Raw genomic sequence first — 144,179 nt, forward strand, 5'->3', positions numbered from 1 at the left:
TAGTGAACGTTTTACTAATATGTTCAGTATCAACATTTTAGCCAAATGCAATAACTGTAAATTAACCTTTCCTTATTATGTTATAGAATTACATTTCCTTCAAAACGTATCTGTTGTCATAAATTAAGTGTTTCAATGTAATCTCAAGGTTCATGAAGGTAGGGCAGCTTCTACGTTGCCTGAGAGGCAAAATCCGGGACAAAAAAGTCTGAAAATCACTCACCAAATGAAGGTAAATGAAGGTTCTCTAACACTCTATGTTAGAGCTCCTCCTGGACCTTGTGGTTTAGTCGTGTTAGTGTTTTAGAGAATGAATCAAACTGAAAGTCATATTTATGCCCTGGAATATTTGAGTTGGCAGCGAAGCAGCTCGGCTGTAGGAAACCCTGTGTTAGTAATCTGCTTTGCGAGGTTGTGTATGTATAAAAAGGTGATGAGTAGCTCTTCTCTGTCCGCATGTGTGTGTGTTGGGTTTGTGTTTGCACTGACAAACACATTTACCCATCTGCTTTATTCAGTGTGTAAACAGCAGCAGTTGCAGAAACACGAAGCGTCGTCTCTGTCTCAGACTCAGTGTTACTCCTGCCAGCCCTTCCCGTCCTCTCACCTGTCTGTGTTTGTCTGCACCCACCTTCACTCTGTGTGCACATTTGTCACCACGTTATAAAAACGTGATGCACGATAACTGAGGTGGCATCCTGTAGTTTAAATGTGTAAGAGTTTGAAAAGGGAAGAGAATCTTTTCAACCTGAAACTGAAAACAAATTACCTTTATCACAACCCCAAAACACCCAACATGCAATTAGGGTTTTCTTTCCGACTTGGACAGAGTTTACAGAGTTTTTGACCCTGACAATAATAAAGAAGCCTGTAATTAAGCACTGAGACAGTAGAGAAATCAGCAAACTGGACAACAGTAAGACCAGGAGCAGAGTCTCGTCCCTGAAAACCTACGAGAACATGAACTCTTTTGTGACTTTAACAAAACAAAAATGGACCGCCATAAAAAGGAGTTTCCTTGTCACTGCATTCTGCACAGAAAAGGCAAAAAAGCAGATAACGGACATGGTTGTGGACAAACAGCATGGATTGTAAATTCTGCAGAGAGAACTGAAGTAGAACTTCAGGTGAGCTGTTGCTCAAATTGGACTTCAATGAAGGATAAAAGTAAAAATCCTTCACTTTTTAACTTAAGAGTAAAATTATTTATAAAACGTCTTGTGGTTTAGAAATGCTCTTAAAAAGAGCGGTAATATAATTGTTAAAATAATAATAATAATATTAGATTATAATAATTAGGTCCTATAAGAACGGATGTAAACTCATAGAAACTAAAATAATTAAAGTAAGTAATAATAAAGTAATAATAATAAAGTAATTTATTAAAACTCATTAAAAGTCCTGTTTCCACCTCTTGCTCCAATAAAACTATCTGCAGCCAGCTGGCGACAGGATGGACAATAGACAATGATCTGATCTGTTTAATATGTGAATCGAACTGTCATTTAACATAAATCTGGTTTTCTTAAAATAAGCTCAGGTCCAGTTCTCTTGTCAGAACAAAGCTCTGAAACACTGAAGTGACAAAAACTGCAGTTCCTCTAATGGCCACTAGAGTCTGGCTCCAACAGTGAGTCAGTAGACTCCCATTTTAAAATGTCCAAATTTACAGCAGAAATAAACATGTTTACAGCCTGATACAAAAACAGTTTTAGTCTCTAGATCTAATTTCCTCCTTCATGACAACTGTTTATATAACTCACCTGTTTACATTTTATTAAGGACTAAAGTTATGGAGAATTGAGGGCGTGGCTGCTTTGACTGACAGGTGGGTGAGTGTATGCTTGCTACAAACCGGTATGCACTGAAGTCTCGGCTCCACACACGCCCCACCTCTTTTCCCATTTTTGGATTAGCTGGAGGGTTAGGGGTGGAGTCAGGCACCGCCAAGATGATAACAGCAGAACAGCCCACTCTGAGCTTGTGCGTCTATGGTTGACACTCAGACCTGACTCAATTACACTGATCAGAATTTCAATTGTTGACCATAAAATCAGCCCAACAATCATTGTGTGCCCCCCGCCCCCCTCCCCCTGTTAAAACATTCAGTGTTTGTTTGGTCTGTGCACAAACAGAAACGGTTCTGGTGACACTCCTTCACATCCTGACCGTTCCAGCTGTGAATATCCTCCTCATCTCGGTTAAATAACCACAACTGTCGTCATCCACTGGAGGAGTTTTTCTGTTTTTTCCAGCGTCTGTGGAGCAGTTCTCAACATTACATCATCACTACAGTGAGTCCCTCTGCTGCGGCCCCTCCTCTGATCCAGACTTTAAAGGATTATAATTTATGTGAAGTCAAATTTAGCTGGAATTTTAATTAAAATGAATCCAGCTGCCTGCCTCCTCATTTCAACACGAGCTCCTGTGATTCCACTGGACGCCTCCTCCTCCTCCTCTTCTTCTTCCTCTTCTTCTTCCTCTGTCATACAGGCTCTCTGTCTACCTCTGTCCCCTTCTTACTCCCCCACGCTCTGCTCCCTCTCCCCCCTCTTCTGTCTCTCATCCTTCCCCTCCCTGGTGAGCAGCATGGTTTGCAGGCGTGTGTGTGATCTGAATTTCAACATCAGTGTCTGTCTACCAACCAGACTCTTGGGATGTTGCTGCCCAGAATTCTTGTTTTCCCTCCCTCCGACTCTCCCACCCTGCTGATTTTTCTTCTCCCCTCCCCTCCTTGTCTGTAAGCTGGCGGTGCAACCACAACCAGAGTCAGAATTACATTCGGCCAATCACCTCAGTAATTTTTGTGAGCTGTAGCTGTCTAATAAAAGCTGGGTTTGACTCTCATGCAAGGGGCCGATTTTATGATATTCTACCATACCTCTCATCTTCACGGTTATCTAACTTGCTGCGCTGCACACGTGCTTCATATCAGGCTCATCAGTGAAAACCTGCTGCTGCTGTCATGGGAGCAAAAGCTCAGTCTGAATTGCTCTGGGACTCTGGGCTCTTATGAAACCTTGGTTGGTCGCTGATCTGAGTTCAGCGATCGCGGACGTCATCAGTTCAGGAGGTATTTAAAGAAAAGGTGCTGCTGCACAGCTTGAGTCTGGACAATGATATTACTACTGCGGGGAAGCAGGAACAGGATGCAGCTTAAATCCTGAAACGAGGTTTAAGCTCATTTCAGTCAGATAACAGCAGATTAGTTTAAATAAGTTTAAGCCTCTGTTTTCTTTTTTTTTCCCTCTTTTGTGGGGGTGCGGTGGGGTAAACCGATTTACTTCAGCAGTAAACTTCCACACATGGAGATGATGGAAAGTATTCCTTTATGTGACTGTATGCAGTTTATCTCAAGAACTTGTTTTGGAGGGATTTTGGAGCATTTCCCCTTTTTATAAGATTTTTGGGGGATTTCATACGGTGAAGAGCTTGACACACTGCAACAACACAAACAGACAAAACACAAATAAATTCAGAAAACATCATCAATTTAACAGCGTGTGCTGAAAATACCCACAACACAACCAAGTACACCTGCACCTGTGCTGCAGGAAAATGTAAAATTTGGAATACGCAAATGGAATATACTGTTTACATGACCTGAATCAAATTCAGAACAAATATAGTGGAATATTAGTAAACTTATCCATACTGGTTTCAATAAAGTTTGAATGATCTGTTGCGGATTAAAAATTCTGAAGCTTTTCAATTATTAAATTTAAAAGGGCTGTTCGGCTTGGTGTGAGCTCTTGGATAGTGGCTTCACACATTCATGTGTCAGACAGCTGGAGATCAGGAGTCATTCATTCACAGTAACCCTGAAATTATGTTCATATACTAAACTGCCCTAATTATATTGTGGTGACAAAATAATCTCACCAACAGTCATGCATCTATTCTCAGCAAAACAGTAAAAGAAAAACTGATACATACAATGTATTTGAATATATTCTCCAAAATTCAAACAAAGAGGTGGGTGCAGAATTATAGGCCAGCAAAAAAAAAAAAGCCATTATAACATGAGTGACGAACTCAGCTTTGCTGCTCTGGGGGCGGCTGCTGTGTCGACAGAAACGTTGTGGTGAAACACTGGATCCTGTGTAAGTGCTCTCCATCCTGTTTCTGATTCACACTGATATTTCTGTTGCTATTGACAACAGTTTACAAAGGATTTCATCTTTTCCTCTTCAAGTAGCTCATAGTTGTCTGTTAGCAGATGCTGAATTCATCCCTATCATCATGTATGATCCCGTTTTTAAAAATCTTTATCACAGGTAACATGCATTTCACAGTTTTGTAAAATACGTTGCTCCTGATGCGACAATAGTGAAAATGTGAGAAAAACATCCTCCTCTCTTCTCATTAAGATGCATCTCAATGGAGCTTCGTCTCTGCCGCTGTTACAGTCGCCCCTGCAGCTTGAACAGGCTCCACAGAGACTCATACAGTAAGAAGCAGCAGCAGCAGCGGGCGACTCCACCGACTGCAGCCCGAGGCTGGACAGACACATTACTATCGTCATCATCATCATCTGGAGAGGGATCATGGAGCATCAGTTACTTCACTCTGCTGTGAAATGAAAGAGATGATTTAAAGTCTGAGTAACAACTTCCCAACACAGGTCCTTCTATTCAAGAGGGATGTTTCTGAGTGTGTAAGAGGTGTGTGTGTGTCTGTGTGTTTCACTGGTTGACAGACATTGTTTTGGATTGCATTTGCCTGTAGTTGCCAATGAACTCTCTCTCAATTCTTGACACTTCTGATACTGAATTTCAATTATGTGGACCCTATTTTATTTTTTCATTTTACAGAATTACACCAGTTCATTATGTAATTTAATATTTTATCAAATTAAGTTAAAAAATGTCTGAAACAGGTTGTAGAAACAAAATAGTGTCATCAGCATATAAATTGACTTGATTTGCTTTTCAGAGTTAAAATGTCTTCAGTCGTGCTGTATGCTGGACAAAAACTGATGAATATTCAACAGAAAAAAAACAGAGGACAACCTCATCTGTAGAAACTGGTCGATCACTGAAGCTGTCTCAGAAATAAAATTTGATGGCATTTAACACCACCAGCACCATGAAATTTAAACAGTGAGAGCTGTTTCCTTTTCACCACGAAATAATCTCAATGTCAGTTCCATGGCCCGAAACTGGCCCATATACAACATGATTGTCAGATGCTATTTTCACATCTGGACCAAGTCTGGCTCACACACAGAAAATCTTCCGGCTGTCATTCATACCACAGGAAAATAGCCAGAATCTGCCCAGATGTGGAAGTATATGAGCCAGACTCGGGCTGCGAAGTTTCATTTTGCTATCTTGGGTGATGTGTTATTAAACGTCTCCCGCCTTATTCTATTTCAACAAAGTGCCGTCGTCAGTGCGGCATATTCTTAATTTACTTTCCTTTTCGTCCCCGCTGTATCAGCTTTCTCTTGTTCCTCTGTTTCCTTGCCGATGTAAGTTTATGACGGGGTTTTGTGTCCTCGCTCCATGTTCTGAGCCTCTGGGCTTTGATCTTTGACTGTCACCGCTGTCAGACCGCGTGGCCAATTTAATTAGTCAAACAATCCGACAGAAAATTACACCAGGAGCCTGCACGAGGAGATATCTCGGTTTCACAGAGGAATCTGCAGAACACAAACTGGCTTCACCCACCTGACTCAACGATACTCAGGCCTCCCTGTAAGTGACAATGAAAATTAGACTTGTGTAATTATGACTCATCCAATTATCTAATCATTATTTCTCCATGCTACGTGTTCTTTCATCTACAAATTACACCCTTTGTTTGAATGTATGCTCACATGCGTTATCATCATTACAAATATCATTATGAGTGGTTTCACAGAGCATATTAGTGATGTTTTGGAGGACTCCCTGCACACTGCAATTAGAATGATTATGTTATTACATACTGTAACAACGGTGAATGCCGTACACCTCGTTTTGAAGATGTGGAACATCAGGAGCCTGGATCCTCGTCAGACCTGTGTTAACATGCATCACCTGACATTTCCTGCGGTCAGTGGTGTCATCTTTCATGTGAAGTGGCGTTCCAGATTGTGGATTTACTGCCAGGCCGTTCAGACTTGATCCCCCACCTGTGTCTGACTCTCAAGACTGTCGAGCTTGTTCCATGTTTATGTTGAAGTTCAATTTCGTCTTCCTTCATTAAACAGCTTCCACATAAACATCACTCAGTGTCTTGTTGAATCAGTTTATCCCGTTACACCTTCTGCACATTTAATCCCATTGATAGTGATCCATAACGATAATGGTAACAAATCTCTCCTAACCGAGTTACAGGGCAAAATGATTGAATAAACTTTGGGTTGAAAACAGACTTAAAGTATTCTGCACAGTCCATTATCACAATGAGATTACAGCACAGAGACAGTACAGGCAGCCGCTGTGTGCACACTCCACAATGTGCTGCCTGTGATTTTAAGACAACAGTACAATACTGCAGCAGTGCCAGGCAACGGTAACTAACAGAAATTGTATTGTGTGTTTACAAAACTAACTAAAATTATAGAGAAAATGCTCTTAGTTTTCATCTTTGTCAGTTTGTTTCACACATGAGCCGGCTGTGTTGGGTGGATGTTAAATCTATCTTCCAGTCTTTTATTTGTGCCAGTTTTACGCCTGCTGTGTTGTTAATACGTCCATGGCTGCCATCATGGCAGCGAAAGTCAAGAGAAAGCGCCAGAGTCCCATTTGGGTTTTATTTGAAAAATGACTGTGATAAGAGAAAACTCCTTGTAGTGGAAGGTGATAAAATATGTGGAACTCATCTCAAGGGGAAAGTCCATTTGAAAAGCACAAGAAAGCTTCCTTGTCAAGGTAAACTAGCTTACCTTGACAATTTATAGAAAAAGACTTCAAATTCAGTTTTTATTCATTTGCTATTTTCATCTTTCTTTACAAGGAACCTCCTCTCTAGTGTTAATATTAACATTTCATCATCATTAATAACAGTTTAGTTATACATGGGCTGTGTCCAGTCTGTAAATAAACAACACAACAGTAATCTGCCAACAACATGCAGGGTAATCTCCCAACTGTTTTATCAAACTTAATAGCTTGTCTACGCTAATGTAATTTCCCAAACTAAACTTCTCCAACTTAAACATGATTTGACTGCAGAACGATAACACATCATGTGTTAACATCAACTAATCTGTCAACAGCAGCCAAATGAACAATCAAAGCTGAAATCTAAGTCTGTACCAGTGCAGAGCCAGAAATGTGAAAAAGTCTCAGCAGAAGAGGTTTGTTTGTTCATTTTTTCGCCTGCACTGCAGCAGAGCCCAGATCCTCGGTGGTGATATCGAGGGGCCGAAGGCTCCATTAATCTGACTGTGAGGACGGCAGAGACAGCTGTGCTTATATTGATGTGAAGGAAGAAGAAGGGCACATCAATCGAAACGGCAGTGGACTCAACAGGCCATTAATCTCTGAGCCCGGCCAAGGGCATAGCTCACTTTAGTCTTTGGCCAACGGTTCCCATGGTAACCACAACTGGAATAAAATAGGGATTCCCTACAATACGCTTAACAGTACACACACACACACACACACACACACACACACAGATGGTGCATTTCAGTCGTGCCATTCGTATGCAGTGTGTTCACTGAGGTGAGCTCCCTTTAGCCCGTTACAGTGAGAGATGAGACACAGCCCTCACCCAGCATTACTGTAATTGGCTAAATTGCAGCTACATGTATCTCCCCACACCTGCTGCCAATTTAGCAATGAGAACATCCGGTGCAGAAAAAAAAAACAGAAAAACAGTTGTAGTGAAATAAGGATGACGGCTGAGTTTTCTCCTGGGAGAAGAAGATAAGCAGTGATATTTATATTTCTATCTCCCTCCTACACCGACACACTCACACAGTTTGTGCGCTAACAGCACATGCAGCTAAAGGGACAATACTGTCTGCAGTGGTGCAGTTTTGGTTCAGCTCATTAACTATAGATTGTGGATTATTTAAAACAGTGTTCCAGTTCACAATGATGTCCTGCCCTTCAGAACAGCACTTGGCTTCTTTTATTTGCAGCACATTATTGAAAATGGACACAGGGAGACTGGAGACCATGTCTAACACACTGTAGAGAATTCATATTATGATTGTGTGACGCTGGGACTAATTTGTTTCCATTTGTTGGTCCATTCAAGGGAGGAGATCAGGGTGAATGGTTGGGTCAACAAAGCAACCTTTTCTTTTTCCTGCTTTGTCCCAACAGTCAATGTTGTTTATTTTCTATAATGGATGTTTGATGATGTTTTACTAACTGTTATGGAGCAAATGTTCGGCTACTACTGCAAATTTTGAAATAGGGCTCTCGATAACAGATTTTTACTACACGACCATCGTGGCCAAAAGAATTCAAACTAATGATATTATTGCGATATCTAGAACAATTGAAAATAATAATAATGATAATAATATTAATGCTATCAGGCAAATTCATCTTTAACGTTATTGTGTGTTTCATCTCTTTGTCAACTGAAATAGACTCAAATAGTGTACTGTACAAAACAAGAACACTTATACTGAATGGATGGTTAATTTTGCTTTAGTATCATTTGTGCAACACTTACACTTGTTACTCTGTGAATCTAAAGATTTCCTCCCTAACTGCAGTTGTGTAGTGTGAAATCTCATTGACCTCCATTGAATTTGGGAATATGTAGCACAATTTTTTGCACAACCACACTCTGTTAACGAAATAACTTTCTCGATTTTATCAAACCACACCTGAAAGGTCGGAAATCACGCGGTTAATACGTTAAATTAAGCTAACCACCAGTGTAATGCTTTTTACACACACACACACACACACACACACACACATACACACACACACACACACACACACACACACATACACACACACACACACACACACACACACACATACACACACACACACACACACACACACACACATACACACACACACACACACACACACACACACATACACACACACACACACACACACACACACACATACACACACACACACACACACACACACACACAAACACACACACACACACTAACACACACACACGCACTCCTCTACACTTCTCCTCCCACTTGTAGGGCCTCTTCTTGCCCATTGTGAAAAGAGAAGAAGAATCTGTGGCATTCTCACCCCTCCTCTGCCCCGGATTGATTTTATGTAGCGTTCCAAGAGGAGAGCAGGATAATGAGATCACAGCATGCATTTTTCATGGACAGGATGAAAGCGCAACAGACACGGCTCAGAATCTACATTTCAAATAAACTGCAGCCCACGTCCCTCCCAAAAGAACCTTTGCCTCGGAAAATGAACTCATCCCTCAGTGCTCTGCCTCTAAAGTGGAGACAATAACCTTCACCAGCGGCAGAACGAGAGGTTGAAGGAACCAAAAAGTCCCTTTTTTCACTGGTTGTGTTCATAAAATCGTAAATGAAATGATAGCAGGGAACAGGATGCAGATCTGAATGAAAAGATGGAAATCTGCACATCTGACAGTGATTTTTAAGGAGCTGAATGTAAATCTAAAAACGTGCAAGAACCTGTAAATCTGCACTGTGTTTCTGAGGGCGCTTATGATGGTTCAACCTGAAGGATCTGACCTGAGAACTGCCGACAGCCGGCAGCCTGAAAATAGACCTTCAGCCATTTCCTGTGGCTGTGTGACAGTGCACGGGGAGACGGCACAATAACAGTGATTACACTCTGATAAAGACAGTAATTCCATTGCACTAGGCAGGAGCTGGTGTTTGTGTGTGTGTGTGTGTTTGTGTCTGTGTGTCACCATGCAGATGTCTTGATGTACACGGCACGTGTCAACACAGTGACACATGTTTTGTGCCTTTACAGGACTGTAGCCTCTACACATGGGGCGCCTGCTTAGACCACCGCGCCATGCACTCGACGCCCCATAATCTTGGCATTATCTTTGACCACTCCATGAGCCTCGAGCTACACATCAGGACAGTATCTCAATTTGAATTCTTTCATTTGATTTAATTATATACTAATACTTGTTCAGTCAGGAAGGAGTGCAGAAAGGTGGATATGTCCAGGCAGAGTGCAGCAAGGTGCAGCACATGAGATGATCATGAGACAGGACAGGCCCAGGATTTAAGATTTGCTGCTACTACTCTCATAAGAAGGTTGGTTTTACTGTGGTCTTGTTGGTGCAGGAAACAGCTGAGATGGGGATTTTTTTGGAGTGGAGGTTGTAATTGGTTGTTTGGCTCTGCTTGCCTATCTGTAAAGGTCACTGCACGCTATGATAAGGATTTGTTATTTGTTTGTTATTCTCTCTCTTTCTCATGTGCATCATGACTCTACTGAGACTTTGTGCTTCAGCTGTTGAGTAGCAAATTTGTTTGTTTGCTTTGTTGAACTTTGTGAGGAAGAGATGAGTAAATTATACCAACAAATAACCCCTTTGATTGTTTCATCTGAACGTTTTAGCATGCTTACAGTTACAATGTTAGCATGCTGTTGTTAGCATTTAGCTCACAGAGCTGTTAGCATGGCTGTAGACTCACATCAATTTTGTTTTAATTTTTTATTTTTTTTAATTCATTTGATTTTTTTTTACACAATAGAAATACAGTTATGTAAAAGACATACAGACACACATACTACACATAGACATATACATTAAAAATACACCTGTGCAGGAGAGGCAGGGAGCTGGAGCCTTGCAGAAATACTTCTAAAAACTCAATGCCTTGTCGACAATTCAAAATAATTCAGAGTAATAACAGAGAGAAAAACCATTATTTGAAAATTAGCAATAGCTATAAACTCTCTCTTTAATGCTTTGTATTGGAACTATTTTAAATTGTGTGGCCCCTATTCAATAAAAGAAATAAACAACAACAACAAAAATTTTTTATTATTGCCTATTATAATTATTCAGATTTTTTTAAATCTAATGCCATTTAATTTGCTTATGTTGCCAGGGATGCAATGCTGTTAATCAACTCTAATGAAACCACACCCAGTCAGTCCTGGTGCTGTAGAGTTTTTGGAAGCTCTCACAAACGTTTATCATATAGCAAGATATTTAAGATCTGAAGAAATGTAACTCATCCTGTCGTGGCTCTGATGAAACATCTTTCTTTCTTTATTTACCATTCCCTGGACTGTGTGGATTGTGGTTAGTTTTTATACTAGTGTGTATAACTTATCAAAAGTTACAGAGAATACATTTACATCGCTGAAAGTAATTGGTTTTATAGGCTTCCTCTGAGGTTTATTTACCAGCACAGCTCGATGGGCTGGAATAATCTGCGGCTTCTCATTTTCTTTGGTTATTTCTGTTGGTCTGTTTGTTCTGAGCTCTGGATATTCTGGTGCCATATATCCTGATTGAGTGACAGCTTTCATATCAAGCAATGCAACTGAACACTGACAGGAAAGAAAACACACTTTTAATAGCTAGGGGTTTGTGACATTCATGAAAAAAACTGTTCCCCCATCCTCTGAGAATTAGCAAATTACTCTGTCGTGGGAAGAAAAAGCTGTGAAACACACATACACATACATATATACACACTAACACACACACACACACACACACACACACACACACATACACACACACACACACTGCATGAAGACACTGAGAAATGCACTTTATTGCAGTGCACTCATCGTTTCCCACCCTGGCCCGTCGAGCCTCCTGGGGATCAGAATTAATGGAAATGCAGAGTGTTTTGTTTATAAAGTGGGAGTCATTCTTCCTATTGTTTGGATTGTTAATGTTTAACTTTGTGCCCTGCTTGTCTCTGAAGATGTCTGTCAAAGGTTTTTTGTTTTTTTTTTCCTCTCCACTTATTGCTCTGTTTCTCTGGTAAAGGCGCAGTTTCTCTCTCAGGTTGAGTCATGTCGCAGCAGCCATGTTTGGTGGATGTAGATGCACCAGATAACGCTGGGTAGATGTTCCCTTCTGTCTGCTGGATGACTGGGTCACAGAGCTCCGAGTAACTAACTGTCACAACAAATTTGTGCGGCAACACACACACACACACACACACACACACCCACTGAGCTGTCATGTTTGGGTTTGGTGTGTCTCCCTCTCAGCAGCCCAATGAGGCGATCTTACAGCAGATAATTGCTGGTAAAGGCAGGGGCAGAGCTGCAGCACGCTCACTGTGAGGTGACGTGTCATGTTGTCAGTGTTAATACATGATTACTAAAGAGAAGTTTTGCTTTGACTGAGGTTATTTAAAGCTGCTATGTGTCAGATTTGAAAGTCTCTGACTGTGACACCCCTTCATCGTGGGATAAAAAAAAAGCCTCTGTCAGATATGCACAGCTGATTTATTTGATTATCCATATTATTTTCTCATGTGGGCACGAAAAAAGATGCACAAAACTAGAATCAGTAGTTTAGATTAGTCTAGATTTAGACTGTGTTAATCCAGAGTCATACTAAATATTAACCATTTGTGTATAATTTTGTCATAATTGGTGAGTGAAGCCTTGAGTAATAAAGTGTTTTGTGAGGTCACACTGACCTCGACCTTTGAGCTTCGACCACCAAAATCTAATCAGTTCATCCTCGAGTCCAGGTGAACGTTTTTATCAAATTTGAAAAATTCCCTCAAGGTGTTACGGAGATATTGCGTTCATAAGGCCAAAACCACGATTTGTGATGTCACTGTGACCTTGACCTTTGAGTCCCAGTGAACAATTGTGCCAAATTTAAAGGGATTCCCTTGAAGAGATATTGCATTCACAAATTCATGGAGCCTTATCATGAACTGGTCTCAGGTCTGTTCCCAGTGACTCCCTGAGTCCAAACTAAACATGAAGAAGCAGAATTAATTCGCAAATTTACACAAAGCTCCCAGAGGATAAGAGACTTTCCCCAACTTTGACTTTAATCCAAGTTGGAAACCTTTATGTTTTCTGCTTCCTTTGGCCTAAACTTAATCACACACTGAAAATGGTTTCTATCATTTATGTCTCAATGCTTTATGCTGCCTTTCCTGTTTAATGTTTTAATGCATAATGTAGATTGCCTTCGTGTAGGAAATGAGCTGTGTAAATAAACTTTCCCTGCCTTGTGGAGAACGAGCCATCACTTACTCAAAGTAAACATAAAAAGTTTACATGACATCATTTACCAGATAGAAACTGATGATCATTTCAAGGAAAAAGCTTTACTGGAAAACGATTCTGCTTCATCACAACATATACATTTCTCTCATGTTACTGAAAAGGAAAAGGAAAAACATAATGATCCACTCGCCATTTCATTTCCATCAAAACTTATTTGCTGTTGCAAATAAATGGTATATAAACATCGTATCTTGGAAGCAGGGTGGGAAGATTACAGTCAAAGATCCTCTATACAGAAGATGCCGCATTACAGGTGTATGGAATGAAATGGTATGAAATGGGACACAGTTCCGGTCTCCTAAGTGGGCGTTGTCCCTCAGCCCCTCCCTCAAGCCAAGGCAACTGGCATGAAAGGTGACAGTAGCTAATATTAAAATCTATCCCTGTGTAGACTTACCTCTCTGCATCCTTTCGGAAAGAAAAGACAGATCCGTTTTCCTTGTTATTACAGCCTATTGCTGCACAAAGCTCGGGCATTTTTAACACTAACTGATTGATTACTTGTCCCTGCGAAAACAATACAACAATAGACAATACAACACAGACAAATTTCTGCCTTTTTTGCCGCTGTTTTTTATCTACTGACATCTGATCAGCCCAGTACAAAGTCATATCAATTGAATATGTTAATACTCTGTTTTAGCAGTTGTTAGGCAATGAAACAAGTTTTATTTAAGTTTTAAAGTTAAATCCATGGTTTCACGTAAGTAAGTCAAAATAAAAAAAAAAAAAATAAAAAAATAACTCTGGTCCATCTAAACATCTGATTACCGGTTGGCAAACAATGTTGACAGATCTCACGAGAGTATGGCACTGAGACAGAGGCAGGTCTCCGATAAAGTTAATTCTTCTCCTGATCTGTTGATCCGAAAAATATAATTTTGATGTCAAAATGTTCTGAAGACGTGTGGCTTGTGAAAACTGGGTACATTATTTATGTCGGTGACTATGGAGCAAAAGAACCTGTGATAATCTGTGATCTCGTTCACGAATCCACTCAGACCTGCTTCCAGTCTCCTAAAGGGGCGGGGAGGTGGAGAAACCCGCGTCAAACAGGTACAGGAAATAAATGGAAATGAAGCATTTCGGTTTCTCGACTGTCTCTGTTATAGTAGCTTTAATCAATCGACATCTTCTCCATCTTGCAATCAAGACAAGAAAAATCTAATCAAAGTAAGTTTACTCTAAGAGTTTGAGACCTTTCATGCTCCTCCGTCGTGTTTACTGACTGTTGACATTTGTTGAATTCACTTCACCCTTTGTACAATTGAATTTTAACAACAGTTGCAGGTCATCTACTCAGCTTTATTTATCACTCACTGACCTTTTATTCACTCGATTCTCTTGCGTTATTTCCCCTCTTCTCACCACATGCACTTATTATTGTAATCCCCCTCCTCAGTTAACTGTATGTGTTCAGTCGCTCCTCTTCCTTCCCTCTAGATGCTCCAGTCACCGTGTGAACTTCTCTAAAACCTGTTACCCACAACACACTGGGGAAATATAAAACTGTCAGTAGCATGGGAGACGAGAACATAAATGTTGAACTGTAAAGCTGCGGATGAGGGTGAACGGAGAGGAGGCAGTGAGCTGGACAGTCAGGGGAAAAGGGGAATGTATTCGTCTTATCTCCTTAATTGAAGGACTGTCAGTGTATGTGTCCCTTTGTGTGTGTGTGGCACCAACGGGAAGCATTGCGTGTCTCTGACAAGTCCCGCCAAGCCTCTTGCTTGAGTCTCCATGGCAATGGCAGAGCGAGGAGCAAGAGCGGGGAGGTCTGTGAGGACCCATGTGGAGATCTTCATTGATCTGGACGAGACTATGACTGGAGAGGATGACGATGACTCACACACTCAACAAAGACAACAAGAAGACGGAGGGGTGAGAGAAGATGAGGACAGTTCAGAGCCTGGAGCTTTTTAAAGAGCGCCGCGACTTGTTGACTTCATACTTTAAATCACACTTTTTATCACTGAGATACGTAGAGCATGGTAATCAGGCTGAAGGGCCATTTCGTTAACACTCCATTAATCACTCTGGCATTGCTCTCTTGTAAGTCATTTTCTGAGGGGGTCGGCCGTCTGACATAATATAAGTCAACAACGAGGCTGTGAAGTTATCAGAAGTCTGAACAGAAGTCGAGGTTGTTTATGCAGATAATTTGCTTGGAAGCAACAAAGAGTAATGCACAATAATATCTTATAACATGGGGAAATAATAGCGGAGTCAAAACAGTTCTTTTCAACACTATTTGAATCTGGTCACCTCAGAGGACATTACTACTGCTGTAACATGGACACAAACAAAACAATGAAAGGCTTCCTGCTTAGCAAAGAGCTGGGTAATGTTTGCAAGCTACCTTTGCTAAGTTAACTAGCCGCTCTAGGTTATCTTGTTTTCAGTATTTTCTTACAAGCAAAAGGGCATTTTACTAAAATTTGATATTCATCCTGTATGTGTCGTTTAAACTGAACCCGCTCAGGTTTTTTTGTTGAGAGCTTAATTTAACGTTAGCTGCTGCTGAACAGTGTCCTGCAGGGGCAACAAAGAAATGAAATGAAACTAAACAACTGATCTTAAGCCGATCTTGACGCCATCCATATCAATATAAGTTTCTGTTCATCCTTCAACATGAGTATAATGTTATGCAAACACAAATCCAGGCGTCACATGTACAAACACTGCTTACCTTATTATCACTTAAAGGTGTGTGAAGAATACTACCTGATTCAATGTAGTGATGAGCTACAGTTAGCAGAGTAACTTGATGAGTTACCTGTGTTTTCCATCTTCATGTAGTACTATAGGCTAATGCTAAATGCTGATTTTCAAAGCATAAAAGAAATGGAAAGAAATTACATTTAACATTCAGTATTAATGAATTTACATGCTACAATGAGTAAAAATAGTGTTTTCTGCCCACAAGTCATCAGCTGTGAAGCCAACTGCAGGGTATCCATTGTCTTCTTGTATGTGGAGGCTGTTAAATTAATACAGGACCAATAGTTGAGTCGGCCATGAAGATTTTTGAAGACTGTGTGAACCACTCAGTAGACAAAGGGTAGCAGGCTGACTGGGAAAGGATAATGTTAACTGCTGTTTGTCAGGTTGTTGCGGTAAGTTGGACCCAAATGCAGTCAACTCTTGGAAGACGGTGCAGGCAGGTTTATTTAACCAAAATCCAAACGTGAACGTGACATGAACAGGCATGAAAGACAACAGGTAACATGAGCAGACTTGGACAGACTGAGGACAACCAGACGTGAACAGCACTATGACAAAACAGACATGAACGGCTTGAGGGAAATCCAGAAATCCACAGGTAATCAATAGACATGAACAGATCGTGGCTACAACAACAGCGAATAACAACAGACGAACTGACACAGACAAAGGGGAGCACATAGACTATATAGACACAGGAGGCAAGGTGATTGCACACAGGTGAAACACATTAGGGCGGGGCAGACAATTACTACACAGAACCCAGACCAAGACAAGAAGCAAAACACAGACACACAAGGAAACCAATACAAAATAAAACAGGAAGTGCAAAAATTTCAAAACAAAACTAACAAAAAGTGTCTGCCATAACAAAACATGACACTGTTAGTCCCACTCCCACTAAGTCACTTTGTCTTGTTTCTAGTTTTATAATCCAAGAAAATTACATTGATCTTAAAATGAATTGTTAAAATGAAAAGGAAAATAGACACTGATAGGAAAGGACAAAAAGCCAGCAGTTGGGCTCATGTCTCAACTTTACAGGCTGCAAAGTTGAATAATCTGGGAACAAACAAGAATGTTCTGGGAGGACATTGAATTTTTGTGGCATCTCTAAACCAGCAGCATGTTTTGGGAACTGCTGCTGTGGAATAATGTGGGTCATTTATTGACATCATCACTGAAAGGAATGGATATTTAGAGAGGTCTTTTATCACTGGGAACAGATACTGTGATACTGACAACAACAGCAGGGCAGCCGAAACATTTTTAAACATTATTAGAATGAGAGAAAAAAAGGGGGGAATTGAATAAAAGAGAGGCAGAAAGAAGTGGTGAAGGGAAAGAATGAATATAGTTGCTGAATGCCTGCCAGGCCTTTAATGCCTCAGATCCTTTTCTCTCAGTGTGTGTAGTGGACTCATTGTAAATGTTCCTTCTCAGACGTTCATAAATCATGCTGTGTTATGAGAGGCCCTGGCCCCCTCTCTCTCTCTCTCTCTCTCTCTCTCTCTCTCTCTATCTCTCTCTCTCATTCTCTCATTTTCTCTCTCCCTCTCCCTCTCCATCCCTGTTCCTCTGGCTTATTCCATAGCATCACTTTCAGGTAGATGACTCTGTTGCCATGGTGATTTCAATCGCTGTTATTGCTACAGCGTGATGAGGAGGACCTGCCGCCTGAGAGGGAGATGCATTATGTTTACATTACCGAGCAGTCACAGCGTTTTTTGTTCCCCAACAGCACGGCTATCCTCCCCCTGTCGATACACAAAATTTCAGATCAGATTAATGTTTAAGATCTAGAAACATATTAGGATCACTGCTACTACTGAGTTAGTATCATCTTTTAAATCAGGTATTCACTTGGGAGATTATATTGTTTTATTTCAGTTTTCACTTGTTTTATGTTTGATTGTGTCTATATATCCTTTATAGACTATTATGGGAAATATTTTGTTAATATGTTCCTACTGTCAGGTTTCATAGCTGTTGTTAGGTACAACAGCTGTTGTTAGCCACAATAACTGTTGTTAGCTGCAATTACTGTTTTTAGCCACAGTAGCTGTTGTTAGCCACAATAGCTATTGTTAGCCACAGTAGCTGTTGTTAGCCACAGTAGCTATTGTTAGCCACAATAGCTTTTGTTAGCCACAATAACTGTTGTTAGCCACAGTAGCTGCTGTTGGCCACAATAACTGTTGTTAGCCACAATAACTGTTGTTAGCCACAGTAGCTATTGTTAGCCACAATTACTGTTGTTAGCCACAGTAGCTATTGTTAGCCTCAGTAGCTGTGGATAGCCACAATAACTGTTGTTAGCCACAGTAGCTGTTGTTAGCTACAATAACTGTTGTTAACCACAATAGGTGCTGTTAGCCGCAGTAGCTGTTTTTAGCCACAGTAGCTGTTGTTAGCCTCAGTAGCTGTTGTTAGCCACAACAGCCGTTGTTAGCCACAGTAGCTGTTGTTAGCAACAGTTGCTGCGTAGCTCAGGGGATGACAGTGTTAGTTGATAGTTGGTTTGTCCACCACTTTGTTCCAAACTGAAATATCAGAACGAGTGCTCGATGGGCAGATATTTATGGTCCCCAGAGGATGAATCTCAATGACTTTGATGATATTGTAGAACCACTATGAGGTTGACAGTTTTGGCTTTTAGTACAATGTTTCAAGAACTACTGGATGGATTACCATAAAATTTGGGGCAGATACCCTATTCATGACACCCAGAGGATAAATCCTGTTGACTTCAGTTATAGCACTACCAGCAGGGAAGAATTTACCTTTCACTGTGTGATACTTTAATTTATGAGCAAATACTCATGAATGACATTCCCATCAGCCCATACAGCCCCATCAGCTGTACTTTGTACTGTATTTAGCATGTATAAGCAAATGTTACCATGCTGACACACTAAACTAATATTTATGAACTTATATTTATTTTAACATTATTGTAGTTGTACTTCGCATTCTTTGCTTAATTGTAGTCTTAATGTGCTGTGATTTAAATCATTTTTTCATTTGATTTTTTTCTGAATAAAGATTTATTGGAACTTTCAATACGCAAAATAATTTATGTTCAGTGTAAGCATCCAGGTTTTGACGGGTCAATTGATCTTCATAGTGTGAGTCAGGGGTCGTATGTTTTGGCGATCCAGAAACTCTGAATAAGATGTGTAGTGTGAGTTACTGCAACATGCAAGTAAGACCTAAATGAAACTGAACTGATGTGAATATGAAGAGGAGTAGAGGACTGTTAATAGCAATTTTGCTCTTGGAAGAAAATAAAGAGCATGAATTTAGCATTTTTAGCCTTTAGGTCGTTGTGTTACAGTGTGATAAGCCACTAAAAACCTCCCTAATGATACATAGTGCATATATCTGCCAGTTTGTCTTATGGCGTGGTTGCAGGCTTCAGGACACAGAGGTGGTGTTGATTTAAGTTTCTCTGTTGATATAACAGTAACTCTGTCGATTTAAAGGCTTCAGTCTGTAGCTCACAAGCACTTGATCATCAATCAATTAGGCACGCAAGGTGTTTTTCCTCCTCTCTGCTTGGTGGACATGTGTGTGACCTATGCATCTGTGCAGAGGCACCAGGTCAATAGCAGCTTCGCAGCTGAAGCGAGGCGTGTGATTGATCCAAATCTCAATAGCTCAGTCTTTCTAATTCCATTATCAGCCTGATTATGAAATGTAAGTAGGTTTTTCTCGTGCAAATCAGAGCTTTGCCCACTCTGCTGTGCTCTGCATGTTCTAATGGATTGTGTGTGAGTTTCTTTTTTTTTATGTGCTTGACAGGTGTCTTTGTCCATATGTTCTGAATACACTGAGGCCATTTTCTTTCCTTTAACTCTTTATTTCCTTTCAGGCAACTCACAACCACCCGTCTTCTTCACACACACACACACACACACACACACACACACACACACACACACACACACACACACACACACACATCATCATCCTCCTCCACCGACGCCCCCTCATTCCCACCCCAACCCCAACCCCCAATTAACCCTCAGCTTCCAGCAGCACTCCACATCCCCTTAAATGAAATGGGCCAGTTGCTATGGCAACCCCATATAGCAGCACATTATTCCCCCTTCAGAATTCAAAGGAGGATCAATTAGTGATGATGTCATTGCGTCAAGCGAACCACTCAAATCCCGATCACGATTCCTTCAGAGTGGCTATCCAAGGCCTGGGTGTGCGTGTGTGTGTATGTGTGTGCGTGTGTGTGTGTGTGTGTGTGTGTGTGTGTGTGTGTGTGTGTTTGTTCTCACATGTGTTTGTGTGTGCTATTTACAAGATATTTAATGATCTGTAAAAATAAATAAATAAATAAAATGTGAGGTTTCTTATTTTCTCTGTGCAGCTCAGGGTGGAAGATGAAGGCAGACTTGAGGTGCCTGAATCACTGCTACACACTGTGTGGGAGGACTGGATGACAGCAGGATGGGGAATACAAGTGGAATGAAAATTTGACTTCCAGCATGAGGGTTAGATGAAAAGGAGAAAATCACGTATGTTTTTTTTTTTCGTGCGAGAAAGGGGGGTCTTCAAAATAAAACTGGATGTGGACAAAAACAAGTTTAAATATGTGGCATATTTCTCCTGGAGAGAAATGTAGCAGAAAAATGTGCTGCACATCAAACGCAGACCTCACTCTGCCATTTCTCTGACAGAGCAAATTGATATAACAACCCACCTCCCACTTCTATAACCCTGTTGCAACTCTGCTACTGCTTTCCCTCCATGTTACAGAAGAACACTGAGCACTGAGGATGTGCAGCTTTACACAAAGCTCATCAGTGACTTTTACCATTCACTGATTTGAGTTGATTATTATTGTATTCTTTTTTTATTTCTGGTGCTAACTGATAGATGTGTGTTTAGCCTCTCTGCCCAATGGATGCTTGTTTATTTTTATTCTTGTAGTTTTATATCAATCACAGAGGGCAGGCGAGTAAGATAGAGAGAATATATTTTTAGAGACACTCTTCCAAAGGCCTCCTCATCTTCCTCCTCCCCCTCTTCTGTTCATGCATCACCACAGCTGTTAGTAGTAAGAGATTTAGATTCCCTAAAGCACACATGACCAAATCTGAAGACTGGATGGTGCAGAGATTTTGATGTAAAACAAAAACCAACATAACGTGTTGTAGGGTATACTTCACATGAGCTTGGCGTAGATGAACATCATTCTTCCAGTTTTCCCTCATTTGGTACAAAGATGAACGTAGCCTCTGTGACGTCACCCGCGGGTTTCTGAAGAGCGGTATTGAAGGTCAGAGCGAAATGCTCCGCTGTCACCTTCTTGGCAGTGTCTGACTCCGCCCTTAACCCCAAGCTAATCCAAAAATGGACAAAGAGGAGGGGCGTGTGTGGATCTGAGACTTCCGTGTATGCTTGTGGTAAGCATACGCTCACCCACCTGTCATTCAAAGCGGTCATACATTCAATTCTCCATAACATTAAGCCTTAATAAAAATGTAAACAGGTGAGTTACATTAACAGTTATCATGAAGGAGAAATTAGCTATAGAGACCAAAACTGTTTTTTGAACCAGGCTGTAAACATGTTTATTTCTGCTGTTAAGTTGGACATTTTAACATGGGAGTGACTCACAGCCAGACTCTACTGGTCATTAGAGCAACTGCAGTTTTTGGCACTTCAGTGTTGGCTTCATTTTTCAGCCCAGAGGTCGCTGCTTGGTTGTGTGACAAACTTGAAAGCATAGCTGCATCACACTGTAATGTGTCTCCTTATAATGGGTCTTACAGATGGGGATATGGTGACGTCTCTTCTTAAAGGCATTCATGCCCATATACCCAGAAAGTGACAGAATGCGAGACATGAAAAAGGAGAGTTTGAGAGAGAAGGTCAGACTATCTTCACAATTAGCCGATTATAGTGTGAAGATCAGAAAGTTGCAAATGCTGCCAGACACAGCCACAGAGGTTACAGATGTTATCAGACAGATTACGGAGGCCACACACTGTATCATCAAGGCTTTTGAGACATATCAGATAGTGTTATAATGAATTCCTGGTGAACTGTAGCGCTATGACTCACCAACCAGTCATAAACTGTTGCCATTGATTTCATGTTGTGTTTCACCTGCTGGCCGGGTTGTACACATGGGGTCACAGCAGCGGTCTCATCGTGACAATTTGTCCTAAATGTCAGAGACTGTCAGAGTTTTGATGGAATGTGTTTGATGGAGGACGTGTCAGAGCGAACCTGGAATCTGCTGGAGGGGGTCACAGTCTCTAATGCTCCTATTGCCGCTGGGACCACTTCAGACTTTACCCTCCACATCTGTTCCACTTGTCCTTTCAGCCCCTGGTACTTCTCGACTTCTCGATCTTCTCATGCTCCTTCTTTCTGATGTTGCTGTAAATAATACATACATAGTACATACTGTATATACTGTATATACTATGTGTATATATATATATATATATATATATATACATATATGTGGGTGTATATACAGTATATAGATATGTTTATGTATATATGTATATGAATATAATAAAAATAAGAAATGAAACGATGATGGTCACTGTCCGTGGTCCTGATCTCCTCTGCTGCAATGACCTCAGGACCACACACACACATACACACACACAAGACACACACACACACACACACACACACACACACACACACACACACACACACACACACACACACACATACCTCGCTTGTTCCACAGCATCACATCCATATCACTTTCTCTGTTGAAGCTGGTGTGACTGTATTATTTAACATAACACGTTTATGTCTCACATCTATCATGCAAAATTGGATTTGAGCTTAGTCGCGCGCATGTGTGTGGATGAGAGAGAGAGAGTGAGAGAGAGAGAGAGAGAGGGAGGGAGGGGGGAGGAGAGAGGGGGGGGGGGACTTGAAATGCTCGGTGCATTCCTGTGTGGAGGGCGAAGCGAGCAGACACCATCCTAGGGGCAGCGGAATTGCTCGAAATATCAACTTAGAATTCAGCCGTCAGAGATCTGACACGTTCTTGTCTACAAGTAGGAAGTCCGCAGCGTTTTATCCCAACTGCATTTCTGCTGGAAGTTGTGCCCGCGCGGAGCCACCGGAGGAGTCCAGTCCAGTCTTGGACCGTCGCAGCCCCCCGTGAGGGTTTGACTCGTCCCCGGAGGATCCTCAGCGCAGGAGTTTGCATTTGGAGAAAAAGACTGACACAATGGTAAGATTCAACAGACTCTGATGAATTAGAAATGTGTTATCTCGAATTAAAGATTACACGCAGGTCTGGTGTCTCCAAGGATGCGAGGCGGTGCTCGTATTAAAGGGGGGGGAAGGATGGAAATGAGACATGCCGGGGATCTTGCGGCATGTGTCGGGGCTGAGCTCAGTGAGGAGGCTCCTGCTTCACTTCCCTGCACAATTACTGCAAGCGGACATTGAGCAGCGGATTTCAGGTGACAGAAACACATTGTAGAGTAGCATTAGAAGAAGAAGAGAACCACAACATGCTCTCCAACATCTTCGCTCACATATTTGTCCATATGTATGACGAGTTTTTTTTAATGAAGAGAGTCAATTTGATACTGTGCTTTGATGCACAATTTCCTTCAATGTCCAATACATCATTCAGTTACATCATTACATCACTGAATTCACGCACAGCAGGCCTGTAACATATTGGCTTTTGCAGGAATTCAATCACCCAGCCATAATGTCGCTGTTACCCTTTGTTTTATACATTGAAGGTTGTGGTATCTGGGCTCTGTTATTTCCTGCAGGTCTGTGGAATCCCAGCGTTTGGTTGAAGCTGTGAGTGACCTTGTAAAGCATCCTACTGTCATGGAATCACAATTGCTGCTTTCTCTTTTTTCTCCTGCCTGCGTGTAGATGGATTGAGAGGATTAAAAAAAAAAAGAAAGCCTTTCAATCACAGCCACTCATCTGCTGTGTGTTTGACAGAGGTGGACTTCCTCTTAGCACCTTAATGTTTAGGACTGTTTGGCTGAGAGAAAGAGCAGAAAAAGGTGTGTGCGCATGTGTTCCTGCATGTTTCTGATTCTCCGTCATTGATTGATAAAAAGAAACCTGCTGTTTAGCCATTTGTTGACATTTGTGAGCGCTCAGCTGCAGCCTCATTCATAAAGAGTGATGAATGAGTGGCATATCCGCCTCGAAACCCGATTCGAGGCCAAACAGGTGCTATTAGTCCTGTTTAGCAAAAACTTGCGATCAGATCAATGCCTGCTTTCGCCATGGGAGATGTTTTCCAATCCAATCACCTTGATGCACACCTGCAAGAGCTGTTTGAATATCTGAGCTGCTTCATCACAGTTCTTTTTTGTTGTTTAAATTCATAGTTCACATCTGGCACAGCATGTCAGGCAAACTGCAGATTCGGTTTAGGTTCGCTTTACTCATGAGACAAACACATCTACGGTACGTCAGTTAGATGTCGCTGCTAAAACCTTACACAAAACAAAAGTGCTGAAATATCAGGGACAAGCTTTTCTGTCTCTGCTGACATTTAAATGGCCCAATTAGCCTTGTAGTGTTGGCTGGCCTGAACAGCAGCAGAGGAGAGGGAGGGAGAGAGAGAGAGTGAGGGGGGACAGGACATTAGGCATTGGGCCCAGTCACAGCACGGCGGCCTTGTAACACACCCAGTGTCATGCATGAGCCGAGCGTCACTTAGTCGCACGGAGGAGATCCGGTGATGAACGCTGATGCAAAACGCTACACATTAGAGGGGTGATCCAAGAGTTTCCCTGATGCTTTTTTAAATGTAGACAAAACCTCATCATCGGTATCAAATACAGTTTATATTCTGTATCTTCCTGCTGCAGTGATGATGCTTATTGAGGGGAAAAGTCAAACTCAAGACACCTTTTGTCTTTTTTATGGCTGCACCTCTCAGTCAAAAGGAAACATTCAAGATGTCATTACACATTTTACCAAAATTCAGATTGAAGATTTTTGTATTTTTTGTCATTTTAACTAAGATCTAAAATTAAAAAAATGTTTATCCAAAAATCCTGTAAGGAAGCAGGTCTTGAGAGTTTAACTCACCATTTAATTCCTCATATTCTCAAAGTTAATACCGTAAAGTGAAAATCTGGTTTCATACAACCATCTTATCAGTATTGGTTATATGAGATCTGGGAACATTGGTGACCTGGCTACAAAGAGCTTGTTGGATGATGATGAAAAATCTGAATGAGGTCCAAACTGTTTCCTCTTGAGATTTAAAATATTTGTTTTTTTTTTAATCATTATGTAGGGAACCTCTGTTGCTCTCATGCAGTCATGTTGCATATTTGCCCTGACATCTGTAGTGGCATTACTGCGTGCACTGAAACATCCATATACTGAGTACACCATCTTTAAATGCTTTAGTAAACAACGAAAAATGAATTACACACTCTTCATTGTGTTCCTGTTGTTATTGTAGAACATAAATTCAGCTGAGAAAAGTCTCATCTGCCACTGACAGCATGGTCGGTGTGATGTACAGTATATTAAAGGTCCCATATAGTATAAAGGCAGATGTCCATGTGTTGTTTGATTATAAAGCAGGTCTAGGTTCTATATTAATACTGTGAAAGTATCAAAGCGCTCAGTCCACAGAGAAATGCACACAGCCTGTATTCAGAAACTGAGCCTTAAAACCAGCTGTCAGGACTTCTGGAACTTTGTGATGTCACAGTGAAACAGTCTCCACTCTCAGCCATGCCCCAAGCCCCGTCCACCTGGACCCACCATCCAACCTTACAGGATTTGGTTTAACTGAACTGTTTAACTGAAATCTGCTTATTTCTTATAAGATAACTCAGAAAACAGTAAGCCCTCTGATACAACCGAAATAGCGCAGCAGTCATACCGGACCTCAGTTGTCATGGTCACAATAATAAACACGCGGACTGTACTGACAGCGGTGCACCTACATTCGTCACCATGGTTACTATAATAATGGTCATGTGTTAGGTTTTGGCACAAAATTTAATAATGTAATAAATACTTCCTAAACATTACACGGTCTTTATTGTCATGGTTACAATATAGAATGCTGGTTTCTCATGGCAATCAAACACCTCTGTCTTGTGTCATATTCCTGTGTTTTGCTGAACCATCCTCCTCCTTATATGGACTTTGTCGCTCTTTATACTACGTCGCGACACTTTTCCCTTTGCTACTGTCATAATGACTACGACCACTTGGTGTCACCTAACAACAAAACCTAACTATGGGTCATAATAACCTGCTGCAGGAGAGAGGTTCAGAGCCTCCTCTCTTCTGATTGGCTCACCGACCTGTTGTTACTAGAGCTCCAGAGAGAAGCCTGAGAGAGGAGACGTAAAACTACATTGAGATGGTTTTTGGTTCATAAAAACCACAAATATATCTTCTTATGGATCAACACTTCAGATAAAACACAGAAGTGTAAAATATGGAGCTTTAATATTTTTGTGGTTTGAATTATTGGTCCTGAGAGGAAATGCAGATTCTTTAATCTGTCTTCTGCTTTTAAAGGAAATTACAGGAGCTCATCTGATAGTGAAGCTGTTATCCTCCTGCTAATAATGTATGAACACTGTCCATCACTTTGCACTTCACTGTGCCAAGATTTCATGGCAAAACTTGCAAAATTAGTTTGTCACACCTGTGTGCATTTGTAATGCGAGTTGTGTTTCTATCAGGACTCAGAGGTCTGTCAGATGAAAGTAACAGAAACCCAGTAATATGTATGTTAGACAGGAGCTTCAGTTATCAGTGAACTAGCCTTTTAAAATGATGCTTCCTCTTTTCACCACAGCTTGACCAGCAAGGTTGATGGTATGTCACAGCTTTTCCCACATGAAGAACCATGATGTTGCTGGTCAGCGTGGTTGTAGAAATGCACAGGGTCACAGGCTGATGCAGCAAAGCTGTGCTGTACTGAGAACAAGAGCAAACACATTTCATCTGATGTTTAAACTGGCATAAAAAAAAAACAAACCAGTTGCCGTATATATTGACATTCCTGATGAACTTATTGTAATCCAGTTCTCTGTAGAGAGTCATGAACAGTAAACCCTGGGCTGGGCAGGCAGCAGTAGCCGGCTCTACCTGCTCAGCATCACGGTGCAGCCATGCAGGAGACGATGCTGTCTCACCGCTCACTGGGTCACGGTGGGAACCAGACTGAGGCAACTTCAGTTGCATAGCTGCAACACAACGCCCTGCTTCTGCTCTGTCTTTGTGTGTCATACCTGCTCTGCTCTACCATATCAGCTCCTTTGTGCTCCAGTCTCTGCCTGTTCTTGTTTCTGTCACCTTTAAAGCAGGAAGACGCTCGGAAAGCAGAAATACCACAATGTTAAAAGAAAATCTTATGTTTTTAAAAGTCCTACATTCAAATTTTACTTATGTATGCATTAACAAACTTTTTTTTTGCAATGTAATTAGGGGTGGGCGATATGACGATATTAGATCGTGAAGGATTACAACGTGAAGACGATCTTTCAAACTGCAGAGATCGTGGGATCGTCTAGGGCACATTCTATAAATTGCAGTTCTATGCTGATGCACCGACGCACCAGACGTATTGACGTCATCAACCTGACCGACCAATCATAGCGAATTACGGGCAGTGACGCGCTTTCCTACCCGCCTCCTTGTTTGTGTGTGTAGCGGTAGCACATGGAGAGCGATGGCTGAAAGCCAAACGGAGTTGGTCGCAAAAAAAAATTCCACCTCCATTATATGGAATTGGTTTGGATTTTCCGCAACTGATCAAGCGCAAGCAAATGTAATTTGCAAAGTTTGCACAGAAACCGTTCGCACGTCGGGTGGTAACACGACGAACCAGAATGCTGTTGTTGTTTACCTTAAACTTTACGTTGTTTGCACATGCAGGCAAAACTGCGACTATTTGAAATAAAATCTGTTAAGAAAGGTTCTTTGGTCTAAATTGTCTGTTTTTCTTTTTCCAATTTAAGATCGTGATAAAATCGAAATCGTGATTTTATTTTTAAAAAATCGTGATATGATATTTTTGCCATATTGCCCACCCCTAAATGTAATCATTCCATTGGAATTGTGTCTGTTTGACTTTCTTCACCAACTATGTCGGTCTGCCAACTGATGTAAAGATGTTTTATGTGAGTATAACTGCTGGTCATGGCAACAGGGTTGATGAGAGAGGCTCAAATTCACCATACAGTGAACAGTAAATAAATGTTTGACCTGTAGACCTGTATAGTGACAAATCTCTATAAAAGAGGGGAAGAAGGAAAGAAAAATGAATAAATTGAGAAAGCAAAAAAAAAAGATGGTAAAGAAGAAAACAAACAAAAAAAAAAGTAAAAGAAGAAAGTCTTCCAAAAAAGGAAATACTCAAGTTGTTGTGGCTGATTAATCGTATTCCAGTTTCCAAGGCCACTCAGTTTGTTAGTTCTGATCTCCCTCCATAAAATAAAAATCTAACTTTTTTTGCTACAGCCAAACCCTAACTAATTTTCACATCCGGTGTCTCCACCCTGAGAGTGAGATGAGCAGCAGAAGATGTGAAATGTTGATTGGTGATTAAATTTGATTAATGTCGTTTTTTTCTGATAATGATGCAATGGGCAGAAAAAGTTGAACCAAGGCCAATCACAGTGATGTCACGCTACAGTGTCGCTCACTGGAGATCGTAGAGAGAGATGTTGCAGAGTGATGTGTCTTTTCGCTCACAAACAATCTTTGGCAGAGTCCAGTCAGTGGCTTGGAGAGAGAGGAGAGCACATTAACCAGCAGGATAGAGGTTCAGTGGAGCCCTTACAGAATTCATTAGCTACAGCTGATATGATCTAATGCTGGAGACCTCGTCAGAAAGTAACAGTCAGCTAGAAATAAAAAGCCTGCATGTTTCCAACATTGGTCTTTGCTTATCAATAAATTGTGGTTTGAAGACAGGTCTGATAGTTTGGGAGCTGAACGAACCAAGAAAATGTGGCACCTCAGCCGTAGACAGATGAATCTTATTCAGACCAAAATTACACCTCAGCCTGGTCCCACAGCTCCTATTCTGAGACTGTCCTCCCGTCAAACACGAGCCCATAGGTCGTTTGTGCAGCAGGTTATTATGACCCATAGTTAGGTTTTGTTGTTAGGTGACACCAAGTGGTCGTAGTCATTATGACAGGAGCAAAGGGAAAAGTGCTGTGACGTAGTATAAAGAGCGACAAAGTCCATATAAGGAGGAGGATGGTTCAGCAAAACACAGGAATATGACACAAGACAGAGGTGTTTGATTCCAATGAGAAACCAGCATTTTATATTGTAACCATGACAATAAAGACCATATAATGTTTAGGAAGTATTTATTACATTATTACATTTTGTACGTAATCTAACCAAGCCATGACCATTATTATAGTAACCATGGTGACGAAGGTAGGTGCACCGCTGTCAGTACAGTCCATGTCTTAAATTATTGTGACCATGACAACTGAGGTCCAGTATGACTGCTGCGCTATTTCAGGTCGTATCAGAGGGCTTACTGTTTTCTGAGTTATCTTACAAAAATAAACAGATTTCAGTTAAACACTCAGAAAAACCAAGTCCTGCAAGGTTGAATCCAGGTGGGTGTGGCTGAGAGCATTTACTGTATAGTTGTGACATCACAAAGTTCCAGAAGTCCTGACGGCTGGTTTTAAGGCTCAGTTTCTGAATACAGGCTGTGTGCATTTCTCTGTGGACTGAGCGCTTTGATACTTTCACAGTATTAATATAGAACCTAGACCTGATCTATAATCAAACAACACATGGACCTCTACCTTTATGCTATATGGACCTTTAAGTAAAACTCCACACATGCAAAAAGCTCGTTGTTAAAGCCTCTTAAATGTGAAATCTGCTGCCTTTCTTTTGTAAATTTAATATTTTTTGGTTTTGAAAACAAAACAACCATTCAGTGACATAAGCTTTGGCTCTGTGAAATTGTTTTCTGATGTCATATCAACCAAACAGGTAATAGATTAATGAGGAAAAATAATCTGCAGATTAATTGATTATGAAAAAATCGTTATAGCTGCAGCTCCAGAACCAGCATCTCAACTGCTCCTAACAGCGTTTTAACTGTTCCTTCCTTTTTTATTTTTTGCTCCAAAGTGTCTTTGCCTCCATCTCATAACTATGCCGCTCCCCAATGAATTGTGGGAAAAACGGGACATAATGGAAATGAGAAACCAGGACAGTTTTTTTCCCTCTCTCTCTCTCTCTCTCTCTCTCTGTCTCTGTGTAATATGTGCACCTCCCTCTCTCTCCCCAAAATAATGAAGACTAAGTCATGTCTGTGTAAATTAATTCCTCTCATAATTCCTTGAGCTAAATATAGAGCCGGAGACTTGAGTGACTTACAGTGATAGTCAGAGGGAATTATTCAGTCCTGTGCTGGATTAACACATGAGATGATGGTTCTTGAAGCAACGAGTAGATGGTCATTGTCTTTTTTCTTTCTTTTGTGAAGGAAGAATCAGTTAGTGTTCCTCAGAGGAGGCAGAAAGAGAGGAAGAGTGTGGTGTTGGGGATGGGGGGGGAGTTAAGCCGTTGCATGCCTTTAGTTTGCAGGCCACAACAGCTGTCAAAGCCTGACTGAAACATGTCCCGAGGGACAAAACTGGCTCTCAGTGTCCCTCCAAAAGCAAACATGAAGACACACATCAAGGTGGCTCCCACGCAGCCCCCCCCCCCCATCTCTTCCTTTCCTTTCATTTTCCCTCTAATGATGCAAAGTGTTTCTTGCTGCAGTGTTATAGGTAAGTGATCATTAAGAAACCTCCGCTTCTCTTTTCCCGCTTATTCCTGAGAGAAACAACTCGTCCTCCCCCGAGAGGAGCTGTACCTCTTAACACTAACACCCACTCACATTCTTACAGAAGCTGCTTTGTTCTTCCTCTTTCTTTCAGCTCTGTCCACTTTCACTTTTTCACTTCCTCCTCTGTTCATCTGCAACTTTACACTGAGACCAAGAGCTTATTACATAAACCCGATGTAAAGACCAGTGTCCAAAACATGCATGTTTAGACTGGAGAGTGAACACGCCTCTGTGTGTATGTGTGTTTCTTAAATTATGTGTGTGCTCTTTAGACAGAGCATCAAACATTGCACACACTCGGGCTGACAGTGTTGAACATGAAAGCCGCTGAGACTCATTAAGCTGCTGATTACAGCTCGGGGAGGAGAGTCCTGAGCAGCTGCTGCGCTGACACACACACACACACACACACACATACACACTATGACAATGTTTTTTTTTAATTTACTGTATGACCTCATGTGTATTATTATAGCGAGGACTCATTCACAGATTTAAGAAAACTATTTATATTATCTTGAGTCAAGCTTGGAGGTGTGTGTGTGTGTGTGTGTGTGTGTGTGTGTGTGTGTGTGTGTGTGTGTGTGTTATTCCGCTGGTTGTAACACCTAACACCTATGGACGGGACAAGTGTATTACCTCAGTAACACACACCTGGGTCTGTCTGATTTCTGTTGTACAACCAGAGCCAGAGGTATTGTTTTCGGGTTGTCGGTCTCGTGGACACGATATCTCAGTAACGCCTTGAAGAAGCTTCTTGAATTTTTTGGCATAAACATCCACTTGGCTCCACTCAAGAATGAAGTGATTCAATTTTGGTGGTCAAAGATCGAGCGCGCGGTGACCTCGTAAAAACGCGGCCTTGGCCTTGTGAAGGTGATCTCTTCAGAACTTTTCAAGGGAATCATTTAACATTTGGCACAAACATTCACTGTGACTCAAAGGTGAACACAAAACACTTTCTAGCCAGTACTCAAGACTTATGACAAAATTCTGGATTCTGGATAAACAGGGATGTAACCTGAAACTAGTCGGAGTAGTGAGGTGGTAATTCAAGTTTTTACGTGTTTTGGATTGGTCAGAATTTAGTGAGGATTTTTATTGTTCGGATTTTTGGTTTTACTCTTACTATGAAGTTATTCAAACCACCATTTTCATAGTAAATGGTTTACTCACAGTTCAGCTTTGTCTTTGTCTGTCTGCTCCTTCTGTCCTCTTTGTCTCCACACACTCACACACACACACTCACACACACACACACACACACACACACACACACACACACACACGGCTCCCAGGGTGAGATACCATCAGTGTTTTGGTGATTTGTAACATTTTTCAGAAATGAACTAATGGCAGTTTGTGCTCGAGCACTCAGCATGAAAGCTTTTCTATGGAGGCGCATCAGCAGCCATTAGGGTGGCCTTGGCAAAGCTGCAGACTCCCATTCATGTTGTGTCTTGCTTTGTTTTTTTTTATTTTGTGTGTTTGTGTCATTTTGTAACTTTGTGCCACATACGCCAGAGAAATATGAATGAAGGTACTGTGCTTGTGTGCATTAATATTCAGAGCGCAGGACTCGGAGCTGTTTGCCAGTAAAAATGTGTTTTTTACTGTTTCTACTGAAAAACAGGCTGAAATGTAGTTTGGGTTTAGTCTTTGATGAAGGTTAACTGATGCACAATACGAAATCTATTTACAGTAGAGCAGAAGAAGGAGCAGAAGGGGCATCGAGGTCCACGTGGTCCGGTTCAGATCCAAACTCAGCAGCTCTCAGCTGTTGCTCTTGACAACAGCAGGAGGAGGGGCTTGTTGCTGGCAGGGTTTTGGTGAGGTAGGAGCTGCCAAGCTGCCGAGCTCTCCCTGTGGGACGAGGCCTGAGTGCTCAGCCCTGCTACTTGGCTTTACTCATGCGAACCCCCGGGGCCTGCAGAGTCAGGCTGCATGTATGAGGACACACAGATGCACACGGGTGCATCACAGACACGCGGCTTGACATGCTCGTGTTCACATACAGTGTTTAAAGCCAAGTGTTTGATATCTTTGTAACAGCTTCCTGAAGCTGCTGTGAGTAAAAGTGAAGGATTATTGTAATATTTTCTGTGTTTTCAAACTGCTTTTCAATGTAAATTTAAAAGCAGCAGATGTCCTGTAATTCTTCAGCATGGTGCAACAATTATTTCCATTACCAATTAATCTGCTGATTACTTTTTGACTTTCGTGATCATCTGATCAGTAGATTGAGCCTTAGAATGTCAGAAAATAGTGGAAAACAAATTGTAGTTTTTCAAATAACAGTTTCCTAAAGCCCCAAATTCACATCTTAAAATCCGACCCAACAGAACAAATTCAAAGATGTTCAGTTTACTGACACATTAAACATAGAAAAGCAGCAAATTCTCCAATCTGACGAGCTGCAACTAAAAATAAAGTGACAAGATTTTTGCTCGAAAACAGTCTTTATGGATTATAAAGTAATAATCAATTAATCAACTAAAACATAGTTGAGATCACATACAGTATATTTATCTGATTAATTGAGAACTAGCATGACATCTCAGAAATTTGGTGGTTGATTTAGCAGAGGGCAAAGCAACAAGTGATTTGCCTTTAGTTTTGATCCAGGAATTTCCAAAGAATTTCCAAAGACTGTGGGACCAGAGAAGTTTTGTTAACATTATGACTTTTCTCATGGAACAGAGAAATTGCTTCTAACTCTGAAGTGAAACATAATCTGGCATGCGTCTCTGTGTTAGACTGTGTTTTCTTTGGTGCATCTATTTTAATTAAAATAAGACAGAGTAATGTCTCTTCTAATGCCTTTATTTTGAAGGAACTGAATTCAGGTCCCATGGACACGTCTTAGCCACATTTCCTGTAACTTCCTGTAAAGGAAACAGCAGCAGCTGATATGACCAAAAGCAACCAGTACACAGTAAAATAAAGCTGATATCTGTAAGGAATGAAACTAAACTCCAAACCACAAAGATTTGCTTATCTGTTTGTTAAACTGAAGGCTTGAAAATCCACCAGTTTAGCATAGGACAAGGCTCATGAGTTTGTGAGGCCTGATGTGATTAAAGTGGGAAAGTTTGCTTTTGACTATGTTTGAACATTTTCACAACTTTGTTATGCATAAGTGCACTAACTGAACTAAATCAAAGAGGAAAATTGTCTGCATACATCTCATATTTACTTCGTGTCAGATCCAAATGGAGTTTTCTACAATTTCTCTGAGCGCTTCTCAGTTTGGATTTGCTACAGAGATATACACACACATTTAAAGACACAGTTTGAAAGACACTCTGTAATGTAATGTGTATGTCCTGATGAAAAGTAATGTAGACATCCTGCCTCTTAACATCCAACACATTTTTTTTTTTTTTCCAGATCCTGAGGTGAGCGGACGGCCTGTTGTGTTTGTCTGTGACGAGCTCGTTGTTCAGAGGAAACTATTGACTGAGAAACAAAATGTCTGCTGCTAACATCATCCTCACACTCCTCCTCCTCTCAAACTCGGTAAGCTGATTTAAATTAGTTTTTATATTTTATTTATTCTCTTTAAATGTGTCTGTGTTGGAGTGTGTGCTCTTGTGCACTCGCAGCTAAAACAATCCACATGCAAACACACTCAGCAACAGGTGGAGCTTTGCATGAATAGATTCAACAAACAGGGATTGAGGCCGGTTTTCCGTGCACTTGTACAGTCGTACATGTTGTTAAAGTAACCAAGTGTCGGCATCAATAATTCATTGATCAGTGTGTGGCAGGGACGATGGATAAGGATGCATTCTCATCATTTATTCATTGCTTATTCAACATCATTCCTGTCTGTTAAATCTGTGACGAGGAAGACTCCTCTCCTCTCCTCTCCTCTCCTCTCCTCTCCTCTCCTCTGCCAGGAAGTGATCTTTTATTACTGTAGTTAAATGTGAGTCATCACCCCTGAGCTGAAGTGTTGTCTGAGAAACTGAGAGATGAAGTTTATTTGAGCAGAAGAGACGATGGTGAACAAGGGGGAGGCGGAAAAAGAAGATGGAAAATAAGTTGTACAGAAGTCCACTTTTCACTGTAGGTATTGTAACGTTAACGCCACAATTTAGAATTTACTCTCGTTGAAATGGGGCACCAGTCCTCCGGGAGGACAACAATGAATTACTTCATTGATAAATTTATCAATCTCATATCGGAAGCCATAACTTCTTGATTCAATGGATCTCCAGTCTCTACGTCAAAAGAATATACAACAGGACAACAACTGGGTGTAAATAAAGGAGTTTATTAACTAAACTACTCTCTACAGAGTAAATGCAAGGTGTAATAATCATAAAGATGAAAATAATAATGAAATGAGCAGTGTGATGAGTTGGCAATGGTGGGAGAGAATATGTTATGGCTATACACTATGGCTATACAGCTAATGATACTACATCTAGGAATGAGATTTGATGATTAAATATCACTATATTTCGACATCAACCCAGTCATGAGCAGAGTGTTAAGACCGGCCTACTGTGAGTTGCTCTGTAGCTGGAGACTCTCGGCTGGAACCCAGGTGGCTGTGGTTGCCGTGGTAACCCTGGAGATGCGGGATCTAGGTGGATTCTCCTGGATTACACAGCAGTTCTTTGACTGTAATAATAATAATAATATGGACATGCTGGATGTCATGTAGTGTGTGTTACCTCATGTGAAGGATGCTGACAGTATGGTCACATGAAGGATAGTGTCTTAAATTCTACATGTTACATTCTATAGGATAGAAGTTTGGGATCAAACTATTGCATAGGAACATCTCATGAGTTACAGAACAGTTAGATATTTAATTTTACATTCTTCCTCAGATCTGTGTCTGTGAAGAGAGTTCTGCTGGTCACTACCCAGGACTGGAATGTGGGTTGTAGTTTATGACTTTTATCTAGAGAGGGACAGAGGAAGGGAGGTTGGTGTGTGAGTGTGTGTGTGTTCATGCATGGCACAGAGAGGCCAGGATTCACATCTTAGTGATGATCAGTCCTTTTGTTGTTATTTGTCCTCTATAAGAAACAATCAAATATCATTAGACAGAGTCTGATTGTTACAAACTGGAGATTTTGCCTATATTCTCCAGTTGCCTGGTGTCCATTGGTTAATCCTCTGGAGCTGACCCTTTGACCTTTGGTCCGGTTCTGTGTCTCTCTGACATGCTAAAAGCTGGTCTGTTTGTGAGAGAAGGGTCCTTTGTCTCTGTTTCCTATCAATTTGATAGTTTGATGGTGGGAAGAGTCCAGAGTGTCAGTTTTGGGTCCACAACTCTTCTTTAATGGCTTGTGACTGATGCCAGGCCAGGTATGTACGCTACAGTATGTTAACAGTCAAGAAAGAGAGAGCTGAGCAGATGGAAAAAGAATAATTAAATACTCTACAGACTCAAGTGCTAGGTGATTTATGTGTTGTGTTTGCATGTGCTGCAAAAGGTATTGGGTTTTAATGAGCCAGTGACGTAAGTTACAGAATGCACTGTGGGATAGTTTGGAAACAGAATATAAATAGAAAGGAGACGCACAGGTTTGAGAGTTGAACAGTTGAAGAATTAAGAAGTTAGGGAAGAAAACAGACCATGATGTCTCTATCACAGATCGATAGAAAGAGTTATTAAGATTACATTGCCGAGCAGATCCTGAGACTGTTATAACTCTGCACTTTACTGTAAAGACAGCTCTTTAGATATAGGCTAATAAACTAAAAGGGCACAGAGAGAGTGCAGACCTCCACCAAGCCCAGCGTCAAACAACATACATCAGACTTCAGAGAATAAAATTCTAATTCCTAGTAAATGATCCAGATCTGCCCCAAAATGTAATAGGTTCGTCCCTGGTCCAAGCCCCATCCCTGCACCAAGTTCAGTTCAAATTGTTTCAGTTTTTTTCTGTAATCCTGCTGTTAAAACAACAACAACTCCCCACCTGTAAGGAACGTGATAGAAAAATTCCTGGTTCTTCCCCTTTAACCAGATCAGCATTAAAATTTAATGGGTTCTTCAGAGGCCCATTCCCCATCCTTCCACAAAGATTATAAACTAATTGATAATTAAAATTAATAATTGTTGACGTGTGACGAAACGCAGCTTCTCTGTGGGCCTATTTTTGTTCAGCTCTGGTATGGACACTTGAGAAGCAAATCAAAATCTGACAGTTTTGCCAGTTAATATAATTGCTATACTATGGTGGAAACAGAAGCTATATGGATTTTGTGGTAGTATTTGTAACATTTCAGTAGTCTTTGATGAATATTGTAATGTTCAAATAATGTTCAACAATGTATACACAAATATTCCACTATAATTACTAAACCATTTGATGGTTAGATTTAAGTTTAGGGTGACGGTTGAGGTTAGCAAATCAGTTCAATCCCAACCAATAACCTGTTGAAATGTTACAAATACTCAGTAAAACATCTGTTGGTGGACTATCTAAATAAAGTGTTACCTATGACTTTGTTATTTAACTATATAAACATAAACGGAGCAATGGATGTTGAGTTAGCAGTGTTCATAGTTTAGAATGAGTGGGAATTATGCTAATCTGACTAGCTAATGCTGTTTAGATAACATAGTGATTAGTTTTATGCTATAGTTTTTATTTATTTATTTTAGTTTTATTATAGATGTTGTTTAATCTGTTATTTTTGTAAAATGTTATTTAAAATCTTTCCAGTTAACAGCATTGAGTGTCAGAGGTGACTCTTTTATTCTTCTGCCGAAATTAGCAAGCTAGTAGCAAGCTAACATTAGCTTTGCCAGCTGATTACAGTTACCTGGTATGTACTGGGTGTAAAAAGCAATATCGATGGATTTTAGTTATCCATAGATATTAGGTAATATGTCTGTCAACATTATTCTAGTGTAATCTATTTTAATTTAATATTACATAAACCATAACTTAATATGTTGAAACTAGGCTAGGCTCCTGGTTATGGTTAAAATAATAAAATAATATAAAATAAGTCAACAACAATTAGCAATTTATTTTTGCTTCAATCCACAGATATTACAAACATGCAAGAGACCAATTCTACATGACGGCGGGAATGTTTGTAGTTTTGTGGTGTAATGTGACATTTCTTTTTTTTTTTTGTTTATTCTGACAGCAATATATATACAGTATATTGTAGTTCAGTCTCACTTGATTTCTACTTAACCTCTAAAATTAATGAATCACATTTGTGTTAGGTTCTTAAATAGATGTTAAAATATTATATGATGCTCCCTGAGCCATGTGATCATTTAGCCATCATTATTCAGACGCTTAGTCATGTACATGTACTATGAGGCTGGTCATGCTGCGCATACACAGTTTGACCTAATTAGATATAGTGAAGTGATTTAAGGCAGACAGATATAATAAGTCACAGGAGGTTATACACAACAGAGAAATACACAGAAGCACATAAACTGTCCAAAACTCACATGGTGTGTTTGTCTTTCTAGCTGCTGCAAACACACATTACTTCAGCGACCCTGTCGTCTATGAGTTAAATTCATATCTACTTAATCTGCGTTAATGATTGATGTTGTCTGGCAGCATTCAGTGCCAAAGAATGAAGCAGAGAGTTTAATACAGTGCTGTGAAACGTGAGGGTCAAAACGGTGGATGAGTATCTAAAATATAGACATGATCCAGGTTTAATTCACATGCCGTACTGTAGGTCAGTGTTGATATTTTTAATACTTAAGTTATTGCATTCCACTTTTCTTTAGTTAGGTCTCTAAATCTCAAACACAGAAACAAAAATGATCAGCAGCATAGCCCTTATAGCATATAATTTACATGAATTAAGTTTTTCATCTAACCATGACCCACATGTGTCTTTAGATTGCAAAACATCAACCTGATTAGATCTCTTTTCTGGACTGTGTGGCTGTGATCGACATCTCTGAGATTCTCCTATTAAATATGTTGCGCCTGTTACATGGAGTTTGGTGACCTGATGTAACTTTTAGCATAGCTCCTCCCATCTTTAACCTGAGCAGAGGTCTAATCAGCCAGACTAACTGAAAACACCTGTGTTTAACTTTCCCCAGAGCACCTGACCATGCTTCAGTTGCATCATGCAGATGTTGTAAAAATAAAATGTAGATTGCAATTTGCACATTCTGTCTGATTTGATGGTTGTTGGTAAATGTTTATCTGAGAGTATATATAGTGGCTTTAAGTTTTCTTGAAGAAAAAAGCCGCACGTTAGTGACATTGAATGTTAGATCGCTTCTGGCTACAGTGGCAAACAGAAATAGACATAGATTTTTGTGTGAACTGGTGTTGGTGCCAACACTGGTTGATTTCCAGAACTTACATATTGTAGCTTAAAATGATCCCCTAGCGTGGTTCAAGATATAAGATACAAGTTGTTACAGTTAACGTGTTAGCAAACAACCAACACATATGAGGCAACTCGGTCATTCATTTGGAGATGTGTTTCTGTCCATCCAATGAAGTCCAATATTCACTCTGTTTTTAGCTTAGTCTGCACCAACTCCTGAGAAAAACATTTGGCTAATAAACATTTCACTTTCTTCACCAGCTATTCGCTAACTTTGTTCGTCTGCCGCTGGGTGTCGGACGAGTGTATTTATCAGAGCAGTTTTGAGGACAGCAGTACGCTGTGTGCTCAGACTGAACACAAACAGTTGAGTTAGTGTTGAGAAGAGCAAGATAGTGAATCATACTGAAACACTCAGAGATGATAGATTGTTGATATAAAAATGATTGTGAGTGCAGCTTTAAAGCCGAAAACTGATGCTAGTTCTTACTCCTAATGTATTATGGATGTAAAAAGCAGACAAATATTTTTACTTCCAAACCCGTTATTATGAATAAACTGGTGTCTACTAACGAATATTTTAATATTGAATAAAAGCTACATTCAAACAATAGTGGTCTGAAGACTGATCAATTCAACCATTTTTTCTTTTTACTGCATTTGAATTCACCGTATCGTTGCAGTAATGGTGCCGTTGCTGAGAGTGTAGCACATAAATCATCCAGCAGATCTGTGGCTACAGAGAGTGCATCGACACTCGTTCCAGACGATGCCCCAGAACTACTTTGTCTCTATTACTCTAGTAAATCTTCAGTGCGTGAATCCCAAGCAGGGGCTATTGACGTCAACGTGTAAACGCTCAACTGCTCCCCTGCTACACCTCATAAAGCTGTGACGTGACGTCTCCCGGACTGACGCCAACACAGACGCAAGATAGTCTTCTTAGCAAACACCTACTTCCATCACAGCCCCTCCCCCTCCTGATTCCCAGCATCTGCCGAGCATTGTGGAGTTGTCAGAGGGGGCTGCGAACAGGGCATCCCTAGACGTGACCTCCCTGTCTGAAGTCAAAGCTCTGGGATTCCTGGCTGTCGTTGTGATCTCTGGCCTCGACTGTAGCTACTGGAGAGCACAAGTATAAACAGTCCTCTCTGTGTATCTGTCTGTGGTTCTTAACTGATGGGAGTAAAGCCTGGCATGGTCACAGCGTGAAAAGTGCACGTCTGACAGGCTTTCCTGCAAGAATAATGCCCCTCCTCTGGGTCAGTTAGCATGGGGAGAGTGCCAGCAGCTCTGAAATGGTTTGTTTAATTGGTCGAGTGTTTAAACAGATCCAAGAGCTCTGACCTCTCCCACACTGTGGTGTGAACCGCACGGTGAAGCTAATGAAGCAGCTTCTTCCATTTTACCTTTGGGTCCTTCCTCTCTGGTCTGATGTAATCTTCAGTCACTTGACTCCCTCTTCCTCTCTCTCTTTGCGTTGTGTGTGTTTCTGTGTGTGTGTGTGTGTGTGTGTGTATGTGTGTGCGCTCCAGGTTTCGAGCCAACAGGTCCCCTCTAACTGTGTGATCAAGAGGGAGCAGGAGAAATGCATGGAAATGATGGCTTCAGATGATCCTGGGAATGATCCAGAGTTTGGTACGTCTGTGTTTGTTTAGCCTTTAATCCCTTTCCCACGTACTAACCACTATTTTGTTGGTGTTTTAACAGTTTTCAACATGTGCAAATAAAAAAAAAAGAAAAAGAAAAAAAAAGAAGAAACTCAGAGATTAATAACCAGAACATCTGCAGGGCCTCCAAACTAATGAGCAGGAGGTAATTCTACAAATTGTAGTTGACTCTAACCTGCTTGTCTGCAAACAGAGATCATTAGAAAGACTTCACAGTTTGCCCATGTGTGCATCTCTGCTTGATCTGTAGCACAAAAAAAAAAAATTACAGAAATTCAACGTTTCGCTCTTTGCTTCTGTTTCCAGACACGCCAGAGGCTTTAATAGGCAGCATCTCATGATGATGATGATGCTGAAAATGAAAGTTGAGCCTTGAGACAGTGAGTGACGGGCATCTGTCTGGCTGATTAGATGATGGATGAGGCTAAGAAATGTTTTGTGCCTATTCTCCATCTTGACCCTGTTGATTTAGTTTCAACAAAAGCACCAGCTACGACTACTACATATCTCCCCCTGATGATTTCTACTCATGTTAACATAGCGGAAAGCGCCTTACTTATCACCGACATCAAACCTAAGACCCTGTTTTTTAAAGGTCCCATATAGTATAAAGGTAGATGTCAATGTGTTGTTTAATTATAAAGCAGGTCTAGTTCTATATTAATACTGTGAAAGTATCAAAGCCTCAGTCCACAGAGAAATGCAAACAGCCTGTATTCAGAAACTGAGCCTTAAAACCAGCTGTCAGGACTTTTGGGACTTTGTGATGTCACAACAAAGCAGTCACCGTCCTCAGCTATGCCCCAGGCCCCTCAGAAAGAAGTCAGCCAAGCATAAGCAAGACTCAGAGCCTCCTCTCTTCTGATTGGCTCACCGACCTGTTGTTACTAGAGCTCCAGAAAGAAGCCTGAGAGAGGAGATGTAAAACTACACTGAGATGGTTTTTGGTTCTTTAAACAACAAATATATCTTCTTACGGATCAACACAGGAAAGAGGAGAATATGGAGCTTTAAAGTCAGTTTTTGATTACATCATGTCATGTAATGTTAGGTCAAAACCTAATATAAGGCTGGACTGTGTCGTGTTTACATTCAGCCTAGTATCAGCTGGTTTCAGCTCTTAATCTGTTTGCTTCTTTCCTCCTCTCTGTTCACATACATTGTGTTTTAATACAGCTAAATTCCCCATAAAGCTGATCTCATTTACAAATTTTTCTGTTTGTCTTGTCAGACAACAGAAGAAGTAACCAGCAGCCATTTCTAAGCTGCTGATCTGCTGCTAACATCCTGATTTTTCTTCTTCAGACAAAATCACCCAACACATCAGTTAAAGACAAAGACTATGCCGTGATTTCACCTGTATTTACTGTAAAATGATTTTTTTTTCCAGATGGTTGAAAGGAGTCCATTACTAATGAATGATACTGATGTAATGTTACTTGAATTATAAATGCTTCCCAATAAGTATGTTACTGTCTTCAAAACAATCTGTATCTGCAAAGGCTTTCAGGTGACAAGCCCATTTCTTGTACATCTCTCGTCCTCCGACCATATCTGCTGATTACACTATGAAAATACATCAGCTGTCTGGAGAGTACATTATATTGTGAGAGTGTGTAGCTTGGACTGATTGTATCAGTACAGTAGTTTGTGGGGCAGTATACCTGCACAGCTAATCATCTCCATCGTTTTGAGGATGAAATTTACGCTGTAAGTCGAATATTGTCTGTAAAGCAGAGCTGGTTAAGTGAGTCACATTCTAAAGTTTAAATCAGACCTGTTCTCTTTCAGCAGCACTGATGCAAACCCACATGGCTGTAATGCTTTCTTAAATATCTTTCATGAAGCCAGTGAATTTAGCAACAAAAAGTACAGTACAACAACCAGTCAAACATAAAAATGTTTAAGTCATTCCTGGCTTAAACTGATGCTTTTACAAACCTGAGATTAAAATAAACACCAGTACATTCTGTTTTAGCAACACGTAGGATTAAAAAGAAAAGACACTCGTTCAAAATAGCTGCTGGCATGAGAACTTCCATTTCAGGTCCCATATGAGCATTTCAAGGATCTGTGATTTTGATGTGGTGATAAATGAGTTGCAGGTGGTCCTTTTTTTTTTTTTTTTTCTTCCCTAAATTTGAACATATGGCTTGTTAGAGTGAAACAATGAGTTTGTCTACCTGTTGTGTCCTCAGGTTGTCCGTGGTTGTGGGACAACCTGACGTGTTGGCAGCCGGCCAGGATGGGCGAGGTTGTCGAGGTCAACTGTCCCGAGCTCTTCTCTCAGTTCATGAGTGAAGAAGACTTCGGTCAGTGTCTAAACATTTCTGAGTCACAGTTACCATCAGCAGTTATTCCAGTTGATGTCATTGGACTTCTGAGTTTGTTATTGTGGTGTATAACGTCCAAGATTCATGTCTAATGGAAGAATCACGCAAGAATCGCACATAAAGGGTAAAACGTAAAAAGGTAAAACTTGTGTTTTTTAGGTTAAGGTTGGATATAAAGGGAATGTGATATCTCCATGAGAGTCCTCACGATTATGTGTGTGGGTGTTTGTTTATGTGAGGAATGCATTTACACGGCTTCCTATTGACAATAAATGCTGATTACAGAGTAAATATTCAACCAAACAACCTGAACATATGCATGAAAATGGAGGTAAAATACCAATATCCTGTATATGTTTGATATTATAGTCTTAACCGTTCAGCATAAGCTTGTCATATACGTCTCTTGACTCCAGTTATCTCTGAAATAATTAATGCCAGGTCTGCTTCTCTTCCTGATTGCACTCTTGAGATAAGTCTGCATGTTTGTCTGCGTTTGCTATAATCAAATGAAGTGCCGTGTCTCCACAGAGCTGGGGAAGGTGAGTCGTAACTGCACCGAGTTCGGCTGGTCGGAGGCCTTCCCTCACTACATCGACGCCTGCCTGTACGAGGAGGGAAACAGCAGCCACCCGGTCAGTGCGCCGCTACTCAGTAAAACCTTTCTCAAGTCTGTTTGTTAATTCCAAAAATACAGAAAGATAATTCAGCTGTGTGAATGAACACGAGTCACAGCTGCTGTTGTGCTTGTGTGTCACATGCAGGATATGTATTATGTGTCGGTGAAGGCTCTGTACACTGTGGGCTACAGCACCTCTCTGGTCTCTCTCACCACAGCCATGGTCATCCTGTGCAGGTTCAGGTGAGACATTTGATGCAAGAACAGAAAAACTGAAAAAATAAACTTAAGTGTAGTGCTCAGGTAAATGTACTTTGTTGCTGTCCACCCCTGCTAATAGGACCACTACTACAAGGCCTACTGTTATTTCTACTACCTCTGCTAATAGTACTGCTGCGCTACTGCTGCTGCTGGTTCTACTAGTACTAGAAGTATTAGTATCATTACGACTTCTACTCCCGCAGCTGCTTCCACTGCTATACGTGTTAACAAATGATGAGCAAAGCTGTGCGGCAGAGGATCGTGGGTCTTTTTGTCAAACAGGTAACATGATATTCAATGTGTTCATGTCTGTTTCTGCACAGGAAGCTGCACTGCACCAGGAACTTCATCCACATGAACCTATTTGTGTCGTTCATCCTGAGAGCTATTTCTGTCTTCATCAAAGACGGCGTGTTGTACGCCACAGAGGACAGCGAGCACTGCTTCATACACACTGTGAGTAACTCGGACGCACCTGTGCACGCGTTCAGGCGTTAACAAGCAGTCATTGGTGTTCAAATACAATGTTCTCATGTTTTTCCTTTCGTCATCTCTTTGTCTCTCGTGTCCTTGAAGCTGGAGTGTCGAGCGGTGATGATATTCTTCCACTACTGCGTCCTCTCCAACTACTTCTGGCTCTTCATCGAGGGCCTGTACCTCTTCACTTTACTGGTGGAGACCTTCTTCCCTGAGAAGAGATACTTCTACTGGTACATCATCATTGGCTGGGGTGAGACATCAAACACATCACACAAACGTAATTGATTCTCGTCTTGATGTTCCAGATCGAATGCATCTTTGTTGTCCTGTTCCAATCAGGGACCCCCACCGTGTGCGTGACCATCTGGGCGGTGCTGAGGCTGCATTTTGATGATATCGGGTGGGTTATCAGCAGCAGACTTTTAGTCTCATGTTGAAGGTTGTGTGTTCATGTTGCTGACTGTGTGGTTTTGTCTCTCTCAGCTGTTGGGACATGAATGACAACGCTGCCATCTGGTGGGTGATAAAAGGACCTGTGCTGGCTTCCATCATGGTGCGTTTTCAGTCTGTTTCACAAACTGGGACATAAGAACATCACCGCCTTTACCAAGGATGTTTTTATTATTTAATGCATTTCCTTTCCATTACCTTCTATTTTTTTCTTTGCTGCAGATCAACTTTGTTCTCTTCATCGGCATCATCGTCATCCTCGTGCAGAAGTTACAGTCCCCAGATATTGGAGGAAATGAATCCAGTATTTACCTGTGAGTAATATTTGTGAGAAGAAATTACACAATCTTTCTCCTACATGTGAAAAGTTGAATTCACAAGCACTAAAATGCATCGTTGTTCAAATTTGCCCAAATCACCTGCTGGAGGAGAAGGGAGGGCGGAGCAGGGCATACCAACACACACTCACACACTGTGTGAGTGTGGCATGTCATACAATGCAAATGGTTCCCTGTTTGTGATCCCCACAAAGGCTCTCGAAGGACGTTTTCACACCTAAAGTTGGTTTGCTCTGGTCTGATTCAGTTGAGCTTGTAAGCTTGTAGCTTTTTCCCCTTGGTTTGGTTTGTTTTCACACAGAGAAGAATTCAAGTGAACCAAAATGCATCACTACAAACCAGGTGAGAGCGTTCCCTCCTCTGATTGGTCAGATTGTCTGGCTGGAGCAGGAAAGGAAGCACAGGACGGTTTCAGGAACCATCTAGCTCAAATTTATGAGTTCACCTGCTAGTGGGGTCGGATCGAGTTCAGAACTCCTTCTCACCCAAAACGAACCGCTCCAGAGTTTGTTTGGGACCAGACCAAGACCTCCTCCTCTAAAGGGTCTCAGTGCGATTGGTTTGGTCTGCACCCGAGTGTGATTACTGTTTTCACACCTGCCCAAACGAACTGTACCAAGAGGGAAAACGAACCAGGGTTTGGTTTAACTGGACTAAACAGTGACTAAAAAGAGGTCCAACATCACCAAAGAGAGTCAAGTAGTTGCAGCAAACAACAGAGGTCTGATGGACTACACAAAATGAACAGACAGAAGTGAAGCTGCTGAGGTGAAGATGTAAAACATGGTTCAACATCATTTCAACAACATCAACAGATTTTCTTTCTACATTATCCTTCATCAATAATCTTTTGGTGTGTCAGGTAGTAGATCTTTATTATCTCTGATCTCTGTGACCAAACTCACATTCAGTTGTATATCAAACTGAACAATGTGCTCCCAAACTACAGCTCATGTTTAAGCCCATTATTAAGTCAGAATATTGTCATCATACCTGTGTTCAGATTATAATGAGGACACACACTGTACACTGTTGTCTAGTCCTCTCACAATAACTTGTGAGTGTGTGTGTGTGTGTGTTTGTGTGTGTGTTGTTTTGTAGGAGGTTGGCCCGCTCTACTCTGCTGCTGATTCCTCTGTTCGGGATTCACTACACTGTGTTCGCCTTCTCCCCTGAGAACTTCAGCAAGAGAGAGCGTCTGGTGTTTGAGCTCGGACTCGGATCTTTCCAGGTGACTCCGTGTTTCTCCATCGTGGATTAGATTTAGGAAAAAATTGCTACTTCCATACATTCATACAGAGTTAAATAACAACCTAACGTTACATTTTAATTCAAGAATGAGGAGATTAACACGACTATAAATTTGAGGTTTGGGACGTGGATCTATTGTAAAGCACACAGTGAGAACTGGGCAGTCACGTTGTGACCAAGTAAAATTATAAAACAGAGTAACACCTTGACTGCGAGGCCGTGCTCAGTGTCACACCTTCAACATTTTATTTTTCAGTCTGTGTATGGAGAGGACTTTGATCATAGTGAGGCAAACAACACATTACAGATCATATGTTGAACAATTATGCAACAAAAAAACCAAACCAAACAGCTCCACCTTATCATTTGTGCACCTGCACTAATGGCTGTAGATTGAAAAGGATGAACGTAAACGCCCGGTTTGAATTCACTACTCTTACTTTGTGTTTCATCCGACAGCTACCTTTTCGTAAAAACAGATAAGTCGGTGTTTCTGTCTCACACTCTGACCCTCTGTCTGTCTCTGCAGGGCTTTGTGGTTGCCGTCCTCTACTGCTTCCTGAACGGAGAGGTAAATCTCCTTTAAGACATGTAACTGACACTGTTCTCATAGAGTCTTCTACATGCACAATTTAATTAGATATATACAGAACAACATCACTGATCAACAGCAAACGCATGAGGAATAGTTGAAGAAGTACAGTATGAATCAGGCTCATTATTTTCAGTTTCTAGATTCAAACAAACACATTTCTTTTCCAATTAATTAAAGGTTCTGTAAACGATCGTCACCGCCACTAGACGTTGCACTACACCACCAGCATCTCAGTCTAAAACAAACGGTTCGTCAGCCGAACCCCCGGCCTCCGCTTGGCCACAACCCAAGCCAACAAAAAAAAACAAAAAAACAATCTCGCCACAACCATTAGCCGTCACTAATGAAAACAGACATGTAGCATTAAGTAGCATCAAGTTACTGACACATTGAGGAGAAGAAAAGGCAGTTCTGGGTCAATCTGGACCCTTAAGCTGCTTGTGGGTCTCTCCGTCTCGGTAAAACCAGACCAGTATTGGCTCCACAGTTGGGACTGGGAAAAAAAAATCTGCCTTGGACTTATCCGCTGGGACCGGCTGCACGAACGACACTGACGGAGCCTGACGGTAAAGACTTCATGGACGTTTTGACGGTCCACCAGCTAACTGGGATTCGAGCCGATAGTCACAGCGGCCGGTCCGCCTGTGCTCTGGTGTCTTTCTTCGTCAGAGGCCTTTTTAGATGAAAATGTGGTCACTTCAGTGGAGGAAATTCTTGCAGGTCGCTCTCTCACCTGAGCGCTGACCGGCTACCTGAACAAAGAACAGAGACGCTCAGATTACATCACACACAGAAGGGGTGTTTACTTCGTTCTCTGCTCAGGACACCGTGACTACACTATATCTTTACATAGAAAATAGTTGTTTGCTGCTATAATATTGTTTAAAATCACGTTTACAGAACCTTTAAAAGTAATGAAGCAAAAAACATTTTAGACAATTTTTTTACTTAGCTTCTTGAAATAGAAACTACAAATGTTTGAGTATGTGGGGGCATAAAATCCAGGTAAAAACTGGTTTAAACCAACATGTTCCCTTTAAGAAAGTAGTAAAAACTGACAACAATGAGCTTTAAGTCGAGTACAGACAGAACTGTAGTGAGACAGAGGGACAGTCAGCTTGTCTCTTTCCAGCGAGGTCCATTAATAATGACCTTGTGAAGTATATCCCTCAAGGTGCAATCGGAGATCAAGAGGAAATGGCGCAGCTGGACGGTGAACAGGTACTTTGCTGTGGACCTGAAGCACCGGCATCCTTCGCTGGCGAGCAGTGGGGTGAACGGGGGAACGCAGCTGTCCATCCTAAGCAAGAGCAGCTCGCAGATCCGCATGTCCAGCCTGCAGGCCGAGACCCCGGCCACCTGAGCGGCACCGCCGTAGACGCCGCGTCCGCTACGGGACCCGACACCGCCGCCAAAACCACCGCCGCCGCCACCACCAACAACACGCCCACCCTCGTCCCGATGACCAGCCTCAACAACCCGTTCCTCAACCCGTACCCCAACCCGTACCCGGACGAAACCATGATGGAAACCCAGCTCAACTCCACCGATCCAGAGCAGCCTCTCGTCTGACCTGCTTCCCCTTTGAAAACACGACCAAACCTGAATGTCGCCAATTATTCTCTTGAATCTCTACATGTCCTGACCTTTGACCTGGTTCAGGTGCAGCTGGAGTGAAAACAAACTAAGCCTAACATTTTTCTAAAGGCATGAATAAGGAGTCTAGTGTGTATCTAGTGCATCATTGAGCTGAAACATGCAGAAGAAGCATGGTTATCTATGTATATATTGAGTCAGTGTTACAGTCGTCTGGTGCTACAGTATCTGCTGCTGTCCAGCACAGGGGGGCCAGTGTGTTACCCTGCAGTGTGTGTCCTCTCACAGTGATCATTCCAGTCTGTCTGAGGAAGGTTTCACGCTCTGTCCTCAAAAGGTGTTTTAAACCACAACCACACACTATATTCCTCCGTTACATACATGTGTCGCAGCTGCTGTGCCGTGAAATGGCTTCATTTAAAACACACACCGGTGGCTCTCATGTAAATAACTTAAAGGGGCACTCCACTGTTTTTACATGTAAAGATCTGCTGCTGCTCAGCCTTTGTGAACAGCTGTATAATGTTTTTCTGTGGCTTTGGCGGAGGTGGAAACAACCCGTGTTACAAACTGAGGGCGTGTGGGGTTTTAAAGATGTTGACCAGGCAAACGAGCACTATGGGAAATGTAGTATTACGTGTTTTTTGAAGCTTCTAGGAACTAAAATTCAGGATATCTTGACCGCTGCTGCTTGAACTTTTGACCAGTCTGCTTTTTAATCCGACTCCGTTGGGTCCACTTGATTTTATAAAGGTGCAGGACTAAAACACTGGAGTGACCCTTTAAGCGAGGTGAGAAACTGGGCACCCTGATGTACAGTAGTACCTTAAATGAGTGTTTCTGACTGAGGTAAACACATCACACCCAGACCTGCCAACTACATCATGTCTAAATTACTGCAGTGCTCTTCATGTACAAACAGTGACTGTGTATGAAAGCTCAGTGTTACTGGCACAAGCCTTCATTTCCTGTGTAAACTGTGACTGATGTAAAACAATATAATGTACGTGGAAGAGGACCAGATTGAGGAGAAACTTCAGCTGGATCCAGCAGGTGATAAACTTGGGGTAACAGTATTTATCGGAAGGACATATTTTCTACAGTTATGTGAAATGCCAAAAAAAAAAAAGAGTAGAAAAAAAAAAGGTTTAGATGCTCGACTCAAAAGTGTCTTCTTCGGATGTACGTGCAGCTCTGAGGTTTGCAGACGACGACCACAATCACAAACCTCTTTTTTTTTTTCTTTCTTTTTTTTTTTTTTTTTTTTTTAATCTCTAGCGCTGACACGAGATGTCAGAGAAGAAGAACACGCCTCGGAGGTCTGTGCGTCTGTAGTTTTAAACAGCCGTTAGTACAGAAAATGTCAAATGAAAAACGAATTCATGACTGAAGCACCATGAGTTCAACTGCTTGCATGAAATTTCATTTATTGTACATGTGGTATTGTTTACGTTTCCTTTTCTTTCTTTTTTCGTGGGAATTCAGTGTTTTTAATTGGATGTTAAATTTTTTAACAATTTCTTTTTTTTTTTTCATAAACTTTTTAACTGTTTAACTAAAAGGCTGTTGCAAAGGCGACGCGCTGTAATACTGATTTTATTGCCTCTTCAACAGCCTCCTGCAGGAAGTTTCAACATTGTACTGGTCTAAGTGAAGGTCTAGACCATCTGAAACATCACAGCACTTCACTTATTTTAGGGATGATCATTTTTTTTCCCGACCATATGAAAAATCTGTTTTAATTTTTATTAATGAGGGTTTTCCTTTTTCAACAAACTCCTCATGCCACCATGCAGCATCTCTGTATTTCCGCTGGTGGTGTTCGCTCTCCTTAAGCTTGAAAACAAGCACACTGAGATGGATGTGACTTCTGGAGAGTGACTTTTAACTTAACTCGGGGGGTAATTCTCTCACTCCAAAGACGAATTAATCGACTCCTCACTGAGTTTGTATTTTATTTGCACGGCCGTATCTGTTTGCAAAGGCTGAGTTGGCTTTGCAACTGATGTCACTGCAGATTTTTCCTTTGGTCTGACTCAACTCTCCTCTGAATCCCTGAAAACTTTGTGTCTCCAAAAGTGCCTTTAAGCACAAAACAAGTATTTTGACTTCTGTTGATGATTTAAAAGAAAAGAAAATTTGTCTTTTCAGTTAAAAAAAAAAACGAAACTGCAAAGTGAAGAAAAGGGTTTAACAAAGTGCTTTTATGATGCTTAAGACTAAATCAGTATTTCAAACCTGGAGGCCTTCAAAGTACTTTAACTCGTCTTTGTGAAAGATGAGCACAACATACGATCGATTAGTGTTTTTAATAAAGCAGTGCTACAGTATATTAACTCAGTATGTACAGTACACTATCACATGCACACAGTGATGAATATGTTTTAATTTCCTTGTTTTACAGACAACAACCTTTATCTTCTCTACAGCAGGAAAATGGGGAATTACCAGACTGTAAAAAGTCTCATTAACCTGAACCACAGGTGCATTTTCTTTATGATATTCTTCAAAATATGAAACAGTTTTCTACTTCAAAGGGGCTTTATTCTAAATGTCCAATAGATTTGACGATTTCTGCAAGGACAGAAATAATTTGGTCAAACGGCAGATGTCTGAATTTAACCGTCTGAAACTGGAACTGCAAAACTCCAAAACAAGAAATAAGTGAATTCTTTGACCAATAGATATTTGCCATTTCTTTTATGAGTGCACATTATTTATGATAATAATAATAATAATAATAATAATAATAATAATAATAATAATAATAGAAAAGCACATCTCCTCAGTTCAGTATTATAATGTAGTTAAACGTTGAGTTATCTCCTCATTAGCTGTTTGAACACAGTCACACAATAAATATTTTTTTGTTAATTTGCAGGCAAAAGTAGTATGGAGTCCTGAAACTGACAAAAAGTCTTTAAACAATAGTAATAATTTATTTCTTTAAAATAAATAAAACAATTAAATTGATTGTTTAAATTCTTTTATTAAGTGATTGGATTTTACACTCTATTATAATTAAACAATATTCCTTACCCATATTTAGAAATACTAGGAAAAGGAGACCCCAGGAAAACCCACTAAATGTTTGCAACAAGAAAAAAATCAGAATCATTTTCAGATTATTTATTTATTTTTTACATTTGCATTCTTACATTCTTCTTTTAACTGTCCTGTTACAGATTCTATCTCCCTCATTTATCTTCTCGACACTGCCAGGAATTTAATGTTGATGGAAAATTACTAAATCCTTTTCATTCATTGAACTTTAATTTCACCTTCATTTTTTTCTTGTTTTACAGAAACAGCCTAATTTTAAATATCAAACTGCCAAATTCAAATGATACTTGATATCCTCAACAACAGCCCTGCATCAAGATTAAAACTGAACGAAATTTGGTTGGAAAATGAATGTTTTACACGCAATGAGACAGAAAGCATCATTCTTGACCTTTGTCGAGAATGATGCTTTCTGTCTATTTATTAGCTTATCAGCAGATGGGTTTTACCAAATTGTCATAGGACTTCCATGTCGTCCTATAATAATCCTGTTTAATCTTCCTTTAAGCCAACATGGACGTGCAAAGTGCTCAGAAAAATTGACTTCAATTGAATTCAAAAATTCTGCAGCATCCGCATCAACAGCAAAACACTGTGTATTACCATCCAGAGCTACAACGATTTGGCAATTAATCGATTAATTGAATTAATTGGTTTGGTCTTTTCTTTTCTTCAAGATAAAAGGTCACCCATTGGATAGTTCCAGCTCCTGCTGCTTGTGATGAACTGAATATCTTTGGATTTTGGGCTTATAGACCAAACAATTAATTGATTAACAACTACTAATGGACCTTGTGGTTGTTTTTTGTCTACATAGCATTTTATTGAATTTATTTTAAGCTGGTAAAATTGAAATATTGTCACTGAAATTACATGGAAGAAATGTTTATATAGATCTTCAAAAAAAAACAACTTTTCAACCAGATTTGGTCCATTTTTAACCTCGGTGTACAGACGTCTTTTGACCTGCAGATAGATCCAGATCCGTGTTTTCTGTGAGTTCAGACCACGCAAAGGCAAAGAGAGAAAAAGAAGGGCTGACCGCAAACTGTTTTCAGTCTGACCTGCAATAATACCAGTGCAGTTCCAACAGCAGCCATAGGGGGGCCCTGTCTTATCGTCTGATGTTCAGAGAGGGTGGGGTGGGGGGGGTAGTAAAGGGCTGGACAATCAGCGCCTCTGCTCTGGTTCAGTTGAATGTTCAGTCAACGTTCATCACAGACATTAAGACAATCTCACCACGTCATGAGCCTGATTCTGTTGATGTGTTCATAGATTATTTCCTTTAGTGTCAATACGGGAGTTGGAGCCTTATATTGCCAGTACTCTGTTGATGTCAGACAAAGAAGTTGCTATTATTATAAGAATAAATATTCATTTGAACCTGTTGTTTTGAACTATGAAGTAGTTAGTTGAAGTGTTTGAAAGGTCTGTAGCCAACCTTTGTGACTAAATAAACTGCAGTTTAAATGTGCGAGACAGAAACAAGCTGCCAATGTCGTACCTTGTAAATGGAGTTTTCTGTGGTTCAAAGTGAATAGCTGTCATTTAAAAAAAACTTTGCGCTGTGATTGTTCTCATATTTTTATTATTATTTGATTTTTTTCTTAAATGGTGATTGTGTTTGCTAAAAGTATAAAGCCTCCTGTAATGCCTCTGTACTCTCTAATAGGCTGATGCATGCGTGTTAAATCGTTTTGATCTCATTTGAACCGGCAGACGTAATCACAAGGGAGGGTCGAGCTTTCTGGCCATTAGGAGAATCTCAGCTGTGTCCTTGTTTTTTGAATCCACTGTAACGAGTGGATGAGGCAATTAATAAAGCTAGAACACAGATATTGGGTTTCAACTGTGAACGATTTATCTAATTGTAGCTCGAGTCCCATCAGGACCCATCCAATACTTTTCCTTTGAATGTTAATTTTCCCAAACAGGAGGAAAAGAAAAGTGCCATAAAAGAACTGCTTTTCTGTTTTTTACTGTGCAGCATGACATGAGAATTGGTTTAAAATGTTTTTCTTTTTAGCTTTTTGATGGTGGTTATCTTTATTGAATTGCTTCATTATACCAATTGCCTGTTTAGACCATTTACAGGTTAAGAAAAAAAAAATGGGGTGGGGGTATTCGGCAGTTTGTGTACTGATGGCTGAATGTAAAAGTACCTTAAAGCACTCTGCTGTGAGCCTGCTTCTGTCTGCTCATGAGCCCTTCTTTGATCTATTTCACTGCACAGTGCACCATTTTATTTAGTTTGGTGTGTGTGAAGGGTTTTTTGTACATTATCAACAATAAATGTTTCTAACTTGTTGGCTCACTGATGTGTGTTAATATTTGGACATCTTTTATGAGGCTGGTCTCATTCTGTGTTTTTTGTTATTGTCAATCAGCCCCATGAAAAGATCAAAACCATTTGTCACTACTCTGACGAAGATATAAACCTTTAAAAAGAAGGTCACAAATACAAAGTTTCAATTTCATAAGAGGCTCAGCAATTTCCAAAAATAGGCTGGAAACTGTAGTTTTTAACAACTGTTACCCAAAACAAGAGATAATAGTGCATTTCTTTGGGACTATTTTCAGCAGTGGATGAATCCACATTTGATACTTGAGGTATACAGGAAACAGGACGGTCTATGTGGGACTGAGGCAAAATAAACGACAGTGCGTGTGTTCAAGGTAATGAACATGTCACTCACCCAATGCGATAGTCAAAGCAGCTATTTGTAAGTTTAGTTTTTGCCACATAGCTAACGTTAGCATAGCTGTTTATTTACCAGTCTAGAATAAACATTGCGAGTTAGCATCAGCCTTCATTCATTTAAACCCACAGCTGTCTCCAGTGGTGGAAAGCAACACCAATATCAACTCACATCTTTTCCTCCACTGAAGTTAGCATGCTAACCAGCTAGCCGCAGCCTGACTCGCCACCGTAGCCTCCAACCTGACGTGAAGATGTAGCTGCTCAGAGGGCATATTATAACCTCTTGGATTACAAGTTTTTGTCAAACGACAGCAGCAGACAAAACCTACAAACAGCCTCTTTTGTTGGACAAAATAATTTGAAATGTGTTTTCAATCTTCCGCTGAAAAAAGTCCCCAACAAGCACAATATTTCCTGCTGGTTGAGGAAGTTCTGCTAAAAGCTACAGTGCCCAGCTGTTTGATGTGTTTGTGAGTCTTATTAAAAGATTCATGGGTTTGGGACTGAGTGCCACAGATGGGGAAGGGAACACAGAATCCTTTAACTTTTGCCCCCAGCCCAAATAAGAAAACACCAAACCAGCAGCTTGCATTATGTCGTAAACTGGAACCTGTAAGAGAAACATTCACAATCACTTTTTCAAGTAAGAGAAGAGTAATAACATGTTCACTGTCCACACCGAAACTGTAAATAGATGTAATCTATAAAGCACAAGTCCAACCCTCATCCTTGCTGCACAATTTTAAATTTAACAAACTTTTTTTTGTCATTTAAGCAGAAACTTGAATCTGTCACAACACAGAGGCAATATGTTTTTGCTGCTCAGCAAATACTCAAGTACATGGTATAATATCACAATCTTAAATATACGATTTTGTCACATAGATTTTGAATGCAAACCTATATTGTAGGTTCAATCCACCTGAACTGCAGAGAGACAGTGAGTTATACTGTATGATAAAGGCACTGTAGCGGTCAGTAGCTGAATAATGTGGATAATATATAACTGTACATATGTATGTACAGTATTTACTTTACACACCTGCTATATGCTAACCAAAGTAAAGCACATAAACAATATGAATTCAGCTTAAAAACTTGATTTCAAAACATATTCCTCAGAGGAAACATGCTCTGGATTAGCATTAGCATTAGCACAGCAATCGGTAACTGGGCTTCACTAAACCTTTGCTAACAAACATAGACATATACATTTTAATTTTTTCCACATTTTGCAATATTATGGCAAATAAGAATAAAACGGTTTTTAAAAGTTACATGTATGATACAAAAATAATGATGATACAATAATGATAAACATAAATACCAACTTATCTATCTTAAAGTAACTTTTATCTATTATTCATGACTTTTATTTTTACAATCTGATACTGATATAAATCTGTTGGATAACTGCAACATTGTCATGAAATACATGTAAACTAGTTCAGGTCTATTTACATTCACACAAAGACGTAAAAAAAAAAAAACAATCTGACAAATAAATAGCTTTTACAGTCTAGTGCTCCAGATGTGCGCTAGTGCACTGTGCAACATGTTGCATGCAGAGCCACCGATGGTAACGTGGGCATGTTCCATTTAATAAGACAGTTTAATTTAATAGGAAATCTTTCTGTAATACAATCATTTAATGGCCAATGCCCAACGTTCAAGAAACCATGTGGCGCTGAATCAGTAACAGCAGGAACGACAAGGACGTCACGGTGAGTCCAGGCTCTAATGAACGGCACTAACACACAAGGTCAAAGTATTCAAAAAAAGTACAGATCTGTAAAGTTAAGGAGAAGTGCATACGAAGTGATTTTCCTTTAGGAACTGTGAGGATGGCATTTCAGAAACCGTACGATTAAAGGTGGGAAAGTTAACTAGACGTGAACCAACCAGTTAATCTTCATCCTTTACGTCTTTTTTACATTTAACACTAAACTATACGTTTTGGAAACATTTGCAATAAAACAAAAATCTTATTTTTATGTGGCCTGTCCAGCCTGTAACTGGCCCATTACTGCCCCCTGATGCTGGAGCACAAAAACTTTGTTTTCTTCCTCCAGCCACAAGAGGGCAGCAGTGAATAATCCATCCCACACTCTGCACAAAGCTGCACAAAGATGAGATTTATAGTTTATCTTAAGTGTTTTTTTACACCATGTTTTGGTTTTACAGGACAGAAGACTTCAAGCATGAGAACTAATTGGTTGGTTTGCCAAATCAGCCACGTCCCTGAGCTGTTTTAGGGGAAGTATCTGGGACTCGTAATTTTATAACACTAATGCGGGTCTGTGGTCCAGTATATTAACCTGGTTGATAATCTCTCACTTTGTACTGACTGCTCATAAAAGGTGATAAATGTTTGAAAGTGGGTGATAAACTGCACTAACATGAACCTAGCGTCACCTGTGCAGCCTGTTGCAGACAGGTAAAACAGGGTAAAATCTGCAAAAAAACAGAAATCCATATAAAATTTCTTTGAAAATGATGGTGTCTGACACTCCTGCTCTGTGTTCTCCCTCCTCTCACTATTTGACACCACAACATAATGAAAATATATTTTACTGATGCCCATTTTCATGCATTTGTTTGCTTTTATTAGCTGCGGAAAATATGAGCAAAAACAATATTTTTTCTGAAGAGGAAAGACTGAGCAAGAGAGACTCAGAGCGCCGCAGGAGGAAGTCATTTCTTACTTTCGGTTAAATCCTGTTGATTGTTTGTTATTTCTGCAAAAATAAATGAAGTGTTTTGAAGCCATATACTAACTCTGATATCAGTGATTTTGTAAGAGAGAAGAATTAATTTAGTCGTTGCCTGAAAATGTGGAGGAGGTTCCCCAAAGCAAAAATCATAGTTTTCTTTAATGATGTGAAAAAGAAACCCTCCTCATGATCTCTGAAATTTCAAATGTCATGAGTAATATGACCTCAGGTGAGTTTATTCTGTGTAGTGAATTAATAAAAGTTAGACTCAAGTTTACAGGTCTATACACTTGCAAATTTGGCGCATGAGGGATTCTGTAAAACCTTCAGTACCTGACAGAGATGACAGGAACCTCAAACATTCAACACTCTGTGCTTTAGTCTTCTGTTCAGGACGTCGTCCAGACACAAAGCAGACACTGATACACGGGACACAACGGACACAGTGTCGCAGTTGAACGTTCCTCAGACGGCGGAGACGTTGTTGGGCGTGACGGTGTGGGTGAGGGCGTGCATCTCTGAGCCCGGCTGCCCTCTGGGGCTGGACTTGTCCAGAACAGAGATCTGAGTGACCGTGCTGCTTTCAGTGAACAACGGACGCCGTTGTTTACTGTAGCTCAGGTAGCTCTGAGTCTGCCACTTCCAAAACCTCTTCTTTAGCTCCGCCTGCACCTAAACACACACACACACACACACACACACACGCAGAAACACTGAATTAAAACAAAACCTCCAGAGCCCAGATGAAATGAGGTTCGGATAAGCAGATAATAGGATTTCTGCTACAAACTACATCTATCTGACAGTGTTTCAGATTTGTTTTAACTTCCCAACTTCTCAACACAACTCTGATGAACCCACTGATGTTTTCACTTAGTTTGCCTGATTAGACTCTCAGTGCTTGATTGACATCTCCCTCACTCTTGTTTTCATTTTCCTTCACCTGTAACACCTGTGACACCTGGGACAAAACACACCATTTTTTATTAAAGTTCCTCTCCTGACATGTTTTAAACTCTGTAAAAAAATACTCTCCTGTGTCATTTTTTTAGTTTAACATGGTTTTCACACATAAAAAGTGGAAAAACTGGGTCTGAAGCTCATCTCCTCTTACTTCCTGATTGAGAAATCTGGATCAGGTCTTGAGCCCCGCCCACCACCTGCTTGCTCCAGGTGGACAGGTGAAAGAGTATCAAGATGGTTAGAGGAGGAAACATGTTTGAGCCTCAGTCAGACCCAGACTCAGATGAGGAGTCAGTTGAGACCAGAATCACCCATCTGAACCTTTAGCACAGTTAGCATCTTTTATCTGTTTATGTTGTTTGTTGGCTTGTAACTGGCAGTGGCTGGCACAGTGTTAGCAGTTGTGCTAATGCTAACTCTCTCTCTCTCTCTCTCTCTACTGACAAGGTTTCACGACACCTTTATAGAATAAAACTTGTAGTTGATTGGCTAAAACATGCAAAACCAATTGTGTGTTCTTTTAACTGCTGAATATTATTGACCAAGATATACATATTAATCATATCATATGATGAGTCTACAGATGTCATGTCGCATTTACCCACCTCCCCGTTCAGGAAACAGTAGAGCAGGGCCACAACGAATCCCTTCAGAAGAGAAACATGTTATTTAGAAAAATATCTACAAGAAAGTGTAAGACAGTGTGTCATGATGTTTCCATGAAAAACTGACATGATTTTTTGATTTGTCTCCGTGTCGTGTTTTACCTGAAAGGATCCCAGACCGAGCTCGATGAAGAGTCGGGCCTCTGCCCCCGTGTTCTCTGGCAGGAAGGCAAACACCATGTAGTGCATCCCAAACAGAGGGATGAGAAGCAAAGTGGATTTGGCCAGTCTCCTGCACACACACACACGACACAACACACCCGTGAGGTCTACATTCTTGTATGTGTGCGTATACGTGTCGTCATGTGGAGGGATATTTATATATTTACTTGAAGTGACTGGTGTCGTTGCCGCCGACACCAGGAGACCTCAGCTTCTGGACCAGAATCCGGATCACGTTGATGAAGATGATGAAGTTCACCTACATGAACCCAATGGAAAGACTTATTCTTGTCTTATACTTCTCTATGTTACGTGTTCCACAGATGCAAGTACCTGCACTAGTGCTGTATTGATTGAGTCTTTTTTTAAATAAAGAAAGTTGCCAATCAATGCCTCCGCTCCAGCACAGGGTGCTCCGTACTCAACAGATACACCATACCAAGCCAATAAACATCTGTCTGACCTGGGGGCCCTCATATCAGTGGATGGATTTGCGTGGAGTTTTGATTAGCAACCGTCCAGTCAATCATCATGCTGTTAAAACAAAACACAGATATGTCTCTGGCTCTACTAAAAGGAAACTTAAGGAAATAAAGACAGGGAGCAGAAGCCTGGAGTTGTTGCAACTGAAGGAATTGATACACATATTATTCTCACAGGTGAATAATCAGGAGAAAAAGACAAGTGCTTTTGCAACCAATGAGAGTGGACTACCAGCAAATCAAAATCAAAACCACTGAAGACTCGACCTCCGTCACTGTGGAAGAAAGAAGGAAACAACGCAACCACACAAACACCAGGGGATGGTTTCACGAAAATATATTTTGACTATGACCTTGATATAACATAAATAGGCGTCTAAATTCATCCGTTCCACAAAGCAGTTTAGTTCTTGACTATCTTTATAAATTAAGACTTCTTCAATATAAAAACAAAAGGCCAACCGAAAATGAGTCAGTCTTTTTTGATCTGACTAACATCAGACTGATCTATGAGCAAAATGAAGACTGGCCTAACAGCCTGAGATATCTTTGTAAAGGCGGATCCAGTCCTGAGGGACAAAAGACTCTTTAAGAAACTCCTTCCCTGTGTTCTGTCACCTGGTTTAACAATCACACCTCTCTGTAGCTAATTATAGCTGGTCACCTGTCAAAGATCCACAATGCAAAAAAAGGTCCAAAAAATGCTGCTCCACCTTCTGCTTGAGAAGCCCCAGCCTTTGTCAACAGGACACGGCTGCACCCTCAAAAATGACGGATGCAACGGCTGCCATTCAACCTAGCTTCAAAAGGCAGTGGCCTACTGCGGCCACAAGAGGGCAGGAAATTACAAGATCGATGCAAACAGCCTCAATCAGATCCGTCATGGGAGGGCATGGGAATGCTGTTCTTCCACTTCTCTATCGCTCTAATAGCTTTAACTATTTAACTACTACTTAGCTTCATGTGATTCTGACTCCATGATGCTGAGATCAGGGCTTTGTGGGGATCAGGACTCCTGGTTCTGGTTCTTTATGTTTGGGTTTGTTGTCCTGCCGCAGAATTAAACCGGGACAAATCAATGAAAATCTCTGACGTTATTGGGTGATGGATAAACATCAAATTGAATCTTCTTTTCTTTCTTCAAATCTAAATCTTTTACAGATTAAAAATCTGTATGTATTTAGCAGATTTTTTTAAAGAGCTGGTGCTGCTGCTGATCGACAGTGAGTGACAGCATGTGTACATGAGATGGTGCGCAGCCCTTTATTCTTTCTCCAGGTTGATAGTGGAACAAACAGAGACAAGGACCAGCGAACAAACAAATTAGTCCTGCCAAACAGAGGAGGAAAAGAGGGAAAAAACATGAATAAAAAATCAACTGTGAAACCAGGAAGCTAATGCTGCTATAATCAGGCTCTAAAACAAACAACAGTCCGCCGATTAGCTGTTTCTGTCAACCGCCAAAGATGATGCGCTTGTAGACAAATCTGCACACCGGCCAATTTTCCCAGAATCCACTCTCCTTGACTTATTATTGTGAAGACAGGATAAGAGTCTGCAGTCACAACACGGGCCTGATCCGAGATTTAGGACTCCTGTGATTCCTCAATAGCTCCCACTGTAACAGCTCTGCACTCACCAGTAGCGATGCAGTTATTGGAGCTTTTATGATCCACCAGATGAAGGCCACATCTGTGTCATCCCAGCACCTGAGACACACAACAGGCAGTAATGAGATAAACAAGGCAGCCACAGAAGTACAATATTGTACAGATGTTGTCACGAAGCACACGACACAGCCAGAACATCGTGCTGTAGCAGATCCTCATGGGCGAGTCTAAACCTAAACCCAGCATAAACTTCTATTTTTCACCTTCCATCCTTTCTGATCGCTGTGTTGTGTAATATGTTAATATATTAATGAGTATCTCTACATGTGACTTCTGTGACTTTGTGATGTCACCCATCACAGCCATGCCCAAAGCCCCGCCCCCCTGGACTCACCATCCAACGGGATTTGGTTTCTCTGAGTGTTTTACCTGAAATCTGCTATATTTTTATTGGCTCACTCAGAAAACAGTCAGCCAACCAGAAGAGAGGCTCAGAGCTTCCTCTCTTCTGATTGGCTCACCGACCTGTTGTTACTAGAGCTCCAGAGAGAAGCCTGAGAGAGGAGATGTAAAACTACATTGAGATGGTTTTTGGTTCTTAAAACCACAAATATATTTTCTTATGGATCAACACTTCAGATAAAACACAGGAGAAGAAGAAAATATGGGACCTTTAATATAAAAATGCATTTTAATATAATGGTTTCAAAAACTTTTTTTTCAAAAGTTTTGAGACCACTCTCATATCTGTTACATTTAAGGCTGCAGCCAGCAGGTGATTAGCTTAGCTTAGCTTAGCACAAAGACTGCAAACACAGGGGTACAGCTAGCCTGGCTCTGTTCAGTTTTAAAACAAAAACCACACACTAATATCTCTAAGGCTCAGTAATTAACACATTACACATGAGTGTAAAAATGGGTCTTTAGTAAGACTGCAGATGTAACTGAGCCCATCTGAAGTTCACCTAATGTGCAGACTGACCCATGTTGTGTCTGTCTGTAAAGGAACGCAATACAAACCTAGGTGTTTTCTGCTGCTGAACCTGGAATATTATTCTTCAGTTTTACCTGTGAAAAACCTCCGTGTGATTCTGTAGCAAATAATGGCATAAAAACAAGGAGCACAAATCCAGATCCTAAATATCCACAGTGCTGTTTTAGGTGACATCCTGTCCCATGTACTAGATACTGAGGTGTTTTTATGTGACATGAGCTCACCCCCTGTTATCGTAGAAGTTTCGAGTGAGGATCCAGGCTGTTATGATTGTTGTAGGGAGACCTGGGACACACAAGCACAATGACCTGATCATTAGAGTCAGTATAGAACCTTAACAAGAGACAGTTAGAGGAAGTGAGGAAGAGATCGACCTAAAGGTGAAAAGAGAAGGCACCCACCCCAGCCGATGAGTATGTACCACCAGAAGTATTTCTTCTGGAAGACGAAGGTGAGAGCGAGCAGCGTCTGCAGGTACATGCCCTCCACCAGCAGCCAGAAGTAGTTGGCGAGGATGCTGAACTGGAAGAAGGCCACGGCTGATTTACAAGACGTCTGCAAACAAACACAACAAACATCAGATCAGTCCATGTAGATCATTTATAATAGTAATGGCCTCTCACATCAGTTTATGGGTCACAGGGGGATCGATAATGAGGATATGTCTGACAGCAAAGTAGATAAATGCCTTATTTTAATTTGTCACCTTTCATATTTGAAGCAGTTAGCACTGATGTTTATGTCTGATGTTGCAGCTGAAGTGACCGTACTATTTAGGCCTATTCATCTTTATAGTTCATGTTTATAGCTTAAAGCAATGTGAGTATAGACACTTAACTGACTAAAATCAAACACTGACACAGGAGCGGTTTACGTTTCCAGTCTGATTCCAGAGGAGTTATTATATTACAATCTGTTTCATATGGTTTTATAAGATAGGGTTAGGTATTTATTTCAAACCTAACCCACAACAAGGAAGAAATTTAGCCGGTTTTGTTCCTGACTGAAACATTATGTTAGAACTACATAAATAATAATAATTAAAAAAATAGACTGCTAACAGAAGTGGGGACTCTATTGTCCTACCTGTTTAACACAAAAGTAAAAACAGCTCCTCATTTCAGGAAAAACACAGATATATACTGTATATAAAAAATATATAAAAACATAATTCTGTGAGTTGGTTGAAAACTCTTGTTTCCAGCTGATTCACCTTAAAATGAGAACTTTGTAAATTCACATAATGAGGAAGTTTAATATAACACTAAATGTCTGAAGCATAAAGTCACCACATTATGATCCATGTAGAAGAGAAGACCTGGTCCATGATAGGTTTGTGGAACTGTATTATAAGATCTACGTTATGTTAAAAGAATCTATGTCTGATATTGTAGATGTATGCAAGAACCGATGTTCCTTCTTTGCTGTTGTTTTCCTTTTCTCTAATCCAACCTCCAGTACTGAATAATTATAAAAATCTGATCACAAAAATACAAACTGTATTATAAGATGTTTTATTTGTGTGAACAACAACCCTGTTCAGATGCTTTTACTTTGACAGTCAGCACAAGTTCATTCTTTAAAACAATATGTTTAACGACTACAAGAGAAGAGGCCTGAGAATCCGAGTTTACAGTGTGTGGGCAGATGTGATGCTGGTGCAATGAGTCTGGCTCAGGTTCCTCTGGGTGTAAACTTTCCCCCCAACACACAATCCAAATGACAAATTCTGGCACTTTCACTTCTGTGTCATGACTACAAAGCCAAGGGCTAACCATCTCCTACTAATGTCTCTGCACCTGGTGTAAATGCAGCATCGGGTGGTTGTTGGTCAGTGAACAGCTCCCGGCCAACGTCTTTCTGTCCTCATGTATTTAAATCATCCTCTTTTCATGCCTCCACACCAGCTGGGCTCTCCGTCCATCCCATTCTAGTGGCCTACAACAAAATCTCTGTAACACCTTGATTGACCTTCTTCAAATTTGGCACAAACATTTACCTGGACTCAAGCATGAACTGATTAGAGCTCAAAAAGACTTTTTAGTATTTACTCAGGACTTCGCGCAGCATTATGATAAATTTTCACACAAACAGTTCATATTTTATATGACTGGATAAACAGGGATATAATCTGAGCGGTGGATGCTTGCTCTTCACCAGTCTGTAATAATTTGGTTCTGAGCAGTAATAATAAGTAATTGATTACTAATAAATAGATTTTTCAACCAACTTTTCCAACACCACCCTCTCGTCCATTTATCATCACTTGCTCTTGTTTTTCTGTCACACTTTCCATCTCTCACTAATCCAGCAACCTGTTTTTTTTTTTCTCTACATAAATCTGTATTTTGGTTCTGATGGAGCAGAAGAGCCTCCTCTCATCCTCTCACCCTCTCATCCTCTCATCCTCTCTTTCTGTCATGGCCCTTTTTCAGCCTCACTTCTGCTTCTGAATGAGTCACGCTGGTGTGTTGATGCCGGTCGCTCGCAGCCACACAAGAGGGACACTTCTCCTCACTCCAGGCACTCTCATCAGCAGAAACCGCGTCATTAATGTTCTCAGGGGCTCCAGCTCGGTCATTCCCAGCATTTCAATCCCACAACCCTCCCTGCTCTCTGCCATGATCAGCTCTTGTGAGTTCGTGAGGGTTCACGACCAGGAAATGAAAAAAAAACTGGTAATTTTCATTGACTGTGAAAACTTCTTTGACAGAGTTTTATCTTTCTTTCCTTTTCCTTTCATATTTTCTTCCATCCTTAGTTCTGTCCTTCTTTTTTCTTCATATCCACCATCATCTCTCCTAATTTCCTTTCCTTTTCCATCCCTCACTTCCTTCACTTTCCCTTTATTGCCTCTATCATTTCTTGTTTTCTTCCTTCTTTACTCTTTTTTACATTTTCTTTTTCAGCTGGAAAACATTTCCCATAAGTGGACTTTCCACTATACAGCACAAACTCACTTTCACTCTTCCTCTCCAACATGTTCCCTTGTTTGCTTTTACTTAAGCACAGCATGTTTTTCTGACGCTGGTTTTTACTAAAGTAAGACCTGAGTCCTTCAGTGGTAAATATAGATGCCTTAATGGAGCAGGAGGGTTTAACACTCACCGTCGACATGAAGCAGTGGTCCAGGTTTTCATCAGAAAAAAGGACGCCATCTTTGATGAAGACGGCGCTCGCTCTCAGGATGAAGGAGAAGAACAGGTTGATGTGGATGTAGTTCCTGGTGCAGTGAAACTTCCTGTAGAGAAGAAGAAGAAGAAGAAGAAAAAACACGTGTCAAGGTTTTGGGAATGATGTCGGTGGGTCGGTTATAAAACTGATGTGAGATACTTCACCTGAAGACAGTGAAGACAAAAATGGCCGATATGAGAGAGATGAGGGAGGTAGCGTAGCCAGCAGTGTACACCTGCTTGAAGTTGGAGAAGTATGTTGTCTGAAATGCAGAAAAGAAAAGAGCGTAAAAGAATTACACCACTTATAATTCATTAAGTTATTCCTTACAAGTGTTTGTTAATTTTAATGGGAGTTGGATGCTGGAAATCAAAAGCTACTGTTACTGTTTTGCATTAAAAATTGCTGTTATATTGTGTAAATTGGTTGTTAGTTGTTGACGCAGCGGCTTTGTGTTTTCTCTTAGAACGATTCTGCGGCATTGATGCGACTGACATGATGTGAATTAAGTCGATGCAGAAACGATGCACCTGTGAAGTTTCTTTACGCAGCAGCAGGTAACACAGCTAGAGAACCGGGCCTGGTTCTACGGGGATGCAAAAGCTTGCATTGCACCCTTAGTTGCATTGCACCCTCTCTAACCAAAGATGGCTGCAGAGGCCGAAGTGGAACACCAGCAACAACACATCCTCCACAGCTGCAGACACCAGGTGACGACAGTAACGTTACCAGCAGCAAAGCTGTTACAAAGCCGAATTGTTTAGCATCTGCTACGACCACCGAGCTCCCACCACCGAACTCGCCCCCACGCCTTGGCCTGCAACTTCAACAAGTGCCAGAAGACCTGGGTAAAGAGAAGCCTGTGTAGGTGTGTCTACTGTTTACAACTTTTTCCAGCTGTGTTCCACTATAATCTGTTCATCAGGGACCTGTAACACACTATTTTTCACTGCTGTTGCTGATTTTATTTTAGATAGAACCCATCTGTTAATATTGTTCATTTCAGTCTAGTCCGCAAATATTGGCGGCCTAAACAAGAGAATCAGACAAACCAAACACGTAAACATCAGAAACAAACTGCAAACGCTTAAGAAACGTTAGTTTCACAAAGACACACCTTTGCTATTATCACAGACGGATATAGAGTTTATGTGTATTTTCATGTTACGATTGTTTGATCCAGATAAAAGCAGCTGTAGACGTACTGTATATAAACTGGGTCATTATCACTTTCTGGCGGACGGCGATCACTCTGAGGAGTCTGCACTAGTGCAAAAAGACTCATTTCAGAAGCAGCCTGAGTCATTTTATTCTGGAGCCTGTGAAGAACATGCATCAACAAACAGTTCAATCTGACCATGTGAATTTTTGGACTTTTGCCCAAAGCTCCTCCCTGAAGTGTATTTTGACTTACATGGTTTATCAGGTGATCTGCACTTTGTCTTTTCAAGGACTGAAGATTTGTTTTTTAATCTTAGTCTCTGCAGCAAAATATTCTGGAACAGGACTGAAGTGGAAGGAGTTGATGGTGTTTCTCTCGAGTGATGCATCTCTACCTGCTCCCACAGACTTTCTGCTACATCATACCACTTCCTCCTTTGCTACTTAGAGATGAGAGTCAATCTTCGGTTGATAGCAAGAGGTCACTTGTCAGGAAAATGTTAACAGTGTAAATGACTTTCATATTTCTAGTGAAGACGATCTTCCAGGGTTCATTTTGGCGTCAGACTGAAAGACAGAACTATCAATCATCTGTTTTACAGCCTGCTTGAAATAACTGCTGTCACTAAGCCTTCCTTGACCGTAATCAGCATAATGTGCCAGAGGTGCAAGGGGTAGTAATTAAAATATCTTAATGAGAACACAAGGCATTATATGTGCATGTGAGTCACGCTACAGTACCCACTGGTCTTCAGCAGAGCGACAGGCTTCATCTGATGGGTCCTGAAAAATGTGAGGAGTGATGCCTCCTCTCTTTTGTTCTATACAGTGGTAATTTACCAGCAGCAGAACAGACAGGAGACCCAAATGAGAGAGTTAAAAAGAGAAAGGTGTCTACGCTGAATGCACATGTGCACAAAGTTTGTGACCTTGTAGACGAGTTCTGACTGAACGACAAAGCTCCACAGAAATAAACACCTACCTCGGGTTCTGTCTCTTCATCCTCCGCAAACTCACAGGCCTTCTCGTAGGAGGGGTAGGCATCGGACCATCCTTCCTCAGTGCAGTTCTTGTAGATGTAAACTTAAAAACACACACACACACACACACACACACACACACACAAACATTAACCTCTCAGTGACGAGGACAGAAGAGTCGCCAACAACAAGAGTCCCAGGGGAGCTGGTGGGTGTGTGAGAGATGTGGCACTTATCAGTCACCCCAGAGAGGCAGAGTAAATAAATGACTGACAGAAACAAGGATTTGAGCAGGAGAGTGAGGAGGCTGCGCTGAGGGACCTGGCAAAAGACTGTTGGCACAGACATATAAACAGAGACAGAGATTAAAGACACTCGATGTTTCCTCTCTTCGCTGCTTTTTAGGACACTGACTGATCTAAACATATATATTAATACCATTAATGATACCACTGACCATTATGTGGCCGAGATCTGCAAACGGAAAAAAACCCCACTACATGTAAAAAATTCTCCTTTGATTATTTCAGTGCTACCAGTAACAAAAGTAGCTATTAGCTCCAGCAGCAGTTTACAGAGTCTAAAGTAAGAAAAATGTTTAAAAATACAGAAGAAGAAGATGGGGGTTGAAGTGAATGTAATTTGTTTGTGATGCTCAAAAGTGGAAAAATTGTATTTGAAAAAAGGTGGGCCAAACTTTTATATATTAAACTTACATCTGTCTGCTAACGGCCCATATCATTTAAAGATAATCAGACATATCATTCACAACATTCATTTGAATGGAAGAATTCAGATTTTTGGAACTGACCACGGATCAGGAACAGTTGCAACGTATTAAAAATATTCTCTAATTAACTTTTGCTTTTAGTCTCAATAAGAATAGTATTCTGAACAAATGCATATGGTTTTTACAACAATATTACAGTATTATTTATTATTCAGACATATTTATCAAAGAGCAGTTATTGAGTTGTTTTGTGGAGTTTTGTTGAAGGATCTGATGTTAAGTGCTGACTACACCGTGCAGTCTGTCCATGGAGAGCTTTGATAGTAATGAGTGAAACCTTCAAATGAATTCAAAAGCCAGTGCAAAGAGGCTAAAATGGGGTTCTGTGATTTCTTTAATTCGTTCTTGTTAAGAGTGATTGCTGAGCTGAGATAAGATGAGATGTGAGCCACTGAAAACAAATGGTTTCCCCTGTTTGGTGTGGAAGATCTCGACTGGTCTGAACCTCAACTCCTTTGGGACGAACTGGAACACTGACTGTGAGCTGGACCATCATCAACCACCATCAGCATCAGCACCACCACTCACACCGTTAAATCCCTGCAGTCAGGTTAAACATCTGGTGGAAAGGCTGGCACCAGGAGAGTGGAGGCTGTTAGAGCAGCACGAGTGCATCACTAGACGACCACTGGGGTAAATTCAGTTCAGTTCAATATACTTTATTTGTCCCATAACCGATGATTCAAGGCAACATGTCTGCAAACAAAGCACACATAAACAGCTCACCTACACACACACACAAACAATCCATCAATAAAAAATGGAAGTACAAACTGATTCGGATGCTCGACTGTTTATAACTGTGAGTTCTGTTGGTGAGAAAACTGATGATCTATCTGATGAGGTGCTGATCTAAATGGAAGAAGGGGACTGAGGAGAAAACAACACAAAGTGAACAGTGTACTGTATACTACTGCGGTTCCTGTGAACTAACCCTTTAAGATGACATTCTGCAGTCGGTACACACACACTGATTGTGCTGCAGCTTCACACAGAACATGCAGACACAGTGTGACGTCTGATTAATGCTCAGTTTGTTCCCATTTGTTCAGATGCATCAGCATGAATATATGAATATGCATCTTTCCTGATGAAGTCTGTTTGTTTTACTTGGACACTGATGAATAATAATAATGGAAGCGCTCATCACACCCCCGCCCCCCTCCCCTCTTTGTAAAGACACAACCATAAAGACACGTATATACACACATGAGCACAAACTGGTAGTTTCTCAAAGGAGCAGTAACGCCACTGCTCTTCATTAGGATTCAACACTGCACTAAAACTCCATCTGCCTGTTAATGACCTGAGAGGCTGGAGACGCACATCCAGTGAAAAGGACCCATGTCAAACACATGTGAACACTTATAGATGTATACACACTAAACAACAACAACAACAACAACAGTACTACTGACAAGACAGTCACATAGGCGCCAGTTTATGTTTCTGCCTGTGGGAGTTCTGAACAGGTGAATGTCCGACCTCCACACCCAAGATGAACCTTCAGCACCAACCACAGCCTACATGACTTGTTGCTTTATAGATTTGGAAAAGGTTGTTATATACACACATTTCAGCACCATGACAAATTAACCGTCACACACGCACACACACACAGGCTCAGGTGGAGTGTGGTAAATGCTAGATTGGATAAATTGGGTGGGGGTGCTCTGTGATTGGTGGTTAAAGTTAGGGGAGGGGCCTGACAGTGACACAACCACAGCTGCTTGATCTCTACCATTGATCCGACATGGACCAATCACAAATTTAACCCCGACTGCACACTCCCGCGTACGGGTGCTCCGGCCCAGAAGCAACCACGGTTTCTGCTCCTAATCGTGGTAATTATGCTACAGCCTATTTAAACATGGGTTTCACATATAATCCCGAAGGTTTCACATGAGAATGTACATGGGCTCCACAGCACATGTGTTCCACACATTTCACATGTGAAATTGTGCAAAAAACCACATGTACATGTGGTCACATGTGATTTTTCTGTAAGGGCAGTGTACAATGCATGTGGCATTGGATGTAAATCAAATTTGCAAATTTGGAAAGCTAGTGCCAAATAAACTTCACATAGAGATATCAAAATGTTAGTTACATCAGATTTAATTGTTATTTCTTTGTTGTCCAATGGTTTTTTAACTGTTTAACTACCACCCACAATTCATTTTTAAATTAAATATTTAAAATGCTGTCTGGTTTAAGTCACTTTGTTTTCTCACTTTTCTAGTGTGAACACATTAGAATCATTATGTAGTATAGAATAGGGACACAGTGAATTACTTTTTCTTCTTCTGACTGTTTTTAGATGGTTGTGGTTGGAAAACAACAATAAGGTTTATTACTGCCACCAGGTGGTAGGATGAATACAGCTCACCTCACACTCCTCATGTCTGTGTATTTTAACTCTTCTCTCATGTCTGCAAGGGTTAGAATTGATTTGTGGAAACTTTATGACCATAAATGCAAGATAAAAAACACCTAACATCATAAACATCTGCAAACACTGACATTTCTCAGCAGGGGAAATTCCCTCTGTCCATCACCTCTGACACTCTGTGTGTTTGATCATTGTGTGTTTCAGTGAAGCTGACCGCTCTGCTCCCACTGTCAGATACCTGCACCTGTATGAATCAGTGATTTGCCTGAAGGTCAAAAGTGCTACCAGCTAATCATTATTGCTGGTCTGCTGCCAATCACTATGAACTCTTTCAGTCTGAAACCAGACACAGTTAAACAAATAAATCAGAGAAAATGCCAAAACCTGTGGTGTGTGATCACCTATTAGCCATTTAATAGACTTGGAGAAGCATTTTTGTCTGGGCGGGAAAACATCATCGGCACACCACCAATACAATCACACACACAAACTCTTGCATCATTGCTGCTGTTCCTCTCTGACATCTGGAGCTGATAAATACTGTCCAACCACAAAAAACAAGTCATTCAGCACGTTCTGATTTAGCTCTGATTTAGCTGACACTTGTACATGCACCCTTACTGAGCTTGTATAACTGTTTGTACAATATATGTGATTAGAGTTCTCCAGAAGAAAATACATTTTTGGCTCATTAGCGCCCTCTGTCCGTGGTTAAATGCTGCTGTTAGCTGTGAAAACATCAATCCAACAAATATGATTATAAATAGAAATCCTAAATATGATGCATTGGTATCAATAAATCAGAAGTCTATGTTTGTTGAAATGTAATTTACAAGTGTAACTATTGAATTAAACGCATCTCTAGAAGTGTTTAAGTGGTCATACTGCAGGAGCTGGAATGGTTCACTTGGAGCACTAGTTAGCTGTTGTATTGTAAATGTAAATGCCAGTATGACGGTTCTGTATGATTGCAAGTGTATGAATGACCAATACATTGCAATACATAGAAGCAAGCTTCCTGTCCATCATAACTTCACACAACTTAACACTGACTAAAGGCCAGTAAATCTTACGTTGTCCAACCTAAACGATGTACATGGTCCCCCACCCTCTGATACCACCAATACAGCCGGAGTGTTTCCTGAATTAGTGTCCCTAAGGCGGCAGGAGATACGACACAGCCTGACGATCACGGTAGAAAAATAAATAACTAACCCTTTTATAATGTGACAATGCTGTGGTAAAGGAAAACTCATGATTTAGGTTAAAATAAGTTCGTCATTAAGGTTAGTCGTGGTTACAGTAATAAACACATGGTTGCAGTTATAGAACGGTCGTGTTCAGGGTTAAAAGAAACAACGGTTGTGTCTGAAATCACTCACTCACTCACTCACTCACTCACTCACTCACTCACTCCTCCCTCCTCTCTAGCCAGGGAGTCCTCTGCAGAGGCCTGTACAGTGAGCTCATCTGTAAAGTGAAAAAACTCTTTCAGACACTACTCGGGTCATTTTCTCTGCACCATCTTTCAGTGCGAGCGCAATGCATGATGGTATATATTGCTGGGTTAGTGACCATCGGTTGTACACTACTTGCATTGTGGGATACTATGATCCCACTATATAGGGTATAATATTTTTCACTATACATTCGGACAACACTACAAAATGAGAAACTCCCTATATAGTGGACTGTTTTTGGACACATCAGTTTGAAACAGGAAGCAAACAGGCGATGTGTTAAAGTCCAGTGTCGTGTCATCCTATGAGACAGTCCCCTGCTGATGGGTTCTTACTTTGTCCTCTTCTGTAAAAGCTCTAGGTAAGTGTGAAAGCGGCCAAGTGAAGACTGTAAACGATGAATTTAAATGAGGTAAACTTGCAGCGATGTTCTCCCACCATGGCCTGAAGCAGAACTCTACGACGGCCATGACGCGTTCAGGGTCACCAGGTTTTCTCTGTGAATCTGTGTATCCAAGAGAGAGGATAAAAAAAAAAAAGTTTTCAGTGAAATAACAGGTTTCAGTTTGTAAAAATGCCTGTCCAGCTCCTCAGCACGGCTGAGCAGTTGTGTGGGGGTTTGAACTGTGGGTGTATTTACCGGTATCCAGCTACATTAGCCTCAGTAAAACGCAGTGTGCAGAGCCCCGCAGGCCCACAGCCGCAGCGTCGGTGGCTGACTGGTTGGATGTGATTGAAGGTTGAAGGCCGGGGCTCCGGGGAGGGCGCTAGTGCTCATACTGCCATGCTTAACAAGCAGCGCCAACTCCTTCCTCATGCTCTTGGCTCTTACATTGAACTCTTTGATTTTCCAATTCATTATTTTCTCTGCATACGGCCTCCTGTTGGTGAGTCTGGATCTTACCACACAGCTACAGCTACAGCGCTTGACTTATCCGGGTGACTGTGGAGGAGGAAATCCAGTGGGGTCCAGGAACCCACTAACACTGAGTTATGAGGTCATCAGCAGCAACCTCCGCCTCCTGATCCCTCCACACTGAGTATACGATTTAACTTTATACTGAGAAGCTGCTCTGGGTTTTACTCTTCTTCTCTGCTTTGAGCTGTCTTTGTATTGAAAATCATTCAAGTGCATCATTTCTACACCAAGCATCCCACATATTGGACATGCTCTCTGCTCGCTGCCTCCTCTGTTGAAAGTAATTCACCAGCACTCACACACGGGAAGAGTCCGGACTTTATTCAGAGTGTTTCAGCACTGGGACGTCGTCAGGGTGTTTTACAGAGAGGGTAAAAACCATCCTGTCAATGCAGGAGCCAAACTGATACTGGAACAATATGGATATTTGAGATTTTTTTTCCCTTGATAAGGATGTCTTAAATGAATTGAATGTGTGGTCACTAACACAAACACAGTTTCTCTTTTCTGTCTACATGTTTATTTGGTAGTTGCTCACACATCCAGCTGCAGTTTTTTTGTTGGTTACTAAATATTTGTGACTCAGATTTACAAATGAAAAATAAACTTGTCAGTGCTCTCTAGTGTCCAAATTTTGTAAATGACCTCAAACTGAAATCTAGCACTGACATACACAACAATACAGGTATATTTGGGATTAAGATAAATCTGCTGACCTTCCCTTCTTACGGTCACCAATGACACCACAGCATTGCTGTGTACTATGGCCTAAGCTAATTTGCAATGTCATCAATAGATGAGCCTTTAAAATACAAAACAGCTGAAGACACGAACAATACACAAAACACACAACAGTCCTATGATATGTTATGTACCATTTAAACCTCTTTATATTTTTGAATTCTGACTGTGATGCATTGAAATGTATTTTTCTTGTCCACATTTGCACTTTTGGTTTTTTATCTTTGAGGCAGTAGAAATGCTTGTATCAGCCTTGTTTGAGGCAGAGTAGAGATATGATTAATAATGCTGCCAACAGTCATGCTGATCTTTTGTTTTTTTCTCCTGCTTGTGCCTCCAATGATGTTGTCAGTAAATATTCTTTCTTAAGGCCACAATGACTTTTGCCTGCAGACCAAAGCCTCTGAAATTCGTGATTTCTCATTTAAGGCACTAACTTTTCCAGCATAATGAACTTGTGCTCAGTTCATCCATCTTTCAGATTCAGCTCAGCCAGTCACCAGGTTATATTTAGATAGCTCTTAGTAGTGGTGGTATGCTTTCAGTGAGTGGTTTATGGACATATGTTTTTCATGTGGACTCTGAACTTAGCTGCAGAGAGCGGCGCTCTCCTGACTGTTAACAGGACCGCCGCCCTCTCCAGACCCCTGTCTCATCCAGCTGCCTGATCTCAAGAAAACTAAACACACTCACAGTCTCTCATGTAGCATTAAGTGTTTGAAAGACAGATACAGATGCAGCTGGAAAAACTTGATTCATGCCACTTGGGAGATAAACAAAAACAAAACAAATCTGCAGGTTGTCACAAACAGACCCAGTGCAAATGGAGAGGAGTGGAATCTACTCAAGCACAGAATTATCTCAATCAGCTTTACAACAACAAATCTCTGGGAAGATATAAAACGCTGCTCTGATCCTGTATGTGTTTATGTGTGTGGCAGTAAAAACTACTTAACATTTCTACCAAAGATCCTCTTGTAAGCTCTTCTTACCTTATTTAGGCTTTTATTTTGAAGGTGAAAAGTGTGCATGTCTGTCTGTTTGTGTTTGTGTGTGACAGGAGAAACTGCCTAAGCTTTATACACCAGAGCCTCCAGTCAGCACCTCTTACCTGGTTGAGACTCTTATTTTGAAGGTTACACAGAATTTACAGTGCCCTCAAAATCTCAAAATTTGGTACAGCGAATTTGTTTTAATCACATAAAGGTGCATCTTTAAATAAATAATTTAAGACAAACATCATTTTCATTTAGTTTGAGGGGCTCTTGGTGGTTGAAGGTCCTAAACTGCCTCCTAATTGACTTCACACAGTTCTGCCTTGAAACGTGACACACCTGAGCACAAGTGATTTACCTTGGTTATTAACAAACAGCTGGGAGACGTTGGAACACGAGACGCTGACCACCTGTCCCACCTCTGCACGGAACCAGCAACCAATGTCGTCCCAAAATGTCGGACAACCTGGGACAAGAAGACAACATTTATCACTCATTAGAGTGAAAGACAGAACCTGATCAGATATAGAAACTAATTAATGAAATATAGTCTGACACGTTTTGTCTGTGCAGAACATATGAGCACATATCTCACTTTAAGAGAAAGCAAGAAGGTCATATGGAGTCATTATAAAGCAATTTATGAACTAAACAGGTGTCACAGCAGAGCGTCAGTAAATGCAAGTGATAATGAAATTTACTTGACAATTATGGCACCTTTTAAGACACTGTTATAGAGGCACATCAAGACTACACTTTGTCATTAAATCAAGAAATAAAATGTCAGCTGGAACAAATGGAAAAATAAGTACAGTAGCGTGGAGAAAATATGCAATTAGTAGAAAAAAGAAAAGGAAAAATCAGGTATTTAAGATGAACAATAACAAAGAACAGGAGCAGCACAACAAAAGTCAACATTAATGAAAGGCTTGAGTGTTGAAAAGAAGTGATTGAAATGATGCTGAATGTCGAGTACGAGCGTCTTGTCCAGGCGGCAACCTCCAACAACACTGAAGTGCGAAAAACTGCAGTTCCTCCAATGACCACTAGAGTCTGGCTCCAACATTGAGTCAGTCCCCATAGACTCCCATGTTAAAATGTCCAACTTTACAGCAGAAATAAACATTTTTTTTTTACAGCCTGGTACAAAAACTGTTTTGGTCTCCATCGCTAATTTCTGACTGGGAGCACACCGATCCGGATCTACTGCAGGTAAAAACACTTACTATGTATAAGCACCTCACACAACCCAACATCAAATAACCCAAACTATAACTTTAATGAGCTAAAAAAAATCCCCAAAAATCTGCCATTGCATTGAGGCTATTTCAACTTGTCGTCAATAGAAATCTACTTTTTTAAAAACATTGTAGAGATGAGTTTCTAGCAGGTTGCTGCATTAGAATCAAGGAAAAATAAACGGATTTTCATTAAACACGGGTTGAAATAATCTCGTTGCACTGGTAGATTTTCTATAATACAAACAGTACTTGCTAATGTTAACCTCACTGGAAATGACTGTCAGTGCAGAAAGTTATTTTGTCTTCTGATGTAATTTTTCAAGGGGTTTCCCCAAGTCTGGAAGAGAGAGAAGGGGCGTTTGATTTGGTGATGTCCTAAGCCCTCCTCTCTGCCCACGCTCTGCCTCTGCCGTTCCCCTCACATGGCCGACAATCTCTCCCTGCAGCCTCCGTCGCCCCGAATGAGGGAGCTGCGGAGGATAAGGGGGGTGGGTGTCTATGTGTGTGTGTGTGTGTGTGTGTGTGTGTGTGGGAAGGGGGGCAGTAATGAGGAGTCTCTCGTCTCCCTCTGCCACGACAACGCCTCGTACATCAAAGCTGCTCGGCCCTGTGTCAATTAAAACAGCAGCTCGCGGAGACACACCACCACTCATTCATAATAAAACACAGCTTTTGGCGACTGCTGGAGGTTCTCCTGCCAAAGCCGAGATGAGGCAAACATCTCGCTGGATAAATGTGACGTTGAACTCTCATTTTCCATTTTTTTTTATTTATTTTCTTTTGCTTTGCATCAGGGTTATTGTTTGTTCACCAAGCTGCAGATAACATTGTCATGTGCAGCATCAGTTGAGAGCAGCATATTATTGTAACTGTCCTAATGGCTTTCCAGGTAATGAAAAGCCACTCTGTGTGTATTCAAAGGGCACGATGCTTTTGTTTGAGTCCCAGTGTGTGAAAAGAAGCATCGGCTGCTAATTAAAGCAAAGCTCGTGACATCAGACATCCATCAGGTATTAATGGTTGCACCTTTTTGTCCAGTTAACAGTCAGTATCCTGAGCACAAGGCTCCTCTCCAGGGTCTCAGTTAGCGGTCCGTGTGACCAACTGTTATGTAATGTTCTTCAACGGCACCGTTATGCTCACACATGCACAAGCATCTCATTAATACATTAATGCACACCTTTGCACATTCCCACAGAACTGCTCCAAAGGCAAACAAAGCAAACAGAGTAATCAGAGCAACCAGAGCAACCAGAGCAACCAGAGCAACCAGAGCAGGCCCCAAATGAACCGACAGTCTTACGTTTCTTTACGTTCCTCTGATGAGTTTGTGTCATAATTTATGTTTTTAAAGATGCACATTTGTAAGACGCCCAGATATTGTTTTTTAATCACCACAATAAGGAAATATTGTTAATCAATATACATGAAAAATTGATTTGATTTCCCTCAATATCCATGCATATAATTCATCTTTTTGATAGTTTACGAAAGAAAAGAAAAACAATGGGATATTCTATAGGAGACGAGACAGGGTTGCAAAAAAGCTCTGCATTTCAAGAGGACACAGACACCATGTCTGTCTCCTAGACTTTATATTTATTGACAACTACCTTGCAAAAGCAAATATGTTTTTTAAAAACATAATAATTCTGTTAACAAAAACATAGATAATGCACGTATCAGTAAAGCGTTCACTGATAACGTATTCAGTTTGTTTTTCTACAAGATCAACTCACTCACTCTGATACAATATCCAGCTGTTAATGTTCTTTGTTGTGACTTTTAACTGAAACCACAATCTTTCCCTAACCTGAACACAACTGCCTTTCATCACAATGTAAAAATGATTTAACAATACAGACACATACGTTTTGGGAGACTGAAACCCTGCCTCCCCTACCCTGCTTGTAAATGACTGGTATTTGAAGCAGCATTGCTAAGAGAAGCACATTGTCCTCTGAGATTTACGTGACCTATGGTAAATATTATGAGGTAACCTTTGTTACTTTTGAGGGGCAGACATAATCTGAGAAGGTGCCTTAGATTCACCAAACGTCTAAACGTATGTCTTGTGTGTCCTCTCCGTATCTCAGCATTTTGTTCCTGCTCCGGCTACAACTCTACCTCTCTCACTTCACTATCCGGTGTTTTCATGGTTCAAATAAAGCATTTGTCTTCTGTTTGTCATGGACACCGCTGCAGCTGCTGTGATATTGCTCCAAGTATTACAGGAGAAGAGGCTCCACTGGGATGTGCTGTACTACAGTATCTGCCCTTTAATAAACAATGTTATGTGATAAAGGAGAAACGGAGAAGACAAGGAGCGAGAAGTGACAGAGGGGAGATGTTCAAGCGGACAAAGAGCTCGACCCGACATTCAGGATGGCGTTTGTGTAGTTGAACTGATGGATCATGGAAACATAAAGTTTTTTTTTTTATATTCTGTTTAGACAGAGCGGACATCTCTACTCCCTGGATCTCTCACCTAATCTCCCTCCTGGTCCTCTTACAAAACTCAAACTCAGTGTGGTACCATTTCCCACTCCCACCTGACACAGATGATCCAAGCAAAACTGGATGTTAAATCTTGATTCAATGAAGTGAAACAGCTACAGAAGATTTAATAAGCAGATTGTCTGCAGCCAAGAGAGAGAGTGGAGAAAAAAAGGCGAAAAATGAAGTGTGAAGTTGTATGTGTACGCCAGTGGTTTCCGAATCCAAGTCAGAGTCACATGTGGGCCAAGTTGCCCTCTATCCAGGGCCTCCACATCGACACTTTCAGAAACTGTCCTTTCGTGAGCAACTGAACTGATGTTTGATGCAGGGGACGGGCGTCTCTTGACAAATTGAGAACGGCAACTTCTTTGCAAATGGGACAAAGTGGCAGCCACCACCTTTCCGTGAGGTTTAGATAGAGGCATGTTGGTTTCAGGTGCTGTTGTGCAGTTAGACCAGTGTGCTTTATGTTGAGCAGTGAAGGTGTCGCCACATTATTGTGGAAAAACAGCTTTTGTGTGTGCTTTCTCCATTATTGTGCATGCGACAGCTCAATGTGTCTGTAAGTAAATGGTAAATACCCCAGTCATGATTTATTTAAGCTTTTACATCTGTTAAAAAAGGCTGGTTGCTAACAAGTGTCTAAATGAGACTTCAGAGGTTGTCAGGGACGCTAAACACGAAAACTGATCTACTCGCCCGCCCACCTTTACAGCCTCGTTGTCGCTTTTGTAAACTATTACCAACCTTGTAAGAGGAAAGGCTTTAGTAGAAGAGGTCAGACCTAAATCAAACTACAAGTTGAAATGTAGTGGTGGTTGAAGTCATGTGACCGTGGTGGAGTTTATAGCCTAGAATCATCTTTTTACTTCTGGTGAAAGTAAAAATCATAAAGTGGTGTTCATTAGTGAAGATTATCCTGCTGAACAAAACATGTCAGTATCGTAAACTTTTGTTTGTCAAAGTTTATTTTCTGTTTATTTTCTACAATAATCCAAAAACCATTCTAAAAATCCCATTGGCATCTGGGTTGGCCTACAAAAACCAATCATCCCTGCAGCACTCTATAAACTCTAAACATGTCGAGGTTGGATCTGGTCCCCAGTCGTATCCACTCTCACCAGTGAGTAAATAAAGTGCCTTTAAATTACACATTAATTCAATTAAAATGTATGAATACATTTTCTAGGGTTGCAAATGATGATTGAAGATAATTAACTGATCAAATATTTTGATTATAATCTTTAAAAAAAATATCTTAAAAAGTTAAACACGCCGTATATAATTTCCGATTCGTCTTCAGATATCTTGTTTTATCTGAGAGTCTGAAATCCCAAGATTTTCAAAAACTGGAGACTCCAATTTATGATTTTTAACAATTCATCCGTTATTAACAACACAGTTAATACATTCAGTGTTCACACATCGATAGACCAGTCATTTCTGCATTAAGATTTAGTCTGTTGCTTTTCCCCTCTGGTATTTAGTCTTTGTAATTAGTTATGAAAATGACAATTGTGAGTGAGCAACGGGATACAGCGAGGGCAGGACAGCTATAGTGTGAAATGATCTGAGGAAATGTCAACAATGGAGCGTGAAGGCAAATCAGGAAGGCACTGATGCGCACACACACCCACCGTGGGTCTAATTACAAGCATCCTTTTAAAATGGACAAGACCGTTAACCCTCTCTGTCTGTTTACTCCTGCATTACATCCTCACCTCCCCTCTATCCCTGACTCCCTGTATCCATGTTTCCTGTTCGGCTGGAGGTGTGAAAGGTAATTAGCCCACAGTAGACAAGACATCTGCCCAGCCTCCCTCCCGACTGGACACTTGATTAGGCCGTTCAAGATATAGAGAAAAGGGCACAAAGTTAAAAGGGGAGAGTGCGTTTTTCCTCGTCACCTGCTGATGCTGTATACCCGTCAACAGCCAAATATAACCACTGCAATTTCCTCCCTCGTCCATTAGTAGCCTTTACCTCTTGTGCAATCTTTTGTGACATTGCTAATGAGAAGCCTCATAATTTTCCAATCACTATTTCATGAGCCGCAGCGTCCTTTACCTCCGCTCATCATCCCACCCATCTGTTTGTTCCCTCATGTGGCCACATCTGACGGGCACTCGTGATGCATCGTGATGAATTTGTGTGAAACTAACTAACCTAAACACACCTGGTTGACCTGAAGTAAACAGGCACTAACAACAAAGTGAGCTCAGCTAGTAAAAGTAGGAGCAGTCATGTGATGAAATTGTCCCTCTAAATTAAAGATAATAATTAATAAAAAATTATTGAGGAAAAAAGTTGGGAAATTTGAAAATTGGGATTTTCATGCTTTTATACAACAGGTGAAAAAGCAAAAATGTTGTTTTATGAGCAAAAGCACAGATTCACTCATTCAAATAAATACATTGTGCTAATTAGTGAGCACAAATGAAGGTCAAGTTCATCGTGTAGTTTTAACCGATGCGATCATTAGCTATGTTAGCCAAAATGCTATCCTCCATTAAAAGTCTTCTCCTACCCACTTATTTTTTTTTTTAAATCAGTGTTAAGATGAATATCATCAAGATGGACATGGTTAAATACAAGTTCTTTGTGAGAAGCATGGATGTATTATAAGACCTGGATACCGGATCTAAATATGGCGCCCGTTCACTTCTGTAGAAATTGCTCGCCTGGCACATACACTGACAAAGTTTCTGGCTTACTGGTGGTTACTTCCACGTTATGCGTTATACGGCCGACTGAATATGCGCAGTAGTGTCACTCCCAGCATGCCTCTGGGCTTATGAGAACAAGCAAACGGCGTTCTGGATCTGGCACTACGCGTTTATAAATGCTATGCTATAAATGCTATGCTATCGGACTTCATGGAGGAGTAACAAGACTTCTACAGGACTTGCTCAGGGCTTGAATTCATCAGTTTATATAAATGACAACAGCAACAAACAATGAAGATAATGTTCTGAAGAGTAAGACGGTGTTAAACCTATGATCGTTGATATCAAGGATAATTCCTGTTGACAGTTAATTGTGATGTTAAAGGGAAAACAAGTCATTCAGTTAAAAGCTTTAGAGCTTAAATCACTTTGGATTAAAAATCACAATAAATCATAATTGGACAAAAATATTTAGTTTGACCTGTTTTTGATGATTTTCAATAAGAAATTGATGCTGCATGTGACAGACATTATACAACTTGTCAGATAAGATTATCACGAGGGCTTTACTTTCTTACCTTTTTATATTGAAGCGTATTTAAATAGCACGTCCTCTACGTATTCTTATAGGCCTACCACTTATTTATAGTGGAGCATATCAAATAAAACGTGTTGATTTTGGTGATTTTTTACACTGAGATTTTTCCATGATGATTTGTTTTTCATCGTCTCTACCACTTTGATCCACCAAAGCCTATTAATTGTTACTCGTATTTAAATGTATTAATTATGTCACTGTTCTTTCATATTGTATATGTAAAATTAGTGTCAGGCTACATGTTGTGATGAAATAGTTTAATACAATACAATATTTCCACAACACTGCAGAATTTCAGTGTCCACAAATGTAGCTGTCACACAACCCAGGTATTTTCATTAAGTACATCGCTGTCCCAGATATTTGATTTGAAAAAGATCAAATAAATCATAAGGATTATTTTTAAAGATTTAATTTAAATGAATGAATGCCATTGAACATTTAGCATACTGTATACTGAACACACAATGACGATGTGGGGAGTAAGAGAGACGACGATGAAGACGTCCCGGACGGTTCTTCCCCTCTGTCTCTGTGTTAATTGCTCATTTATCTCTTGATATATATCAAAAGATTATTATTCAAGTATTTTTACATCAAAATCCATTCATTTTCTCTTTCTGTAAAACAGTTTCAAATGTTTCATGACTCATCCTGCACTCAAGGGTGTTTGCAAATTTTGTGTCCAATTAAAATTATTTTCTTAAAATTTTACATCCCTCCCCCAAACTATAAATCCCACCATTCACTGTCATGACATTTTTAGAAGCTGTTCTAAAAAAAAAATCAATCGCATAAAATCTAAAATGCTTTAAGTCATCAGCTTAAACAAGCCTGTTTAACACTTTCTCATGGTGGTCGTGTTGACTGTCAAACACAGGTGGAAGCAATAACATTAATCATGGCTTCATTCTTGTCAGCTGTGTTACTGCAGGGATGTGGTATTGTGCATTCTGGTTCACTGGCACAAGCAGAAAAGAGAGTCGTAATTAATTCTATCATCTACACTTGTGTTTCTCCTGCAAGAACAAGTCAAATGTTTGGCGTTAAAAAGGCTTATTTCTGTCAAACAACTCTGATGCTTTATGAGATTTTCTGATGTTGAATGAAATTTCAGGCCTTTTAACATTTAGTGCTGAAAAGTAGCTGAGTAGAAGTAAAGTTTGTTCCAAATATGTACAAAATATACTGTTACATTACATGATGCAGTTGCTTCACTCCTCAACTTCCTTCTGCTCTCATCTGTATTCCCCACAACACTTTGGTCAAAGACATAAAGACCTGACCCACATGGCCCTGACACTTTTCCTCAGGACAGCTGTGGCTAAATATTCATGAGTATTAAAGCCTTTTTTTGGTCCAGTTTATGTTGGCCCGCTGTGGTTTGGAATGTATTATGCCCATTATTTGATTTTTACTTTTTGACTTTAGTCATTGTAACTCACTTTTCATCAAATTTTAACCTACCTACCATATCTAACTCCAAAAGTGGCAAGACAATGGAAATACAATGGAAACAGACTTTAGTATAAACTATGCTGCACATGAAGCACATGACTTAAATGTCCACTGAACAGACAAAAAATAGTGACAGATGAAAACATCAGATCAAAAGGAGAGCTTCCACAAACTTGAAACAATCATATTTCCATCATGTTTTATACATCATTTTTGTTTGAGGTTTGATGCTCTTTTGATTACGTCTTCTCAGCTGTTTATGTCAACAGACAAACTCCTAATATTCACATAACTATAGGGGATGGAAACATAATAATTAACATTTTCTTTTGATGATTTCCTTGAAATTCTGTAAAAATTTACATTTTGATTGAAGCCTACTGTGGAGCATGATTTATATTTCTTCAATGATGCATACATCTCCGCTGCTCTATGCATAGAAGTGTGTTATGGTTATCTGTAAGGAGATGAGGCACACACTAAACAATTCATAAGTATAAAACAAAACAGAAAATAAAAATTTCTCATGTGTATGTTAACCTACATGCAGACAGTACTGGTGACTGTCCAAAGGTCACTAGATGAAAGTCACTAGATTTGTCGCTAGGTGCTTTTTTTGAGAAAAAGTCTCTAAACCTAGCGACAAACGTGCTAAGTTGGCAATTGCAGGCTGTGAACGCCCCCTAATAGAAACTGTTTGTGCCAATTCACTTTGAAAGTGCAACAGCCAATGGGGAAACTCCAACACTCGGCAGACCAGTGGTTTAACTTAATCACTCAACTCTATCACTCACTCAGTCATGGACATCTGTGTTTATAGGGCTTTTGCGGTCCAGCCGAAAATTACAAGCATGGCAGTATGGGTACTAATGTCATCGTCATGGGGTTTCATCCAGTTCTCTCTTCTAAAGTAATTGTTTCAACTTTATAGCTGTAATCTTTGCTGTCTAAAAACATGTAGGGCATTCAATCGTCTGTGTTGTGCTGAATTAACTGTGACCCCCTGACGCTTAAGCCTGCAAACATCTAGGGCTTATGGGAAATGGAAAAACGAAATATTGCAAAAACAATATTAGATTGTTTTTTCAAATAACTATTGTCCTTATCTGGACATATGAGGCTAGTCACACTACATACTGTGGAGAAAGGCTCTGTTCCATGGCTGGATTCATAGTTATTAGTGTAGTTAGGGATGTCACCTGGATTTTGAAAGGTTTTCTTACAGAAGTTCTAGTTTCAGCTCTCTATGGCATTGTTGATTTAACATAACCCTAAAATTAATATTCATGTGTGTGTTGGGGATTAGCAGCAGAGAGGTCCCTCAAAGAGCAGAGCCTTTCTCCGCCAAATCTATACAAATAAAGTTTGATTGACTGATTGAATGCTTGTTGGACTGGCTGAGGCCACTGGGGAGACCATACAGGACCCTTCAGCTGGGACTGTGTTTCCCGTTGTTCAGTTATGTGACAGCCTCCTGGAGAAGTGAGGCGGCGCCTCAGTCTACTTCAGTCAGTGTTCAGTCCGGACTTGAAGCGACTCATACCTGATGCTTTGAATACTAATTGTCACGTCTTTGCTTCAGTTGATCACAGGATAGGGTGACAAATGATGCAATTAATTCTGAGCGAAACCAGCTGTGGCGAGCGCAAGCAAGTCCCACTAGTGAGCAGACGACTACCTCGCCGAGTGTGTAGCTTTCATAACAACCCTTTTCAGAGCCGAGAGAACGAGTGAGGAGAGAGCAGAGCTTATCCGCCTGGAATGACCCTGTCGCTTAAAACACTTCAAAACCAAGAGAATTCATACGCCAGGTGTAATCAACATGCTTTCAGACTGCATCTCAGATGGAAAATAAAGCTCCTGAAGGACAAGCTGTTCCTGTGGCTCAGACTTTCTGAGCCATTGAAGGGAGGATAATGGATGAATCTCCTCTGATTCAGTTGGCTCACCTTGTACCAGAGCTACAGAGATGAAACAGGGCCAGGCTGACCAATCAGTCCCTTTAATCCAGACATCTCCTCACCTGATTAGTTCCCTTGATTGTTTTGGCTGCTCTGCCAAGTAAGGGACGATAATTTGATAACAGGAAGCACATGTGCTCACCGTGCTTTTGATTATGGAGCAGCAGTCGTCAGATACAGGAAGGCGATCAGCAGGTTTACATTCAGGCTTGGTTCCATCTCATAGTTTGAGATGGTGTTTTAATAATGATGCATTGATATGTTGCGTGGTGTAAGACGTTTACAAAACTGACCCCGCATGCAAGCACACACCAAAACACCTACATTATTTACATAGCATATTCTCATGCACAAGTGTTGTTTACTAGTGAGTAAAATTACCCAAGATAAAGCAGATGTTACGAAATGCTGACATGCCAGTGTTGTTTATCACCCTCATTTTATTGTTTCGTGTTACTGCCGTCATTATTATTTACAATTGACTAACTTCTCAAAACTAATTGTTTTTGATTTAAACGTATTCCCATTAAAGAATGCACAGATTTTTAAAAAATTAGATTGGTCGAAGCTGATTTTTATAAAGATCTTTTTACTCTTAACAAGAAACTCATTTAAGATACAAATGTTATCGTGCACTGGAGTCTGTAAAAGTAATTTAAAAAGACCGTGGCAGACTGCAGAATACGAATGGTTCCTTTTTAAATCACATTTTCAGAGTCTTTGTGTTGATATGATTTCCACACTTACCGACAGTACATAGTGTTTCTACAGCTTTTTTTTTTCTATTCTAGTTATATGATTATATTCTCCACATTTCTCCTTGATGAATATCACTTTTTACTGACACTTTAACCAAAGTTTGCTGCTCACGTCTTCATCTAATTTCATAGTAAGACGCAAAGCAGTCCAGACGTCCCTCTCCCCAGGAACCTTTTCCAGCTCTTCCTGGAGGATACCGAGGCGTTCCCAGGCCGGATGAGATATATAATCTCTCCAGTGTGTTCTGGGTCTACCTTGAGGCCTCCTACCAGTTGTTCGTGCCTGGAAGACCTCCAATGGAAGACACCCAGGAGGGATCTTAGTCAGATCAACTGGTTCCTTTAGAGGTGAAGGAGCAACGAGCCAGAGTTCCTTACCCTATCTCTACAGCAGAGCCCAGCCGACTCACTCATTCTTTCGGTCATTACCCAGAGCTCATGGCCACAGGTGAGGGTCAGAAAGAAGATCGACTGGTAAATCGAGAGCTTTTCCTTCTGGCTCAGCTCCATCTTCGCCACAACGGTCCAGCGCAAACGCTTGTTTTACTGCTGACGCTGCGCCAATCCACATTTCGATGTGCTGCTCCATCCTACCCTCCCTCGTGAACAAGAAAATGGATGGATGGACATCATTCATGGTTCTCTTAGGTTTCAGAATTGGGCAGCAAATAGCTGTATCTTCTGTCATTAGATTACCTTTTAATGGAGTTTTGAGAGTTGTTTTTTTCTTCTCATGGATGAGGTAGAAAGTGGTATGATTCTCTGTGGACTCAGACTGCCAGTGGCTGTAACCCAGAGGTTGGCGGTGGTTCTCCTTTAATGAGGAACCTGCATACAGTGATTAGTTCCCTGGTCGTGGGAGCTCACTGACTTTTTCAACTCCTGACATTTGCCATTGAGGCTCCAGCGCTTTTCACTCCTCTGAACACCCTCTGAAGAAGGTGAAGAGGAGGAGGATGGGAGAAAGTGATCCCTCAGCCTATAATTAAGTGAAATATATGGATCTACTAATCTGAGCTACATTTATTAAAAAGAGATAAAAACTGATTTCAACAGTATCTCCTGAATACAGTCAAACTATATTTGTTCAGTCGCTCTCCCTTCAAGGTCAAACCTGAGAACATGTCAAACTGTCCTGGATGTCTGTAATTTAACAGCCTGACATGGCTGGAGTCCACACAGGAGTGCTCCTGATGGCCCCCAAATGAAGGTGCTGCCTAAGAAAGAGTGCTCTTAACTCTAAACTGGACCATTTTCCCAAGAGGAAAAGTCAGGACGGAGGAATACTTGACGATACTCGTGATCGACTGTCAGAAAAGAAGACAGCTGACAAAACAATGTTTGGAAACAGGTGAGATGGAGGAGACATGATGCAGAAGAGGGAAGACAAACACGCATTTATTTCACATCAGTATCAGAATATCTGTATCGATGTTTGCCACTTATCTTTCGGAAAAAGAGGAGATGAATATGTTTCAAGTGTGAATTAATTTTTTTAATGGCCCTCGATTTATTAATTAATTAATAATTAATTTGAATAACTCTCATGGTTAAAATAGTTGTAGATACTTGATTAAGGTGAAGTCAAGCAAAAAAGAAAAACAAAACAGCCAAGAATTTAATTTATCTTGATTTGAAATCAGATTTTTGAGGATATAAGTTGTATGAAGAGCTATAGATCCATAATATATAGCTTGTTTAGTTCACATTATTATCATAATTCACATATCACATGAACAAACAACAACAACAAAACCAACAATGTCTTAGTCTGTCTCTAGATACTTTTTGACTTCGCTGCTTTTAAAAAAGGGTTCAGTAAATTCCTAAAACAGCCGGCGACTGCAGCAAACATCACACAAACACAAAGAAATAATGCATTTGCTGGGGACTACTTTCGGCTGTGGATGAATCCACCCAGCTCTCTTTTTGTCTTTCCTTGAGTGTAATGTTTTTTCTTTTCATAAAACATCATTTTAGTCGACCAGATGAAAAGTTTCAGTACAAAGATCTTCAATGATTGTTTATATTGATTATACTTCATTGTGAAAATGAATTTAGTGATATACTATTTCAACAACAGAAAATGACAAAAATAATGGAATAAGATAAATATATTTTAGTAAAAAGTAAAGACACCCTCATTGATTCTGTTCCTTTCCACCTTTGGTTTTATCCACATATTTACAGTTTTATTATCTTTCTTATCTTCCTCTCTCCCTCTTATATCCCGTGACTGGTTTGTCTTTGGGAAGCAGGTCTCATGGTGCATTAGAGTGTTCGCCAAGGAAGTTGTGGATTCAAGTTGCAACTGATTTTTATGTAAAACTTATAAAGAATCTACATAAATCTACTAAAATATATTGACTGTACATTTTGAATTAGTCATCTCATTCACTCAAGTCAAAGTAGATCCAAAATAAGAAATAGAAAGATAAATACACCACACATTCTTGGTTTTGACTCTTGTAAGGACACTGGTTGTGTCTGAAATCACTCACTCACTCACTCCTCCCTCCTCTCTATCCAGGGAGTTCTCTGCAGAGGCCTGAACAGTGAGCTCATCTGTATATTGAAAAAACACTTTTGGACACTACTCGGGTCATTTTCTCTGCACCGTTCTTCTGTCTATCAGTGAGTGCAATGCATGATGGTATATATTGCTTAGTTAGTGACCATCAGTTGTACACTACTTTTCGTGATGCATTGTGGGATACAATGAGCCTGCTGGTTAGGGTATAATATTTCTCACTATACATTCGGACAGCACTACAAAATGGTGTACTCACTATATAGTGGACTATATATGGAGTAGTGAGTGATTTCAGACACACCCACTGTCTTGACTCATTTATTGTCTGAGGGCTAACCCCCTCACTGTAACACATACATGATGAAACCCAACCACCCTCACAAAACCTACCTTATTCATACTTTATTATATCTTGATTCTACCTTAACTCTAAAACCAAGTGGTTAACGTTGTGGGGACCTAACGTTTGTCCCCAAATGGTGGCCAAGTCCCCACAAGGTATGTGCACAAATCTTTGTTACCACAGGACCATTAAAACACAGACTGACCTGCCCTGGTGGAGTGGTTGTTCTCCTCCTGTTTGAGGATCTGGTTGCATTCTTCCTGAGCTTTCATGTGCTGAGCCACCAGGGCGCAGTCTGGGTGGATGGCCTCCGTCTGAGGAACAGAGAGAAAGAGATCAACAACACAGTTCAGCAACACAGCAGCGATGACTCTGCAGGCACATTAAGCACAACTACACTGGGAGTGTCGACACCAATATTCAAGAGCTCATATAGTAAAGAGGCAGATGTCCATGTGTTGTTTGATTATAAAGCAGGTTTAGTTTATATATTAATACTGAGAAAGTATCAAAGCGCTCAGTCCACAGAGACATGCACACAGCCTGTATTCAGAAACTGAGCCTCAAAACCAGCTGTCAGGACTTCTGTAACTTTGTGATGTCACAACAAAGCAGTCACTGTCCTCAGTTATGCCCCAAGCCCCGCCCACCTGGACTCACCATCCAACCTTGCAGGATTTGGTTTCTCTGAGAGTTTACCTGAAATGTTTTTACCTTATTTTTTATTGGATCACTCAGAAAACAGTGAGCCAATCAGAAGAGACTTCTCTCTTCTGATTGGCTCACCGACCTGTTGTTACTAGAGCTCCAGAGAGAAGCCTGAGAGAGGAGATGTAAAACTACATTGAGATTGGTTTTGGTTCTTAAAACCACAAATATATCTTCTTATGGATCAACACTTTAATAAAACACTGGAAACGTGAAATATGGAGTTTTAACACAGAAGTCAGCAGCCATCACTGGATTATTATGCCTGACAGAAATAATGTCAGAGCCAAAAAAATATCTGTATATCTCACTCCAAGAAATGGGAAGTATCGGTAATACTGTAATATAAATCAAATGAAAGAAAAATAACAACAGCGTACTCATGTGAATGTGATATTTCAGTTTTTCCTATTTAATAAATTTGCAAATAAAATTCTGTCTTTGCTTTGTCATTAGGCGAATTGAGTGTTGATTGTTTTAGCAACATAAGAAAAAACGAAAAACAAAAGCCATGTGAAGACCCTGAGGATGTTGGCGGTTCCCCTCCAGCGATGAACCTCTCTACGGTAATGAGCACCACTGTCAGCTGAAACGTGGGAGTTCTCCCTGACATCTACTGACAGGGCTCCTCTGCCTTTCACGCCCTCTGCAGAACATGAAGAACAGTGGGACCCATACAGGCCTAATAATCAACTTATAAAATGAATGAATTCACATATGAAGAAAAAATATAGATTTTAGAAGGACTTCCACCTTGTAGCTAAATTTAATTTGTGCAGTGATGTCGCACAATTGATTTACTATGCTGTCAGGTGAAAAAAGAAATCCCTGTAATTACCTTGAAGGTGTCTAATTGATTTCTCTGGTGGATGTATTTGGTTTGAAATGTGAGAGCTATCACAGGCAGAACGCCCACCTGTTGGACAGATGGAGACGCTGCAGGTGAACGTGAAACTTTGACCCCGTGCTCTCGCAGCGCTGCAGCATCCAGGATTAACACGCTCTCTGCTATTGGACAGAAACACCTCCTGGCCTGTTGCAGGACATTTTACCATACAGTTGTCAAGTTGTTGTTGCTCTCCATATGTCATGTTTTTGTCCAAACATACGCTGATGTACAACTTGTAAACATGTTTTGAACTGTAATCTGAACTGAAATATATTTTCTTTTTCTTTCTTTTTTTTATCAATCTAATGATCTAACTGAACATTTCCCTGTTATCTCTCTGTTGACAACCTAATGAAAGGCATGAAATGTCAAAAAAAATACATTTAAAAAAGAATGATCAAGATTTTTGTGGTTGTTTAAGCAACTCAAAGCTCCAGGTAAATAGGCAAATGTGCAAAAAGTCAGATGTGTTTTTACCGCTTCAACATTTAACCCAAACTACAAGTGTTTCAGAAGCCTAAAACTAACCACAATGAGGAGGCAGCACACAAAGCCAAAGTGTCAAAGTCCTGCACTTTAAACACCCACAGTGTCACAGTTCAGTTATTCATTCTGTGCTTGTCTTTGCCATTTTCTCCAACTTTCTGGTCACCTGATTCCCCCACGTCCTCCTCCTCCTCACCTCCCACATGTCTTCATTTGCACCCTACTATATACACACTGGTCTATTTCCCAGATTGTCTATCGTCCCGTCACAGTTGTGTCTTTCCAGAATTGTTTTTGTCCCTGCCTGTTTGCCTGCCAGTATTTGGCCTCCTGCATGTATTTGGACATTTTGCCTGATTTTACCACCTGCTGACTTCACTCCTCACTGAGCTGTCTCCTGCTCTTGTCTGCGCTATAATGAAGGTGACCGATTTTAACGTTTTTAATCGTGTGTGTCTCAGAGTCGTGCATTTGAGTCCTGTGAACTCTGAGCCGTGACACCTTCACCACCTCCCTACGACTCCCTACGCACCAAATGTATTTGGTAAAACCATTTTGTTGTGTGTGTACAACGTAATTTTAAGATGCATCTGTTCACCTGCTCAAAGGTTACATTCAAATCCACCGCACAGTGTATCAGTGGTTTCCAGCCTTGTGACCCCTTCACACAAAACCTCCCCACTTCCCATTTACATCTGATATTAACATGTGATATGGATACTGGCCTGTGATTGGATAATGATATGATCACTGGCCTTTGCACTGATACCTGGCATTGATAAACCTGTTCAGTGTCTCCATTTTGCTCACATGTGATCAGATCTATCAGTGATCAGATACTGGCGCTGAGTATGGGGTAGTATGTGGGTTTTTAGGTAGGCGGTCTTTGGGTAGGTTTTTTCTGTACGGGCTGATATGTGATCACAATTTGAATTAAACCACCTTGAGATATCTGAGAGCATTTACACTTTGCATTAACATGCATTTTTCCTCATCCATGTTAAGATATCCCAGGGGACTGTTTCACTAAATTTGCTACATGCAAGTTGTAATTTCCAACATGAGATAATATCCTCTCACAAATCTAAACACTCTTCACTCTTGAAAACAAATGCCACACTTGCAAACTGTGTTAGAGCATTCAAGAGCCGTGTAGGACTTACTAATGCCACCATTTATCATCTGCAGTGTAAGCATCACTCACAAGCTGCTTCTGTGAGACTTTCCCCTGACAAAGATGCAGGTAAAATGACAGGATTAAACTAAACAATAAAAACTAAAAGTAAACAAGCAAAATTCTGAGAAAAGTCTGAGAAAAGTGTTGTTTGTGTTTCCAAAACTGGTAATGATCTTGAAACCCTCATTTTGGAGGTTCCAACTCTTAGGTCAGGATCTACTGCCTTATACAGTAAGTGGAGGCCTTCTGATAAATAACCCCATCATCTCATGACAAAACACAGACTAATATATTTGGATGGGGCTGTAAGAGCAACATGAAAGATGACAGAGACACCCAACAGTTCTAAATTAAATACTTTCATTTTCTATTTTAAGGACTATCTGATAAATCCACAGTGTAATCTAAACACATGATATGAGGAGGATTTACTGTGGGAGGGCTAAATGTTTCCACAGTGTATTTAAACAGTGTGGCCCATAAACTCCTTTATCATTAATAGTTTATACCTACAGCAGTGACAAATGAGCCTGTGTAGCTGAAACAGCTCAGTCTGGCAGCTTGATCTGGCGACACAGCCTCACCGTGACAAGACAAGCACAGTCATACCTGCTCTGCAGGTTTATGGAACAAATCTCCTTTATACAAGCAAGATAGCAGGACAACGCCTGGTCTCTGGAAGCCACATAACATGTAATTTTACAGTTTAGTGATGTGCAGAGAATCTGGTGTAGCTCATGATGAGGTGCATAGCCTGGCAAATGTTTTCCTAAACTGCAACAGCAATGGATTATGTTCAGAAGCAGTAATTTTTTTTGTTGAATGAAGCTACATTTATTAACAGCAGAGTGTTGCAAAGCAGTTTTGTTAAGGATAGAGGAAGACGGTGGTTGAGTTTAAAGGTCCCATATTTTCCTCTTCTCCTGTGTTTTATTTGAAGTGTTGATCCATAAGAAGATATATTTGTGGTTTTAAGAACCAAACACCATCTCAGTGTAGTTTTACATCTCCTCTCTCAGGCTTCTCTCTGGAGCTCTAGTAACAACAGGTCGGTGAGCCAATCAGAAGAGAGGAGGCTCTGAGCCTCTCTTCTGATTGGCTGACTGTTTTCTTTGTGATCCAATAAAAATATAGCAGATTTCAGGTAAACACTCAGTGAAACCAAATCCTGCAAGGTTAGATGGTCCAGGTGGGTGGGGCTTGGGGCGTGGCTGAGTAGGTGCCTGCTTTGTTGTGACATCACAAAGTTCCAGAAGTCCTGACGGCTGGTTTTAAGGCTCAGTGTCTGAATACAGGCTGTGTGCATTTCTCTGTGGACTGAGCGCTTTGATACTTTCACAGTATTAATATAGAACCTAGACCTGCTTTATAATCAAACAACACATGGACCTCTACCTTTAACCTTAACCAAGTACTGTCACTGCCTTAACATAACCTTAAAAAAAAATGTATGTGTATATATATATATTTGATTTGCCACATACATAAATTAACAAATCTTAATTATGTTAATATAAAACCAGCTACATATTTGCTGTTGCGGTTTAGTTGTATATAAACGTCAGTTCTAGGAGACAGGGTTGTAACTTCATAGATGCAGAATGATGAGATCAGATTGTGTAAATGTGTGTGTGATGGTTGAAGAGCTCGAGTGCCATTTGAGCGCGCACTTTAATTATTGGAAGTCTCGATCCTAAATGGCAACAGTTTACGTGGCAGCGGTGCCATTTAAATTCAATCACCGTCTTAACCGGGTCATTATCGCAGGGCGCCGGTCGCCCCCGGCCAACGTTTATCCAGCTGCCATCATTTACATTTAAGATTTCATAGTGATACAAAAGGAAAGGTAATCACCTGATCTCTGATGTCATTACAGTTTGTGTGTGCGTGTGTATGTGTGTGTGTGTGTGTGTGTGTGTGTGTGTGTGTGTGTGTGTGTTGGTCCTGTAATAATTTCAATCCACATTGTACCTCCAGGTTGAATTTCTTATAATTTTGCCACTGATGATACACAGGTGTATCAGACCGCTCCTCTGTTAGCTCCTCGGGGTCTGCAGTAATTTTCTGCACAATAACAATAAATGCTAATACAATACATGTGATTTGACTGATTTAAGAGTCTTTGGCCTCACAGCGCACAGGGGACACGTTTGCACTTTGCACAACATGGATAGAAATCTTGAAATCTCTCTGACTACAGACTCTGTAAACCACAACCCTACAAGTCCACATTGTGTTAGATGGGTCTGATAAAGTTTTGGTATTTGTGTCAGACTGTGTGATATCATTCCTACGTCATGTCATATGGTGAATTGAAGCACTAAAATGTGGAGAATTTATTTCAATGAATACACATGGGGACATGTGGTCCTCTCACGTCATCCAGCTGTGCAACTCTCGTGTCTTGAAATTCAGCACAGCAACAAATAAGAATCAGAGTAGAACTGGCTCCTCTGTGTTTTATTTTGAAAAGCTTCAGAGGAAGGGGAGGAAGAGGAGGAGGGGGACAGTGTGAATCTGGTTGTGTCCAGGGAGAGGAGTTTGGGGTTGATATGTTTTTTTTTAGCAGCAGCATTATGTTAGTTTGTTAGTGTGGGTCACTGCCGCTCACACTGGAGGTTTTGGGCCTAAATTTTTGATATAGTCAGAGTTTGAACGGAGCCAGATTCACTCTCTTCCCCTGTGTGACAGTGTGATCTCAGGCCGCTGCTTTTGATTGACCACAAATTATTTTTTTTGCTATGTTGCTCTCAGGATTGCCAACTTTTGTCTGGGACAGTGTGTGTGTTCAGAACGTGTACAAACTAATCTCTATAAACAAATTTTCAAAGTGGACTCGTTACACTGAATAACTATCATCACTGAATGAGTCAGTAGCTTTTAGCTGGGAAGCTCCAGTTACTGGTGACTGAGAGCGCTGGTGTCAGCTCAACTGTGATTCACAGTGTGTTACATCCTTATTAAAAGCGTATTAAAAGACTGCGAATACCACAGAGACGATCATAATCTGATAACTCTGTCGAAAATAATAGGCCGCTGAGTTATTGACCTTATGTGCAGAGCTTGTATAGGCTACTGTTGTACTGAACTGAACCGGTCAGGCTGGATGAATCGTGATGTGTTCACGTACCTCTGTACGTACCTGTGAACAGTGTTATGTCTGCTTAGTTTAGGAATAAAAGGGAACAAACTACAGGGTAAGAGACTACAAATCTTTGACTTGAACTCAACTAAGTTATTCAAATCTGAAAAGTGATTCCGGACCCCCGCTCAAAATCTCACATATGGTTTATAACAATTTAGTTTCTATCGGTTATGAAACATTATACTGAACAAAGTAATTGTTGAGATCTGGGATCGCGGCACCGTCACTACAACAGAGTCCAGTGTGTTAAGAAAACACGAGCAGTCAGATGATGAAACATGTTGTAAATCACTTTATTTGGGGATCAGACTGCAACTGGGCGCTCCTGAAATGTTGCTAATAATCAGAGGAAAATCAGGCAAATGCCCCTTATATTGGCACATTTTGCAATGACAATTATAAACCACCTCAAACCTTCTATAAAGACACTACACACCAAAACCCAAAACCCCTATAAGTGGAGCCCCTGATGAGTCTACCCACATGTTCAAAGACCATCTGTTAATTGTGGTGTGTACCAATAGTCTGCATGTGAGGCGTTTAGGAGACATCTGCATATTGTAATGTCTACTGATAGTCTGCATGTGAGGCAAAATTGAAATGAGTCATTATTTTACTGTTTGCCTTGGTTTTCTCATCCAAATAAGTTTGGCTTAGCTGAGGGTTTGTGAAAAACTAAGGCCAGACCAGAGCTGGATTTCTGAAGCTGATACGTATCAATGGTGTAATTGGGTTAAAAAAAATCTTATTACAATGGCAGGAACAACCTAGGGATCCTTTCATTTGTAACCATGAAAATAAGAACTTGGCGACATTTTCCAGTTGAAAAATAAACTTAGAGTAACTCAAACAAAACTTTGGCATTTCTGCACTGAAATTTCTTGTTACATATACAGTCCAAATACACACTAATACTTTTGTTTCCTTGTGTGGCTAAAACTGCTGCTAAAGCAACATAAAGTCAAAGCTTGAGAGCATCTCCCTAACACCAAATCACTCCTTCCATTTCCGGACACTGGAACTCTTCCTCCTTTTGTTTCCATCAACTGGATTACTGACACTCATTCGCCCCAAAAAAATCAATTGAACAAAACATGGCCTCCACCAGAGCAGGGCACTCACAGGATCCAGAAGAGCTGGAGCGCATTTCCACCATCTTGGCCTCTCTGCTCTGGTTACCTGTGGCCTTTAAAATTGATTTTAAGGTTTTACGGCTTGTTTTTGAGGAGGTCTTGCCTCGGGCTGCAGACAGAGGGCTAGTGGGTCATTTTTGACGTCACGCATCAAAAGCAACTGGGAGCATCTTCTGCTGGAGATCAGAGGAAAAGCCTTTTTGCAAACTCCATCAGCTTTTATTAAGTTTCTACAAGTGTAGTGACATAGATTTACTCAAGTACTGCACGTAACTTGATATTTGAGGTACTTGGACTTGAGTATTTCTTATTTTTATCACTTATACTGCTCCACTATAGCTCCAATTACATTGCAAATTAAGATTTTACATATGATGATCTTATAAATGATGCATTGTTACAGATTATAACTATATATAAGGCAGTAAAAGTAGCTCCACTTCCACCAAGAACAGCAAGATGCTGTTTAGCACAAGTAGAGGTCCGGAGGGAACCATTAAAGCTGCACTACTCAATATCCTTATATTAACAATGGATCAAATGACAATGTGTAACATGAAATGTACCACTCATAGTATCAAACCCACACACTAAATCACTCCTGCATCACTCTGACGCAATTACAGAGACCCAGCAGGTCAGGAAGTGAGATCACACATCCATCTTTCTATTACCAAAAGAGAGGGTAAAATGAGCACTTCAGCAAGTCCTGATACCAATCACAAAGTACAGCGGAGTCACTGGAGGAAGGAACTAATAAAGGAAAGGACGACAAAGGATCATTAACAGCCTTCAGGATCAGGAAGGACACGTCACAGATCCCAGATCCTCCATCCTGAGGTGAGCGCGCAGCTGGTGGCGTCAAATCCAGATTCAAGTAAGGATAAAATGGAATAAGAAATGAATATTCTTCACTCTGCATTATTTGAATTTCAAACAAGCATTTGTTCATATACAGAAAATATATATATATATTAATGCTTTCTCTTTGCTGCTGTCCGTCTGGAGCCAAAGGCAGCAGAGTCAAGTGAGTGTCCAGTATTAATGGAGTCACAGGAGACGCCACTGGATCTGTTTTTATTTATTTAATATTTATTTGAGGTATGTGTGTGTTTTCATCACTAGTTGATAGTTGAAGGTTTCTTATGTTTCATTTATAAAATAAAATTATGATTTTTCTCAGTGAGAAAGCAAAAGTCAAGTTGAGTGAGAAAAGTCAGGAACATGAAAAGGGCATCAATCTTTCTGAACAGCTGATCATTAGATTAAAAATGAAGCATCCGTCATTGAAATCAAGTGATCCCCGGGGATTTGACACCACTCAGGACAAATTAGTCATCCTTCAGGTAATTATGATCATAATTCAATCCAGACTCATCAGATAAAAGCAAAACAAAACATCAGAGCAGCAGGTCGATAACTGCAGAAACCAGCTGCTCATTTACACTGTGTTTGTGTTTGTGTTTGTGTTTGTGAGCGCACAAACATCTCCTCCATCTTTAATCCTTTCAATGTGAAATCAGCTGTAACATCAGATAATTCATTAGCACTTGCGTATGAAGTATCACCAGTTGTACAACAATAGACCAACACAGTAAAATATAAATCAACAAACTGTGTAAAACTTGCTTAAAATAAAAAAACATCTAAACCTTTTAACCCCTTTTATGCCAGAGTGACCCCTTAAAGAGATGTATAGAGAAAACATGTGGATGTGTGGACAGTTACTTGTGCAGTAATGCCCAAATATAATAAAGAAGAAAGTGATGTGTGGATAAATAAATACACAAACGTGCAAACAACCGACATCTGGTAAATATTCAATATTTAAAGTAGTAATTACTATTTTAACTTTATTATTAGTGCTGAGTAATTTCAATTATTTGAATTAATCCTATATGCCTTTAAACTCATCTGACTATCTCACTGTCAAAACCAGGAGAAACTATGATGTAATGATCCTCCACATCTTGATCCAAACTGACACATGCAAATGCAGAGTTTTATTTTAACCAAAAATAATAGCAGTCCTGAACAGCCCACACGAAAACTGACTGTTATCAGAAACCTCATCAGATCCAGGAGGAGAACTTGGATGTGTCCACTCACCGTTTCCCAAAGCGCCAGCTGCAGGAACAGACCCAGGTGAAGCAGTGTAGTCGTGCGTCTCATCCACGATCCTCCAGAGATGAATACACTCTGCAGCAACATCTTCACGCTTCGCTCACTTTGGAAAGTCCGCACACACAAAAAAACAAAAAACAAAAGAAGAAATATCTCGGAGGATAATATCAATCTTTTAATAATATAAATTTATGTCCTTGTTCAATTTCCACAACTGGCAGCGATCCATGAACTGAGCCGCTTGTAGGCAGTTTGCCGGTATGGACGTGTTGGCGGGTGTCTCTCCGGTGTCCGGTGTGTGCAGGAGGAGAAGGTCCGCATTAGCGGAGCAGAGCCCGGACTCGACTGAGCCAAACATGGTGCGCTCCTCCCCTGAAAAGGCAAAGACGGAGCGGCGCGCACAGACGCGGCAGCGGCGCACAGCTGCACGCTGACACACGAGAGAGGACGGAATAAACCTTTATGTGCTGGAATCCCAGGGAGCGGAGCGGGTGACTTTAAAGTGGTCACATTGTTAAATAGGTTTACTTTATGTGATGGTTATGATCTGGTTAATCGAACTTGAGGTTTTTTGGTTGCAGTGAATGCTCGCACTTAATGAACCATGTTTTCACAACCAATACCACATAAATATTTTCAAAGCTGAATTCATTAGCAATAAAAAACAAGATTGATTAACACACACACACACACACACACCACCACCACCACCACCACCACCCTTTGTCATGTTGCCTGATGCTACTGTTGTATGGTGCTCTTGCAGTTCTGTTTCATTACTCAGGACACTTCATATAAACAGTGAGAGTAAACATAAACAGTGCAGGCTGACAGCAGCCCACAGAGCACTACTGTGTGTGTCACTGTGTTTGTGTATGTGTGTGTGTGTGTGTGTGTGTGTGTGTGCTGGAGACACCTTGCAGAGGTCAATCGATGACAGACGGTGCCTTTGGCTTCTTCCAACAGACCACCAACTCTGAAGTTTCCTGCAGACAGCAGCACCTGTGACCAGGTGGGGGCGTGGGGGGTGGGGGGTGTGGGTGTGTGTGTGTGTGTGTGTGTGTGTGTGTGTGTGTGTGTGTGTGTGTTAGTTAGTTAGCTTTCTTAGTATTTAGTTATAGTATATAGTTATAGTTGGTGGTTTACCCCTTTGAGTGTTATTTGGTTCGTCCAAGTCACTATTTATGTTCCCTCATGTCTCATACTCCAGACTAACACACTTGAAAATGCATACATACCTGAGCAATCGCATACACTAGGCATTCATGAGCCAGTGTAAACAGGAAGCAGATTGTCTACTCTGCAGTCGTTGCAAAAAATACTGCAAACGAGGAAACGAAAACATAGTAATGTGGATGTTTTGGGTTTGTTCAATTAACACCCAATTTAGTTGATATCTTATGTATAGTTATCTTTTATTGACCATCTTTTATAGGCCCAATTAAACTGCTCTTGTTTTGTAGCATTTGTGTAAATAAAACTCCTGTTTTTTGAACAACAATTCCTGTGTTCTTGTTGCCTCACTGCTTGGTCTCTAACAGTTCGACAAACCAACACTGTCTGTTGGTAAAAGACAAGGACATGTGTCACTTTCCTAAAGCTGTTTCAATCATCACCTTCTTATTCACTTCTTCTCTGCTCCCTACAGAATTAGAATTACCACCTCGTGGTTGTTTGCCTCTGCCAACCAATCAGGTCACAGTTTACATCCATGTTTGTCCAGGCTCATTATATATGTAGTGAAGACTTGACTATGATGTCACAGTGAGTGAAGTTGACCCTTGACCTTTTGGATATTAGATGTCATCACCTGTTCACATCATTTTATCCTTTTAGACATGTGTGTAATATCATTATAATTAGCAAATTAATTCTTAGGTGTTTTGTGAGGTCACAGTGACCTTTGACCTCTGATAACCAAAATCTACCCAGTTGATTTAGTAGATTTCTGCCTACCCAAGCTTTAAGTAAATATAGACCACTGTGTAGCGAACAGGGAGTAACAGCTGACTGTGCAGCTGCATAAGTTAAAGTTAACTAGTGAACTAAAGATACTTGTCGGTTAAAATGATAAACTGTATTTTAAAATGGTTACAAGAAGCAGAACCAGACAAAAACCTACTAAGTGACACAGCATATTCAGAATGATCCTCAATTTGCATATACAAGAAGACTTTATTCTAACAGTTGTCCAGGACCTAATGGGTTACAACTAGGAGGCCTCACTGGAACATCCCTGGCGAAGAAGCTGAAACAGTGGCCACAGTTCGCGAACTCATCAGAGCGCAGCATCTTCCCAAAGCAAACAAAGTGACAGGACACATACCTCTGCAGCAGGAACTTAGAGACCTGCATCTATGACACACGGCAGGAGCAAGAGGAAGCCATGAAGCTAACAGCTGTATGAAACATTGCCTGACTCTGATGTAGCCCCTCATCAGCTCCTTGTTTCCTATCAATCAAAGAGCAGTGAGGGGGGAATTGTTTCCCAGAGTCTGTCATATCTAACATATTACACTGTCATATTAACTATGCTGCATCCTTTTATATATAAACCTGCTCTTATGAGAAAATATACACACTCCCTGTGAGGGTGAAGGAAGGCCAAATACCAAATTCAGACCACTGGAGCTAAAGCTGTGAACTGCATTTCCCATGTATGTTTGCATGACAAAGCACAGACATGCATAGAGCCTTCTTCTCACTATATAACCATGGAGCAGAACCTCCACCTTTGTAGCCACTTCGCATTATGAACGAAACCAGCCACGCCCAATGGCAGCTGCTGCAAAACCCACAAGGAGTCACTGTGTTACCCGTCTGTCAGCACAGAAAAGGAATATTGCTGTGACTTTCTGGTTTGTGAGGAGTGCTCATATGATTGTATGTCAGGACAAAGTAAACATAAAACTATTTTGGTCCCTATAGCTAATTTCCTTTATTTATTCGCCCATTTTTGGATTAGCCGGGAATTAGGGGCGGTATCAGGTGCTGCCAAGATGGCAACAGTGAAGCAGCTCACTCTGAGCTTCAAAACCAAAAAGTTACAGAAATGTTCAGTCACAGCCTCCTACACTGACGTCAGGAAGGTGAGGGGCGAGGGAGTTTTAGAGGTTATCCAACCATCAGAACAAGACTTCTGATGGAGTATCCTGGCCCCTTTAGCAAAAAGGAATGACTGTAAATCAATATAATGTCCTCACAGTTATCGTAGCAAATGTGTATAATAATGTATTAAGTAGATTGACTCATCCCATCTGAATCTGTTTGACTTTGACTCAGGAACAAACTGTTCTCCTCTCTGTTCCTTTCACATCTGATGTCCCAGTTAAATCACAACACATTATTTTTCTATTATGACAAACCACCGGATATTTGCTTGTATGTACAAGGTGATTTATTCAAGCTCTACACAACAGAACACTTCTCAGGATGCAATGTCAATAACACCAAAATCATCTGAAGGAGATGATGTCATAAAATATGTAACTCACTCACTCTGAAGCACAGATAATGTATATTTATCATAAATGTTGTTGAATAAGGTAGCAGTTTATAAAATGGCAAATAATTAAATTAGTCATAATTTTTCATAGTAAAAACTGAAACTGTCACCAGTCGAGTTGAAGGACTCACATCATGTCCATGAGTCCAACCTGATGAAGCTTAAATTGTGTTTAAATGGAATCTACTGTCTTCACATTTAAAAGAGCCAGAAAAGTCAGTAACTGTCGCACTTTAACACAAGTTTAAACATATGATCCAGAAGCTGCTCCAACAATTGTTTTTACAGCTCAAGATGCTTAGGTGGATGGATGGATGGATGGATGGATGGATGGATGGATGGATGGATGGATGGATGGATGGATGGATGGATGATTTTTTTCTGTAAATGAGATATTAAAATACATAAAGACAAAATAAGTACAATTACATATCAACATAAAATGTCAGCACTAACAGTAATAAACTCAAGTTAATCACCCATTATCTCCTTCACTTTCAGGGTATAAAACATAGGAATCTATTCAAACATAATACAAATAGTCATAGCCATCCAACAGTAAAATGCTAACCAAATAACTGCTATAATTTCAACCAAATAAAATAGACTAGACAAAACAACAGAAGGTTTGAAAAGTCCATTCTTCAACTCACAGTAGTTCTCTTTATTCTTAGTAGTTTGGAGGGAAAGGGCTTTGCAGACAGAAGGGCGGGGTTACATAACTTCCTGGGTGTGGGTAATAGGATGACAGGTGATTTCAGATGAGGCAGGGTATTAAACTTGTGATTTAACACTAGTTTTTATATGATTAGTGATTATAAGTAATGTTTTGAGTGTGATCACTCACAGTCTCACCTCCAAACTGGTTTAATCTGGTTAAATATGAGGTTTGTATGGTGATCTGAAGTCGTTCTGGGCTGTGTGTGTTCAGATGCCATGTTGGAATTCATGATGTCGTTGTGTCTCCAGATTTCAGCAGTTAATTTAATGAGCATAATGTTCATGTAACTGGTAGAAATGATGGTCAGAACTACATAAAATAAGACTAAGCTATCACAATGAATGGGACGACCTCTGACCTGGACCCCTGCTGCTGTGTTAGACCTACAGCCGACCTCTTCTCTGTTTGTCCCGATCTGTTCCTTCCTGGGTTGGTGCTGGCCTCCAAACAGCATTCCTCTGTACAGTGTATTTATGCGTGTGTGTGTGTGCGTGTATGTGTGTGTGTGTGTGTGTGTGTGTGTGTGTTGTCACTGCTGGACACCTGCTGTTTGCAGCTGCATGTCCCCAGACGGCTTACAGAGACGAAGAAGACAGAGACAGAGAAGGCTCTGAACCCTTGGACAGAAGCTGATGGATCAGACCGGTCCAGATGTGTCACGTATTTTCTCATTACCTCCTCAGGACGTCATCACTGCTCTCATCCGAGGAAAAACAAGACAAAGCGCTAAGTTGTTATGTGTCATCATCAAAAAGATAAAAATTACTTCCGCAGCACTTTCTTCTTCTGCCAAATTACTGGTTTGTGCATTGTCTTATATTCTACAAATAAAGCTTGTTTTCCACCAGGTTTCACGTTTTTTTAGTCTTTGACATTCAGGACCAAGCATATAACTTCACGATCCGCAACTGTTCTTGTATCTGAACAACCATGGACGCCAAGGAGCAGCTTGAACTGTTTACATGCAGCGATATTTGTGCTGAATAGATAAGAAAAGGAGGAGATGGAGGAGTTCCATCAGAGATCCTGGATGGACTGTCGAGCCTACAACTTCAGGTAAGGCTGTTTCATTATTGTTATGTCATAACATCATTGGTCGCTGATGTCAATCGAAAATATGAAACATTTTTGATTTAAGATTAAAACATTCTTAAATAAGATATGACTTTCTTGAATTGCCTGCATACACAATGAACTTTGAATTGATGCTGTCAAAGTTTCTATATGTAGGATTTTAAACTTTTCAATCTGATGCCCCCTAGTGGTCATATGAAAAAAGATATCAACTTAGAAACCAAATTAAACGACAAAATACATAGTTTGTCCACACAGCGTCATTTGTTTGTGTCTTCCAAAGCATGAAAAATATCAGGTTAATGACGTGACAATAGGATGATTTGAATAGGTTTAGGCACAAAAATGACTTGTTGTGACTGATGACTGATAAGTTTGGGAAAACCTCTATCGCCATGGTTACAATAACAAACACACGGTTAAGGTTGTGGTTAAAAGAAAACAATGCTGATTGTCAGTTAGGAACGGGAAGTAAACACCAGTTTCCTGTTGACCCACCCACCCACCTTGACCTCCTCCCTATGTGGACATTGTCATTCTATAACAACAGGTGTGTTTTCATTAATCTGCTTAATGCGCAATTTGAAATTGCAAACCTACAAATGCGTAATGGAAACATGAATCTGGAAAAAACTCTCTACCAAATTTCATGGTGATCAGTTAGAACCAAAAATGTCAACCTGGGAGACTGTCCTGTAAAAAACAAAGCCATAGGTCGTTTGTGCAGCAGGTTATTGTGACCCATGGTTACATTTTGTTGCTAGGCGACTTCTGGTGGTTGTAGCATTTATGACAGGAGACAAAGTCCAAATTAGCAATAGGTTGGGGTGGATTGATGGGTCAACAAAACACAGAAATATGACACAGGAGAGTGGTGTTTCGATTCCCATGTGAGACTAGCTGTTTTATAACCATGACAACAAAGACCATGTTATGTTTAGGAAGGAATCTATTCCTAAAACTAACCAAGTACCTTTTGTTTGTAAACCTAATTGAGACATGACTTTTATTATAGTAACCATGGCGACAAAGGCAGGTACGCCACAGTCAGTACGCGTATGCATGTTTATTATTGTAACCATGACAACTGAGATCCAGTATGCCTGCCGCCGTGGTGGCACTATTGCAGGAGACACTCCTATGGGTCGTATCACAGGTTTGAAAATTACCTGATGGTTGTTCAGGAAGGAGGACTGGTTGCAACCTGGTGGTGACTCTAACCAATGTCAGCAGGATTCAACCTCTGGGGAACATGACTGCAACAAACTAAATTGTGTACTCTTACTTGTTTTCTTTTACTACAAATAAAAACTTACCATCAAAATCATTTGAAATGAAGTGGAAGGGCTCTTTTCATTTCAAGTCATTTCAAGTCAGAGGTCTCGTGTTTTGCATCCTGCTGCTTCGCAGAGACAAGAGGCCACTAATGTCAGTGTGTAACCAGCTGTGGCCAGATGATGAGCTCAGGGAGAGTCAATACTGAATCACAGCCTTCAGACAAAAACAAGACACTGACACGTGATTGAGCCTTGAGTGCTTCAGCATGGATGTCCTGAAGAAACCAACCACAAAGTGAAGAGACAGTGTAGGAACTCGGTTCCTTTCACAGTAAAAGCCCCCCCTGCTCATTATGCACAACATACCTACATGTGTGCGCGCTACACATGTGCATCTTCTGCACGTCCACACGTCCCTGTTGTCTTGTGTTGATGCGGTGAAGGTGTGACGTCTGGAAGATCGCTGCTGCTGGCAACGCCTGTGACAGACGTTTCATTGACACACAGGACGTGATAACCTTCAGACTCTCCTCTGGATATTTTATGACGATGATTTAAATGATAATTGTGAAGATTGGCCGAGCAGCCAGACACATGAAAGAGAAGTTCAGCAGTCCAAGTGAAATTTATTTTTAGCAGTGGAGTCCCATGCAGATATTTACAGCAAAAAGAAAGAGAATGGCTGGCCAAACATGAAGAAAAAAACTAACAAAAATTAACGAAAAGGAATTTGCTTAGGAGTTAAAAAAAACAAAAAAAATTCTGAACTGCACTTTTGGCTATGCCCCTAAAAATGGGCCTAAGGCAGGAGTGGCGGTCTGTAGCTGTGTGTGGCTCTCTCAGTTGGACAAAATGCCCTGAGCCACCTCAGCTTTCTGTCTTTTATACAGGTGAGCTCACCTACTGAAGAGACAAAAATCAATTATCTTCTTCAAACAGTTCACATGGACATTAATATTCAAATACAACACATTATCAATGATAAATGCATTTAAGTCCATTGAAAATATGTTTTCTGTGAAAAAAATAAAAAGTTTTAATAGCCAAAACCCTTGACTGGCACAAAACACCCCTCCCACTCTACCACACTTGGTCTCCTCCTCTGGGAACCCCTCTACTTAACCAAATGGACCGCTCCAGCTCAGGTTAGGCAGAGGAGGAGACAAGCGCAACAGAGAGGAAAGGTGAAACACAATTTCAAGTCAATGTATTAATGTTTTTCGTACAACTGCAGAATCTATCAAGTATGTGTAGTGCATGTCAACATTAGCAAGTGCTATACTTGAATACAATGTTAGATAAAATATCCAACCAAACAGCAAGATGGAGGAGAGAGGCCTGCTCTGTGTGTGAGCATGTGCCCCTACTTTAGGGCATAGGCTTTCCCCATGACAATAACCTCATTACCTCATATAATGATTTTACTGGAAGGTGATTCTGTAAACTTTGCCATTTTGTTGTGTTGTTTCCTATTTCTTTCCTCTTTGTTTTAATTTATCTGGCTGTGATTTATTGTTTTATTTCACTCCATCAGTTTAAAGTTTTTTTTTCTCTCATTTGATCCTTTTTTTGCAAAGAAAATATAAATAAATATTTAGACTGCAAATGAGTTAACAGTGACAAAACTAACCCTATAACTGTTGCTCCCTCTGAGATTTGCTGACATTTCCTCTGTGTTTGTCCATTACTTTTTCACACATAAAGGTGAGGGACTATTTTTTTCTTCTTTTTTTTTTTTTTGCTCTGTTTCTGTGTATTGTTGAGGTTTTGTCCTAAAATAAACTGAAAGAAGAACTGCGGCTGAACAGAGATAAAGCCAATGTAAATGTGAGTCCAGTTATTCCTAATCTGGATTAAACTGCTGTGGGATTTTGGTGTTTAGGTGTGAATTTTTTTTTTAAATGTTCTCACAGAGCTCTCTCAAGGTCAGATTTAATTGTATTGTAGAATGAAATGTCAAGCCTGGACGAGTCTTTATATTTTCACATACATTACATACATCATATATTATACATACAGCCACAATGTCATTGTGGACGGCTCTGGCAGTAAGATGGTCACAAACCAGATTTAAAGGAAGTGAACACCAACATCCAACTGAGAACTAATATTACTACTACCATTACATCTGGAAATGAGACGTTAACTTAAATGAAACAGGAAGGTCTTCCAGACATGTCTAACTGGTAGGAGGCAGAGGGTAGACCCAGAACATGCTGGAGAAACATCTGGCTTGGGAACACCCCAGGATCCCCCAGGAGGAGCTGGAAAACGTTGCTGGGGAGAGGGACGTCTGGACTACTTTGCTTGACTTGCTGACCTGGACCAGACCCCAGATAAGCGGCAGAAAATAGATGGATGGATGGATTTATTTTGTAATGAGCAGAGATCAGAATAGTAATTAAATTGATTTAATTTAAGATTGTGTTTACATTTTTTTAAAGACTGAGTTGATGCAGCTCTGTGAGGCTGTTGAGTTAAATGCTAACATCATCATTCTAACATGTTGAAAGTGACAAGCACATAGCGTGTTAGCATGCAAAGATTTGCTAATTAGCAGTAAACAAACTATATCTGAGGCTGATGGGAATGATGTTAGTTCTGCAGGTATTTGGTCGCAAATACACTTAGAATTCATAGAGAAACAGAAAATCTTTATAACTGAAGAACCTGATTTCTGATTAACTCAGCTGACCTGCGGCTTTACACAGTGCGCTCCGTAGGTGCTCTTGTGCATAGGAATACAGTAGTTCAGCGGTTGAAAATGTAGTGCCAAAGGAAAGTGCTGCTTTCACTGGAAGATAAACCTCTGAAAATATTCTACATGAAGTGTACATTTAAACGGATATTGGATTGTGGGTGTTTCTAAAAGTCTCTAAAACAAGTTTTTTCATGTGGCCCCGTGCACAGCAACATATCGTGTCACAGGGTGATTGATCCTGGTGGTGGCGCTGGGTTTTGGTGGAGACTTCCTGTGCTTTTGCGGGGTTCATTTAACCTGAGAAGACACCTGGGCGCGGGAGGCACTGTTTGGGGCATTGGGCTCCACAGTGGTTTCTTCTACCTGCCTCCACAGCTAATCAGCTGGTGCAGCACAGGAGTGCAGGACATGCGTGCTGAGAGCAGCAGAGTGGAGATGCCGGCTTATGGCTAGGTCGAGACTGCAGTGTTTGGAGAACGGTGGACAGCCCGCAGGAGCCACGAGCGAGGCAGAGACGAAGAGGCCAAACACACGCATGCTGCCACAACAAGCTGCTGCAGCAGAGAGGGACACGCTTCGTGGGATAGTGGAGGGGTGAGTGTATGCTTCAGCCCTCCTCCAGTTAAGTCCTGCTCCTTTTCTTTTCATGAAATTGTATGTTTCGCCTTGGCAGTAATGCCCGACAGCATCAAAGAAATTGAGATGCAACTTGGAACCCCCTCACCACAGTCAGGCAAGTAAGATCCTTCCTGAGGTTTGTGGGATATTACAGACGGTTCATCAAAGGCTTTTCCAAAATTGCTAAACCACTGAATGAAGTTTTGCAAAGCACAGGCCAGAGTAGGGAGAGACATTCACCCCCTAATCGATGGACTGAAGAGTGCAAGACAACCTTCCAACAGCTAAAGCAAAACCTGGTGCAACTTGCCAACTTTGACTACACCATCAAGTACCGCCCTGGAAGAGACCATACTGATGCAAATGTTTTATCTAGGTTTCCAGTTGCCCCCACAGCAGCTGACCAGGAGTCTGAGGACGACCTGCTAGTGCGAGCAGTGGAAGCCCTGGACACTGGAAGGGGCTTGTTTGTCAGCTGGGCATGGGACCCTGCGCGTTGGAGGCTGGCGCAAGAAGAAGATCCTGTCCTTTGCCAAGTTCGGGGGTACTTGGAACAAGGTGGGTTGCCTGATGCCACTCAGAGACTGTTGCTTTCAAAGCCTGTAAAGGGACTGTTAAACCAGTGGAGACGCCCGGAGCTTGTAGAGGGGGTTTTGTGCTGGAGAATACAAGATGCATTGACTCTTGAAACTTTGAAACAGGTGGTAGTTCCTGAGTCCAAAACCCAGGCCCTGCTAGAGGTTTGCCACAAACATGCATGACATCCAGGGACTGACTGGATGCTCTCTCTGCTGTGAAGGAACTGTTACTGGCCCCGAATGGAACAGGTTGTACAAGCTTATACTCAAAGTTGCCCTCACTGTGTACTACACAAAATTAAAGCTAATGCTAGAGCCACTCTTGTCCCCTTGACTGCCAAGGCCCCCATGCACATTTTAGCCATGGATTTTCTGACACTCAGCCGCCCCACAGATAGATACCAAAACATTCTCATGATAACTGATCTGTTTAACAAGTATGCATGGGCTGTCCCTACTCCAGACCAAACTGCTGCAGTTACAGCGCGCGCATTGTGGATATGACATGTCATACAGCCCTTTGGTTGTCCAGAAATCCTACATTCGGAACAAGGCCCAAATTTCAAGTCCAAGTTGATAAAAGAACTGCGCCAGGTACACGGGTACCACAAAGCCCACACTACTCCATACCACCCACAGGGTAATGGAGCCTGTGAGAGATTTAATCAGACACTCTTGATCCTGCTAGGGACACTAGAGGTAGAGCAGCACAGTTACTGGGTTGGATATTTACCAGGGCTAGTACAGTCCTACAACAATACCATCTACAACGAACCTGCCTTCCTGATGTTTGGCCACAACCTTAGGACCCCCATAGACATGTTGACTGGAGTAGTGGGCCCAGAAGCTGCCGCTACAACCGCTGAGTGGGTCGGTAAACACCATAGGCAGTTAAGCTATGCTTACAGTAAGGCCACAGCTCACCTGAACAAAGCAACAGAGAAAAACAAGAGAATCTATGACAGGACAGCTCAGGATGCCCCACTTCTTCCAAGAGAACGTGTGCTGGTTTTAGACCAGAGGAGACAGGCAAAGGGAAAATTGGGTGATAGGTGGGAAAGCCAGCCCCATGTGGTGGTAGCCCGGCCATATCCAGACCGCCCCATGTATAAAGTTAGACCTGAAGGCAAAGATGGCCCAAAACATGTCCCGCACCTCAACAATTTACGCCCCTGCCTCCCCTGTTTAGGCCCACAAGCAGCAGAGACCACTGAACCTCAGGCCAGTGGGACCAATGAAGGTTTAGCAGTGTGGGGTTTGGACTCCCTTTCCACCCAGGGGGAGCTGTTGAGGAAGCTCCGGCCCCTGAATTAAGACGTTGGCAAAGGGTAAACAGGTGTAGACCCCTGAGGTATCGGGAGCAGTTCTAGGGACTAGAAAACTTTGAGTTCAGGGGAGTATCACAGGGTGACTGTGAGTGTGTGCGTCTGACCCTAGTGGCGGGGTTCATTCATTTAATCCCAGACAACACCTGGGCATGGGAGGCACTGATTGGTGCATTGTGCTCCACAGCGGTGTCTTCTAACTGCCTCCACAGCTAATCGGCAGATGCAGCACAGAAGTGCGGGACGTGCGTGCTGAGAGCGGCGGAGGAACAGAGGAGACATTGACGGCAGAGTGGAGACGCAAGCTTATGGCCGGGTCGAGAGACTGCAGAGTTAGGAAAATGGTGGACAGCCCGCAGGAGCCACGAGTGAGGCAGAGACAAAGAGGCTAAACACACGCACGCAGCCACAACAAGCTGCTGCAGCAGAGGGGGACACACTTCGTGGGAGTGTATGCTTCAGCCCTCCTCCAGCTAAGTCCTGCTTCTTTCCCTTTCATGAAATTGTATGTTTCGCCTTGGCAGTAATGCCCAACAGCTTCAAAGAAATTGAGACGCAACTTGCTAATCAGGAAAAAGTTATTCTTTCATGGTTTACCTATGTTTGCCTTGGTTTGGAATATTGATTTTAATTGCATGATTATTTGATTTGTCTTGGTTGCCGTGTGTTTAGTTAGGTTTTTTTGCTTGCGTAAAGTTTTCTAATTATTTTCTCTATTATATTTTGTTTATTTGAGTGATTATTTAGTTTTTATTTTGTGTGTAATACAGTTGAATTAATATTTTGGGCCCATCCTTTTTAGTTGAACACGTCAAGACCACCTCACGCTAAACAAACTCTTGATGCAAATAAACTCTTGGTGGAAAGAGGGCGGAGACTGATGAGTCTCTTGATGTGAGTTTTAACTTTGCTTGTCAGTTGAACATGCACGAGGCAGCACTGCTGTCCACTTCTCCTGCCTTTGTATTGAAGAGAATCTATCTTTAAAATGAAAGGTCATGTTAAATCCCATTTTGGACAGAAAACACAGCTTGAATATGATCAGACTCATTTTGCTCAGCTGCAGTGAAAGCTTTTGTATTTTTTATTCTGTGTTATTGAGCCCCATCACAGTGCTCTGCAGCATCACCAGTGTCTGCCTTCAAAGCCCTAACCCTAACCACAGTGGAGCTGCTCTCACAACAACAGGACCATTAAAAAAGAAACACGATCAGCGTTATCAGCGCAAGGACCGACAACAACAGCCGCAGCATGTCCGTCCCCGCTGACTGAGAGGAGCCCTTCAGAATGAATTGTCTGATCTCTCCGCTCTCGTTAGTCCCGACCGAGGTCAGAGGTCAAGACAAATGCAGAAAACTGAGAAGCAGGTAAACAGAGTCAAATGAAAGACGTTCGCTGTCCTCACTAACCTCATCATGACGCTCACTGTTTTTAGGTTTTCACCAAATTTCACATTTTTTTAAAGGAAGGTCAGTTTTTTGTCCTGATGACACAAGTTGTTCTGTATTTTGCAGTTTATTTTAGATTAATTTATAAAGACAGTTTTTTCACAGTTTATACCAACTACGTTTAGTTTATGACTACTGTGACAGCTACTCTATTTCGCTGTCACAAATATTGAATGAATATTCTTTAGAAGTGCATTTAGCTCATTGCAAAGCTGTAAAGCATCTACATATATTCCAAGAGCAGAAGAGTTATTTTAAAAAACATTTTTTTTCCAAACAGATGACAGGGCTTCAGTCATACAGACCTTCCCATACGGAAAAAAACAAAATATGACATATATGTGATGTTGCCATATATGTCACCTATAAGGAGATTTATTATACATCCTCTGGATATATAAAGATATTTAGAATGTTTATATGAAAAAATTTACATATATTAGAAAGTGTATGATGAATTTTTAAAATGTATAACATATTATGACTATATACTGTGTGTTAATGATATATATTTAATTTATATACGCACATTAATTAAAACAACATGCATATAAACATGTCTATCTGGTATCAGACATTTGGACCCTACTGTATATAATATTAATATATATGAACAGGCTTTGGGATAGATATATATTTGTGACATATAAATGTAAATATCTGTATGGGCTAGACATATGCCTATGTCAATATATGAAATTGTTCCAATTTCTAATATGCTTTATGTATAATTTTTGCATATTTTTCTTTTATATGTAAATATATTTCATATATGGAAATTCAATATTAATACAGTATAAATATTAAATTTGAGCGCTCAGTCCTTGGAAATATGACATTTTGTTGAAATGGAATGGTCCAGATGGTTCAACGCCCTCTGAACTTCAATTCTTTTTTTTTTGTTCATATGATTTTCAAAAGAATGATTTCAACCAATTTATTTTACATTCCAAATAAACCAAAATAATTTATAAAAATAGAATGATATGCTCTGTCTGAGCCCTGAATCAACACACACACCCTCCGTTTTTTAATTGAAAACAAAATCAAAGTGAAATCAATGGTCAGTAAAAAAGACTTGCTGCTGTGAAGTCTGTGCCTTCATCTCTCCTGTGCTGCAGTACAGTAATCCTTCAGCTCTTTGTTCTGACTTGTAAGCAGGGTTTAATGAGGATATCAGGTTGGACACAGATAGCTGGCTCCTAATTAGAGCTTCATCCAAAGCCTGACTCTTGTGCCTTTTAGAGAGGCCTCATTGATCTCTTGTGTTTACACATTGCTCCTCTTCAAGAACCAAGCTTTCTTTATGGTGACGGTTGCTATAGAGTTTCAGAGGCCTTGGCATAATCAGATGAACGAGCCGACCCGTGTGCGTTTCCTCCTTTTCTGACGGTGTCCCGTAATTGAACACTCGAAGCCTCACATTAATCATCATTATCTCCAAAGCACGTTAACGCTGTTCACATTCTTTCTATTAGGGTGCCTGCCATTCATTAAGATGATTTGTTGTTTAAGCTGCAGCATCACATTAAATGCCTATGACAAATATGTGGATGTGTATGGAAGCTCACAATAGGGCTGCACAGGTTCCCAATGCTGCGCTTCATGTTTCGTGGTGGCATCATTCCCAACCTGGCGATGGGACAACTTCCCAGGAGGTCACAATTCAGTTTGGCTGATATCCAGAATTAAATATCTAGTCGCAAATAACAACTGATGCCAATGTTAACTCTTGTCTAGTCTTTTCCTCTACTGAAGTTAGTACGCTAACCAGCTGGCCCCGGCATGTCTCATCACTGAAGCCTGTAGTCTGCCTGAAGATGTGGCGCTATTCATTGGACATATTGTAACCTCTTGTATTATATAGACAACGTTGGCTGAAGCTCTTGTTGCTCTAGCTACAATCACCACCACCTGCTCCCAGCAAGAAACCACTTTGGTAGCAGAGAAAACTTAGAAATAGCCCCTTTAACCTGTTATCATGCAAGCATTTGCTAATGAGCACAAAGTCCAGCTGAGGCTGATGTTATTAGTTTTGCAGGTATTTGAATGTAAAATTAAGTATTGGAAATATTGAAAAATATTGAAAATTTGACTTCGGCAAAGACTTTATCTTCTAGGGACGAAGAATATCTGTAGCAAACTTTAGCAGCAGTCCTTTTTATAGTTGGGATATTTCACTCTTGGCCACAGAAGTCAGTATCACGGTTGTGCAAGAGAAAACCGAACCAAACCGAACTCAGGCGGATTCATCCTCATGGGGACCATCAATTTCTGTATGAATCCGATTTCATTTAGATCTTTAAGCCAAGACCAAAGTACTGACACCCAATTTGTGTGTCTAAAAACTTCCAAATTTTCTTTTTCAAGTAGAGAAATCACACATTTAGATTACTCTGCAGTCTTGGCAGAGGTAGCCTATAGACTCTGAGTGCTTTTCTAGTTGACATTTGGCAGATCCCACGTCTCAGTCAGGAGAGTTGTTTTCATACAGCGCTGAAGAGACTCAAAGAGATGTTTGTGGCAGCTGTGGCTCTGTTTCAGAGACATGAACGCAGCTTTAGGGACCTGAGTACACGTCCCTCAAAGTGCCAATATTAAGGCTACAAATCAGCATCTGCAGCATCCACATGAAGGCCACCAGTTGCGTCGAGGAACTGCAGCCTGTGGGGGATTGATCAGTGGTTTCTCACTAAAAGCCACGTCTCATGTTCCCATTATGGCTAAACTCATCTCTCTGTTTATTGTGATGGATAAATCAGCTGCAGTCCCTCGGGCAGCTTCTCTCTGAGCACGACAACAGACAGACACATGACAGGCTTTATTGTTGTTCATCATTAACAGGTCTAGTGCGGCCAACTTCCTATACCACACTTGTATTTCTCACATCACAAACTTCCACATTCACGTGTCAGCTTCATTCCCACCACATGTCTCAGCCGTCCTGGGTGTTGGCTGAGGTATAAAGGAGAACATGGAAATATGAACCACGCAAATGAGACGGCGTTAACCTTTCCAGGGCTGAGTTAGGCAGATGAAACACTGGCCAGCTCTCCCCTTTTTTGAATATGTCCCATGATAGTAGAGGTTTCTATGCTCATCATGATGGATCTGGGTCCCACAGGATTGGATGACATACAAATCTCAAATATTATCTAAAGATCACCACATCCACACTGCTGCAAATCAACATCAGACTCTGGACATTTAAGCGACACAAACCCCTCTAAAGACAACTGTATTAGGCCAGCATGTGTGCTTTAATGACACATTTATGAGCACTAATGCTGATAAGTAATTGAAAGAGCATATGACTCTGAAAGTCATAATTCTCAGGGGAGTGATAAAAGCCTTTCTTCTCATGGTAGAGGAGGAACTTTTATTATGAATCTGAATTGATTAAAAGTGGACTCCATAAAAGGTATAATACGTGTGTGACCTTTAATGCAAATGGTTTATTAAAGGTTCCATATTGTCAAAAGGTAGATTTCCATGTATTTTTTGATTATAAAGCAGGTCTAGGTTCTATATTAATACTGTGAAAGTATCAAAGCCTCAGTCCACAGAAAAATGCACACAGCCTGTATTCAGAAACTGAGCCTTAAAACCAGCCGTCAGGACTTATGTAACTTTGTGATGTCACAACAAAGCAGTTACCCCTCTCAGCCATGCCCCAAGCCCTGCCCAAAGAGAGGCTCAGGGCCTCCTCTCTTCTGATCCAGAGAGAAGCCTGAGAGAGGAGATGTAAAACTGCATTGAGATGATTTTTGGTTCTTAAAACCACAAATACTGTATATCTTCTTGTGGATCAGCAAATAAAACACAGGAGAAGAGGAAAATATGGAGCTTTTAAAGAAAAAAAGACCAATTCAGAAATAAAAATAAAATACAGGTAAGTGAAAAAAAATGAATTGAGATCATAAATTAATCATTTCACAATAAACCAAATACAAACACAGGATGAAACAGAATGAAAAGGTTTTTCTTGCATCTTAGTGAATGAACACAACCAATAAAACACACGCTGCACAGCCCAGTGTCTTTCTTTTTTTTTTTTTTTAAATCAAACTCAGATCTGGACGGATCTATCAGAATCTGTGAAGGTGACAGGCTGGGCAGAAAGACGTCATAGCAACTTCCAGTCCATCAAGACTGATGATATTTGTTCTCTGTTCCAGCTGGAAGCTTCCTGACTGAGCACAGTGAGGACGAATGTGTTCAGATCTGAAACTGATAACGAGGTAACATCAGAGGAGGAGTGAGGGTGGTGTCACAGCACATCTGCCTGTCTGCCTTTGGATGACGAGATGACATGTATGTATGGCTATATTTATTATTTATTGTCTGTTTTCTTTATAGCTTGAGTTGACACCTTTACTGTCACTTTGACATTGATTCATTAAGCAGAGATAATGTGTGTAAAAATAAATAGTAATGGGTGTTGGGTTTAGTAATAGCAGGTAACCAGAGACAAAGCATGGTGAGTTCAGAGTTTGTGAATGAAGTGGACTTTGACAGCCTGGGAAAGCAGAAGTGACAGAAAAGATTAGAGCTGGAAGAAATGTGGGGAAAAAGATTGTTATTGAGCGCTGAGGTACACCTCTGCTTTTAGTTTGTATTATTCATTTATTTTATTGAACTCCATTGTGATGCACTCTGATGTGGACCAGAATGAGATGATTTAAAAGTGGATCCTCCGTTAAAGTCTAACAAAAAGCGGAAATGTCAACCAGTATCTTTGTGCCAACTGACCTGTAGTGTATAAGTCAGCCATATGAAATCCTTTAAATTAGAGGCGTGAATGTTACCAACTTATTAGCGTCAAGTTAGCACTTGTCTGCATGCTATGGCATTAGTTAGCATCCCTCCTATTTACACAAAAAATATTATACATACTGTACGTTTGTATATAACAATTCACCAACTCACCTGGAACACCTACAGTGTCAGACACCTTTGTTCTTGCATCATAGCTCCTTACACTTTCTTGCCCACGACATGCCGCCAACAGGCACGCCGCTGCTCGCCGCCACAGGAAATCAATGCTTTCCAGTCACTTTGACGTTCTTGCTGCTTTCGGCCTGAACGTACAGTTACACTCTTTTTCTTCTGAAAACATTTTTCTGATCAGACTATGTGCTTGTTGTTTTACTTACTTTCATTCTTGGTAATTGATTGAGTCCCTTTTCTTTGTTTTAATGTTGTTTTTCTTATTGCTTCCTCTTGCAAAGCATGCTGTAATTGCAGGTTGAGATACATTCATCATTTCATTATTTAATCAACAAGATGTGTGTGTATCACTGTGGCTGGGACAGCATGAGTCCAGACTTTCTGCACATTCAAGTGAAGATTATCTTTGTCTCCACGGTAGCGAGAACAGAAATGTCATGTTGACTCTGACGTGGAAAAGGTCTGCTGCTTTGGGCTGTTTGTGTTTTATTATGCAGACATTTTCTTCTTTCAACAAACCCAGGAGTAGTTCAACCAGTATACTGCTCAGACGAGCACAACCCTTTGTGTAAACACACACATGCAGGATCTGTACTGTTTTTTGCATAAAGATTAATATGCTTGAAAATGCTGAGCGTGATGGATTAAAGGGTTTGTTGCTTTGTTGAGTTGCAGAGCCGTGTGTTAAGACTCAAGGCTGCTCCCCCCAGCTGCAGCCAAACATACCCTCGGGTATATAAAAAGAGCCAGACTCATCACAGACCACAGCACTCCTAACTAACGTAGAGGTCATCCTCAGAGCTGAAACGGAGGGGAAACGCAGTGGACAGCAGGATCAAAAGCGTCCAGAACCAAGACAAATATCCAGCGAGGCACCGTTTGAAAAAAAGATGAGACAGAAGAAGTCAGACCTGAGGAGATTGCTGCACTTCAATGTGAGAAAACCTTGTGTGCATTCAGATCACACGGAGTTGTCGTACTTGCAGTGTTACACTGATGAGGTTAACGTTGGCGTGACACCATAGCAGACTTCAAAGCCGACAAAGCAGCGTCGTGTTGTATCCTGAGTGTAATAGACATTTCAGATCCCAGCAAGGTTATGAATCTAACTGTAAGCCTCTGAAGTGTGGTAAACAGCTAATTCACTGCTTGTTGTGTCTTTCACCACTTTGTTTTCATTAACAGTGATCAGGTGTGTGTGGAAGTGTATTTGCAGCGGTGGAAAAGTCAAAAACAGAGGAGGCAAAGTCACAGACGAGCAGCGTGTCAGTGGGATTAAAGACTGGGGACACACACAGTGGAGGACCAGTGATGATAGGTTTACTGTAATTAATCATGCGAGAGGGATCAATTAATAATCTTCTATTTTAAAATTTGTTGGTTTTTTTTGGGGAGGGGGGGCATTTTTGCTTTTATTTAGATAGTGAAGTGAGAGACAGACAGGAAAGTCAGGGAGAGAGAGGGGGGATGACATGCAGCAAAGGGCCACAAGTCGGATTCCAACCCATGTCCACTGCGGTTGGGACTAAGCCCATGTGGTACGCGCTCTACCAGGTGAGCCACCGAGGCATGACATCTCATCCTGATGGAGTCCAGATACTGTTCACACTTAGACTTGCAGTGCCAAACTTTAGGCTCTACCTTCTGGCAGTGAGAGTAATTACACAAACACTGACAAAGACAGACACATTTCTACAGTTCCAAGACAATATTTCATTATTTAGGAAGAGTAAATGTAATGGTTACATATCCTTTATTTTACAAATGCCAACCTGTCCAAGAGCAGTCTGCCCTCCTCAGCCCCCTCTCTTCTTTCAGCACTCTCCAACGGGGAAAAGCCACACCAATGGTAATCCATATCTGTCATAAGCCGACTCTTAATCTGCGCTCTTCTCTGTACTTGTGTTCTTGTGGACTTGTGAACGTCATCAGTCTCAGCCCAAGTACTGTTCCGATTCAAAGTCCGCATCCAGCCAAGTACAGATCAAATATCCGAAAGTGTTTTCGCTCCGCCCATTTTATGGTGGATGCATTGGTACGTGAAGTGTGGACTTGGGACAGCTACATATCCATGTATTCGCACCACACCATACAGCAGCATTGGCGAAGGAGAAAACTCACAACTGTCAGTTATAAACAGCAAAATATTACTGTTGTTGTGTAGTTGTGATAGTAGTTTAAATATTTTTAGCTGATCATTTTATTTTTTAAACTTCAAATATGTGTTCCAGTTGTCAAGATAAAGCCGACTTGAAAATTTGCTCTGGGGTTTTCGAAGATGTTTAGCTCCCACTAGCAAGACAGCATTGTGCCTCGCTGACTGACCGGGTAGTCAGCGTTAAGGTATCGCGGAGACATCAACCATCAAAAAATCCTTAAAGTTTTTAAAGTTTTACATCAAGAATCCATCAATCAATTTCAGCAGGGTCACAAAGTTACTTTAAAACTTAAGGTTTCCTTAAAATGCTCACTTCAGCATTTAAGGTTTTCTCCTTATCTTGGTCTTAGTTAGGTTAGTTAAACCATTGCACAAAAAACCTTAAATTAAGATTTTACTTAAAGTCTGAGTCAAGGTTTCCTTAAGATAAACAGTTGTACAAAACACCCTTAATTTCATCCTTAAGGTTTTAAGGTAACTCCCTCAGCTAAGGAGAAATTAAACCTTAACTGTTATACTTAAGTAAAAAAAATTTTTGTGCAACCAGCCCTTTGTACTTAAAGAAAAAGGCAACATTTTGTGCTGTACTTAATTTTTCAGAGGGAAATATTGAACTTTTACTCAACTATATATTTTTTTAATTAGTCAAAATTTTCTTTACAGATTAAAATTTTAAATAAATGACGCTCGTACTGTATGATCAATATTCAACATGGAGAAATATGTTTAGAAAATATTTTATATGGCATGTCATATTATTATATTTAAGAAGTTCATTCAGAAATCAAAAATATACTAATTGAATGATTTTATTGTCCAAATTAGAGAGTACAGATTAGAGTGTGGGAGGAAACCAGAGCACGTGGAGTAAACCCGGACAGAGAGGAACTGTGCTTAGTTCCCCTCTGTGTTGCCCAGTGTAAACTTCTGACAGGAGACAGGCCAAGGCTGTTAACCAGCCTTAGCCTGTCCGCCAACAGTGAGGCAACAGTGCTAACAGCTGCACCACCTTGCCACCCTCAGACGTTTATAACAATATTATGGCCGAGATGGACCACACACCATAATTAGCAATGACATGCAAGATTGGCAAGAAGCGTTCTCTCCATCCAGATTTCTTCTTGTGCGCAAACACAGCAGAGTGCTCTGTGATGTGGGCTTGTAGACATTTGACGATGGTTGCATCCACACTTGGTTGTTCTGACAGGATCACAAAGTTCTGTGTGGGCCTCCTGCCAAACTTCTTGGTCAGGTCTTTGATGACGGTCCTGCAGAACTGCTTGATGTCTTTGTCGTCCGGACAGAAACCTTCACTCACAGTGAGTCCCTGCAGCGTTTGATCCACCAGTTGTTTGGCGGTAGGTGGCCAATTCCTTCTCCGTCCAGATGTCCAGAACACGGCACTTACTGAGCAGTCTCACAGTCAGAAGGGAGACAAACAGCTGGGTTTTGTCGACTGTCTTGGTTGTGACTTCACAGCCAGAGGAAGGAGAATCAGCAAGAGTCTGTGTTCTCTGGTGGTTTCACAGTGATCTCGTTTTCCTCTTTGGTGATCTCTATGGACTCGATCTCTTCTTCTGGGAGTCTTGACTCTGCAGTGTCTTGTGTGTCTGTCTGACCTGGTTTCAGGGTGAGGGTCAGCAGCCCCAAGAACAGGTGCAGCTGAGCCTTGAGATGTAATGTTCTCCATCACAGAATATTTAATGTTTCTTGATAGACGCATGTAGTCTCTGGTGAGATCTTCAGTACACTGTTCAACAACCAGGGAAACTGTAGGTTACTTCACATACATGTGCCTTTGATACACAGCATGTGAGAACCAAGCCAAAATTAATGAGTCATCTAGAATCTGATGTTGCTACGTCACGATCATCATCACGTGCCTGATGCAACGTGCGTGCGCATACGTGTGTGCGTACAAATGTCACGTTCATGCGTAAAAGTGTGACTCTTTATTTAGGTTGTTATTGTTCTTTTTAATTTTTTTTTTTTTTTTTTTAAATTTACAAGGTTTTCATGTTCTTTATATTTATGTTTTAAAAATTCTACTAACATGAATATTTGGAATAAAAATATGGATGACTCAGTGCTGAAAGAGGTTTCAGGAGACTATAAGTCAAACAGAGGTATTACATCCAGACTGTGTAAAGTATAAATCTCATACCACGGAGTATGTTTCAAAGGAAGAATAGTACAGCTAGTGTGACTTTCTCACACACATGGAATTTGGATGGAAGTGTCTAATTAGATTTTTTTGCCAAAATAGGCACACTGAACAGGAGAAGATCCCAAGAGCTGTAAACTGTGTGGGAGCCAGGATCAGCCGATCACTGGCATTTGTTTTGAAAGTGTTCAGTAATAAGACATTTAAATACCTCTCCAGTTTAAAACCTTTATTTTAGAAAAAGTTGACTTTCAGTCAGCCCACTTCAACCTATACTTATTTGGTGCTTATCAACTTTAAAAAAAAAAAGCAAAAATCATTACTAGGCACTGGCACCTGCACCTGACCCCCCACAACAGAGGAATGGACACATATGGTTAATGAAGTAAACACAATGGAATTATATATACATACGTGTGTATGTATATGTTATTTATACATATACATATATATGTGTATGTATGTATACATATATATATATATATATATATACATATATATATATATATACATATAATATAAATATGTATATGTACATGAATAAATAACATATACATATATAGGCTATATATATAACTGCAGGGAAACATTACACAGCCATGCCTTGATGCCGCTGCCATTACAGGACAGGAGGTGAAATGATTTGTTTTTTTATTCTTACGTTATTTTTACCATCATCTAAAGTCACTGCAATTTCCACGCATGGTGTGATTTTACTAGAGAGAAGGCAGATGTGGCAACAATTTAAACTTAAGAATGGCACTGTTTACATTTATTAACCTGGAAAATCTGCAGAAAAACCAACAGCCATTCAGATTAAAATCACTCTAGAAAGCTGTCAGGGCTTACTGGCACTGGAAACATGCTTTTGATGATAAAAAAAATTCTGACAGGTTCAAATTTTCACAATCCCATTTTATATAACACAGATTTAGCTACTGGAGGGAGTAGAGTCTGATAAGTGGATTTAAAAGCCAGAGGGGCTTCTTATTAAGGCCCCTAATTGCAGTGCCATAACAAAAGAAATGTCACTGTTTTCTCATTGTTTCTCCTCATAAAATAAACATTTTGGTGTAAATACAATAGACGTTTCCCAGAATATTCAATATGGGGTCTAAACAACGTGTTTTATTGTTTTACTGGATATGTGTGATGCAAAATGGTAACATATTTTATTTCATTACTAACACTAATTTTATCCCCAGTTAACACTTTTTTTTAAATGGTCAAATTTTGTTATTAAAGTAAAGTATTGTTACAAATTACCAGTCTGTGGTTTACTATTGGCAAACTCACTCACTTTAGATATTTTTTAAGTGCTTTTATCTGACCTTTGGCCTTCTCTTTGTTACACTCTTGTATCCATTTAGATTTCATCTGATATCTTTATACAGTGGCTTACAAAAGTATTCAGCCCCCTTTACTCTGATACCCCTAAATAAAATCCAGTGCCACCAATTGCCTTCAGAAGTCACCTAATTAGTCAATTGAGTCCACCTGTGTGTGATGTAATCTCAGTATAAATACAGCTGTTCTGTGAAGGCCTCGGAGGTTTGTTAGAGAACATTAGTGAACAAACAGCATCATGAAGCCCAAGGAACACACCAGACAGGTCAGGGATAAAGTTGTGGAGAAGTTTAAAGCAGGGTTAGGTTATAAAAAAATATCCCAAGCAGAGCACTGTTCAATCCATCATCCAAAAATGGAAAGAGCACGGCACAACAGCAAACCTACCAAGACATGGCCGTCCACCTAAACTGACAGGCCGGGCAAGGAGAGCATTGATCAGAGAAGCAGCCAAGAGGCCCATGGTAACTCTGGAGGAGCTGCAGAGATCCACAGTTAAGGTGGGAGAATCTGTCCACAGGACAACTATTAGTCGTGCACTCCAAAAATCGGGCCTTTATGGAAGAGTGGCAAGAAGAAAGCCATTGTTTAAACAAAGCCATAAGAAGTCCCGTTTGCAGTTTGCCACAAGCCATGTGGGGGACACAGCAAACGTGGAGGAAGGTGCTCTGGTCAGATGAGACCAAAATTTAAGTTTTTGGCCTAAATGCAAAATGCTATGTGTGGTGGAAAACTAACACTGCATATCACGCTGAACACACTATCCCCACCGTGAAACATGGTGCTTTTCTTCAGCAGGGACAGGGAAGCTGGTCAGAGTTGATGGGAAGATGGATGGAGCCAAATACAGGGCAATCTTGGAAGAAAACCTGTTAGAGTCTGCAAAAGACTTGAGACCGGGGCGGAGGTTCACCTTCTAGCAGGACAACGACCCTAAACATACAGCCAGAGCTACAATGGAATGGTTTAGATCAAAGCATATTCATGTGTTAGAATGGCCCAGTCAAAGCCCAGACCTAAATCCAATTGAGAATCTCTGGCAAGACTTGAAAATTGCTGTTCACAGATGCTCTTCCATCCAATCTGACTGAGCTTGAGCTATTTTGCAAAGAAGAATGGGTAAAAACTTCAGTCTCTAGATGTGCAAAGCTGGTAGAGACATACCCCAAAAGACTTGCAGCTGTAATTGCAGCGAAAGGTGGTTCTACAAAGTATTGACTCAGGGGGGCTGAATACTTTTGCACGCCACACTTTTCAGTTTTTTATTTGTAAAAAAATTGGAAAACCATGTATCATTTTCCTTCCACTTCACAATTATGCGCCACTTTATGTTGGTCTATCACATAAAATCCCAATGAAATACATTTACGTTTGTGGTTGTAACGTGACAAAATGTGGAAAAGTTCAAGGGGTATGAATACTTTTGTAAGCCACTGTATGTGATTGGTTCCCTAGGACCATGAAAAATAAAATAACCGACTTTCAAGGCACAGTCAAGCTCTGAGCAGCCAGATACGAAAGGCAAAGCAGAGACCTATGGACTGGTGTGAATGTAACAGAGTGTGTACAGCATGTGATTCCACTTGCAGTAATTGCTATGATTTTATGTTTATGTATCTATATGGATTAATTGACTCCATCTCTTGGAGGTCGTAGATATGCCACTGGCTGCTATGTGACGTTGCCAGTCCATAAGAGATGTTCTGAAGGTGAGTTGCCAAGTGCAGCACAGTGTGCACATATTGTGTAATAATGAACATATATGTGCACTGTGATTTGTAGAAATGTTACTAGTGGGTCGCTGTACTTTTTTAGTGCTGAAATGTTCAAATGACAGCATATGGCACTCTTAAAGCTAGGTAATTAGCCTTTGTGCAAAAATAACTTGCTGTTCTTTTGTAGTGTGCTGTGTGAAAGCCACCTGTAGCAAGCCAACTGTATGACTGACCAGTACATATTCTGTTCCTGTTCAGACAATAAACGGCAGCACACAAAGATAAGCAAGCCGCCTGCTCCTCATTCACTACACACAAGGCAGAGTCAAGGGACTGAACCCACATTAATTTATGAACCACTTTTTCTGAAGAAATGAGAAATGAAGATTTGTTTTATGTAATGAAGGGTGTTCGAAAGCAGTGTTAGTCATGCTGCTGGTGACAAAATTTTGGAAATCATGATCACAAATACCAATTAAGGTAAAGGTTTGTGACCTGTGTGGTAAAATGAGGCTAAATGGGAGCACATTTCCTGCTGCTGAGGCAATAAAAAGAATCTTTGTCATTATTGAGTTGCAGGAAACTGTGAGGCATCCTGTTTATTTATGTCTTTAATACACTACACTGTTTACTGGGCTCAGCTTTTCAGAAAACAGGGATGTATACTGATGTGTAGTGTGTGTGCAGCATGTACAGACTAAACTTTAGAGCACCATGAATTGATCCCTGGGGAACACCACAAACAGTCAACCTTTATAAAATTAATTAATTAATTAATTATAAAAACAAACACTTCAATTCAGGACTTTCTCTGGGATTATTGTGTGCCACAAGAAGCATGTGATCTTGTGGCCATGGTGACTTTCATTCTATTTGATTGAGGTTAAAATGCAAACCAACACTGCACACTGAGCCAGACAGAGCAAATTCCCATGATTACTGTTCCTCAATAATTTCGCAGATCAGAGGATTGGAGGTCAGAAGATGTTTGTTAATGAAAGAAGCGTCTAGACTTGGTGTCTTTCTTAATGGTTTTACAACTGCTAAAAACACTTAAAAAACTACAGAGAGTAGTGATTTAAGAGAACAGGTGAAACAGTTTTAGATTCAGTTCCATTTTCCAAAATGTGGAAACCAATGTTGATCTTATTATCAATGTTGTGACTGTTAAATTTCTGAGTGAAGGCAAAATAAATGTCCTTTGCTGAGACTAAGGCTTTTTCTTCATTAGACACTTCTGATGATTTCCCTTCATAGAAATTCTTCAAATTGTTACCACAGGTAGTTAAAAAATACAGAATGTGACCTACATATGACCTTTGTTGTGAGTGGGCACGGTTGTATACTGAGTGAATCTAAAAGCAAAGATCTAGTGTAATTTATAAATGAAGGAATGAGAGTTTATATTAGAATACATAAAATATTCTTTTTCCATCTTTAGTTTTCATTGTTTTTCTTCATGAATTTGTTATTAAATATCCACATATAGAAACATCTGCTGCATTTTCAGTAAATACACATGTAGGACTCTGGATATGTTTTATCATTTGTGTTTATTCATTATATTCATTGCACTGTATATAAGACACAGTAGCAATAAACACAGTATAATTGGAAAAGCCAACAAGTTCAGCCCCAAGTAGCCATTTGAGTGCAGTTTTCCCAACATCGCAATATACCATTGTTATTTCAAACACCAGTTAGGATGCTGATAGATGCAAAACAGCATTTTCATATCAAAAAACAACAAATTGTTTCCTGAGGTGTAATTCAAATATCAAATATTCCACATTCCAGAGAACAGAAACAAATTTTACTGACATATATAAAGTAACTGGTCCAGCCACCATGTTAAACTCTCATTAGTCAGAAAACATTAAGGTGCAATGGTGAAGTTACTGAGCAAATTAACAACACTGTATATCTGCAGTTGTGGCTTTTATAACAAGCCACACTGAAATCCTTAACATGCTGTCTTTTTTTTGTCTGCAATAATTCTTCACTCTCACTATAAAAATGTTAATATAACTTTTACAGATAATTATAAAACACCAAGAGAAACCCTAATATTACAGTGTAACATGTCAATTATCTCTGCCCACACACACTGCATGATTGTCGATTTTAGATTATAGTGCAAAAACATTGAGCAAGCAATGTCAGTTTGTACTTTTTCTCATTAAACATTACAGAAGTAAAACAATATTGCTATAAATTATACAAGCCTGATAAACTTTCCCAGGAGGAAACCAGAAAATTACATAAATATACAAGTTTTAAATGTTCATGTGTGTATTTTCACACATTCATAAAAGAACAGCAAAGCAATCAAGCAAAAGGAAATTACACAAACTATGAAGGAAACAGTATTTTTTTTGTAATCAACAAGTTGTGCAATGAGTAAGCCGAGGGGTTTTCAACGATACAGGCACATGCTGGTGCTCTGATACAGGTACATGTAGGCATCACAGAAGAGACGCTTGGCCACACCTTTCATATCTCGAGGCACCTGATTGGCCAGCTCGGCGGGAGACATTTCCAAATACATGCCAACCTCAGGACAGTTTTGCACCTCGGGGATGTTGAAGCCATCAATTTCTCCTGAACACAATGACACAACTGAGCCCAAGAGAATTTGTCAAACTGATGCCTGTGATGAGACTGTGCATAAAAACAGGCTGACTCACCTTGTCTGTCCGCCATGCTGTCGAAGAAGATCCAGTCTTCACTGTTCGGTCCGTATTTGATGAAGGACACGTAGTGGCTCGTCTCGATGCAGAGCACAGCAAACAGCTCCAGTTTGTCCCTGGTCATCTGTGTGTGAGATTTGCCGTGATCCAGGTAACCTTTGGGAACGTCCAGAGCGTCTGGCTGGTGGGACCGGCGCTGAGGATGAGAATGCACCTGAAGAGACAGGCAAACTATTGTCATTATCTATTTTTCTCTTATCTTCTGTAGTCTTATTTTTCATATTTTTTTTATTTTTCAATCCTCCCTAATGTGATTGTTTTCTAATGTGCTACCTAACTGACCAACTCAGGGTTTCTGCAGTGTTCACCAAGTTAAACTTAAAACACACAGAATGCAATTTAATACCTGTTTCACAGTCATACAGACCAGAGCATGAATGATATCAATGAAAACCAGTAGGGATCATATGGCCTAGAATTATTTACCAAGTACATGAAGTCACCTTTTTGTCATACCTTCCCAGCGGTGTATTACAATAACTCCTCATAATATTATCAAATAATCATTATTGTATAGCTCAATGCTGATTCTAATAGCTTTTATTTTTAGAGATATTTGTTTGTTTCCTCTCTGTATTACAGCTCTACCCTTTAATAGCAGGCAGAACCGGTGAGGTGTTGAGGTGGGTTGTATCACATGGAAAACTGATGTCAATGCATAACTTCTATAATCAACAAGGCCTTAAATGACAGTGACACAAACCTTAAATGAGCACTCTTTGCAGAAAACTTTGAATCCCGTCTGGCTGAAGAGGGGATCTTTAAAACAGTCGGCACACTGTTCCTCAGCCAGGTGTCCACACAGGACGCACTGCTGAGGACCTGAAACACACACACACACACACACACACACATATCACACGTTTTATTCACTTGTGTTTTTTTTACATATTAGTCTGTGTGCACTGTGCGTATGTGTCTGTAAACCTTCAGAGAGGAGGTCAGTGACGTCCAGCTCCAGAGAGGGAACGATTTTTTCAAACATCTTGAATTTCTTTCCAAAGCGAGGCATCTGGAGGATGAGGCAGGAGGGCACCTGTAAATATGAGACAATGAAATAAGAAGATTACACACTGCACTGACAGAACACACAGAAATGAAGGAGATGAGAGGATGTGCTGAGAAAACTGTCCAACAGAGCCATCTACTGGAAAATTAAGAGTAATGAGGGAGAGTATCAGCTGAATGAGTCTGATATCATCTCACCACTTTCCCAGAAACTGTTTCATATTAGTTACACAGACTGATAAAAAATAATAATAAAATAATTGCATGATTGGAAATATTGAGATATTTTATATTATGGAATATCAGCCTGAGCCTATAAGCAGCTGTTCAGGAATTTGTTCTTTTCAGCTTCAAAAATGCAAAGATTTAGGTGCTTAATATGTTTTTTATTAGGGACACATGTTAACTAGATTTATAGATCACCTTCAACCACACAATGTGAAGTGCTTTACAAGCCTCACATTCATCCACATACTGTACAAATGGCAGCGCTGCCATGTAAGGCCTGCTAAGGTTCAGGATCTTGCTCACAGACACTAATATACTGAGGAATAATAGACAGTAAATCATGTTTTGATAGTGAAAATTATCACACAGAAATCCAGGGGGGTCTCACCTCTGCCAGTTTGAGTCCTGAACTGTGGAAAGAATGTTCCAGCAGCTGCTGGACTGTAGGCAGCACCAGACTGTGGTTCTGGTCCAGGAAGATCTGATAGCAGTAACTATCCTGCACTTTACCATGAGCTGAGCTAAATGGGAGAAGACCAGTAATTAACAACCATCTCATAAAGGAGTTGTCACAATTCATTATACGTGAGCTATATGGTGGGACATTAGTATGTAAGTGTTTAGCAGTGGTGTTGTGAGCGTACAGTTTGAGTAGAGGGTCCAGGGCGAGAATATGGTGCATGATGACAATGAGGAACTCCTCTGGGTCTAAAAGGCAACAGTCACATCAACAGTCACTTTAAACCAAATAACATATCATGTGGTTTTAAGCTTTCAACAACTCTGCACGTCACACTGACCTTTCTCATCCGTGGTGAAGGAGTGACTGTAGCCATGTTTCTGCAGCTGCTGCCGCAGCTTCATGATGTGCCGTCCTTCCACAAAGCCCTTACTGCAAACAACACACACAACATAACATGAGTGTTTTTTTTAACAAAAAGAATTAAATATTTTGCAAAATACATAAAATATAAAATACATAAAAGCACCTTCGGAGGGGGTTGACAATGTCATGGAGTAGTGTGTTCTGAATTGGGGTATCTCGAGGTGCTGTTGATTTAAACAGCATCGAGTCCAGCACAGAGGAGCAGGAAAACAAACTGAAAACACAGAAAAGAACAGTGGGTTGACATGAGAAAAGTCACATGACAGTACGACAAAAAGCAAAACTCTGCATTAAATTCAGGGCTGCTCAGCTTTTCAAACTATTGCCTTCATGAGCTATGTGAATTTGATTGTTGTTTGCTACAGTTCAGCAGGTGACCCACAGAGAAAAGAGAGTTTTGAAAATGCTGTCTGATTACAATTTTGTTATCAGTGTCTATAGTAAAACCTTTCCTAAAAATATTGTTCACAGAACTAGTTCATAAACTCAAGCAGGTTATAAGTCTGTACAAGTTAAATTCCACCGTGTACAGAAACTAACATCTGTCTGGAATATAGGAATGAATGAAAAACATCTGCATGCATCACAATCCATCTTATTGCTCATCATATATTCATCATCCTGACCTGAAGAGGGCAGCATCCATGTAGCAGGAGTTGCAGTGGCCTTGGATCCCCTTCATTCGTCCAATCAGAATCTGGTTAACCTGCTCAGTGGTGATGGGAGGAACAGTCTCCAACTTCCCTGTGCTGTGCTCTGTTTCTCTCTCTGACGCAACACACAATCACACACAGAAATTATTATGTCACATCAAACCATAACACATTACACAGCAAGCAGGTCCAGCTGGAGATAATTTCTGATGCAGTGTTGCCCCCAGCTGTTGGATGAGCTGGTAAATGCAGTATCCAGCTTAATGTGAGATAGTATCTTGTATGCATTATGTATGTACACTCACTGGCTACTTTATTAGGTACACCTGTTCAACTGCTCGTTAATGCAAATATCTAATAGGCCAGTCACATGGCAGAATCTCAATGCATTTAGGCATGTAGACATGGTCAGAACTATCTGCTGAAGTTCAAACTGGGCATCAGAATGGGAAAGAAAGGTGATTTAAGTGACTTTGAAAGTGGCATGTTTGTTGGTGCCAGATGGGCTGATCTGAGTATGTCAGAAACTGCTAATCTACTGGGATTTTCACACACAACCATCTCTAAGGTTTACAGGGAATGGTCCGAAAAAGACAAAATATCCAGTGACTGGTTTCTTGAACATGACAATGAGTTCATTGTACTCAAATGGCCTCCACCGTCACCAGATCTCAATCCAATAGAGAACCTTTGGGATGTGGTGGAACCGGAGATTTGCATCATGGATGTGCAGCCGACAAATCTGCAGCAACTGCGTGATGCTATCATGTCAATATGGACCAAAACCTCTGAGGAATGTTTCCAGTGCCTTGTTGAATCTGCCACAAAGAATTAAGGCACTTCTGAAGGTAATAGGGGATTCAACCCGGTACTAGCAAGGTGTACCTAATAAAGTGGCCGGTGTGTGTAGTTTGCAATGTGGTGTGTATATACTCTGCTGCCATCATGACCACTATGTCCACAAAAAGGGCACTAAGAGTCCCCACAGTCAAAACTGTGTATCAGAACATGAATTTTATGTAAAATAATCTACTGTGAACGAGAGGAAGTAGAAGTAAACTGATCAATCCTGTTCGAACCTGTGTCTTCCTGTTTTGGCATCTTCTCACTGTGACTGGCTTGAAAGCGTGAGTCAGAACGCAAGGAGCTCAGCTTCACAAACAGAGCTCTCTTGGAAGGACACGTGAAGATACGCTTGTCTTTAAAGGTGCCATCACTCACTCCCCTCTCTTCCTCCTGCAGATGAGATACAGACTGATTTGACCGACGTCTTAAAGGTTACATTAAATAAAGAAAAAATAATAATTTTCAATTATGTAAAACTTTTGAACTTTAACACCATCATCTGTGTCACAGTAGATTTTGATCAGTTTTAGATGCTAGAGTTAGGTTGTTTAAATGAGTTCCAGCATGTTCAGTGTTTCTCTACTGCATACAAGAACAGGTTAAACCACTGTACTGAAACTATATATATATTAGTTTAAATTAAAATTGTTGCCAGGCAGGTACTTTTTAGCTTTAAATCTGCACAATAATATGTCAGTATAAAGATTACCAGCTCAAGTCCGGCCATGATTATCCCTGAATCAGTCAGAGTGCCGATCCAGCGGATGATTCCATATGAATTTCCTGCACCCAAAGTCACCTCTACCAGAGAGTTCACAGTCAGACCCATGTACAGATCATCAGTGTTTGGTTCCACTGGCAGTGATTCAACGTCCATGCTCTCTGGATCTATAGTGAAGAATATACTTGACTCAGATTTATCACAAATGTGGGAAATGGCCACACACTTCATCATGTAAATAGTTGCTCAAACCTGCAGGAACCTCTCCCTTCGCGACACTCTCTAGTTGAACTCTAACTTCACCCCCTCTCTTCCCATTCTCATCTGTCTCCTGGAAACAACAACACAGAAAACGTATTAATGTTGGGTTAATGTCAATTGTGTTCAAAGGAAGTGGTGAATATATTCTAAATCTGAAGGTTTAGTTGTATCAGGGAGCTCAAGGGTGAACAGGAGCATAGAAACTGTGGCAGCATGGTCTGATGGCAAAAAAGAAACTTGCAGTATGTGGAAAAGTTACTTGAAAAATAATTATTAGCATTGCCTCATATACAGTACATACAAGGGAAGCCTGAACAACTACTGATCAACTAGAATCGACAGTGATCATGTGATCAAAAGCAAAAAGTTTATTTTAACAGTGACAGGATGGTTGCAAATTTCATTAACTTATTTTTTAAGACATTCAAGATTTTTCTACTGTTATTCACAATAAAATACAAAAAGTAAGGTCAATTTTATCATTGCAAAAATAATTTATAAGCTAATGCAATTGGTCACTTATTACGAATTAGGCTACATGACTGGTTTAGGCTTTCAACCAGAGGAGAAACACAAATTTATAATTACAAATATTACTTACTGTGGAGATACGAACAAAATGTTTTCCATCCTCTTCCTCCAAACCTAGCACCATTCCATGGCGACATGTATTACTGATGAAGTAAGTGACTCTGTCCCCGACGTTTAGCTCTTCTGTTTGTGGCTGTGGATGGTGGGAGGGTTCTGGGACAGAGGGCGACAAGGAACTGGGAACCACAGGCCTGACTCTGGAGAATGGGGCAAAGATGCCACAATCTTTTGAACAAGAAAAGAAGGTTTCATGCTGGAAGGACCCATTGGTATTCCCCTTCCCCTTGTCTGCTCCCTGGTGGCAGAGAGAAACACAGCAGGACCCCTGAATTATTGTCAGACAGTGATAATACTTTGACAAAAAAAGCACATTTCTAAAGGGTCAGTTAATTCACATTACAAAAAATAAAGACTATAAAGCCCCACCTGCAGTTCAATCCCAAAGAAAGTTCCTGATAAAGAATATGGATATTTTGGCTTAGTCAGCCTTCCAATGTAGCGGATGATGCCTCTCAAGTCCTGTCCTCCATCCTGCACAATAACTGGAGTGCCCTTAGTGAGTCCTCGTGCTGTTTGGAGAGCAGCTCCCTCTCTGAACCACTTCAGCCTCTCTGCGTCCTCAGGCAGGGCCAGCAGCAACTCGGCTTCCTCTGCACTCAGTGCCGTCATGATATTCAAGTCTATCTCATAATTTAACGATGTATGTGAGTTGAAGGGGTAGACTGGCAACTTTGTAGGAGAGTCACATCTTTGGAGCTCTGATCTGTACTTGTATTCACTGATGTAACATATGCGCCCAGCTTTGATGTGTCCAGGATATTTAGGAGTTTCTATTATTATGAAGTAAAGGTTGTCTGTTGATGTCATGTTGCTGAGGCCAGGAGATGTAGCTGGGTACTGTACAGAAACACACACACACACACACACACACACAGTGTTGATATACAAGTGCTAATAACAACAACAAACAATAAGCCTATTACTAACTTAGTTAGCTGAAGACCAGTTTATTAACTCCAGCGAGCTAAACTGGAATTAGCTGGATACCAGCTTATTATCTCCTGCTCTAACTAAAGACATATAAACACTGTTATTATACAACGGCAAACTGAAACTAAGCTAGCACTATAAACGTAAAATGTAAAATCAAAGGAACATCGTTAATCTAGAATAAGTCAGACTGATTTCCTCTCTTTCTTAAACGAACATTTGTGACAAATTTGGCGTACAATAACGTTACCTTCACTTGTTCAGCAACGTTAAAGTTTTCTTTCTGTTGTTTCTCCGCTCCTTGTGGTTTATGTCCAACCAGCTGTCTTGATAAGTTTCACTTCCCCTTTCATTTCATTTCAGAGCGGCGTCAGTTTCACGGCAAGTTAACCGTTTCACGCTGGACGCTGGAGTTAGCTTCCGATTTGGCAGCTAAGATAAAAAAAAGTCAAGAGGAACTTCACGCCAACATGCAGTGCACTGCAAGTACCCGGATGATACACTCAAAACGTTAAAAAAAAAAATTGTGCGTAAAACGATGGACACTTCTCGCCCTCAGCAGTCGCCATCTTGGCTACGTAGCGGAAAGGGAGGGACCATTAATGTATTTCCAACCTTGTCAAAACAGCGACCGAAGAGGGAGCACACATCGTCGGCGCCGATGGCGCCTTGATTTTTACGTCGCATGACACCGAAGGCACGCAAAGGAAAGGAAGACGTTTATTTTGAAGTCAAGTGAGCAAAGCAGCCGGCTGGTGGGCGTCCACCATCGCGGTCACTTGTTGCGATCGTCATTTCCGTTAAGTGTACAACGGTAGTATTTACCCTTTTGAAATTCACACATTACGCCAGTGAGTGAGTGTACTGTGTACACTGTGTACTACACGCCAGTGCACTGAATTAAGTATCTTATTTGAGAAACAGCACCACTTTCACAGTTGTGAAACCGTCACTTTATTTGTGAAGATGCTAAACAGGGAGAGTTCACTGCTTCTGCTATAGAAGTCTATAAGAGTCTACAGCTCTCAATTTAATTAAATAGTATTTAAGTTATTTATTCCCTTTGATACACAACCAAAATATCTTCGTAGGTTGTTCAATTGATTAATTTACTCTTGGAATTCTCTCACCCTTCTTCCAACTGGCCATAGTCAATGAAGCCAAGTCATTGCTTCTGCCAATCTCATTTTCCTCACTTGTGCTAAAACCTTTACTGTGGCCACTTACTACTAGTAAAACCTCCATGTAAGTCTGTCTGTGTGTGTGGCCTTATTTTACTATATTTGTGGGGTCGGCAAACTAGGCACCCACTATACTTGTGGGGTGGGGTGGGGTGTGTGTGTGTGTGTGTCATCAAGGAAAAATGTGGTCCTGGAGCCTGCTACTGTAGCAGGAACTACCACAGAGGTGGCAGGTGTTTTAGAATGACTGTCAGTCTGTGGACAGATTTTAATCGCAACTGTGCAAGATACAGTCACAAAACTTTACAGGAGTGTAGTTTAGATCAAAAAGAAGTCCAAGTTTGAAGATGGGTGTAGTCTGATTACTCATGGGTCAGAAGGTCAACATGTTGACAGGCGTGGCTGATGTGATCCCATTGCAATTTCCTTCTGTCTTACTATCTGTTCTTGTTACACTCTGTTCATGTCTTATTTTCCTTACTTTTTCCTTCTGTCTATCTCCCCTGTTCTCTATTCCTATTCCTGTGGTTCTGTTACTCATAGTCAAATGCATAGCTTCAACCCTGTCCCTATTTTTCTTTGTCATTTTCCCTTTCCCTCTCTACTTCCCTTGTCCTTTTAATTTCTTTAGTTTTTTTTCCCCAGTTCTCTGTGCTTTTGTTTACTTGTCTTTTAATATTGTTTCTCGCTGCCTTTCCTACACTCTTTCTCCCCTTCTTTTCCCTTTCTCTTATGCACCTCCTTTCCATGTAGCCCTCACCATTTTGTAACTTTATTTACTTTCTGCACCCTATAGAAAACACACTGACAATACAGATTTAATGCCTCAGACTTGTTTACAATGTGTTATGACCGTGCTCAGGTGGACACAACAAAATGCAGACACACACACCACAGATAACAATTAATAAAGAATATTTTTAACAGACCAACTTAAACCGAATTAAAGTGCTAAATTCAATATACAACATCTGGTGTGGTGTGCATGAGTAAAGGATGTGATTGCAGGTCTTTTAAGGTGCAAAACAAAAGGATGAACTAAGATGACATAAGATCTTAGATAAGATGACATCAACGCAGAATGTGGGGTGCTTGTGTTGAAGAGCAGTGAGTGGTTAGTTTGCAGCCAAGACTTATGCCCGGGAACATACTGGACGCTACAGGTGTTCCAGGTACACCAGACAGCTACCTACAGAGCATTGCTATACAGACTAGCATGAGATCCAAATCTCAAGAAGACCCTCGTAGTGATCACAAATGTATATCAGGCAGGACCAACCTCACCTGAAACCAAGATTTTCTGGAACCGAACTGCCACAATTCATCCAATTTGTGCAGGGTGGAAATTGTTCAAGAGGATACAGTTGCCTTTTCTACTTTTAAGTAGAGTTGTAGTGAGAAAAAGTTTGTGTAAATAGAAAAAAAATGCACTGCACTTGGTGGAGAGATGGGCATGGGCCATAGAAGAACTGGACTTATTTTCACTTAAGTCTGGTTTATGTTATTTGACATTGGCCTTAATAATTTCTTAATTCAACATTACAGAAGTAAAACAATATTGTTATAAATTATGCAAGCCTGATAAACTTTCCCCACAACAAAGCAGAAAATTGTACAAGTTTTAAATGTTCATGTGTGTATTTCACATTCATAAAAGAACAGCAAAGCATTCAAGCAAAATGAAATTACACAAACAATGAAGGAAACAGTATTTTTTTTCTAATCAACAAGTTGTGCGATGAGTAAGCCGAGGGGTTTTCATTGATACAGGCACATGCTGGTGCTCTGATACAGGTACATGTAGGCATCACAGAAGAGACGCTTGGCCACACCTTTCATATCTCGAGGCACCTGATTGGCCAGCTCGTCGAGAGACATTTCCAGGTATGTGCCGACCTCAGGGCAGTTTTGCACCTTGGGGATGTAGAAGACTTCTCTTTCTCCTGAACACAATGACACAACTGAGCCCAAGAGTATTTGTCAAACTGATGCCTGTGATGAGACTGTGCATAAAAACAGGCCGACTCACCTTGTCTGTCCGCCATGCTGTCGAAGAAGATCCAGTCTTCACTGTTCGGTCCGTATTTGATGAAGGACGCGTAGTGGCTCGTCTCGATGCAGAGCACAGCAAACAGCACCAGTTTGTCCCTGGTCATCTGTGTGTGAGATTTGCCGTGATCCAGGTAACCTTTGGGAACGTCCAGAGCGGCTGGCTGGTGGGACCGGCGCTGCGAATGAGAATGCACCTAAAGAGAAAGACAAATTAACAATGATGAATGAATTAATGATCATTGTCATTTTCTATTTTCTTCTATAGTCTTATGTTTGGTTATATCCATGAATGTCTGTGACTGAGCAAGTGTTACACTTTTCCCACTGGCCACTGCTATTTCAAAATGACAAAACGCAAAGAGTCTCTATTACGTCATCAGGGTGTGTTGACAGTGGATCCACAAGAATTTTCAACTTCTGTACTTCCTGAAAATCTGATTGGGACCTTTATTTACCTCAACTGCTTAAGGTGACTTGCATTTATTAGAGGCACGTCTTTCTTTCAAGAATTCCCTCTGTTTGATATGTATTGTTGGTCATACCAGTATTTAAGTAAGATCACCATTTCAAATGGAGTTTATTTACTGCGTGACACAATAGCCAAACAAATGCAGTTGAAAGTATGCATAAACACACTAAAACTAGCAAAAAAAGTATCGTCCTCTCTAACTTCCTAGTCTGAATGCGGTCAAGGCTCAACTCCCAGGTCATCAATGCTGAAGTCCAATTTGAGTCACGAGTCTAGAAAATCAGGACTTGAGTCAGACTCATTCCTGGTATGCAGTGGTCAGTACCTACTAAAAGTAGTCCACGGAAGGACAGTTGGTGAACTGGTGACAGGGTCATAGGCGGCCAAGGCACATTGTTACCATGGGGAGGCTGTCCCATGTGGCGTAATCCCACAGAAGAGCTACTGTACCACAAACTGCTGAAAACCTCAATGTTGGCTATGCTAAAGCTTGCAGAAAACACAGTGCATTGCAGCTTGCTCATATGGGGCTGCGTAGCCGCAGACTGGTCAAGTGCCCATGCTGACCCCTGTCCACTGCTGAAAGCGCCTAAGATAGGCATGTTAGCATCAGGGCTGGACCATGGTGATATGGTAGTAGGTAGCCTGGTCTGATTAGTCATTCTCTTACGTCATGTGGACGGCCGGGTGTGTGTGAGCATCGTTTACCTGGGGAAGAAAGAGGCAAGCTGTCGGAGGGAGTGTGATGCTCTGCTGGGAAACCTTGGTTCGTGGCATTTAATCCGATTAAATATCACCTACCTACACATTACTAGAACAACATTGCTGGCAATGGTATTCATTTATGCCAGTGGCCTCTTAAGCAGGACAATGCACCCTGCCACACTGCAAGAATTGTTCAGGAATGCTGAGACGAACATGACAAAGAGTTCAAGGTGTTGTCTTGGCCTCCAAATTCCCCTGATCTCAATCTGATTGAGCCTCTGTGGGATGTGCTGGAAGAACAAGTCTAATCAATGGAGGCCCCATCTCGCAACTTACAGGACTTAAAAGAGCTGGTGCCTGATACCACAGGAACACCTTCAGAGGTCTTGTGGAGTCCATGCCGCGATGGGTCAGAGCTGTTTTGGGGGCATGACGGGGACCTACATAATATTCAGGAGGTGGTTTTAATATGTAATGAATCAGCATTAAACTATGCAGTCTATTTGACTGTATAGTTCAATGATGATTCTGATAGCTTTTATTTTCTATAGATATTTGTTTGTTTCCTCCCTGTATTACAGCCCTTGCAGATAAAATCACACAGGTGTCCAGACAATGACACAAACCTGAGATGAGCACATCTTGCAGAAGACTTTGAATCCTGTCTGGCTGAAGAGGGGATCTTTAAAACAGTTGGTGCACTCTTCCTCAGCCAGGTGTCCACACAGGACGCACTGCTGAGGACCTGAAAAACACACACACACACACACACACACACACACACACCACATGTTGTATTCACTTGTGTTTTTTTACATGTTAGTCTGTGTGCACTGTGCATATGTGTCTGTAAACCTTCAGAAAGGAGGTCAGTGACGTCCAGCTCCAGAGAGGGAACGATTTTTTCAAACATCTTGAATTTCTTTCCAAAGCGAGGCATCTGGAGGATGAGGCAGGAGGGCACCTGTAAAGATAAGACAAGGAAATAAGAAGTCCAGGAGATGAGAGAATCTTTGTCCGACAGAGCCAGCTACTGGAAAGTTTGTTCCTTCATCAGATAGAATGACAGACCTCTCACTCACTTTGATACTGTTGTGCATTGCATTATTGTTTTCAATTAAATCACCTTGAACTTTCTTCAAATATGTATTAAAAGAGCAAGGCCAGTCACACACACACACACATACACGCACGCACACACATAGATATAAACTATATGTGGTGTGAATTTACTGTACTATAATTGATGCTATGTTCTAAGTTTGATTGCATATTTCTTTGTCTATTTTCTAATGCATAGTTCCACGTTTATCATTTTGCTTTCCTCAGCTACAGCAGCTGTATTCTGTGAATTTACAGATAGTTTTTTTTAACTGTCTAATTTTTTCAAAACTCTACACACATCTAAAAATGCACACAAAATGCAAAGTGCCACAAAATGAAACACTGCATTGAAAATATCATACGGTAAAAACATCTAAAATCCAAGTATTTGCATCAAATACCAAACACTTTTTCAGTATAGGAATTTTTTGGATACACCATGTTCTAAATCTAAAGCTCCTCTGTTTTCCATAGGCTAGTATATATAGTACATTTCCATACAGTGTTCTAAAGTGATCTTCTGAGAGGTTGAAATGTTCACAGTACAATAATCACTAATGCAATGTTGACACAGAATATAGTTATTTTTCCAACATGTTACTGTTGTAACTGCAGTACAGTGTTGTGTCTGAGCATTTTTACTCTATATTTTTGCAGTTCTCTTTTTCTGAAGTCAGTCAGGTTTTTATCAAAACATTTGGCGTCTAAGTCTTGAAGCTCTGGTGAAAAGGTTTAATTCTTTAGTGACAATGTTGAAGTGATTGACTGACTTTGCATGTTTTGACACATGTGAACAAGGTTTTGATTTAGAGTCTTTTGCACAAGTGATTTAATATTATGGGAAATGCATTAACTATTTTGAGAACTGCATATATATATAAACATAAAAAGAAATCCAGGGGGGTCTCACCTCTGCCAGTTTGAGTCCTGAACTGTGGAAAGAATGTTCCAGCAGCTGCTGGACTGTAGGCAGCACCAGACTGTGGTTCTGGTCCGGGAAGATCTGATAGCAGTAACTATCCTGCACTTTACCATGAGCTGAGCTAAATGGGAGAAGACGAGTAATTAACAACCATCTCATGAAGGAGTTGTCACAATTCATTATACGTGAGCTATATGGTGGGACATTAGTATGTAAGTGTTTAGCAGTGGTGTTGTGAGCGTACAGTTTGAGTAGAGGGTCCAGGGCGAGAATATGGTGCATGATGACAATGAGGAACTCCTCTGGGTCTAAAAGGCAACAGTCACATCAACAGTCACTTTAAACCAAATAACATATCATGTGATTTTAAGCTTTCAACAACTCTGCACGTCACACTGACCTTTCTCATCCGTGGTGAAGGAGTGACTGTAGCCATGTTTCTGCAGCTGCTGCCGCAGCTTCATGATGTGCCGTCCTTCCACAAAGCCCTTACTGCAAACAACACACACAACATAACATGAGTGTTTTTTTTACAAATTGAATTAAATATTTTGCAAAATACATAAAATATAAAATACATAAAAGCACCTTCGGAGGGGGTTGACAATGTCATGGAGTAGTGTGTTCTGAATTGGGGTATCTCGAGGTGCTGTTGATTTAAACAGCATCGAGTCCAGCACAGAGGAGCAGGAAAACAAACTGAAAACACAGAAAAGAACAGTGGGTTGACACGAGAAAAGTCACATGACAGTACGACAAAAAGCAAAACTCTGCATTAAATTCAGGGCTGCTCAGCTTTTCAAACTATTGCCTTCATGAGCTATGTGAATTTGATTGTTGTTTGCTACAGTTCAGCAGGTGACCCACAGAGAAAAGAGAGTTTTGAAAATGCTGTCTGATTACAATTTTGTTATCAGTGTCTATAGTAAAACCTTTCCTAAAAATATTGTTCACAGAACTAGTTCATAAACTCAAGCAGGTTATAAGTCTGTACAAGTTAAATTCCACCGTGTACAGAAACTAACATCTGTCTGGAATATAGGAATGAATGAAAAGCATCTGCATGCATCACAATCCATCTTATTGCTCATCATATATTCATCATCCTGACCTGAAGAGGGCAGCATCCATGTAGCAGGAGTTGCAGTGGCCTTGGATCCCCTTCATTCGTCCAATCAGAATCTGGTTAACCTGCTCAGTGGTGATGGGAGGAACAGTCTCCAACTTCCCTGTGCTGTGCTCTGCTTCTCTTTCTGACGCAACACACAATCACACACAGAAATTATTATGTCACATCAAACCATAACACATTACACAGCAAGTAGGTCCAGCTGGAGATGCATGTAAACACATCAAACCCTAAATCATTACACAACAATGTTATATAAATTACGTATGTAATTTGCAAAACAAAAAATACACTGTGAACTGAATGTACAATATCTCTGTATATTGTACATTTCACTTTTACTAATTTCTCTATTTACTATTTTTAATGGTGATTGGGACAAAGGTTAGAACTCTACAAAAATTATCTTTTGCAAAATTTTGTTGCCATTATTTTTTTTAAAATACATCCTTCAAATAAGTGGACAGTAAACAATACAAAGGTTGGACTTATCCAAACTATTTGTCACTCTGCTGCCACCAGGACCACTGTGTCCACAAGAGGGCACTAAATCCCCTTTTCCACTGGTCAAACACCTGCCAAGATCCGCTGACATCAGGCTTTTGTTGGCAATGGAAAAGGGAACAATCGGCATTCACACCTGGGTGAAATGACTCTGTAGATGCAGGTATTTATTGGCTCTGGCTCTGTAAACATAACACCCAAATGAACATGCAAATTTTTGTCCCTTTTCCTGCTGTAACATCTTGCAGAGCACAAACACTGTAAACACACCTGTCACCTGTACAGCATGGTGCTGTTAAACCAGAGACTGTAAATAAAGATGGACATAGCCTCCATGACGTCCCACATAGGTTTCTGAATAGTGGTTTTGAAGCTCAGAGTGGGTCATTCCGTCGTCGCCATTTTGCCAGTACGTGATTCCACCGAACTCCCGGCTAATACAAAAATGGGCAAAGCAGAGGGGCGTGTATGGGACCAAGACACCAGTTCATCCCGGCTTGTGGCAGGCATACATTTGAATAATTGTCACTGAAAGCTGCACGCCCTCAATTATGCAGAACTTAAGTTAGTTATGTAAGAACCCCCCCCTAACATGGGAATCTATGGGGACTGACTCATTTTTGGAGATGTGACATATCCATTTCACCAGTTTGCACGGTGGCTAGCAGCTCACTCTTTCTCCCCTGCGGCAGTGTGCGTGTGCTCTGTAAGTGCATGTTGTGACATTGCTCCTTGCAGTTGTGTGTGTCCTCAGTCCGGACAGAATGGCATATTTGACTGGCAGTGGAAAAGAGGTCAATGGGCTTTGTAGAAGCCATGAATGATTTCCAAAGAGGACTGGATTTTGTGGTTTATATTTTGGGTAGTTATGGTTTATATATTGTTATTCATTAGTCTTTGTGATAAAATTTATTAATGTCATTGTTTTGGTGCAATCACTGTGTGGCATCATGGGTGATGCCATGGATATTAGGAGTTGATTTAAGCTCCTGTTCACCTGTGTGTGGGAGGTGGAGTGGGAGTGAATGGGTCGTTGTATTTTTTGTTTACAGCCACTTTCTTTTTGATTGCTGTAGTTATTTTGATCATAAGTTTGTGCACGATATAATAAGTTGATCTTTTTGTTAATAAAGGTTTTTGTTTTGTGCATATTTAGGACTGGCAGCAAATCCTTTTAGTAGTGTGTCAGACAAATCAAACCATGCCCAACCTCACCCTCCCAGCAACTTTTGTTTCCTGAAGTTGCTAGAGGCTTTTATTAGATGGTTTTCCTGTGTTTAAAAAACTGCTTCTACCTGCCAATTTTGGTGTAAAAAGGGTATAAATGTCCCCACAGTCAAAACTGTAAATTGAAACACATGAAGTTTGGTATAATCTACTGTGAACAAGAGGAGGTAGAAGTAACTTCATCAATCCTGTTCGAACTGTGTATTCCTGTTTTGGCATCTTCTCACTGTGACTGGCTTGAAAGCGTGAGTCAGGAAGCAGAGAGCTCAGCTTCGCAAACAGAGCTCTCTTGTAAGGACATGTGAAGATACGCTTGTCTTTAAAGGTGCCATCACTCACTCCCCTCTCTTCCTCCTGCAGATTAAAGAAGATGAAATTTGTAGAGTGGTTAAAAATTTAGTTTTAATGACTTCAACCTTAGTGTATGTAAACTTCTGACTTCAGCTGTATAATAGTTTCAATTGTTGCCAGGCAGGTACTTTTTAGCTTTAAATCTGCACAATAATATGTCAGTATAAAGATTACCAGCTCAAGTCCGGCCATGATTATCCCTGAATCAGTCAGAGTGCCGATCCAGCGGATGATTCCATATGAATTTCCTGCACCCAAAGTCACCTCTACCAGAGAGTTCACAGTCAGACCCATGTACAGATCATCAGTGTTTGGTTCCACTGGCAGTGATTCAACGTCCATGCTCTCTGGATCTATAGTGAAGAATATACTTGACTCAGATTTATCACAAATGTGGGAAATGGCCACACACTTCATCATGTAAATAGTTGCTCAAACCTGCAGGAACCTCTCCCTTCGCGACACTCTCTAGTTGAACTCTAACTTCACCCCCTCTCTTCCCATTCTCATATGTCTCCTGGAAACAACAAAGGAAACTTATTAATGTCTTGCAAACTGTGAACTTGTGTTCAAAGGAAGTGGCGAATATATATTCTAAATCTCAAGGTTTGGTTGTATCAGGGAGCTCAAGAGTAAACAGGAGCATAGGAACTGTGGCAGCATGGTCTGATGGCGAAAAGAAACTTGCAGTATGTGTAAAAAAAAGTTACTTGAAAAATAATTATTAGCATTGCCTCATATACAGTACATCATGTTGCTGAGGCCAGGAGATGTAGCTGGGTACTGTACAGAAACACACACACACACACACACACACACACACACACACACACACACACACACACACACACAGTCTATATACACGTGTAAATAACAACAATACGCCTATAACCAACTAGTTAGCTGAACGCCTGCTAGCTAAATTGGAGTTAGCTGGAGATCAGTTTGTCTCCCGCTAGCTAAACTGGAGTTAGCTAAAGACAATAATGAACACTGTTATTGTACAACGTCAAACTGAAACTAGGCTAACACTGTAAACGTAAAATGTAAAGTCACAGGAACAACTTCAATATAGAGCCACTCAGACTGTTTTCCTCACTTTCTTAAACGAACATTTGTGACAAACTCGGCCTTAGTTACCATTACCTTCACTTGTTCAGCACCTTAAAGTTTGCTTTCTGTTGTATCTCCGCTCCTTTTGGTTTATGTCCAACCAGCTGCCTTGATAAGTTTCACTTCCCCTTTCATTTCATTCCAGAGCAACGTCAGCTGGTATTTCGCACTCTTCTGGTTAACGTTACAGTTGTAGCAAAGTTAGTACAAGTCTGTAAAACAATTAAACAACATATTTCTTCGAAAGAGGTCATTTAATGTTAACAAGGAAGAGTTTCGTTTGTTTAGAAATCAGTTGACAACCTGCAGTACGTCGTGCTATAGGATGTGGAAAGGGGGCGGTAATCTCTCAGTGTTGTCTTACAGGCAACCCACGGGTTTGCCAGAGTAGTACATAAAAAACTTTGTTCAGGTGAAAATAGGTTTAGTCACATGATGCTGTGTTTAAATTTGGTTGTACAGCATTCGTACTTTGAGCAAGTAAGTATCTCCCTCGTTCCTACGTTTGCAACTTCATTCAGAAGTAGCTGAAACCAGAGCTTGTTTAAGTCTTTTTTTGTTTTGTTAAGTCTCCTTAACCAAGTCAAGTCTCA

General features: G+C 40.6%; 4 protein-coding genes and 1 long non-coding RNA gene across 5 annotated transcripts; 1 reads left to right on the plus strand and 4 right to left on the minus strand.

Annotated features, from left to right (window-relative positions):
* Positions 1 to 22,937: 22,937 nt before the first annotated feature.
* Positions 22,938 to 48,396, plus strand: LOC111227506 (pituitary adenylate cyclase-activating polypeptide type I receptor-like). The gene is made up of 14 exons (XM_022753026.1): positions 22,938 to 23,121; positions 34,129 to 34,257; positions 40,572 to 40,674; positions 42,905 to 43,018; positions 43,571 to 43,680; positions 43,804 to 43,901; positions 44,243 to 44,375; positions 44,496 to 44,649; positions 44,739 to 44,799; positions 44,883 to 44,952; positions 45,072 to 45,163; positions 46,289 to 46,418; positions 46,968 to 47,009; positions 48,208 to 48,396. The coding sequence occupies exons 2-14, from the start codon at positions 34,210 to 34,212 to the stop codon at positions 48,394 to 48,396; spliced, it is 1,344 nt and encodes a 447-aa protein (XP_022608747.1). The 5' UTR covers positions 22,938 to 23,121; positions 34,129 to 34,209.
* Positions 48,397 to 57,572: 9,176 nt separating this feature from the next.
* Positions 57,573 to 100,669, minus strand: LOC111227493 (pituitary adenylate cyclase-activating polypeptide type I receptor-like). Its single transcript, XM_022753014.1, has 14 exons — positions 100,541 to 100,669; positions 98,571 to 98,744; positions 88,858 to 88,966; positions 74,954 to 75,061; positions 67,301 to 67,401; positions 65,322 to 65,419; positions 65,092 to 65,224; positions 62,385 to 62,538; positions 62,208 to 62,268; positions 61,019 to 61,088; positions 59,065 to 59,156; positions 58,838 to 58,967; positions 58,676 to 58,717; positions 57,573 to 57,779 (listed from the first exon to the last, which is right to left on the minus strand). The coding sequence occupies exons 1-14, from the start codon at positions 100,667 to 100,669 to the stop codon at positions 57,573 to 57,575; spliced, it is 1,608 nt and encodes a 535-aa protein (XP_022608735.1).
* Positions 100,670 to 125,429: 24,760 nt separating this feature from the next.
* LOC111227570 (ubiquitin carboxyl-terminal hydrolase CYLD-like) lies at positions 125,430 to 133,424 on the minus strand. The gene is made up of 15 exons (XM_022753116.1): positions 133,080 to 133,424; positions 132,266 to 132,736; positions 131,850 to 132,134; positions 131,240 to 131,318; positions 130,976 to 131,154; positions 130,500 to 130,656; positions 129,394 to 129,535; positions 128,871 to 128,981; positions 128,682 to 128,773; positions 128,526 to 128,589; positions 128,270 to 128,402; positions 127,573 to 127,681; positions 127,349 to 127,467; positions 126,583 to 126,799; positions 125,430 to 126,496 (listed from the first exon to the last, which is right to left on the minus strand). Exons 2-15 carry the CDS (start codon positions 132,704 to 132,706, stop codon positions 126,312 to 126,314), a joined length of 2,313 nt encoding a protein of 770 aa, XP_022608837.1. The 5' UTR covers positions 132,707 to 132,736; positions 133,080 to 133,424; the 3' UTR covers positions 125,430 to 126,311.
* Positions 133,425 to 133,847: 423 nt separating this feature from the next.
* On the minus strand, positions 133,848 to 142,767 carry LOC111227494 (ubiquitin carboxyl-terminal hydrolase CYLD-like). The gene is made up of 11 exons (XM_022753015.1): positions 142,648 to 142,767; positions 142,350 to 142,476; positions 140,374 to 140,515; positions 139,851 to 139,961; positions 139,663 to 139,754; positions 139,507 to 139,570; positions 139,251 to 139,383; positions 138,092 to 138,200; positions 137,863 to 137,981; positions 136,040 to 136,256; positions 133,848 to 135,953 (listed from the first exon to the last, which is right to left on the minus strand). Exons 1-11 carry the CDS (start codon positions 142,765 to 142,767, stop codon positions 135,769 to 135,771), a joined length of 1,419 nt encoding a protein of 472 aa, XP_022608736.1. The 3' UTR covers positions 133,848 to 135,768.
* A 38-nt stretch (positions 142,768 to 142,805) lies between these two features.
* LOC111227550 lies at positions 142,806 to 143,911 on the minus strand. The gene is made up of 3 exons (XR_002665343.1): positions 143,620 to 143,911; positions 142,912 to 142,990; positions 142,806 to 142,826 (listed from the first exon to the last, which is right to left on the minus strand). It is a non-coding gene; the product is annotated as an uncharacterized LOC111227550 (long non-coding RNA).
* Between the last annotated feature and the right edge of the window lie 268 nt (positions 143,912 to 144,179).

This window comes from Seriola dumerili, unplaced genomic scaffold (assembly GCF_002260705.1).
Source record: "Seriola dumerili isolate Sdu_G_001 unplaced genomic scaffold, Sdu_1.0 BDQW01000189.1, whole genome shotgun sequence".
Classification (NCBI taxonomy): domain Eukaryota; kingdom Metazoa; phylum Chordata; class Actinopteri; order Carangiformes; family Carangidae; genus Seriola; species Seriola dumerili.

Coding starts and splice junctions, on each gene's coding strand:
- LOC111227506 (XM_022753026.1), top strand. CDS start 34,210: ATGTCTGCTGCTAACATCATCCTCACACTCCTCCTCCTCTCAAACTCG. Junction 34,258..40,571: donor TCCTCCTCCTCTCAAACTCG/GTAAGCTGATTT, acceptor TGTGCGCTCCAG/GTTTCGAGCCAACAGGTCCC. Junction 43,681..43,803: donor ACAGCAGCCACCCGGTCAGT/GCGCCGCTACTC, acceptor TGTCACATGCAG/GATATGTATTATGTGTCGGT.
- LOC111227493 (XM_022753014.1), bottom strand. CDS start 100,669: ATGCAGGTCTCTAAGTTCCTGCTGCAGAGGTATGTGTCCTGTCACTTT. Junction 88,967..98,570: donor CCGCCAACACGTCCATACCG/GCAAACTGCCTA, acceptor TCTGTTCCTCAG/ACGGAGGCCATCCACCCAGA. Junction 58,718..58,837: donor TCGGTCTGGGATCCTTTCAG/GTAAAACACGAC, acceptor TCTCTTCTGAAG/GGATTCGTTGTGGCCCTGCT.
- LOC111227494 (XM_022753015.1), bottom strand. CDS start 142,767: ATGGGTCTGACTGTGAACTCTCTGGTAGAGGTGACTTTGGGTGCAGGA. Junction 136,257..137,862: donor GCAAGATGTGCTCATCTCAG/GTTTGTGTCATT, acceptor CTTTCTCTTTAG/GTGCATTCTCATTCGCAGCG. Junction 135,954..136,039: donor CAGCATGGCGGACAGACAAG/GTGAGTCGGCCT, acceptor CATTGTGTTCAG/GAGAAAGAGAAGTCTTCTAC.
- LOC111227570 (XM_022753116.1), bottom strand. CDS start 132,706: ATGACATCAACAGACAACCTTTACTTCATAATAATAGAAACTCCTAAA. Junction 131,319..131,849: donor ATTTTGTTCGTATCTCCACA/GTAAGTAATATT, acceptor TGTTGTTTCCAG/GAGACAGATGAGAATGGGAA. Junction 128,403..128,525: donor CTGGACCCTCTACTCAAACT/GTACGCTCACAA, acceptor TCTCCCATTTAG/CTCAGCTCATGGTAAAGTGC.